Genomic DNA, 144,179 nt, shown 5'->3' with positions numbered 1-144,179 from the left:
TTATGACACTGGTTGCTGTGGTCCAAATGACCCTAGCAACCATGCACTGATTTGAATAAGAGACTGAAATATGAATAGGAGAGGGCCTGAATAAAAAGATGAGTAATAAAAAAGTAGCAATATCAATTTGTAGGCTTCCAAATCATTTGTTTTTTGATGGGGTCAGTGACCCCATTAGGATGTTCGAAAGAGTCAAATCATTCAAAAACTATAAAATAGAAAAAATATGGAGGAGTATCTGGACTCAATACCCGTTATCCTCATATTACCGCCCAGCCCTGTCTTTGTTACAAAATTCGGAGTTTCCTCCTGGTCAGGCAGGGACGACTTTTCAGTGATGGCATATGAACAATTTGTCCACAATAGCCCAACTGACCCCAAATCACAAGTTTATAGATGTCCACACTTTGACAGCCAAATATCACATGCCTCCCTCCGAGATATTCCGGTATGCCCAGATGAGACATTATTTCTTCTCCATAATAGGAAATGAATCTCCCTCTTTACCTCCCCCCACTATGTTTGAACGATTGTGCCTACATTCAATCCCATATAAGGGTGCCATCTCCAGAATCAATGATCAGTTAGCTCATCAACAGCCATTAAAGGACTTACTATACATTAGGCAATGGGAACGGGAGCTTCATGTCACTTTGGAGGAGGAAGATTGGTTAGATAGGTTCCTGGATATAACAAAATGTTCCCCCAGCATCTTGATTCAAGAAACATCTCAAAAGGTTATGTCACATTGGTACCTAGTCCCTGAAAAAAATTCTAAATGGTATCCTGCTACATCCCCCATTTGTTTTCGGGGTTGTGGACAGGTAGGATCCTACCTACATGTATGGTGGTCCTGTCCCAAAGCAACTAGATATTGGACATGTATTTATACCATGATCACTAGCATCACAGGGCTCACTTTAACTAAACTTCCTGCAGTGGCACTGCTTCACGGCAGAATCACAGGATGTAATAAATATGTGAAAAAATTGATATGCCGTATTTTTTCGGCCGCCAAACAAATTATAGCTAAAGCATGGAAAACTCCTACTCTTGATATACCTTTAGTTAAGTCCAGAATGGATGGTTACATGGTGATGGAGAAGCTTACCATGATGGCTAATGATGAGATTGATACTTTTCATGGGATCTGGGACCCGTGGCTCCGATATAGAGGACTTACTATATGACTCCAGCCCTGTCGCCCGTTACTAGGAAGTACAGCCCTTAACCTAAATACCACCTTACCTATATCATGCCTATATAATGAATACCACCATGGATGTTACTACTTTGAGACAGTTCGCTGTAAGAGTTGAGACAATATTTTATTTCTTTTCTTTTTCTTCCTTGCCTTTCTCTTTTTTCTATCTTTACTGTCCCTTGTTTTCCTTCTTCCTTCCATGGCACAGGAAGTTTCTTAAGGCAACCATTCTATTACGGCACTGTTGACTTGATATGCTGACTCTGTACTGTTGTAATGTATATCTTTGTTTATATTGCATTTTGTTGGAAATTGTCATATTGCCAACTGTCAAACCTTTTTTTTCTTTCTGCTGCCTTTTTTGCCTTCTGTATTTTCTTGAAAATTGAATAAAGATTATAGAAAAAATAGAAAAAATAAAGTCCAATTGAAAAGTTGTTTAGAAATAGTAATTCTATAACATAAGTTAACTTAAAGAAGAACAACCCCTTTTAGTGTAGACTGCAGAAAACCAAAGAAATGCATATGATCATTGGATGCAATGTAACTGTAGCAAGTGTGTTTATATATGTACTGTATGACCCAGAATTAGTGCTAGGCAAATTTATTTGCCACTTTGGATCCGTGGGAATTTCCGCACGTTAAAATTACTTGGATACCCATTGACTTTAATGCATTTGGACAAAGGAGTCACGTGAATAAAAATTGTTTCTCGTGTCAAAATTGTCACTCATCAAAATTATCTTTATGCCCATTGACTTCAATGCGTTTCAAAAAAATTTCGACATTTCGCAAATTTTTTCTGGATTTCGCAAATTTTTTTTGCAAAGTGAAATGGGACAGATTCGTTCATCACTACACAAAACTATAATGAATAGGATGAATACAGTAAAATGAATAGGATGACTGTTAATATTACTTGGATATCTGATAGAACATTAACAGATGGCAGAAACTATGATACAATAAACATTTATTCCAAATGGTACGTGCCACATCTTTGGAAAGAGATGCCTTTGGCTACTTGCTAGGGACAAGAGCAAATTTCCTGTATGCTCTGATGTAAAAAATCAAGGGATAAATACGATTTGATGATTTTCTGGCAAGTTAGGGAAATACGGGATAGTGGGCATTACTTTTTAATGCAACAGCATATACAGAATAGTTTAAGGTTAAAAGGACAGCACATTTGACATTTTATGCTAGAAAACAGACATAAACTCATGCAGTGTTAAATGGGTCTATCATAACAAGCTGATGTCTTCAGCTTTGGAAACAATGAATGGATCACAGTGAAATGAGAACACAAGGTCAACAAGGAAAACCCATTTATTACGTTGACAGATATAAAAGTGTGTGTTGTCACAGCAAAATGGGCATGAGAGGCAGAAAGTAGAAACCGCATCTGTTATTTTGTAAACCTATCAACTCTCGATGATTTGAAATCAGTCTCACAGGCTTCATGGAGTCTTAGTTAGAGATGTCAGATATGTTCCATCAAAATGCAATTTTAAGTACAAAATAGAAAACTCCAAAACTACAATGACTTAAGGGCTCAAAGTTCAACATCAATGTTTTGATTTTTTTCGATGAAGAAATAGCTCTGCTCTTTAGGTTCAAGAAAGCTCTCATTAGAAAAGTGTCTGGTAGTGGTATTTTGTTAGTCTTTATTTTGTTATTAATGGCTCTAATTAGCCAGCATCCACTGTATGGTAGCTCTAGACTACACTGCACAATTATATATTTTTATGCTTTTTACATTCTTTTCTTTGTATTTCTTTTGCTGTGTGTGTTAGCATAGTATAGCTTATGTTGTTTCAAGCTTTTAATGCCTTGCATTATTGCATAGAATAGCTTTAAATTAACAAATCAATGTGGATAATTAAGGCTTGAGAGTAATCATGTTTTGTAGCCTGGAGTCATGCTCTGGAGTTATTTTTAAACATTGTGATTGGTTTTGCAAGAGCTTGTGTTATTCATTTGCTTATTTGATAAAGTCATTGTTTGTATGGGAGCTCAGATATTTGTCCTATAATACTTCCACGTTCTTCCATTTTAATTTTTCCCTTGGGAAGCAATAATATACTTCACCTATTTAGACTATTTTACTGAATACAAAATGTAAAGGCCAACTAGTTGCTAAGAAACATTTAATAAGTAGCATTACACCAGTTAATACTGCTAATTTGAAAAAAAAATACAGACATACAAACACATGGAGAGACAACTGCACAAATGCACTTGTTCTTTTAAGAGGATGACCCTTTCAGATAGGAGTTTGGTTCTCCCCACCAGCACCACATAGAGACATAGGTAAGTCTGTCTGGAAAGTAAAAGTTCCTTTTAAAGGGGTGGTTAATCTTTAAGTTAACCTTTAGCATTTTATAGTATTGTGAGTAAACTCACCCCTGGTGGTCTAGCGGGGGGCCATTGGGGGTGGCCAGCGCACCTCTGGTGGGCATGCCCGCTGATCTCTTCACATGCCAATGCATGTCTTGTCTATGCGCTTCCGCCGCTTCTGGGTTTTGACGCGGCATACGTCTGACGTCATTACGCATGGCTAAAATTCAAATATTTAAAGTGCCAGAGTACTCTGTATCAATGCCCAACCTAGGTCTATTTGATAGTTCCTGGGTGCTATTTCTAGTTATTTGTTCCATGTTTAACCTTGGCTGACCCTGATTCTTGTCCTGATTGCTGCCCGTCCTTACTTCTGCCTGTATTTTGACTATTCTCCTGGATCCTGATTTGATACTGCTGCTTTCGTATTCTGACTCGGCCTGTGACCCCAACTATGCTCCTGCCTCACGATTGTGTACTGACTGCCAAGCTGTCCTTTGACTACGCTCCTATTATCCGTTCCAGTATCAAAATCTGGTATATGGTATACGGTTCCTGTGCTTGCCCAGGGTTCTCTCCTTGATCTCACATTAAGACCTGGCGGCATCCGAGTAGCGGAGGGCTCCTCCCGAAGTGAAAGGCGTTGTTAAAGGCAGAACAGTGAGCTGTGACTGGGACCTTGGGGTTTACTCTGGGTTTGGGAGACCAAATGTAACAAGTATGTTCGTTCTATCCCTTGAAACTTTGCCACTGGTCTTTATTATTTTTTTATATAGTTTTTGCGTTATTGGTATTTTTCTTCTGTACACAAAAAAATGAAGGTGCTGCTCAGTCCAAAATGAAATAAATCAAAAGCTGACTAATTGTAACCAGAATTGTAACTAATCTCTAGCCCAGGTGTGTAAAACCCCGAGCCCAGTACATCAGGCACCTCCGGGCTTAACCAATACACGCTGGCATGATTAAATCAAGGTAAACTCCGCACTCACCGATCTGCTCAGGTGACTCAGGTGCAGTTCCCCAAACCTGTAACTTAGGGTAATGTGTGGGCAAAAACCAAGAGAAAGCACGTCCTCCATCTACCACCCACTTGATTTTATGCCATTTAGCTAAAACAAACTGTCCTGATGCATTTCGTATTGAAGAATACTGTACTGTCATACGTACAAGGTATTTTTCTTCTGACTCCTTCCAGCTTTCAAATGGGAGTCACTGACCCCAACAGCAAAATCTATTACTCTGTGAGGCTACAATTCTAGTGTTATTCTTACTTTTATTACTTAACTTCCTATTGAGTACCTCACCTATTCCTAATCCAATCTCTCATTCAAACCACTGCCTGGTTGCAAGGTTAAATAAAACCCTAGCAACCAGATAGCTCCTGAAAAACTGGAGAGCTGTTGAAAAAAGATAAATAACTACAAAAAACAAAATAGAAAAATGAAGACCAACTGATACTTGTCTATGTCATACTAAAAGTTCATTTAAAGGTAAACAACCCCTTTAATGGGCTCCAAATGGAGTAAGGGGGTTGGGGTTCTACCTGGACACCAATAGATAATCAATCATGTTTGCTATGTATTTGGTCACATTATAAACATGATTTCACAACTTTCTATCTGTATGATAGACAGCTATTATTAAATTTAGGAAAAGTCCACAAATGTGGGGTAATTGCTCTGTGGAATCATTTATGCACACTGCCAGATCCATCACCCTTACTAAACCTCCTATGACTGGTGGTATTGTTATAATGTTTTTTATGCTTATTTATTATTACATTTTCCCGAAATTTGTTTTGCAGGGTAAAAAAATCAGATTTACACAAATTTTTTCATCCAATTTTCACGATTTTCACAATTTTTTCTTAATTTTCATCCGAAAACTCAGAAAACTTCAGGGTATTGCCCGAAACCCAGCGCACTTCAAAAAGTCATTGGGACTTCTCCCATTGACTTATATGCAACCTCAACCTAGATGCCGGATTTTCAGATTCTGACTTTTCCATCTTCGGGGTTTAATTCCAAAAAATTTGAGATTTTTTAAAAGAAAAATAACAAATTTTTCATGATTTTTGCATTCAGAGTTTAGTAAATAACCCCCTTATTGTTGCTAAAAACATCAGAATATGTCTTTATTGATATCACACTTGAGACTAAAATTCTCTGCTGAGTCGAATGCATAATAATTATATATAATAAAGATACACATCTGTTCTTGTATGGTACAGGTATGGGACCTGTTATCCAGAATATTCGGGACCCTGGGTTTTCCGGATAATGGATATTCAGATCTTCATACCCTAAGTTTTATAGAAAATCATTTCAACATTAAATAAACCCAATAGGCTGATTTTGCTTTCAATAGTGATTAATTAATTATTATCTTAGTTTGTCTCTGTTTTATTATGACAGAGCAAAAGGAAATCATTTATAAAAATCTTAATTATTTAGAAAAAAATGGAATTTATGGTAGATGGCCATTCCATAATTCTGAACTTTCTGGATAACGGGTTTCTAGATAATGGAAATCCCATACCTGTATTAGAAACTAATTTTTAGTTCGAATCGTTCGATTCGAAGTCGTAGTCGAAGGTCGAAGTAGCCAATTCGATGGTTGAAGTAGCCAAAAAAATCATTTGAAATTCATTCGAAGTTATTTTTTATTCTATTCCTTCACTCAAGCTAAGTAAATGGGCCCCTTAAGGTATGAAGATCCAAATTACAGAAACATAGAAACATCCTTTATGCTGAAAACCCCAGGTCCCGATCATTCTGGATAACAGGTCCCATACCTGTAACGAACATAAACTCCACAAGCATCATCTTGGCAAAGAGGTTGTCCTTACACTTATACTTTACAGAATGAGAAAAAAGGCTTCTGATTTTCATCAGGGTTTTAATCATTTCGAACATATCATCATCTCTTCTTTTATTTCACCACAGGGTAAATGTAATTAGCAGAGTTGCTTACAAACCGCAACAATCCCCATTAAACAAAAGCAAAAATACTCTAAGACAAGGTTCACTGAGAATACTCTTGTACTGAAAAGTATTTAACAAACCTGTCAGATGAAATCACATCAAATGTCCTATGAACAAGAATCTTCAGAATCCAAGAGATATTCGGTACCTCTAAGTGGAACTGATTACGACAGCAGTGTGAACGAGCCCTTAAGCAGAAGAGAATCTTTCCTTTCTTCAGATTCATATATTTGATCTATTCTTCCCTGCCAAATTAAGTTAATGCCAGCTGGGAGCTGATGGTTTCAATGACCCATAAAAAAGCAAAGAAATAAGGGCCACAAGACTGCAGAATCGATTTATTTTAAAATACCCGTGGCAAGTAACTGCCTCATCACTATTGCTGATTAAAAGACTAAATGCACTTTGAGTAAATTACATTTTAAAAAATTATAGATTTAAAATAACTCTCGGGTGCCAATTTAGTACCAAATAGACAGCACTATTTAACCAAGGTGTAAATGGACATCTCAAGCAAAATATATGGACTGCAGTGAAGAGATGGAAATGAATCTATCTAAAATTATATTAATGCTAAAAGCTGGAATGCTCCTCAAGCATAATTTTGGTGACAATGAATGTTAAAAATTAAAATGAAAAGAGAATATTCCTGATGACAGAACAGATGGTAAGTAAAACCCAAGGACCCATTTATCATTCATTACAAGTACCATCAATAAGTTTTCAAAAGCTATTTATTGCAAAGAAGATTACAAAGCAATAAGCAATAATAACAATCTGCTTTGAATACGGCAAGTGTGATAATGGGTTTACAGTTTATGTACAAAAGAACTTAGGGCTGGAATTAGGGGCAGGCAACAGAAGTGCCTGCCTAGGATGCAACCATTTTGGAAAAAGGAGGGAAGGCATTTCCAAATCCAACCACCAATAAAAGTGACACACATTTTAAAATGTCTGCTACTATATCCATGGCCTTCATTCAGGGTCGGTCTGGTGGGCCCAGGGCCCACTGAGGCTGCTGTCTCAGGGCCCCCTATTTAGCATGCTGTACCTTATGTCTTATTCACAGTAATAGGTTCTACATATGCATTGATGTTTGGGTAAATGAATAATAGTCAGAATTTTTTTTTTCTATGTGCCATTTTAACAGTCACTGATTTGTAGGCTATTTCGTGAGTAGCATTATACCTACAAATTATATATAAAGCCCTATGTGTAATACAGTGCCTCTAAACATTTTGTTCTGGTGAAACCTGAAATTTGATTGATTTTAATTGGTGCCTAATATTGTGAATGTTCAAAATATTTTTATTGTGTTCATGGCAGACTAAAGCAGGCTATAGAATTTCTTAGTCAGCACCTATGTCTCCCAGTTCTCATCAGTCCTGGTGCACGTCCAACGGTTTCCACCATACATCCGTTTAATCATAATCCATAGATATCGACAGCACCAGTCAAAGATTATGCGGTTTAAAATGCCTTTATTGAGACATGGGTTTCTGGCCCCAATACACTTGGCAACGTTTCAGACCGCCATCGGTCTTTTATCAAGCCACCTTGACAACACCTGTGCTCCAAAATTTATACAACATCACACAGTGACCCCTAGTGGTCATCCCTTAAAATGCCATCCCACACATTTCCAAACCATCACATTTGTTGCAACAATTACTCTGCTACATAATACAAAAAATTCCTCTCTACCTTTATGCAATAAAGTGTCCATATTTCTTTAGTGTCCATAAATATCCCTCTGAAAAGGTGAAACTGTAAAAAAGATACATAATAAACATATTATCAATAAAAGATTCTCATTATGGAATTTTCCATTATTCAATTTTAAAACATTATTAAAAAACAGATTTACCGATAAATTTTACTCAAATCATATTCCCTGTTGAGGCCATGGGGAGCCAATGTTTCCAATGTCCTAATCCATCTGGCTTCCTTTTTCAACAAAATTTTTTCTCTATCACCTCCTCTACGCATTCTTGGCACATGATCTATTATTTGGTATTTTAGTTGTTGGACCCCATGGCCCGCAACAAGGAAATGGTTTGCAACTGCTTGATCGCTTTTCTTAGTATTTATGGCGGACTTATGCTCTCTTATCCGTTCCTTAGCACTTCTTGTGGTCTGTCCAACATAGGCCAGTCCGCACGGACACTTAATCACATACACTATAAAAGAACTTTCACATGTATAAAATCCATTTATTTTAATTGCTGTTCCTTTCCGGGGATGGTACAGAATTTCTCCCTTTGTGCAATTAGAGCAGCAATTGCAACCAAGGCATGGGTATGTCCCATTTTTCCTTGGCCGCAACAGTCGCTCCTGTGTTCTTGTCCCTCCCACGTCTGATCTTATGGCCATTGATCCTATAGTTTTGACTTTTTTATATGAAACTAAGGGGGTATTTTTGAATACATTAATGTCCGGCAGACCTTCTCGCAATAAGGGCCAATGCTTCCTGATTGTTCTTTCTACATGTGTACTTATGGTACTATATCGGGACACAAATGGAATTCTCTGTGCTTGATTATTTACAGGTCTTTTTATATTATGTTTTACATCAATTCGCTGTTTTTTTAATAACTCTGAGGGATATCCCCTTTCTTCAAACTTTGTTTGCATTTGATCTAGTCGAAGTTCCAATGCACTGTCCTCGGACACAATCCTTTTTACTCGACTGAACTGAGATTTAGGTACTGATTTTTTGATCTGTATGGGATGAAATGATTTATAATGTAATAAGGTATTTTTATCAGTTGGTTTTATATAGAGGTCCGAGGACAGTGCATGGACCCCTGGGGGAATTTCTGCAAATAGAAAATCCGATTACACCTGTTTTTTATATTTTACCAAAAATCCATAAGAATTTGCAGAATCCCCCAGGGCGCCCTATTGTCTCATGTGTGGAGTCGATACTGTCCCCATTCTCTATTTTTGTAGATAGGATTATAAATCCCTATGTTTTGAAACATTTTTCGTACATTAAAGACACAGGAGATTTTTTGGAGAAAATAAAAACACATAAGAATCTACCCGAGGATGTCGTCCTGGCCACGCTTGACGTGGAGAGCCTCTACACCTCCATCCCACATGATGGGGGTGTGGAGGCTGTCTGCGTCGAGCTGGGCCGGGATGAGTCATTGGATGGCTCACAGAAGAATTTTGTCCTATCTTGTTTAAAAATGGTTTTGTACAATAATTTTTTTCTTTTTAAGGACCAATTCTTCTTACAAATACGTGGAACGGCGATGGGGTCCAATGTGGCCCCGTCATATGCAAACATTTACATGAACGCATTTTAGGAGACTTTTGTCTATACGAATGATTTATATAAAAAACATTGTTTGAGTTGGTATAGATTTATCGACGATATTTTCATAATATGGTCAGGGCCGCAGGGGACCCTGGAGGAATTCCATCGCCAGATAAATCATACCAGAACCAAACTTAAATTTACTTTACAGTGTGATGTAAATCAGGTTTCTTTTTTAGACACCCTCATCAGTCGAAAGGAAAATGCACTGTCCTCGGACCTCTATATAAAACCAACTGATAAAAATACCTTATTACATTATAAATCATTTCATCCCATACAGATCAAAAAATCAGTACCTAAATCTCAGTTCAGTCGAGTAAAAAGGATTGTGTCCGAGGACAGTGCATTGGAACTTCGACTAGATCAAATGCAAACAAAGTTTGAAGAAAGGGGATATCCCTCAGAGTTATTAAAAAAACAGCGAATTGATGTAAAACATAATATAAAAAGACCTGTAAATAATCAAGCACAGAGAATTCCATTTGTGTCCCGATATAGTACCATAAGTACACATGTAGAAAGAACAATCAGGAAGCATTGGCCCTTATTGCGAGAAGGTCTGCCGGACATTAATGTATTCAAAAATACCCCCTTAGTTTCATATAAAAAAGTCAAAACTATAGGATCAATGGCCATAAGATCAGACGTGGGAGGGACAAGAACACAGGAGCGACTGTTGCGGCCAAGGAAAAATGGGACATACCCATGCCTTGGTTGCAATTGCTGCTCTAATTGCACAAAGGGAGAAATTCTGTACCATCCCCGGAAAGGAACAGCAATTAAAATAAATGGATTTTATACATGTGAAAGTTCTTTTATAGTGTATGTGATTAAGTGTCCGTGCGGACTGGCCTATGTTGGACAGACCACAAGAAGTGCTAAGGAACGGATAAGAGAGCATAAGTCCGCCATAAATACTAAGAAAAGCGATCAAGCAGTTGCAAACCATTTCCTTGTTGCGGGCCATGGGGTCCAACAACTAAAATACCAAATAATAGATCATGTGCCAAGAATGCGTAGAGGAGGTGATAGAGAAAAAATTTTGTTGAAAAAGGAAGCCAGATGGATTAGGACATTGGAAACATTGGCTCCCCATGGCCTCAACAGGGAATATGATTTGAGTAAAATTTATCGGTAAATCTGTTTTTTAATAATGTTTTAAAATTGAATAATGGAAAATTCCATAATGAGAATCTTTTATTGATAATATGTTTATTATGTATCTTTTTTACAGTTTCACCTTTTCAGAGGGATATTTATGGACACTAAAGAAATATGGACACTTTATTGCATAAAGGTAGAGAGGAATTTTTTGTATTATGTAGCAGAGTAATTGTTGCAACAAATGTGATGGTTTGGAAATGTGTGGGATGGCATTTTAAGGGATGACCACTAGGGGTCACTGTGTGATGTTGTATAAATTTTGGAGCACAGGTGTTGTCAAGGTGGCTTGATAAAAGACCGATGGCGGTCTGAAACGTTGCCAAGTGTATTGGGGCCAGAAACCCATGTCTCAATAAAGGCATTTTAAACCGCATAATCTTTGACTGGTGCTGTCGATATCTATGGATTAAGACTAAAGCAGGCTGTCTTGCCGTTTTCCCTATATATCCCATCCATATAGTCTTTCTTCTATATTAACAAGGTGCCCAGACCCTTCTGATGAAAAGCATATGTTACCTTATGTTGGTCCTGTCCAAAGATAAATCTATATTGGAGAGAAATCTTTAGGTTTTTGAGTTATATATTGAAGATAAGGATTCAATTATCTCCGTGCTTTGTCTTTTTACATAAAGGTGATGTTGAGTTTTTTTCAATTCCTAACTCAAATTTAATTTCCCATGAAAATAAATTATTGATATTTTTTTTTCTAGCTTCTTCCAAGAAAGCTTTATTTAATTCTTGGTTACAAAGTGAACCCCCCTTGTTGGATGCTATTTCTTTTATGAACCAACTTAGTTGGCAAGAAGCCTTATTAACCAAAACTAAAGAAAATAATTCCATAGACTCTTTTAAACTGATTTGGTCTCCTTATCTTGAAGCTTGTACCTCCAACACAGGTGAACAAATAGGACGATTTCTCCAGTTGTAAGATGCAATTTCTGACATTCCAGTCGACGAATGGTCATTTTTCTTTCTTTCTTTCTTTCAATATGTACACATCCACTGGTTTAGTTTAGTTAATTTTATTTAATTTCAATTCATTGTTGTCAGTCTCTTTAAATGATATGTAGTCTTTAATAATACTATGTCATTGTATCGATTTCAGCATTTCTGTCTTCATCTGCAAAATATTTGTTGCTATACTGTTATCGCTTGTTTAACATGAAAATCTAATAAAATATTTTCAAAATAAAATAAATAAAAGCATATGCACAGCATGATATTACCACCAACTTAAATCTCTATAAATCTGCTCCTTTGTGAGTAAAAAGAGCATTTTCCCATAAAAAAAAAATAAACTACAGGCAGAATGCGAGTGAATTGTACAAAAGCTTTTTTGCCTTTTAAATGTTGGGTGTAGACACACGTTTGCTTTCCTAACCTTTCCTTTAATTTCACATACTGAAATTCTCTTGCAGGTTTGTCATTTTCATTATTGGGTAGAATTGGGTAGAATATTAATAAAAATTGGGTTGGTTAATAAAAAAATATTTTTCACAGTTGTTTTTTCTTGTGTATAGCAAATTGTAGCTTATGTTTCTTGAGTCTGTACAGCCTCTACAAAATATATATTTCTACTGCAGGGCATTTTATATATTATATTAGGAGCACATAATTTGAAAATGTTCCCGTGCAATGGCCTAAAATGTTGTACTGATATAAGCAAACTGTGTTGGCTCATCTTGAAATTCCAGATCTTTCAGTTTCTGTCATGCAAATATCAATCTGCAAATAGCTATTTGCCAATTTACCATTATACCCTTGCCTTATAAAACCTCAAAACATGGTTCTGGACATCATTACTTTTATAAAATGTGTTTAAGAAGCAATTTTTTTAATTTAATATAAAACTACACTACATGGCCAAAATTATCTAGACAACTACTGTACCTGCACTACAAAACTGAAGAACACAGTTGGTGGAATTTACATTTAGCCACAAGAGCATTAGTGAGGTTGAGCTCAGATGTTGGTGATCAGGCATACCTAACATGGAATTCCCAATTGTCCCACAGGTGTTTATTTGGGTTCTGTACAGGCCAGTCAAGTTCTTCCCCTTCCAACATAGACAACCCATTCTGTACAGATCTCGCTTTGTGCATGGGAACATTACTGTGCTGAAACAGGAAAGAATATTTACTATACCATTAGCACAAAATAAGGACAGAATTGTCATGACTATTTTTGTATTCAATTTCAGCCATTTCCATATACTTTTGGCCATATATTTATTTGCATCTAACTAGAATTATAATTCATTTCAAAAAGTTGAGTCATTTTCCTTATTCTGTTTAAAGCTTTGAACTAGAAGCAAAATTTCCGATTAGATCCATGTACTTTTTGTCAATAAAAATCACAAGTAGTTCCATTATCTCAACTAGTAATTATGTGCTTTGACGCTACAGAAATTTCCATATTGACAACGAGCTTCTGGCTAACAATCTTTGGAAAACCAGGAGGGCAGTTATTATTGTTCAAGAGAGAATTTCTAATTGTTTTTCCACAATTGTTTTTTTTGTAATTTTGCAATTGAGTGTAATTGCCATAGAGACCAAAAAGTCCAAGTTCTAAGGCACAGAAATCTTCCATAGCAGTGCACCTCTACCCAAATGTTGCTGTACTACAACTTCAAGCACATCCCAACATTATCAAAGATTACAATATGGTACGGTAGAGATGAATTCTTAAAGCAATATTGGTTAGTAAAACATTTTGGGACTTTCTAAGGATCAGGAGCACAGCTGATACCTGAGGATTCTCCAATGAGACCTTGGGCTAGAACAGGTTCTGTGTTATTTTGTTCATATGGTCATTGCAATAGGTATAAAAACATTCCAGCACCTAATACCTAAACATTAATTCATCCATCCCTGATACTTGACTACAGCTTTAATAACCATTGATAATATCTCTGACTATGCATTGAGATGTACTCCATCAACATTTTGGTAGATCAGGTCTGTGAAACAGTCCCCTAAGTATTTTAGAATAGAAAATGATCATCTTTAGAAAATTTAGATGTGGAACAAGTAAATCCAATTACCAGGGCAACTAGACATAATTACACCGCTTGAAAATTCTAAACTGTCTTTTGTTACAGCTTATAAATTTGGATAATCAGACAATTCCACAGCCTATTAATAGCCACTCTCCAAGGAATAATGACAATTACTAGCTGTAAATGAGTCTCCAACATCTAGAAAGTGCAGAAGTTTATAGACATTCACAGTACAACTCACATAGACAAAGAACACTAGCTGGTGACAAAAAAATGAAATGGATTGCTATAATCTATTTATCATTAATCACAAAGATAAAAATTAAAATTTTCTTATAAAACATTAATTCAATGGTGAAAAAAAAATCTGTAATAAAGCTATTGTTTTTATTTTCTGCCAGAATGGTGAAATGTTTGTTTGAATGAGATCTGGATCATTAATTGCAGTATAAATTCTCTATCACAGCACTATGATAATGAATCCCACACGTCAATGTCATATTTTCATTTTGTGTAAATTCCGTCTGAGTGGGACAGAATAAATCATTTACAGCACATTGTGTCTGTACCCAGCTGGTGTATTATCCAGTGTGAAGAAGTACTGCGATTAACAACGAAATATGCAAAATACCTTCCTTCTTGGAAGCATATCTTGGAAGCACGCAATTACCAATTTTCCACGAGGCTTCATGTACAATGATTTAAGTAGAATTAGGTTTCATTATATAAGAGGAATCCCACATATTTTGAATGAGTTCCGATTTAATTCAGTTCCCTTATTAAGTGTCATATCAGAAAGAAGTGAAAATGTATGGGGTGCATTTGACAGATTTTGCCTCTTATGTCCTGGGGCAATAGGTGGGCTGTATGCATATTCTTTTGCAACACTCAGACAGCTAGAAAATGAATGTCTGAGTTTAGTGAATAGCTAATATATTCAAATCAGGAATGACAAGCTGTAGTGATTGATTATAGGGTGCATTTTAATCAACATGCAGTTAAAAATGTTAAGTACATACAGACACATACAGATTATTAGTCGCTCTCACTGTTTATCTCTACATTTCTAGCTGCACATAGGCTGCTGTTCAGGGTAAGCATTCAAATGTTGTGCAGTTTAGCAATCACACATGCATTACCATATTACTGTACTTTAATTCATTCAAAAAGTCCATTAGTCCTGACATAGAAATACAGTCTCATTCCATTCTGGGCTAGCTGTTTAAACCATAAATATATTTAATTGATAAACTCTGGTATAGACATTTAAAACACTTATTTCTTGATCACACACACATGAATGGTTGGGCAATCTCGTCATTTAATTACTAAGTAAAGAAGAATGATGTTGCACAGTATTTATGGCTGCATGTATTTATTTGTATGGTTAAGGTTGCCATACACAGGGAGATACGCTCATTTGACGATGTTGCCAAACAAGCGGATCTCTCCCTGATATGCCCACATTGAGGTGGGCATATCAGGCTGATCTGATTGTTGGGCCCTAGAGGGGACAGCATCAACGAACAGATGCAGCCTCGTTCCAACGGGATTTTTTTTCACTGCCCGATCGACATCTGGCCAACTTTCGGCCAGATATCGATCGGGGAAGCCCGTCGGAGGGCCCCAAACACAGGCCAATAAGCTGCCGACTCGGTCTGTCGGCAGCTTTTATCAGCCCGTGTATGGGGGCCTTAAGGGTATTTGTAAGGGTAATTTACAACTAAAAGTGTAATGAGCAAAGTGCAAAATTGCAGTCACCGGGGGGAGTTGCAAAGTGTACTGTTGTGGTCACAGTTTCAATTTATGACAGGGGTTATTTATGACTACAACGAGAAAAGTGCAATTTAGAGCACATTTGCCATTTTTTGGCCATTGCATTGAAAATGATTCAGTAATTTCTGGCATTTCTTAAGCATGGATGTGTTTGCCCGATTCTTTTGGTACAACTATGCTGTGGTGACTACCATAAAGCACTCTGGAGCTTCTGCTTGTTCAGAGATGGTGATACAGTAGTTCCAAGGTTCCCCTGCATCATAAGCACAACTGCGCTCAATTCAAAACAGAAGGCAATTGTAAGGCTCAGCTGGCATTTGAGCAAGGGACCTTTGGATTTCTGGCTGCATGCCTTGACCACTGGGCCAGGTGAGCATCTAGGAGTCTTGCTCATTACCTATCACCTGGCTTTTCCATTCTATTTCCAGCAGAAGTCTTATTGGTGGGTTGGGATCAGCCAATCAGGGCTGACCCTGCCTATATAAGCCCAGCCCTCCTCACTGGCATTGTTTGAGCATTAGCTACTGTTGGATCACTGTGGCCTAGACCCTAGCTCCAATTCCTGTGATCTTGCCCTCCAGTTCCTAGTCCTAGTTCTATCTGGTCTTGCTCCTTGTATCCTGTCCTGTCTGCACTGTTCTTCAGTCCTCATCCAGTCTTGTCTCCTCTGCTCCCCAGCCTGTTCATGTGACTTCGCCCACATTGTCCCTCTCCAGTCTGTTCTTGATTCTATGCCTCTTTCGTCATACTCCAGCCTGTCACAATCCTGTTCCTGTTCTTCTGCCTCTCCCTTCTCAGTTCTTGTGGGCAGTTAACAGCTCCTGCCTTAAAGAGATACTGACACCAGAAAATAACCTTTTGTATTTGTCATAATATTGTTTTTGAATGCTATTTATAATTTTGCCATAAAAGTATTTGTGTGATGCTTTTATGTTACCTTTCTTACCCCCAGTGTTCCTCTAGGAGGGGGCTGCCATATTTGTGCAGCAATAGTATGTTAGCATTAGAACTTGCACAACCGCAACTGTGTTAATGAATGTAAATGACCACTGTATCAAAGACAACTTGAAATAAGGGGTCATTTATGTTCACTACCAACATCTAAGCTTCCCTGCCCTCACTGCACTTGCAGTTGTAAATGACACCTATGAAGTATCATTGGCTGAAACACAAAACTAAGGGGTGCAGTTTTAATTACAATGAGTAGCTCCTTGACAGTCTTTATTATCTTAGTACTATGGTGTCTGTATGAAGATACTGGAGAAGTCTGAGCTTTTTAAAGCAAAGAAAGGCCTGACCACATCATTTCTATTTTACTGGTCTGTCAATTTCTAAATTATGGAAAAATGTTTTAAGTTCAAACATAAAGGGGGTTATTTATTTAAAGTTGTGTTGTGTTTTCTCGAAAAATTTTAGGTTTTTTCACTACAAAAGTCTGCTAAAAGTCCAGCTAAAACCTGTCGATTTCATCTAATTCATGGGGTGTTTGATGCTGGATTTTGCTTGAAAATTCAATAAATACAAGATATTCGATGTATTAAAGATTATAAACTCGATAAATTTAAGGTATTCAAGCTTTTCCCCAGTTGCATCCAATCGAGTTTTTTGCATTCAGATTTATTTTATTTAATAACTAAGAAAACAGTCAAGTTTTTTTAAACCTAAATTGATATCTCCAGGGAGATAAGAAATCCAGTCCTGGTATTTTAGGGCAAAAAGCATTTTGAGTGTCACTTTCCTATTAGGGAGAACCTCAACAATCAATAGACCACTTTCTGCTGGCAGCTGCTTCCCATTCAGTTCTGTGCTACACTGGCCGAAAAAAAATAGAATTTAGGGACTCTGAGGAATCGTCCCTGAGGAAGAGCACCGCAGTGCTGGAGATGTTGGATTTTTTAAAATTAATTACTAATTTTAACTAGTTCTTGAATGAGTAAATTATTCGGTGTATATTTAGTTTTTATCAGCAACATTTCTCAAGCAAATATATATGTATTTTTAGCATTGCCTAAAGAGGTGAAGTTCAGGAATTCATTGTATTGACAACCAACAGTATGATCAATAATGTAGTGTCAGGCTCCTATTGATCAAGAATTACATGGTTAATTGTCCCTTGAAAGAGAAATGTAATTGAAAAACAGCAATGTTAGAAAGAACATGCCTTGGTATCACAGTTGAGGTTAATTCTAAATTAAGAAACAGTTGAATTTATACAAATTAATTACTTACTAAAGAAAATTTCCTGGAACTCAAGTAACATTGAAAGCAAACAGAAGGTTTCCTCTTGACAAATATACAGTGAAAAGTGTCATCAGTGTCTTGGGGCAATAATGCTTCATTAGCTTTGAATAGCCTACTATAGTTAGAATACTGAAAGCAAATCTCTAATAGATTGCTATTGGTTATTAAATGAAGGTAAATTTGCTGAGAGTTAGTAAATAAGCCTCAGTTACTTTTCTAGTACTTAGTGCCTTTTAACCTATTCATAGAAAATTCTGTAGCTGCCATTTAGTGCAGGTTCCCATGCACTCAATACCTGCATGCTATTTCTAAGCATGTCATACTGCCCATACTGAAAAATATGCACATTATATACAAAGGGGCACATCATTTTTACTTTTTTCGTGCATAACTTTTGCCAGCTGGTACAGAATGTTGCAGTGGATGCAATAACACTAGGATTCTGCAGGGGAAAAAATCTGCATCTGCAATCTGCATGGTGAATTTTCAATTTGTATTGAATAAAGACTGGTTAAAGATTTGAATAAATGGAATAAATCAATCTATTTGTTTTATTATTAGTATTTATATAGCACTGCCACATTCACTCTTGTCCCTGCCCCAGAGGAACTTACAGTCTAAGACCACTATATCATTCACACATGTATCCACTACTTGTTACCTTCCTACAGAATACACAGAGATTTAAGGAAGATTTATGCTAGTTATCGGAAAGGGGAAGAGTACAAAATAGGATGAGAAAATTATTTATTTAAAAAAAGCCAAATGGGGGGATGAGTAAGGAAACTGAGAGCAAAATGAGATAAGAAAAATGCAGAATATTGAGTGAAAACTAACAATAGGAGGAAGAATACACGGAGGATGGGATAACAAAGATGGGGGTGGGTGGAGTGATGGAGACAAAGAGTCACAAGATAATATGGAAATGGGGTTTAAAGGGCTGAATAAAACATTATGAAGACTGGAAGGAAATAATAGTAGAAGAGTGAGGTAGAGAATAAGATGAGTGAAGGAACATGTTATATGAAAAAGTAGGGAGACAGAAAACTGATATTGCCTTTGTATAATTTTGTGTATATATGCAGTACTCATTGTGGGACTGTACTTTCTTTTGGTTTCACTGGGAAATTTCCCAATCCTCTTATATTTGCCATTTTTTCATTAGAGAGCTTCTCACTGAATGAACAAATACTATTACATGTAATGGAACCGCTGCAACAATAGATATATTACCTATCTTCACCAAATTATACTGCACTCCAAGGGGCAGATTCATTAAGGGTCGAATTTCGAAGTTAAAAATACTTCGAAATTCGACCCTCGAATTGAAATCCTTCGACTTCGAATATCGAAGTCGAAGGATTTAGCGCTAAACGTTCGATCGAACGATCGAAGGATTTTTATCCAACGATCGAAGGAAAATCCTTCGATCAAAAAAAGGTTAGCAAACCTATGGGGACCTTCCCCATAGGCTAACATTGACTTCGGTAGGTTTTATCTGCCGAAGAAGGGGGTCGAAGTTTTTTTTAAAGGGAAAGTACTTCGACTATCGAATGGTCGAATAGTCGAACGATTTTTCGTTCGATTCGTTCGATTTCGAACGAATTTAACCAATTCGATGGTCGAAGTACCCAAAAAATACTTCGAAATTCGAATTTTTTTTATTCGAATCCTTCACTCGAAGTTAGTGAATCTGCCCCCAAGTGTACATGGTCATACTGGATGTAGGGTATAATCTGATGACCCATTTTACATTGGCTCAGGTGCCCTAAGCAAGGTGGAGATCTGTGAGGTCTGGCAGGAAGCCATAAAGGGCTTAGGTAATAGTCTATTGGCAAAAACGTAGAGCCCATTTACACAGTTAACATGTATATAGCCATTGCTATACAACAAGGAGCTGAAGAAGCAGGAGAAGGTAAAGTTACAGAGATTTCTGAGTAAAAATGTTTTAGCAGGGAGCCCACACTGGAAAACGACAGGAATATATAGCCAGTATTTGTGTTTTTATGATAACTGCGATAGATATTAAGGTACTAATTGGTAATAGCAGAGTGTAAAGACATGTGCATGGGTAATAGCAGTTTTCCTCCATTTCTACAGTAGAACACAGTAGTAACAGTAACACCTTCAGAAAAACTAGGGAAAATGATGACACTGTAGAAAGCTGTTGGGCAGATGCAATAGATTGTTCAACATTTCTGAATTTCTGTCCCAGAGTGCGAGAGGCCAAATCAGGCTCAGGTGGCGACACTGCCAAATGAGCGGATCTGGCAGTGCATGTCCAGCTTTAATTAAATATTGCATCTCTGTGGTCTATACTGACTAATGTCATGCCAAATTGGTTAAAAATGGTCATAATTGCTAACAATACTGCTCTATTGTGTGGCCACAGCTTATTGTGAAAAATTACATAAATAAGTTTAGCACACACTTGAGTGTGATTTAGCTGTGTATTATTGCTGTGGGTGACTAGGCTAAAATTGCTTGTAAAGTACTAAGGGACCTACTTCTACCTGTGCAGCTTGTGTAGTTCCATGCAGCAACAGATCCAGTCACAGAGATGATTCTTGCAGCAAAATAACTGCTTTATTTACAGTGAACAGTTGCAAAGAAGTAGGTTACAGACACTTTGATGTCAAGCAGAATAATAATAGCAGAATGCCCTTTCAGAAGTGAAACAGCAAGAATAGATTACCATGCTCCTGGGGAAAATCCTCCCATAAAGTAGCGCTTTGTGCACAGGGATATTCAGCCTGGGGTCTTGTATCGTGACACCATGACTGGTCCTTAACTCACCCACTGAATCCATGCACTAGTGATGGACTCACCACGGGGTCCTAACTCCACTATTTCTCCTCGTTGGAACAGAAGCTGCTCATTATTTTCCCTGAACCTTCCTCCTAGAGCAACAATAACAAAACTGGAGCTCTGAGCCTGTAACACCTTTACAGAGAGATGAAGCCCCAGGAAAGACCCTTAACACATGGGGCTAAACCCCTTTATACTTATACATGCTGCCACCTAGTGGGCAAACCATAGCCTGGTAAATCCCAATGGACCCAGGAAGGGAGACAAAGTTTCCTGAGTATACTAAAGGACCATTTAGGCATCCAAATACAAAGGGGAACTGCCTGAGTTACTATACCTAAAACTCAGGGTCCCTACATTAGATTAAATGTGGAGGCAAATTCTAACTGGGAGAAAAAGCATCTTACCACCAATACTTTAAGCAATATCTGACACAATGGAACAGAAAATTTTGTATGCGCATTTGTCATTAAAAATATTAAATCCACTGTTAGTCAAACAAGGGCCAAAGTAAGTGGGATCCGGCCCAATCCCAAGGGCATAAATCACCACTAACATTAACAATTATCCCAAAAATCATAAAATCAAAATTACATTTTTTTATATACAGACCCCAAAAAAGTCCACCTTATGCATTTTCGTACCCTGCTGTACTTAATCATAGGTAATTGTGACATCATTAGAAATTGAAAACCAGCATAACCCCTCCCAATCTACCATAAAACCAATCAGAAAGTTTGGTCATGCCTCTTTAAATACCAATTTTTATAACCATACAGTTCTTGGGTGCTATTACATTTATATGTAAACTGTATAAATAATAATACAACTCATACATACCAGAGTAAAAGCCTGTAAAAAAATCAAATTCCTTTGTTTAATCCAACCAGGTGTCATAAAATATATTTTACAGGTTCAAGCTCTTACATACAGTATGTCATTGACACATGTCATTTATACACATCATTTGGCAACATTTATTTATTCACATTCAAATTCTGGTCTTTGATGATGGGTGCAAATCTAGAAACCATTACATGTTTATTAAAAACCATAATGACATTTTTACTTATTGCCATTTGAAGAATCAACAATATCTAATAACAAACAATGTTCCCACAACATGCATATATGAATGTTCTATGTGCTATAATTTCTGTTGCTTTTTCCCTGTAAAATTCTGTTTGGGAGAGACACAAATCAAGCATAGCAAGACCTGCTTCATGCATATTTAAAAATTGTATGGCTAAAGAATATGTATGGAAAAGCTCTCTGTCCATACTGTAAAAACATTTGTTTTTATTTTCCTTTCCTCTCACATGGTTTCCTTAGTGCAACAAATTTATGGTCAATGCAGTAGATATGGATGGATTGTAAAAAAGGGTAAATAATTAAAAAAAACTATAAAAAATAAATAATGAAGACCAATTGAACATTTGCTTAGAATCGACAATTCTGTAACATACTAAAAGTTAACTTAAATGTGAACCACCCATTATAGAAAACATGGACAGTCTAATGGAAATGGCTTTGGGAATATGTGTAGAAAATTTACAGCATGCAAATCATCCTCTGTCTATTGCAGTAGGTATGTGAGATCCTGAAAAGCATCATTTCTTCCATTTGCGGAACTCCACCCTGTCCATATAAAAAAACCTTAGGATTCTAGAGGCCTCATTTACAATGCAGGACACACACGCAAAGTGAGAAAGGCTGTAATCTACCATAACTTTACATTTAGTAGACTCTGTCCTGCAGAGATCTGTGGATCAAGCTCTAATTGCATTAGTCAGTGATAGACCTAAATGGGGCTGAGGGGAGGCACTTTGCATTCCTCCACCAGCCCCCAATCCACCAATAAACTGCACGTTGATGTTAGGGAGCTTCAGAAGGTACAACCAGGGCTCCAATGTAAGGACAGAGCTAAGATGTTCTTCCTGATGGATTTTTGATCCAGCTCTCAGTACAGAGACCAGCAACTCCTGGGGTGCAAGTGCTCTGGAAGTGAGCACTAAGAGATGCGCTCTTGCCCCCCTTATCACTCTGCACTTGTGCCCCTGGGAGAGGTTAATAAGCCCTTCAAATTTAAAATGTATCAGTAGCTGGCAAGCCACTGTCTCACTGTCTTCAGAATTATTAGGGATTTGAAAGTGTTATTCATTTAAGATGCACTAAGGTGCATTATTCATATAAAGGTGTACAGGAAGTATGATACCTTAGAATTCTGAAGCACCACACAAATATGTTCTAACTAAAAGCTTTGGCAGTAAGGATTCTAAAATATTCTATTTTCCCTACAGTTTGATCTGCCCCTGGCTTCTAGAGGTAGAGGGTTTGTGTGGTGACTGTCATTAAGCTAGAGAAAGGGAAGAATGGAGTGGGCAGGATGGCAGTCATTTGCTAAAAAAAAGCAGAGCGCTACAGAGGAGAGCACTGAGATTAGGGAAGGAAAATTATTTCATTAATGGGTAGAAGGTAGGGACAGTGAGTTGCAGGAGTTAGGGACTGGGAAAATGACAATATTGTTGTAATGAGTATATAATTTACCCCCACAGCGATGCACATGAGTAGACACCACAATTATTATCCAACATCTGCTGATGGTAGCCCTGACGAGTCTAGTGGTAATGGGCCTCTCTATACTTCATGGCCTATTTTATATCCCAGTCCAGACCTGTTTCTGATGCTTGTGCAGCCTTGTATATGTGTGGTTGGACTGTGCAGATTTACAGAGAGAGAAAGAGAATTACAAAAGCTCTCTTTGTTAAAGGGGTGGTTCACCTTTAAGTTAACTTTTAGTATGTTATAGAATGGCTCATTCTAATCAACTTTTCAATTGGTCTTCATTTTCCAGGCTCTTACGCTTGCTAGGGTAATTTGGATCCTAGCAACCAGACTGCTGAAACCGTAAACTGTCTTAGACTATCTCTACTCTATATATAATTAAAGTTAATTTAAAGGTGAACAACCCCTTTAATGTGACTCCCTGATGCCTTGTAGTCCATTTCTAGTCTCACCCTGCTGCCTTGTTATACCCTGTTGTACCCACTTAGTCATTTACTATGTGTATAATTTATACAGACTGAAGCTCCACAGCCCCCTGCCCCCCCCCATAAATTATCTAGGACACTACTAGGGCGATTTGCACGTTTTTAGCTAACACAACCAACTGTAATATTTTCAAAAACTGTTTAAACTTTTTGCCCGATGAAACATAATTTGTTTCCTCCAGTTTAAGTAATAGGGACACATTTCAAGGAATGCACCCTTTGTTAGGTCTAGTGGCAGCAACTCTGAGCAGCTTTATCTAAATTTTTAAACAAGGCCTCTAGCAACACCACAGATCCTGAGGGTACAATATGAGCATACAAAGGGATATAAGAAAATGTACTTTTATATATATTTGATACCTATATATATATACACCTTGCTGTGAGTGTGCCCCACAGCAACCCATAGGCAAAGGACATTGGCCAACAGAAAGCCTTAGAAAAGTCACTGAAGACAAGTTGCAGTTTCCAATGGTTCAGCAGCCTCATCTGCTAATCTAATTTGGCACTTTTACAGGATAGGGCATCCCATCCTAACCAAAATAACAGGTTTGTACTTGACACCTCTTCCCTTTACATAGGAATATCTAGGGATCATATCATTATAGCTCAACCAAAGGGCTACATATTAGCCATGTTTATACCTTTGTCAAAGAAACCTATGTAAAACATTGCCATGCAAGGAAAATTCTACAGAAAAGCTCCAGCAATTCCAGAATGGTTATGTAACACCTATTTGGGCCATACGGGGTTAATTCACCAGCTAGTGCACTAGAGCATGGGTTACACGTGACTCTAACACTTCAGGTTAGGGCCTTCGCTATATGGAAGATTAAAGGTGTGGTGTAGTGTAACTACAACTCCCACAGGCTACTGTGCAATAACAAAAGACTTGGGTGCCAGGAGGTTATTAATAAAATAGGAACAAGGTTTAGTGAACTATGCGCTAGGCAAGTGACATCAGTTGAATGGAAACCCAGCTGGATCAGCATCCAGAGGCGAAAGAGGAAGAGGCCACTCCTTACACACACTATATAGCAGTGTAGCAGGAAGCTGTCACACCTCTCCTGGCAGATCACTCTAAGAAAAAGGTGGGGGCCTTAAAGCTGCAGGGCAGATTAACCAGTAGGGGCCCCTATAGTTATATGAACAGTTACACCAAAAAATGAAATAGCAGATAACAAATAAGCACTGTAGAATCATACAGAAGCTTTCTGTTATGTACCAGTGCCTTTTATAATTCTCTTCAGACTGAATGGCTGTCCATGTGGCTAAATAGCAATTATTATACTATAGTAATCTTTCTGAAGCAAAGAAAGTATTTTTACCTGTGCAGGACAGCAGTACATTATATTAAAATTACTTGATACTTTCATTTTTTGATGTTACTGTTCCTTTAAGCAAGAGCTTATTAAGCCAATTCTATCATCCCAGTGCAAAACTCCAAGCATCTGTAATTCCCCCTAGCCCCTGTTTCACCCAGTGCAACCCTGTCATTGACTGGGACACAATGTACAAGGCTCTCTCCCATGCCTGTATGATGTTATAGAGAGGCAGCAGCGTCTGATCTGTGAGTATCTCTGGGAGACTACACTCAAAGCCCAAAGCCTTCCCAGTGATTGGCCACGGCTGCTGTGTGATTCATGCCAGAATACCGGTACTATTGGCCTCCTGAGCTGCAGACTGTGCTGGGGGGGTGGATCAGTCTATGGCTGGAAATATACAGAACAGAGAGATTGATATATACGGAGGAGCAGGGATACGTGTGTATGTGGGTGCATTACTGGAGCGTGACTACCTGCTATTCTGGGAGCAGGCTGCTTATGAACTGCCAGGTGAGATTCCATTCATTCTATGTACTTTCTATATAAGTCACTGCTTGCTACTTTCATTTCTTTGTGCAGCCCCTAGCTTCCTATGTGCACATCAGCTGCTTTAAATTGTGAATCGATTTATCAATAGGATTCCAGAGACATCTCCGCTTTCTTTTCTTCTCCTTTATCTGATCAGAATTCAGGTAATTATCTGTCCATATATGTGGATTTATAGCTAGAAGCTGCTTTACTAACAATGGTAATACTGCCCTGCATTGCACTGCAATCATTATTAATACTATTAATAATATTGTCATTAACATTATTAACAAGCAAACCAAACAGCTTGTTGGAATGTAAGACATGAACATGATAAGACAGAGCAATTCACACTTTAAATATGTATATAAGTATTAGACCATTGCAAATGCCTGTTCTTCTAGGTAAGCATCTGGTGTCCTTAATGGTGGGTAGCTTATTCTGTGCATTCAGCCCCCTTAAAGATATTATTAAACCCGTCTGCTGTGATGCTATTGTAGTCAGCATTCTAGTTGCAATGTCAGTTTATTGTATGCAGGGCTGCACTTCATTTTTCACTTTCTTTGCTTGAGGCTAATTGCAATATATATTTTTCTTATGAGCCACTGACTCAGGCTGCCGGAAGAGCAAAAAAAAAAATCCCATAAAATGCCAGTGTAATGGGCATATACTATACAACAATCGGGTCTGCAGTGTAGCTTCTTTTCTTCCTGAGAAGAGAAAGTGCATAGAGCTGCTTGTCTGTGTATAATACAGGGACAGATGTTATATCCTGCAAGCTGATTTCTGTTATTAACAAGGATTTATTCAGGTAATCACAAGCACTAACCATGATCTGGGGCATTGTTTTCCAATAACCTAGTACTAAAGCCCAAGGCCACAGGTAGTTGGCCAGATCATTTGGCATTACCATTTAACTGTGTGGTTGCCAGTGAAACTGCAGGCCCTTGCATTGTGTAGCTGGTCTCATTAATATTTAATGATTTTAAATGTTCACTTATAAAACATGTCGCGATGCTTATTAACAGAGACCCTGATTATTGCTGTATTTGCTCCTTGCAAAGTCTTTTAACCCTGAGATTCTGCAAAACTCTGCTAAGCTAAGCATTGCAGGTTTCTTAATGACAAAAAGCACTGTGCTTTTGAATAAAGTGCTTTTGAATAAAGCACTGCTTCTAGTAGAGGGGGAATCAGCACAGTAGCGCTTGGGTAGCTCCTTGTTTCTTGGCAGAAGAGTTCCTTAATGTGCAGAATAAACCAGTAGATTTATAGGTACAAGATGCTAGTAAGGCACTGGGTTATTGCCTGGTAGCTTAAGCAATGTCTATCTGCTGGATAGAGGGGACACAATGGAGAATTAAAAGCCATCTGGTTTTTAATTTACAGCAAGAGCTATTTTTGTATTAGAAAGAGAAGAACAAAAAGATAATGGCATATGAGTCTTGCATTTTAATGTGTTTGTCAGAGCTATTCAATAGCTTACTGGTGTGAAGTCAAGTGCTCAAGTGACCTTGGGTATGCTGCTCATTTCCCTGTATTTCTTCTGGTACTTTGTTTCATCAAACCATTGCTTAAATACAGTATATGCTGGGGATGTTGCTCATTATACATTTGCTTGATTTACTAATCAGATTTTAATAAACTGGGGCACCTATTCTTTTTTTTTTTTTTATTAAATTGATAAGCATTTAAATAGGTATAATTGGCATGGTTAAATCCATGGTGTTACCCTACCAGGCCAGTTGCTGAGAATATAACAGAGGGAGTCATATGTACATGTGAAAAAGGAGGCCAGGTCTAATAGAAGCAATACTAAATCTTGATATCTGACTGTAACTTTAAATTCTAGATTGCCAGAACTAAAGTAATATGCTTGGGAAAATACAGATATGTGAGACATGGGATTTTAGTTTTTTTTTTGGACAAGGGGATTTTCCGTAATATGGATCGCCATACATTGAGTCTTCTAAAAAACTTTGAAAAAAAAGGTTGCTTCTCCTCAAATATGGATTTACGTAGCTTAGTTACTTAGTTAACAACAAGGAAAATAACATAAAAAAATTAGAATTATTTGCTTAAAATAAGCTCTATGGGAGATGGCTTTCCACTAATCCAAAGCTTTCTACAGATAAGAGATTACATACCTATACCTTTTTGTAAACTGTTAATGTAACATATAAACAAGAAACAAAGTTGGGAAAACATTTGGAAATTTGAGGATGTAAGAATTGTAATTCTTTATTTTGGAATAGAATGTGAAACCTTATTTATAATGATTGCATTACTCTACTTTGAGTCCTTGATGTTTGAATTGAGATATATACTTTCCGTGTGACAGTTATCTGTGTATTAGCTCAACCCTTTGTTAAATGACAAGGCGAGCACAGTTGATGGCAAGTGACTGATCTATGTCAGTAATGCACCTAATGGATGGAAAATGCTGTGATAGAGTTTGATAGAATGTGGCTGCTTTTTGATACTTTTAGAGTGGTTGTCATGAATTAAAATACACCATTAAAATGTTCAAAGGGACTAAAAACTCCATAAATATAATGTTTAGCACCTGCAGCTTTTTAGACCAAGTCTAAGGGGACAGTATAGACCCTTGTTCATCCTGAGTGTAATGAATAGGCCTTTTGCTGTGACTGTTTTATTTGCTGGATTCCATTATGAAGGGGAGATATTCTGGAGAGCTGGGGGAATGAATTCAACAAGTGTTTGTTGTCTGTGAGCCACTCTGAGTTGCTGGAAACTACATAGATATTTAAAACACTAACCCATATGTAATAAAAGGTACTATATTTGCCCAGGAGCAGTAACCCATAGCAGCCAATAAGATGTTTGCTTTTAAACAGGTGACCAGTCAATGCTACCTGCTGATTAGTTGTTATGAGTTAATACTCCTGGGCGAAATTAGTACAGTTTATTACATAACAACCAGGGGTGGGGGGGGGGAGAGAGGACAACGCCTGCAGTTCTCATTGTGGTGACCGTGCCGGGGGATAAGGTCTACCAGGTCTGGGGATCATGGGTTTTTTCCCCTGACAAGCTGCAGAATGACTGGCTATATAATTATATAATTATTTAATAAACCATTATTTATGGTTATTTCACCCCTAGCCATTTTCATTCAAATGCTCCCAAATACTTAGTGCCCATGACCGGTGTTGTTTTTTTTATGGAACTCAGAAGCACTTTATACATGTAAATAAAGTGATAATTAGAAAATAATAGCTAGTTCAAATGGATTCTGGGGAAGGAAACTGCCAAAACTATTAACTGAAAGAACTCAGCTTAACATGTTGACACATGTCTTTCAATGTATAATCATCATTTTCTTTACTGAAAACAAGGAATGAACAGCTACAGTATGTGCTTTTGATGGAATACTGCCTTAATGTTTATATTATCACTAGCTTTTAAACTGATATTTTAAAACACTTACAGTTAGGCCCATAAATATTTGGACAGAGACAACTTTTTTTCTAATTTTGATTCTGTACATTACCACAATACATTTTAAATGAAACAACTCAGATACAGTTGAACTGCAGACTTACAGCTTTAATTCAGTGGGTTGAACAAAATGATTGCATAAAAATGTGAGGAACTAAAGCCTTTTTTTAACACAGTCACTTCATTTCAGGGGCTCAAAAGTTATTGGACAATTGACACAAAGGCTATTTCATGGGCAGGTGTGGGCAATTCCTTTGTTATTTCATTATCAATGAAGCAGATAAAAGCCCTGGAGTTGATTTGAGTGGGGGGGAGGTGCTTGTATGTGGAAGATTTTGCTGTGAACAAATAACATGCGGTCAAAGGAGCTCTCCATGCAGATGAAACAAGCCATTCTTAAGCTGCAAAAAACAATAAAAAAAAACATCCAAGAAATTGCTACTATATTAGGAGTGGCAAAATCTACAGGTTGGTACATCCTGAGAAAGAAAGAAAGCACTGGTGAACTCAGCAATGCAAAAACACCTGGACGTCCACAGAAGACAATAGTGGTGGATGATCGCAGAATCATTTCCATGGTGAAGAGAAACCCCTTCACAACAGCCAAACAAGTGAACAACACTCTCCAGGAGGTAGGTATATCTATATTCATGTCTACCATAAAGAGAAGACTGCATGAAAGTAAATACAGAGGGTGCACTGCAAGCTGCAAGCCACTCATAAGCCTCAAGAATAGAAAGGCTGGATTGGACTTTGCTAAAAAAAAACATCTAAAAAAGGCAGCACAGTTCTAAAAAAAGTTCTTTGGACAGATGAAACCAAGATCAACCTCTACCAGAATGATGGCAAGAAAAAAGTATGGAGAAGGTGTGGAACAGCTCATGATCCTGCAGCATACCACATCATCTATAAAACATGGCAGAGGCAGTGCGATGGCTTCGGCGTGCATGGTTGCCAGTGGCACTGGGACACTAGTGTTTATCCATGATGTGACACAGGACAGAAGCAGCCAAATGAATTCTGAGGTGTTCAGAGACACTGTCTGCTCAAATCCAGCTAAATGCAGTCAAATTGATTGGGAGGTGTTTCATAATACAGAAGGACAATGACCCAAAACATAAAGCCAAAGCAACCCAGGAGTTTATTAAAGCGAAGTAGTGGAATACTCTTGAATGGTCAAGTCAGTCACCTGATCTGAACCCAATTGAGCTGCATTTCACTTGTTGAAGACTAAACTTCGGACAGAAAGGCCACAAACAAACAGCAACTGAAAGCCGCTGCAGTAAAGGTCTGGCAGAGCATTTAAAAGGAGAAAACCCAGAATCTGGTGATGTCTATGAGTTCAAGACTTCAGGCTGTCATTGCCAGCAAAAGGGTTTCAACCAAGTATTAGAAATTAACATTTTATTTTTAGTTTGTCCAATTACTTTTGAGCCCCTGAAATGTAGTGATTGTTTTAAAAAAACTCTTTAGTTCCTAACATTTTAATGCAATCTTTTTGTTCAACCCACTGAATTAAATCTGAAAGTTTGTAGTTCAACTGCATTTGAGTTGTTTCATTTAAAACTCATTGTGGTAATGTACAAAACCAAAATTAGAAAAAAGTTGTCTGTCCAAATATTTATGGGCCTAACTGTATTAATAAAAGTAATGGTAATAATAAATATTAGCGACAGAGATCTTTAGACTGTGCTCTCGATTTGGTACTGAACGTATATCATCCTCTACAAAGTGATGAGCAGGTTGTGTTGGCCTGCACCTGGAACCAAATCTTCTCCTACCCATACCCAATCCATCTGCTCTACCTCTTTCCGTTGGTGACATCAGAGGGGAGGCCAAAGAATAAATGCTAAGGGGCTGACACTGGGGCTGAGCAGCAATAATGAGACTTTGACTGGGTCGGGGCAAGCAGCATTATCTGGGGTAGAAAGTGGGTCAGGCAAAAATGTAAGGTAAAATCGGTTGGTTATTGAAAGCAGCCAAGTAAGGTTTTAATAAATCAAGTGCTAGTGTGGAAAGCTATGGACACGGTAGAGGTATGCAGGCTCAGACGAAGGTCATGAGTCTGGAGTTTGCAGAGGGTACTAATTAGTGGAGGGAGAGAGGGGTTTCGGCTTGTTCAAGTCAGCACAGTCAGCCTCCTGCCCACCCATTCTTTAATTTGGCTTGGAGTCGAGAGCAGAGGTTTGTTTGGGGTTCTCTTCTTTGCCACAGCTTGAAGGAATGATTGCCAAGGCTTGGGGGCCTATGCCAAAGATTGTTACCAACTAGAAGCTTAGAGCATGAGCTACATTGGACCCTCTTTCAGCAGGATGGGTGGAAGGAGCACATGAGGGTGTTGTTGAACTGCACTTCTATACTGCCAAAGATGTCTATCCTCCCTGGTGGAGGACCTGACACCTGTCTAAATCCTAGCTGCTATCACTCTCTTTTGACCCATGGGTTTCAGAACACCCTCACATCACTACCTCTGACTGCCCATATTACAAAGTGAATCTCAACAAGAGCTGAATGTCACATTGTGCTTTACAAATCCTAGTTTTGACATAATGCAGGTTAAGAAATTTAGGTTATTTTTCTCAGAGTTCAATGACCTGTATAATAGCAGATCCTATTGTATAAATAGAACTGCATGGTGATGTCTCATATTTATAAAAGGGAGCACATTATTCTATATATATATATATATATATATATATATATATATATATATATATATATATATATATATATATATATTCCAATAAAAGCACTAATTAAAGGGGTGGTTCACCTTTTAAGGAGAAGGAAAGCTACTGAAGCAGTTTATTGCCAATAAATTAGCCACAATAGTGCAAGCTATAACACTATATTTATTCTGCAGAATGCTCTAGAAGCTCTCTCTGTTTGTTTAGGATAGCGGCTGCTATATTAGCTTGGTTTGACATCACTTCCTGCCTGAGTCTCTCCCTGCTCACTCATAGCTCTGGGCTCAGATTACAGCAGAGGGGAGGATGGAGGGGGAGACGGAGAGAGGAGCAAACTGTGCATGCTCATGCCCAAGCCCTGGAGGTTTATGCTGACAGCAGGATGTCTGATACAGAAGCCCATATGTACACAATAGAAGGAAAGAAATGCTGTGTTTCTTTTGGCAGAGGTCTCAGAGCAGCATTACTTGCAGTGTTTACTGGTGTATTTATATAGACCTTCCTGATAAAGCTTACTTAGTTTTAGCCTTTCCTTCTCCTTTAAGTTAACTCTTAGGTTGTTATAGAGTGGCTAATTCTAAGCAACGTTTTAATTGGTCTTCATTATTTATTTGTTATAGTTTTTGATTTTTTTCCCCTCTTCTTCTGACTCTTTCTAGCTCTCAAATGGGGTTGACTGACCCCATCTAAAAAACAAATGCTCTGTAAGGCTAGAAACATATTGTTATTGCTACTTTTTATTCCTCGTTTCTATTCAGGCCCTCTCCTTCTAATATTCCAGTCTCTTATTCATATCAGTGCATGGTTGATAGGGTAATTCGGATCCTAGTAACCAGAAAGCTGTAACTGCAAACTGGAGAGCTGCTGAATAAAAAGCAAAATAACTCAAAAAACACAAATAATAAAAAATGAAAACCAATTGTCTCAGAATATCACTCTCTACATCATACTAAAAGTTAATTTAATGGTGAACAACCACTTTAACCCTGTTTGGAAAAATGCATTTTTTTTTACCTAAGCACTAGCTTGAAGAGGATTTGTGTCTAAATTCTGAACTTGGTGCCTGTTCAAATAGATTTAAATGTACATTTGTGACCAAATGCTTCAGGGCTAACTTTCGCTGTATGTAACAGCTCATAAACAGGTGTGCAAGATTCATGTTTTTTAGATGCATTTTTAATGCTTCCTGAATGCAATGTAAATGCGTACAAAACTGGACAAGGCACATTTAATTGAGCATTACTTAGAAGCATTTATTTCAATCTGTTGCATCCAAAGTTTTTTTTTTTTAAAAACACAGCATGTAACATTTCATAGAACTTCATTGTTCTAATTAATATTACAGTGGGAAATATTGTAAAATGTATAAAAAAACTCATTTGCATTTATATATTCCTTATACATGTATTTGTGTTTTAAATAATAAATGCCTGTACATGCTCCATGTGTCTGCAGCCTTAGCGTAACTCAAACAGATGTTCATTCAGTATTTTCATTAAAACCGTATGAACAATTGTGGTCCCCAGTTCCAGCGTCGCATTGCATTACGGATCCCCTCAACCCTTAAAAGCTGTAAAGACCAACAGCATCGCTAAAAAGCACAATTGATTGACACTACTTTCAGATATACTGAATGTGACTGTTTGTGCCTCAGTGACTTGAGAGTTTTGTTTAAATGTAAGTATAATGTGGGAGGGAGTTAAAATGCACAGAATACTGTATGACACTAGTTACAGAGCAGTATAAATGTATAAATAAAAGTATGAATTGAAGTGCAATGCTGCCCTTGTTTCTGCTGAAGTAATCAGTGACATTTGCTGCACATATTCATCTCCTTTCCCAATATCCCAGAATATAGAGGGTCTGCACACTTGGGCATCCCATCTGGCACATTTTTCATGATGTTTTGTTGAGACTTGGTTCATATGCTGCTTCTGGCAAGGTGATATGATTCTGCATTTAGTACTGGCACAGTCCCTGGGGTAGACATGTAATCATAGAGTACAGTGCACTTACTGACATGGCCAGCTTTTATGGGATAGTTGCTTTAGCATTCGAAATATATGACAAAATGTATAGCATGGGGAAAATAATTGCTGTGCTGGTGCTTTGTCATAAGAAATACCAGTATGGGACCTGTTATCCAGAATGCTGGGGACCAGGGGTTTTCTGTAACACGGATCTTTCCATAATTTGGATTTCCATACCTTAAACCTACTAGAAAATGATTTAAACATTAAGGGGCCGTTTCACCAAGGGTCGAATATCGAGGGTTAATTAAATCCTTTGAATCGCACGTTTCGAAGCAATTAAATCCAACAATCGAGGGAATATCCTTCGATCAAAAAAACTTAGGAAAGCCTATGGGGACCTTCCCCATAGGCTAACATTGAGTTCGGTAGCTTTTAGATGGTGAACTAGGGGGTCGAAGTTTTTTCTTAAAGAGACAGTACTTCAACTATCGAATGGTCGAACGATTTTTAGTTCGAATCCTTCGATTCGAAGTTGTAGTCGTAGTCGAAGGTCGAAGTAGCCCATTCGATGGTCGAAGTAGCCCAAAAAACACTTCGAAATTCGACGTTTTTTTACTTCGAATCCTTCACTCGAAGTTAGTGAATCGGCCCCTAAATAAACCCAATAGGCTGGATTTGCTTCCAATAAGAATTAATTCTAATCTTAGGTACTGTTTTATTATTACAGAGAAAAAGGGAATCATTTAAAAAAAATGTGATTTTTTGCGTAAAATGAAGTCTATGAGAGATGGTTTTCCGTAATTCAAAGTTTTTTGGATAACAGATCCCATACTTGTACTAATTGTCAACTATGTGTATCTGTTTTCCTATTATCCTTGACTGAAAAGAATGTTTCAAGATTCCCTACAATGAATAACATCAATTTAATTGGTTGGCTAAATTATAATTCACCTTTGCTGATGTCACATGTACATGTTCTAAGCTGTTCTGAAGTGTCACTGCCAATGTTTTATGCCACTTCCCTCAAGAAATAAATAATAAACTTTAATGATGGGAATGAGTGCAAAATGTGCTGCATATCTATAACAGATAGCAACCATTTTAGTGTTAGATTGCAAACAGCGCTGCCTACTGATCAGTTGCGGACATTTAATTATACTACACCTTAAATATATTTGTGCACCATATTACCAAATCAATAATTTACAATGCACTATTTTAATTTGATACATATATTTATTAATGTTTATGGGGAAACACTTTAAACTGATTTCTTAAGCAGACACATTAATATTACTTATGAGATAGATCAGGGGATTGTAATGTAGTGAATAAAGTACCCCCTCTTGTAAATTATAAGGATATTATAAGTTACAGAGGAGTTTCATGACCATATAAAAACACAAGGACGAAGGTTGAGTGTTTTTATACAGGTCATGCAACTCCAAGGTAACTCCTAATATCCTCATATTTTGCAACAGGGGGTACTACTTTATTATAATACACAAGTTTCAGTGAGTCATGTGACAGAAATGACATCACTACTCACCGTTTACAACTGATGACATCAGTACTCACTATTTATAAGGATATAATTTACAAGATATTCATGGCTTTTGCGTATTATATACATATAATACACAAGAGCCATGAATATCCTGTAAATTATATCCTTATAAACTGTGCTCAGTGATGTCATTGGTTATAATCGGAGCTTAGTGATGTCATTTCTGTCACATGACTCACTGAAACTTGTGTATTATTATAAACAACATACCCCCTGTTACAAAATATGAGGATATTTGCAGTCACATTGGAGTTCCATGATCTCAGCCTTTGGCCTCGTGCTTTTATATGGCACTCCTCTGTAACTTATAATATCCTTATATGTTACAATAGGGGGTACTTTATTCACTTAATCAGTAATGTCCAACTTCTGTGGTACTGAGGGCCCGAAATTTTTGCGGCCTACATAGTGGAGGGCCGATAATGGAAGCCAGTGTTGATCACTCCCTGTTTTAAACCACACCCACTTTAAACCACACCCATGTTACCACAAGATCATGTCCACATTAATTGTGGTATTACACCAAAAAACCAAATGGTTGGTGCTCACTGCAAGGATATCACTTATCACTCATATGTGAAAAAAGTATGTCATATTAAAACATACCCTTAAATCCATATGCCTCCCCTTTCCCTTGGATAACACAGTACCCCCCAGCACATGTTTAAACACCTTAGGGGCCCCTAACAATAATTTATTTTCAAATGCTAACAAACCCCCAGAACAAATACGCAGGCAGAGCAGGGCACATACAGACAGAGCAGGGCACATACAGGCAGAGTATGTCACACACAGGCAAAATATGGCACACACACTGGAAGGCAGAACAGAGTAAGAGACAGGGAAACCTATCAGGACCAGTCTAAGATGTACTACATACAGTGACACAGTGCTGGTGCCCCATTAGCATTTTGTATAAAGTGTGAACCGATGAACAATGTGGGCAGTTTCAGTCTGGGTCTCAGGTGTGAACAGTACAGGCCTTTAGGGGTGTCACCAATAGAGGTGTCACAGGTGTGAACAATGTAATACAATAGTAATACATATACAAATAATTTAAACACCATAGAAACTTTGTAATGAATGTAGCTGCAAAGGATTTTGTGTTTTATTTCTTTCTTATACAGATACCTTTAACAGTGTTACTTTGTTGCCATGGTGATTCTGAACTGTCATCCTGTCCTTTTCTTTTAATTTTGCTTTGAAATTTTACTTATGTCATTTTACATTTAGGTTAAAAAAAATACTGTCTGTCGATGGGTATTTTTGTAATAGTATTGATTATTTATTACTTTTGAATGAATCTGCTTCACATCGAGTAGGCTGGTTGCTATGGTTGGTGACCCTTAGCAAGCAGTTTTTACAGTTGCTACATTGGTAGTGACTGCAGTGTGTTTGTCAATTATTATGGGTTTAACCTCTTATTGCCTCTAAAGAAAGGATAGTTCTTTCCTGCAAACACATCCACTGCTCTGACCACAAAAGCCCATAAAACTTAATGCTGCTTCATGTAGCACACCCATAGGTGTGAGATGTGTAGAAATAGTGTGACTTACTACCAGTGTACATCAGGCACCCTAAGGCTATGCACAACTCAATGCAACTCCCCGTGGAGTGCAATATTACTTTGTAGCTTCTCAGTCTAGCAGGTAACTGGATACAGACCAACCAGATTGGAATGAATTACAGACTTATTGCAGTGAACTGGTGTATAGAACAGTGACAGTAGATTTGGTCACATCCATCAGGCAGCATAGATCTTCAGATACATGCAAGATAATCAGTGGAAATCCTTCACACTTTGGGTTACACTCAGATTAGTTCCTCTTAGGAGGTATAATACAGCTTTTATTTGTGACTCTTGCTAAACTCCTGCTAAACTAACTTTTGCTCCTGGGGCCACTATTACAAAACGTCTGGTGCTAAATGGACTGTCCCTAATCAGAACCTGTCCCCTGCTCAGACCCAGCCCTGTATCTACTTCCCCTCAAGGTAGGATCCAGGAAAAGAGCCCTGAGCACGTGTTCTCCCTTTTATCTTTCTAAATACTGCCAACTACTGGGCAAACCTTGAACCAGATCAAAGTAGTGATATCCCCAGGCAAGGGAGATAGCTGCCTAGGATAAAGCTGACCATAGACGCAAAGATCTGATAGTATGAAACGAGGATTCATACAATTTTCGGACCGTGTGTGGGGAGTCCCGACATTTTTCATCTGGCGGAGATCGGTAGTTTGGTAGATCGGACAGGTTAAAAGATTCCTGTCGGCTGCCTATAATATCTCTGCATGTATTGCCGATTGTAGGAACAGTTGCTAGAATGACTTGAGGAGTAGTAAAGTGAAACACAGACAGACTCGATTGCCTCTACTCCATCTCCTACTGCAGTAAACGTGCTCCACAAAATGGTCTCCAAAGGCAAAGCAGCTTGGCGTGCCAAACAGGAGCATGCATAGTGGAAGATGTGGGCTGACCCGAAACCCAAAGGTTTACCTGTGGGTCGGGCATGTTTGGGTCAACTTCTGCACACAATTGCTGGGCTGCTGCCTGTGACCTTACTGTGCTGGCTTCTGCCTCCAGTGAGAGATTTTCAAAGACTATTGTCTGAATGCTCCCGCGGGTCTATAAACATGGGGGCGCAGAGCCGGGCCAGGCCGGCCAGACGCCCGGCGCAACCTCTCCTGTTTTAGCTCCCAATAAACATGCATGCGTCAAAAAGGACGCATGCTTGTTGAAAATAACGCGCATGCACAAAAAGGACACACTCGTCAGCCAGAGCAGCGAAAGGGGACCTGCACATCACTAGTTCTTATGATCTGCACAAGAAAGCCAGGTACTAGGAGTCAAGTAGCCAAACTTGGTGGTTATGAATGACAGCAACAATAAAGTATTATCTTCTTGACTACTTAACCAGTTGATATGAGGACAGACATAAGGAAGGGGACATTTTTAAAAAAGTTTTATTAAAGGTGACAATGACACATTAGGTTTAGAAAGTATAATGAAAGCTAAATTTTATTTAGATCATAGTTTTATAGTTGTGGATCATTATGCTATGATGTTCTCACATTTTCCTGAAAGGTCCAGTATTATGAAAGAAACGTTAGTATTTTACAGCTCATTAGCATGCTCTTTCATTCTTCTTTATAGATTGTCATTAGGGGAAAATAATAGATATTTAACACATATTTAAGCTGGAGTTTAATTTAGTTAGCTGGTAAGAACAGATATCTAGAATCCAGAGTAATAGATATGGTTCTGTCATCACTGAAGCTGAGTATTGGCATTGAAGCTCAGTTTAGCAATATAAAGTATATTGCTAAACCATCTTTTTTATTTCTCTGTTTTTTTTGTTTCAATTTAATTGTAAAGAATTTTATCGAATTTGTGCAGTAAACTTACAGAATACAAATGAATTGTTGAGATAAATGTGAATTCAATATTCAATAGAGACCACTCTCTCCTCTACAAACCCAAGACAGAGAGGGATACATAAGTAAATAAAAAAACAAAAAAACTAACAAAAACTACACTACTACGCAACCAATAACAGTCAAATAACCTAGTGTAATTTTCCAATCACCGAGTATGTATATACTTAAGCTTAGGTAAGTGACAACAGCACAGACTATGGGGGCCTATTTATTAAACTTCATAACATAATGTACCTTAGAAACCATGGGAGTTTAATGGGAGGATGAGAAAGTACATTTACCATAAGGGTATAAGCATTATTTGAGTTGTATCTGAATCTAACTTATATCAGGGGATGAATAAATAAATAAATAAATGTTGTAGGTTTGGTACAGTTATTAGTAATATTATATCAACAGAAAGCGGAACTGCCAGTAATGAGCTTTATCTTCTGGGATGTTAAATCTCCTTTGATAAATAACAACGGCTGCTTCTTGTGCTAGCGGTGACATAGCAGCGCCTCGCTGATGAAATGTGAATTCTTGTCATTAAATATTAAAGAATTATTTTTAATCAATAATTCAACAAGGTTGTAAAGAAATGTCATCACAAGTTGTTGATCACAAGAATTAATTTGAAATCTAAAACCCTTTGAAATCTGACTGCCTTGTGCAGCTGATCCAGTTGCACAAATGCTGTCAGGACAGAACCAACTTTATAGTAACAGAACTGCAAACTTTATAGCAACCAATGCACATTTACTTCAGCCAAACGGGGGACCAAAACTGCCTTTTTTTCTGTATACTCCAACATGTTTTTAAGGGCTAAAGCATTTAAAGAGAGCTGTAACCTGGAAACACTAGTTTTGTATTTTGTTTGATAAAACGTTTCCACAGTAATAATTCTTGCTTCCTTGCCACCACTTGGCTTTGTGATCTTTAATAATGACTAGAGGAATTAAAGGGTACCTATCCATTGCTCCTTGTCCATGTTGGGGTGAAACAATACAATTACTGATAGTGACGTGACCAGGCACTGCTGGGTGGCATTGATTGCAACTCAGTACAGCCCTTCTAGCTGGGTTTTATAGCAGTGACCCACTATTTGACATAATATTGTCTAACTGTAAAAATTTCAAAACACTGGCTTCAATAAAAGTAGCCATTTCTAGTATAAACATTGGAGCTGTTTTGGTTTCTCATATTTTTGCTCTTTGTTTTCATTAAATAAAGGGGTGTTTTAAATCCACATGTATTTTATATTGACGTTTCTTTATGGAAAGTACACTGGGGTTGAGTAGTTTCCATTGTCTTTTTATCCATTAGTGGAGTTTTAAGGGGTCTGCTGTTTCAAACGTCATGTAGATTTTCAGTGTTGCTGACCAGGGCCTTGATTTGAATGCAGTGTGCAAAAAAAGGCAAATTTTCTTGCACTTTGTACCCTGCCTTCCACTCTAGATGAATTACTGCTGTAATCATATATTTTTTTATAAATTAGACATACATCGGTTCCCTCCCACTTTAAGTGGAAAACATAACACTTCCCAGTGCTGAATGCCTGCATCACATTTCCCAGGGCTGAAATACTACTGTGTACTTATAAAACCCTAGAGTTTTGTCCATTTGGGCTCCAACTTGCCAGCACTATGCCTTCCTTCCTGTTGTTCTCTAACAATAGTTATATTGTGGAGTTACTGTATGTCTGACATTACATGGCTATCAAATAACTGGGGCATTTCTGCAATGAAGTGCAATTTTCTGGGGGTTTTTTCAACAAAAAATGTTTACCCGCTTTGATCAGATGAAAATAAACCTGTTGACCAATCTTTTCTCCAAAGTCTGCTTCAAATTCCCAGGTTTTTATGGAAATATTCATCACAAAGCAAGGCTTAAGAAAATGATAAATTCTGCAAATTACATTTTATTTTGCTGCAAACTCAATTTTGCTTTAAAACTCTTGGGAAAAGGTGAAAAAACAGATGTTTTAAAAGTCTGTCATTGCATTTGAAGTGTCTATAACAATTGTTATTGCATGAAAGATAATATAACTTCTTTTCTGTGGACATCAATAAACAGGGCTGGATTTACGTAGTGGGCCCCCTAGGCCCACTGCTGTTCGTCGCCCCTGTCCCCTCCCCTTTATTCGTGCAAATTTTCATCAACTGGACAAGAGCAATGGGGATTGGCACATGGGAACTTAAAAAATTATTGTATCTCCAGTGCATCCCCAGTGTTTTTAACCAATGTGGGTGTGATTGGGTAGCATGCAGTCCCCTAAAATCATGCCGCCCTACGTCTGGGCCTAGGTGGCCTTTCCACAAATCCGGGCCTGGAAATAGATAATCTATTTCAAACAGGGGAAAGAATATGAAGTCATTTGGAAAGAAGGTATATGCAGTTCCAGCTGCCTTTTCTCCCAATTGGCTGAAAGAAATAAGTGAAGTATGGAGTTAATGATTTTGCAAGTCCACTGACAAACAAAGGTTGTACATGTCTTGATGCCTTGCCTTTATTCTTCTGCCAACAGAACGGTTTGTGAAATGAAGAAAGGAAGCTGTTTTCCTGAGAAATAAAAAGAAATAAAAGGATTATTTAGAAACAGAGGGCATGATAGACACAGTCATCTTATTCCTCTTCACAGTAAGATATCAATATTTTTTAGGTGTTTTGCCTACTGTGTCTTCTACCCATTGGAGCCATGGAGATCCCAAGAGTTTTTTGGCAAAGGAATTGCCCATTCCATTGGTTTATGCAATTCTGATGATTAGAAATAGGCACCATATTTGCTTCTGTCTTTCAGCAATGTAGTCTAGACTATACCAGATACAACCTTCTTGATACAAATTCTTGATATAGATCCCTTTATCCCAGCTTCAGATTATATAGCTTTTTTTATTAGAATAAATCCAGTTGCACACAGGATGCACACTCTGTATATTAGTGCCTAAAAATAAAAACATTAATTCCTATGCACATTGGTCATTGTGTTATATAGAACTCAGAAATTGTCTTTTCAGTTTGCCAGCATTGCTGGTTTTCTTAAAGGAGAACTAAACCCTAAAAATCAATAGGGCTAAAAACGCCATATTTTATATAATTACCTTATTGCACTAGCCTAAAGTTTCAGCTTCTCAATTAACTTCCCTTGTCCTTTAAGGCAATGATTACAGTTATTATTAGTCTTGGAGGAGGTATGTAATTTTGGGCATTTCGTCATGACCCCAAAAAATGTGGCGTGCAGAATTTCCGGAATCCCCACAAATAACATAGTACTGTTAAAAAGTTTTATTTTTTAATAAGTATATTTATGCATACAGTGTGTAAAAAGTGAATGAATGATAATTCAGTCCCAGGAGAGAGGAAAATATTAGTTTTACTTGCTGATCTTCCAATCCTCAAGGCCTTTGGCAGTTGGATACCATGCAGGATGAGCCGGTGTATGGCCAATAGTGTGATCAATCAGTAAGACTTTGCAGTCTCTTGTTTGACTAATCAGATGCAATTCATATTGGAAACCACTTATGTGATTATGTTAATAACCATTGAGCAGAGGATGACTTGATATTCATGATTCCAAATTGGCATGGAAATATAGGTGTTGCGGGACAATAGTAATTTTGTTGAGGCATGCATATAAAGAAGTTTTTGGGTAAAATAAAATAGACCAACAGTCTGCTGCTGGAACTACTCACTCGCACCTGCCCAAAGTTGCTTTCTCTGCTTCCAAATGAAGGAGAATACAACATGTGCCTGCTTTGACTGACGTTTCTACTATTCTGTGCCTAGGGACTCAGCCGATACTTTAAATGTTGCTGTCATGTTAAGAATAGGTTCCATGTGTTTGATCTACAGCATGTTCTGCATGGGTTTTAGATATCAATATTAGGAACCAAGCAACAAAGTGCATTTTAGCATAACTTTAAACATACTGTAGAAGTTACTACAAAGACCCTATTAAACATTCATGTATTTTTATGATCACATTTTGGTTTGTTATATTTTGCTGCCCTTTTCCAACAATGTGCTTACTCTTGTAAATTTGACTTCTCTTCTTTCAGGCTGTATTTTAAGTTTGTTTCTGTGTATTTTCTAAGAGTGTCCAGGCATTGGATGAAGCACATGCCACTTTGATATCTAATGTTCAGTGTGGTATTTATCTGCTTACGATGTTATGATATAGGACATGAACTGAAATTAAAACTACATTTAAAGGCTGTAGCGTAGGGACCCCAATCTCCTAAACATTGTGGAAATTGATTACATCTACATTAATATTTACATGTGGGCATAACTTGGCTCTGGATCATACAGTACTAGGGACATGTAAGAGGGTGCCTATCATCTACAACCCAAAATAAAGTGCTAGTTCCGAGTGACCACTGAACATTGGTGTCCTAAAATTAATTATGAGTACATTATCATTAGTGCTTCCAAGTGATATAACCACCATTTATTAGTCGTTCTTTACCCAAAGTGGGTTACAAAGCCAAGTATATTTCATTACTTGCATCAAGTGAGCCACTGGACCCTTTTGCCTTAATGTGGTCAGCCAAGACTAAATGTTTATGTTCCCTTTAAACCACAGGAGGGCAGATAGTTCTCTCAATGATTTTAGAAAGTTGCTTAATTGTATGCGGCTGCAAAACTGGAGTAAGTGGTGCAAAATTTCAATATACTGCTTATTTGTGACATGTTGCATGTTATACACAAGGTGACTAATTGTATTAACTGATATTTGACTTCATCAGGCAAGTAAAATGTCCCACATTATGCCACTGTGCTGTGTGACAAGAGTAGGTTTACCAACCAGGTATGCATTGTATACAGTATTCTATCCAGTTCCAGAAGTGCCACATCAGTCACCTGGCAGGCTTTTGTTTTATTAAGATAAAAACGAGAATGATGGTAGAAGCTAAGGGACACAGGAACCAATTTTATTGCTCAGTAATTGACTGGTGTTAGCTGCTAAGCGCTGTGAGCAATGTTGATGAATAGAGCGACCATTTCTCCACATTTCATCCTGCAGCTGCTGTCTTGTCCAACTGCTGCTGAGTTTTTATATTGTTATAAATTATACTTTCAGCCCTTGCTTTATGGCATCCACAAATACATTATAAAACAGAGAAAAGGCAAGAGCATTAACACAATTATAAAAGCTACAACTAATATGCGTTAACTCTGTACTAAATACAGTACATAGTTCACCACTCACTCACTAACAGTCCATGGCATGAGCTGGAAAATAAGTACAGGTATGGGTTCCGTTATCTGGAAACCCATTATCCAGAATGATCTGAATTACAGAAAGGTCATCTCCCATAGACTCCATTGTAATCAAATAATCCAGATTTTGAAAAATGATTTCCTTTTTCTCTGTAATAATAACACAGTACCTTGTACTTAATCCAAACTAAGATATAATTAATCCTTATTGGAGGCAAAACCAGCCTATTGGGTTTATTCAATGTTTACATGATTTTCTAGTAGACTTAAGGTATGAAGATCCAAATTAAGGTAAATCTGTTATCCAGAAAACCCCAGGTCCTGATCATTCTGTATAACCGGTCCCATACCTGTAGCAGGAAATAAAGATGTTGTGAAATAAATTTTAAAAAAAATGCTAACTTTGCTATGTTGTCAGTGCCGGATTTACATAGCGGGAGCCCCTAGGCCCACTACCGTTCGTGGCCCTTCCCCTCCCCTTATTCATTAAAATTTTCATCAATGGGTATTGGCGCATGGGAAATTTAAAACAATTATTGTATCTCCTGCAAATCCCCAGAGTTTTTTAACCAATGTGGGCATGGTTGGGCAGAATGCCGCCCTCTAATATCCCGCCACCCTAGGTGCGTGCCTTGGTGGACTTTCCACAAATCTGGGCCTGTGTGCCGTTAATGATTATTTTTTAAAATGCTGATTTCTAGAATTATTCAAAAAGGGTTAATTAGTGCTGCCTAAATTATTGTTGAATTCAGAATGAAGGTCTTCTCTATTCAGATTAGTGGCCGACTGATTTTATGAGTCGGTGCACTAATCATTTTAAAATTCTTTAATCTTCTTCTGCCCTAGTGGAGCTTATAGACTACTGGAATTATACACACACTAGGGGGCCTATTTATTATGCTGTGTAAAACGAATCTCACAGAAAAAAAAACAATCTAAAAATTTGCGTAAATTAAATGAAGAATTCATCAAGGTGTGTGCGCTGACCGAATGTCAGATTTGACGCCATTGTTGCTTCAGACCTAGTGTAATCCATTAAAGTCAATGGGGAAAATTCAAACAGCAAGCAAGTTCCTGCAGAAGTTACTCTAGGAAATAACTCATGAAAAGCCATCATGAATGAACCCCTTATTTTGCCATAGGAAAATTACAGTTACACCGGAGTTGTCGCGGTTACTGAAAATGAGTACAAAGATTGATAATTACACAGATTTTTATTTGAAATTCTTTTTCGTGAAATGGATAAGCATAATAGGCCCCTAGGAGAGGTATGTTTTGGAGCTTGGTACAAAACTGGGGACCTGCGTGTAAATACAAGATGCGGAGATTAGCAGTTGAACCAAACTTTTTTTATTACCTGTGTCACATTTAGTCTAGTCACAAGCAGAAACACTTTCACAGGGTTCAGATCGATACTTCCTTTCAATGCACTTTAGTAAATGACACAGCCCTAGCTAGGTGCTTCCAGCAGAAGTCTCACACCCTTCACCGGTTTCCCTTCTGGCTCTACCTATCCTCTTCTGCCCTGACCAATGGGGTAGCCTCTGGGTCCTTCCCATGACAAATTTCTACTCTACTCTACTCTATAGGAGTCTCCCTTTTTATAGCCACCCAGTCTCCACCCACTGGGGTACTTCCCTCACTCTATTGAAACTAAAACACAACAAGTTGCATTCCACTTGCATTTCATGTGGTTCAGTGAGTACAGCCGCTATTGAAAATAATGGGCTGCCTTGATTCATGCATTCCCTATTGGTGGAACACATATACAACCCACAGCAAGGGAGTGCATGAAGAAATGCTCATCTGCAAGAACCCTTAGTTGTCCTTTCATTTTGGAGTGCACACAATGACTCCGTATTAATCAGCCGTGCTTCTTATCGGATTTATGTATGACTGTTATGAAGAGATTGTGTGGCACCTCTACTTGTAGAGCTTTAGATGTTAAAGACCTACAAAACCCACCAGTGCCTTCTTTGCTGCTTATTTTAACAAGAGTTTCACCCTAGATCCAGTGCAACAAAAATGTGCTTCTTGTCATAATCAAATGAATGGTAATTGGAATAGTTTATGCTCCGTGGAACAGCCATGCATACAAATATTTTCTCAGCAGCAGATGTTGATTCTTATTTTAGTAACTTCAGTATGAACCCGAAAAACTGGAACAAATGTTCTCAAGCTCGCGTCATTACAGCAAAATAAGAGAGTAATAACACAGTGTTTATGGACAAGAAGTGCAAATAAATCTGGCTTCCTCATCATTTCCGTAATTATTTTTCTGATTTTTATACCAGGAATACGGCATACATCACTTTTATTTCCTGTAGTTCTTAAACAGAATAATGTAACAGGCTTAGTACATGCTGTCATATATTGGCATTATTAGTGCAGATGAGAAATGTTTGCCTTGTATTTATGCACAAAAAGGCAGGTATGCATCCCAGTCACTAAGGGCTCACTCTGTGCTTTGCAACAGCTCTTCCTAAATGTTTGATTATTTAGTGGTTTCCATCAAGACTCCTGCATGATCTGTGTTAAGTTGGCCATAGATGTTGAGATTTTTAAAAGATCTGATCCTCATCGTGAGACCGCGATTTTCTCGGAACGATCATACGAATTGACCATCAACTAAAAAGTCCAATTTGCCAGGAAAACAAAGGGGAGCTGCCTGCTTGGCCCTGCAAACATAGATAGATTGCACTGGGACCGGCAACGATTTTTTAACCTGGCCGATCAATTTCCTGTCGGCTGAAAAATCGTAAGATGTACGATCGTTCGAATCCCACTAACCGCACGATAATTTCGACGGATTGGTCGGACTTCCCTAAAATCGGTCGTTCGGTAAAAAGAATTGTCGCGTTTATGGGGAGCTTTACACCTAACTCTCCGGTGCAGGTTCATTTACTTCAAATGAAAACTGGCCCAAATGTGTGCTGAGCAAATAATTATTTAATATAAAATCTGATGGGATAGGGATCACTGAGAATGAAAGGATTTAAATAAAGGATTAAAAATAAATATATGCACCCACATGATATTAAAGGTTAAATCTTCCTGGGATCAGAATTTGGTATTATCGAGGTTATCAAGACATGATAGAGGCTGTAGACCAGCAAAATCAATGTTGTATTCGTAAAGCAATATTGGGCAGTAAAAATGTTTCCAGCTCTCCAGAGCTAGCAGCTGCATTAAAATGTAAAATAGTCCTCCAAAGAGAATCTGTGTAAATGTTCATTGTTCCTGCCATTGGAATTGTAAATAATAAGCACATATTACCTAGCATGTATAACTATGTCATTTACCACAGTGTAATATAAGGGCTCTTACTATTGGGCATTCTGTATGTGTTTGACATGCTTATGAGACCAGGTTTGAGTGTACCTAAACACATCAGCTAATTGATTCCATTTTATTTGGCCTGGTGGTACTCATGAGTATTCAGAATATTGTTTCACTGCATTTGTGTTTTATTGCAGAGGCAACTTTCTGCATTTTCAAAAGATAATGGAATAAAAGGTTGCACAATGTATACATTCTTCACTTTCATCATGTGTTTGTAAATGCATAAAAACTGCCTGTGTGTAAAAGTCGTAATGAAGCCAAGGTGACATAATAATCTCTGTATATAAGAGAACAGCAAGATACATGAAGTAGTACATGCTCCTGGGAGAATTCTCTTGCATCGATAGAATTTCCATTTGTGAACTTCTATAGGGAACTAGGGGGTGCAGTCAGTATCAAACTGGCGTACATGGGCCCACCAGAGAAGACCACCAAACACATAAGTGCAAGTGCCCTCCTCCTCCAGGTATCTTAAACCTTGCATAGCAAATGTTAAACATTATCAAGGGTTAACATATGATGAGAGCTGTAGCCCGACAACAACGACAACAACAACCAGACAGATTTGTAAAGCCCCAGTGCCCAGTAAAACTCCAATAAAGTCCTCCAGGACTACTGGTGCAGGATAATCCTCCAACCTGTCCTGTTTGCATTTGTCACTATGTTGTTTGGTTTCATATGAGGGCAAAAAAGAATTTGATGGGTAGGTCTAAAACAACTGGACTTTGGGAGTTCTTGAAAACATTTCACTGTTTATCCAAGCAGCTTCTTCAATTGCGAGTTGAACTACTAATTGATACTATACATCATGGTTTGGATGAATGAAAGCCTTCATAGGCAAGAACTGCAACTATATTTTTATTCATTCTAACATTATTTTTTAAATGCCATCCTTAACAGTAATGGAACTAGTAGCTCCCAGGCCCGGGTACCTGGCCCCACACTCCCCTCTGCCAGATTTGTTCCAGCGCAATCTTCCGCAGGCCTTGAGGGGTGCGGGCCTGGGTGCAATCGCACCTGCTGCACCCCGGTAGTTCTGCCGCTGATCCTTAATATTGATTACAATTAGTGATGAGCTAGTCTGTTCTGTTTTGCTTTGCTGAAAAATTCCCAAAACTGTGGAAAACCATGAAACCACTGGAAACTGTTCTAAAATCACTGAAGTCAATCTGCATTATTTTTCACAGCATCTTTGGATGTTTTTTGCTTTGATTTTTTCTGCGCAATGCAGAAATTTGCCTCAGATCCATATCACTGGATGCAGTTTGTAGTATGTTTCCCTTTAAAGTTTTATGTTGCCAGTCAAAATGCAAAATAGCAGACAGGACAAGTGCGCCTGTGGCTCATAGATATTAAAAAACAGTGTCTACAATAACAAACTCTCAGCAACCACTAAAACACTGTTTTGTGCTTTCATAGACTAAAACACCAAAGAACCTAATAAATGTCAAATCAATAGATGAAAAGGCTTGACTGCATTTAGCAGAAATGAACTTGGCGAGAGAGCAAATCTATTTACTTACTGTCTTCTGCCAGACAATTTCACATGTCTAAAATTTTAATTTGAGCTGTATGTGTTCAAGCAGCATTTGAAGTGCCTCTCTAAGTGGCTTATTGGCTGTACCCGCTGTGTATTACACGTCAGAAACTGTGTTGTACTATTTAATTATAACATTATAAAAAAGAGTAAATCTAATAAACTGAGAATGTCCTTTGCTGGAGTTTTGTAACAAACTTCATCAAATTCTGTATGATGAATAATTCCCAGAAGAGAGGGATTTTTCAGTAACATGATGGGGTGATGAAAAAAGTAGGGATGTACTAAATCTACTTTTTCGGGATTTGGCTGAATCCTGAATACTTTGTGAAAGATTCAGCCATATACCAAACCGAATCCGAACCCACATTTGCATAGGTAAATTAGGCTAAGGAAGCTCCAAAGAGAACCTTGCACTGCACATGTGGTTTGACTTTTCATACAACACTTCCTAGATTTCACTGCACTTCTTACATTCCCCCTCCATCCTTATGGCTAAAATTGTGTAGCCTGCACATGGTCATGGGCATTAGATTCCCCATTCTGGCACATACACATAATTTGAGGTGATACACAACTTGCTTTGATAACAGTGCCCACAAAATGGTACCTCCTGTGATTGTGAATTCCAAGACTGAAGGAAACAAGATTTAAATAATTTATATAGTGAAAGTAACGTTTATTTTGCTTATCTACCGTGATAGAAAAGGATTTGGAATTATTTGTTAGGGTGACAGGTCCCCTTTAATTACCGATGCAACAGGATTGTCTAGTCAGAACCACTCAGAATATTTTAACATATTATCAATGGTTAAATTATGCTAATCCAGTAACAAGACTGTATTCTTTAGGACTCCTACACGCAGGCACTCCCAGTCCATGACTTTTTTATGCATTCCATCAGATTGGAGTGCATAAGTTAATAGAGCCCATTCTCCCATACATTGCTGGTACCCACTCTGCTGAACTACTGCATGCATCTTACCTTTGTTCAACAATTTGAGGTGATACCGTGGATACAGGCACATAAGGAAGAATGGGTGCCAATAACTGATATGTTCCCATACAGTGGAATGCACAAAACAAAAACACAGCAGAAAACATAAATTATTCCCCTTGTGTAAAGGCTCTAAATACAGTAAATATATCCCCAGCTTTCCAGGATTTGCAACGAAAAATGAAAAATCTTCCAGATGAAAACAGTTTGTGAATTTCCCATTGGAAAGCAATTAGAGCAGTGATCTCCAACCAGAGTCTCGTTGCTCACCATTTGGATGTTGCTCTCAGTGGCCTCAAAGCAGGTGCTTATTTTTGAATTCCTGGCTTGGAAGCAAGATTCGGTTGCATAAAAAACAGATGTACTGCCAAACAGAGCCTCCTGCAGGCTGCCAATGCACATAGGGATACCAAATAGCCAATCACAGCACGTATTTGTTACCACAGGAACTTTTGATTATCATGTTACTCCCAAAGTGTTTTCACATTTGAATGTTGCTCCTGGGTGAAAAAGGGCTCAACTATTAGATCAGAATGGAGACAACACGGGCTATCGGATCACAGGACCGCATCAATGAACACATGCGGCCAACATCCAACGGGATTTTTTACCCTGCCTGATCGACATCTGGTCAACTTTCGGCCAGATATCGATCGATAAAGCCCGTCGGAGGGCCCCACACATGGGCCAATAACCTGCCCACTCGGCAGCTTGTATCGGCCCATGTATGGGGCCTTTAGAGGCTTCACACCTACATCCCTGTTATTACTGATTGAATCCCATGGGCTTTATTGCAAGAATAAAAGTAATTATATTACCATAAATATTCTTGCTATTGTCATGATCTTTTGCATGTTTCAAGTGATTCGGGTCAGCTTGCTAAAACTTACTATATAGTGCAAATTGTCAGTTATAATTACAATATACCAAGAGAGAGGACAGAGCAAAGAAACCTGGTCAGGGAGTGTTTGGCTCAACATGCTGTGGCTGGGGGTAATGGGGCTGATTTTCATGGACACTTAGGATGCTGCTCCTTATTTCGGGGCGACGTGTCCTCGCCACAAATCCAGGCCTGACACAGATTTGGATTTTTGACGGTTTCATAGCAAAACACATGGAAATTAGTGTAGTCCACTTTTCTGGGAAAAAAAACTACCTACCTTCCTTATTTCTTAGCTTAGTTTATTTTAAATAAAATTAGCATCTGGTATTATTGTTATTGGTTAGGCTAAATAATGGGTAGGTGGGATCCCTATATCTGGCTAATTTTGTTAGTTCCTGACTATAGTGGTAGAGTAAAATCTCATTATGCCTTCCAAATGATTTTTATAAAACAACGGTTTTCAATGATTAACCCTTAAAGTACCAGCTGGCTTTGATTTTGCCTGTGTCTTGGCAGACAGCATATATCAAATAGAAACTTGGAAACCTAGAATGTACAGCACTGGCAGTTGTTTAAATAACAGCCAGTGCTATAGAGCAAGTGACCAAGTGACTGCAAGTATCTGGTTAAATAGTAACATGTTTCAATATAAAATCTGATCTGGATAGCCACTAGAAAATCTCATGTGATTTACATGCGACTCCATAAAAATGAATGGAGAAGGTAGATGTAGACATTGGTGTTTTGATATAGTGCTGGCCTTTGAGATTTTCACCCTGTTTGGCTACACAGGATGCCATATTGAAGTGGGCTCTGGGGTGATCATCTCTAGGCTTACCACCTTTTCTAAGAAATAATACCGGCCTTCCTATATTGTTATGTTTTTCCTATTGAAGGGGTTGTTCACTTTAAATGTACTCAGTATAATGCAGACATTGATATTTTTGCAATTGGTCTTCGTTTTTTTTATTTTGTGGTTTTCCAGTTATTTCTTTTTTTGTTTAGCAGCTTACCAGTTTGGTGTATCAGCAGCTATATGGTTGCAAGGGTCTTGTTTACCCTAGCAATCAGGCAGTGGTTTTAAAACTATATAAAAGAAATGAAGACCAACTGAGAAGTTGCTAGGGATAGGATATTCTATAACATGCTAAAAGTTAATGTAAAGGTGAACCACCCCTTTAATAACATTGACATCAAGCATTCTTTTTACGCCAGGTGGCAACTCTAATCATCTCCCTTTTGTGTATATTCTTGTAATAGACATCAGTTACATGACAATAATAGTAATGTGTGCACTGAAAGGGTAAACATTATATTGCATAAATATTGTATGCTTTCGTTTGTCAGTGGGTGCCAACTTAAACATATTGTACCTTCACATAATTTCATAGCTGGCTGCAGAGCTGCCATGAGAACAATGGACACCCTGAGGTACATGCAGTAAAACTGCTGAGAAATAAGGAACCAGGGATTCTGCAGTTAATTCATTATTCGTTAATTCATAATTCATAAACAAAGATGTATAATTTACCATAAATCAAAGTTACAGTATTACAAAAATGGTGTACAGTCTACTGTATAAAATTCAAAGTTGACATACAGTAGATGTTCAATAATTCACTATTATAAATAAAGGCTTATTTATGGCTACTAGACAGAGCACAACGCACAGAATAGGTGTAGAATCACCACCGCTAATAACCATTAATAAAGTGCTTGCATCTACTTGTGCTCATCTAAACTAACACCATGTTCAGATTTTTTGGTTGCGTCTGGTTTTGAGTATACAGCTAGACTTGAAGTCTAGCAACCAATTAGCTGCTTAAATTCCAAACTGGAGAACTGCTGAACAAAATGTTCAATAATTCAAAAACCACCAAAAATAAGACCAACTGCAAATTGTCTCAGAATATTATTGTTTACATCAGTCATACATGTTACTGAAGGGTAAATAACCCCAATAATATATATTCGTTATTATGATTTCAAAATGTTTCTTTAACTATTTAGAATCTTTTATAAAAGGTTTACAGCTTAGAGCTGCCTACGGTGTCTGGCCAGCTGGGCCTGGTACTATTAGGGTAAAAAATGCTTTTGCAAAGACATAGAGGCCCATGTATTAAAGGTTGAATTTTCGTGGTATTAGAGCTTTTTCAAACCACAAATAAACTCTATTTCTCTAAAACCTTGAACACCATAAAAGTTATTAAAAGATCCGAAAATAAAAAGTACCAACTGAAACCATCCAAAAAAAAAATATGACTATCTGTAAAACCTTTAAAACTTTGAGTTTTTCAGACAATTACAAGTAGACGAATATTTGAAAACCTCTAAAAGTCTCAATGGTTAAAAAAAATCCAACAGGATCATGCAGCTTCCATTGACTGCTATAGGATCTCGACTACTTTTACTTGCCAAAGTTTTGTATTAGAGTTTTGCAATTTATTTATATATTTTTTTAGAGAAATTTAAAAAAACAAATTTTTTGAGAAAAAAATACGAATAATAAAAAAAGAAAATCCGAAAATATTAGTCATGTCAGAATTAAACATTTCTATCAATTTAATTTTTTTTACAAATATATGTTTTTCAAATTAAGTTCTTTTTAAATAGGCCCCTCAAAGTTTTATTACTGTGTTTTATCTGCCTAACATTTTTCCCTGGTACAATCATCTGCTTTGCAAGCTGGCTAAGAGACTGCATGAGTAAGCTGTTCTTTTATGATGGCAAAAGTCAATTTATCTCTTCGTTACTGCATCAGGTCAGTTTGGGAGGCAGCGAGTAGGAGTTCAGTTCAGGAAGCATGAGTCATTTATTTGCACCAGAGAAAATGTCATATTTGTACTCGTATTTTGTGCCAGATTTACCACCCCTTCTACTGTAGCTTAAGATATTACCTATAAGGTTTTGTACATTTGGTTTATTTTTTGGTACTTTAGGAAGACATTTCTCTGCAAAGATAAAAGTTGTAAATTTGTTTTGAGCTAATAAAATATTTCCCCAGTTCTTAGGACGGAAGTGACGTCATGCGCACAGCGTAGGGGTCGTGTTTAGGTCCTAACTAAACCCTAAAAATGAATGTGGCTAAAAATAGCATTTTATATACTGAACTTATTGCACCAGCCTAAAGTTTCAGCTTCTCAATAGCAGCCAGGGCCGGGCCAAGGTATTTTGGCACCCTAGGCAAGGGCTTCAATCATTGCCCCCCACCTGATCCTGCATTACCATTTCCCTCCTTACCATTCATATTGCCCCATGTACCTGTACCAACATCTATCATATTACCCCCATTTGTACCTGTGACAATGGCAGTCAATCCCCAAAAAATCCATATTTGTACCTGTGCCAGCAGGAGCCAAAAATCCATCATATTGCCCCAAACATCTGTGTACCTGTGCCAGCAGCCACCATATTGCCCCATGTACCTGAGCCAGCAGCAGCCAATCCCTCATATTGGCCCAAATCTATACCTGTGCCAGCAGCAGCCAAAAAACACAATATTTCCCCTAAATATGTACATGTGCCAGCAGGAGCCAAAAATCCATCATATTGCCCACGAATATGTAGGGATCCACCAAATCTGTGGTGAAAGATTTGGCCAAATACCAAACCAAATCCTAATTTGCATACGCAAATTCGGTGCAGGAAAGGAAAAAGTGGAAAAAATTCTTCTTTTGTGATGAAAAGTCACGTGATTTCCCTCTAATTTACATATGCAAATTCTGATTCTGTTCGGCCAGGCGCAAGGATTCAGCCTTATCCGAATCCTGCTGAAAAGGCTGAATCCTGGCCAAATCCCGAACCAAATCCTGGATTTGGTGCATCCCTACAAATATTTACCTGTGCCAGCAGCTGCCAAGAGGGAGGTGGGGAGTGATTCTGCCTGCAGTACGAATCATGGGCAAGATGGGGTTGGAACAGGTTGTTTACAACATTGAAAAACTTTTAAAGGCCAAGCAAACCAGGGTTTTAAAAAAAAAAAAGAAATAAATTCCCCTTAAAAGTGCACCCCACCATGATTGCATCCTAGGCCTACTCTGCCTACCCCTATGTCTGGCCCTGATAGCAGCAATGATCCAGGACTTCAATATTGTCACAGGGGGTCACCATCTTGAAAACTCACATGCTCAGTGGGCTCTGAGCAGCTGTTGAGAAGCTAAGCTTAGGGGTTGTTGCAAATGATCAAGCAGGTTAGCCTGTAATATAAACTGATGCTATAGGGCTGATTATTACATTCTGATGCTAGTTGAAGTGGTTTCTGTGCTGCCATGTAGCAATTATCTGTATTAATTATTAATCAGCCTTATATTGGGACATTTCTATTCTATGTGTACTGTATATTGTGAGTGGGTCTCTTATCTAAGTAAGTGACAGCAGCACAGAGCATGTGCAGTGAATCAGTAGTAAAGAAGATGGGGAGCTACTGGGGCATCTTTGGAGGCACAGATCTTCCCTGCTAAAGGGCTGTAGCTGCCTTGGGCTGGTACAGAAGCCCAAAAATGTACAACACTACTGCTACTTTTGAGTTAAGCTTTAGTTCTCCTTTAACGATTGAAATGGCAGGGAATCCCCTACCACTTAGTTAAAATGAAGAAGCAGCTCATAGTATTTCTATAATAAAATTTTGCTTAGGTTTCTCTGCCATATGATGGCAGTTTTTATGAGTTTTATGGAAAGCTTATTATTTCAACACTATTTCGTTAATTTATTTCTGGCTTCTCTAGGCAATATTCTAAACATGTAGCTATCCTAAGTTAATTAACATGCATAGAAGCTTGTTCTCATACAACGAGTCTCTTCTGTGTGCCCTCAGGTGGGTAAACATAATGAGGGCTCAGTGCAATCTTCTAAGTCTTCTAAGCTGAGTATATCAGATGGTGTGCTCCATACGTCAAGTGATTTGGTGCAATTATCAGCTTGTACTGTGGACTAACATCATCATCATCATGTGTCTGAAGGACATATTAATCAACAGGCTCGGTGCCATTGCTGTGTCCTGTAATAACAAATAGCCAGATAAAAGCACTCAAGGTGAGGTGTGAGTGCAGCCCTTGAACTCTGTCAAGGAAATCCAATGATCATTGAATGCTAAAGATAGTTGTAGAGTGACCTACTGAGCTCTGGATTTACACTTTTAAAGGACAGAAAAATAGAATGCCATAATAAACTGGTCACAGCTTTTACATCTACAGTATATAATCTCATAGTAGTTTGAAAAGATCATTACCTTATAAAATACTGTATATCATCTAATGTTCTTTTTAAAAGTTGATGGAAAGAAGCTGCATTGATTTGCTGAATTACTGTATGTGCAATACCAGGAAACCTTAAGTAACAGAAATGTAAAAAGCAAACTATATTGTTTTCTGTGACTTAGGGGGCCCATTTACTTAGCTCGAGTGAAGGAATAGAAGAAAAAAAACTTTGAATTTCGAATGTTTTTGTTGGCTACTTCGACCATCGAATAGGCTACTTCGACCTTCGACTACGACTTCGAATCGAACGATTCGAACTAAAAATCATTCAACTATTCCACCATTCGAAAGTCGAAGTGCTGTCTCTTTAAAAAAAACTTCGACCCTCTACCTCTCCGCCTAAAACGATATTCGAAGTCGAAGGATTTACATTCGGCAGTCGAATATCGAGGGTTAATTAATTATCATTTATCATAATATAATCTTGAGTGTGAAAAAAAGCATTTTATAAACTGTATCAATAGCAATATGGCAGTTATTATTCTAACACACAGAACTCAGACATGAGGTGACTTTTATTTAGCAATATCCAGAAGCTAGTAAGATCAAGAGTGAAGCAATTTTTAAGTAGAACCTAGACAGCTATTAATGATTACAGGGACACTAGGACTTGTTTGTTTGATAATTAATAAGCTCTGCATCTAAAAGTAAGTCAAATGATTTTGCCCCTCGGGTCTTCATAACTGGCCGTGATGTACATCTCCCAGCAATCTAAGTCAATGGTAACTTAATAACAATGCTTAGAAATGCTATCATGCTGTTGCAAATAATGTGTTAGTCCTGCTTATTACAGCACTTGTTTTTTTTTGTCATGCTCAGCACCTCAGAGTAAGTCTTAATTTACTTGTCACTTGTCAAACTTGGCTCTCTGCCTGAAAACATGCCACAAAAATTCACATGTGTGACTGAGATTTCTAGTGAAGAAGGATCTCTAAATATGCTGTCTGCTTAGGCAGATTTATAATATAAAGATAACTTAATGTGGAGCCATGCCATTTGAAGAAATGGGTATCAGAACTTTAATGCTGGAAAAGGTTGAGATCCTCCAGACTGCATTAGTGCTGTTTCTAGTGCTTAAGTGAACAGTAACACCAAAAAATGAAAGTGTATTAAAGTACTGTAATAAAAATATGCTGTACTGATTGTGCTGCATTGGTACAACTGGTGTATTTGCTTCAGAAAACCTACTATAGTTTATATAAACAAGCTGCTGTGTAGGAGGCAGCCATTCCAAGCTGGAAATTAGAAAAGCACAGGATACACAGCAGATAACAGATAAACTCTGTAGTATACTATGGGATTCTTCAGAACGTATCTGTTATCTACTGTGTATGAATGGCTGCCCCCATGGCTACACAACAACTTGTTTATATAAACTATAGTAGCATTTCTGATGCAAACACATCCGTTTAACCAGTGCAGGGCACTGAGTATATTATATTGGCATTCCTTTAAAACACTTTCATTTTTTTGGTGTTACTGTTTCTTTTATTCTTTTTTGTATTCTCAGCAGTCCATGTAGTATTGAGGCAATATCTGGCAACACATAGTTTATAGCACAGTTTATAGCACATCAGTTATAGAGAAAAAAAATGTGTTATTGCTCAAAGTGAATAAATTGTATTTAAAATGTTAAACTGTTTCGGCATTGATATTGATATTTTTTCTCCTACTCAATGTAACTGAATCCCAACGGGACATGGATTTTTACTATTGAGTGCTGTTCTTCTATCTACCAGGCAGCTGTTATCTGGTTACCTTCCCATTGTTCTGCTGATGAGCTGCTGGAGGGGACAGGAGGGGGTGATATCCTTAAAATTTGAAGTGCAGCAGTACAGAGTGACTAACGTTTATCAGAGCACAAGTCACAAATATGTCTAGCCTCATGTCAGATTTCAAAATTAAATATAAAAACATCAGTTTGCTCTTTTGAAAAACTGATTTCAGTGCAGAAGTCTGCTGGATGTACTTTGAAAGTATCCCGTTAACTTTTAGCATGATGTAGACAGAGAGTGATATTCTGAGACAATTTGCAATTGTTTTTCTTTGTTATTATTTGTGGGTTTTAAGTTATTTAGCTTTTTATTCAGCAGCTCTCTAGTTTGCAATGTCAGCAATCTGGTTGTTAGAGTACAAATTACCCTAGCAACCATACATGATTTGAACAAGAGACTGGAAAATGATAAGGAAAGAGTCTCAACAGAGAGATGAGTAATAAAAAGAAATATAAATATTAAAAAGAATATAAATATATATATGTAAAGAAACCTAACAAATAAACAATGAAGACCACTTGAAAAGTTGCTTAGAATTGGCAAATCTATAACTAATTACTAAAAGTTAACTTTAAGGTGAACCACCCCTTTAATGAATAGAGAGGGCTGCTAAGTTGACTAGTGATTGATTTTGCATGTGCTTAATTGAACAGGAAATAGAATGTGATTTGACTTTTAATTTCAAATGACAGACCACAAAGACCTGAATACAGTGATGCCTGGTTTCAGCAGAGATGTATTCATTAGAGGAAGGAGGATTGGGCTGGACTGTATCATGAACGCTGTATTCTTGTTAAATCTCTTTTTATTAAGTTTTCAATAACAAAAAGTATCAGGGGTACAGAAGATGAAGAAGGGGATGAACGCTGTATTCTGTATCTCATGCTGGGTTTTTTAAATGGTTTGAGGTACAGAGCACAGCCAGTTCCCGGGTAGAAGGGTTGTCTGAATGAGCACTAAGTGGCATGCTTTTGCTCCACATGGTGATCTGGCACTTCAGCCCGAGGGCATAGGGACTAACCCTTATAATATGATATTAGCTATAGGGTAGGCTATACAGTTCTGATCAGAATAATAAAAGACTTGGTAATCCTTTTAAATCCTGGACCCAAAAACAGCACAGAGCCATTTGTGAATTACATTAAAAGAGACTGATTAAAACAAAAAATCAAGTCTTCTTTCATCTGGAGAATGATAGCGCACATTATCTAAAGTCTTTTTTTTTTACATTTTGTAGACTTGAAATATCTTTCCTTGTTTTTATTCTTTAGTCTGGGAAGAATCAATGTAAAGCTTATTCATTTCACTGCACTAGATAAAATTCCCAAAGGCTCGTACCCAGAAGGCTCTTTAAGGTTCACTCCAAGAAATGCCTTTGGGGTACCTTAAGGAGACACTGTCATCAAAATCAGAAGTGTTTACTTTTGCATCAAGGTAAATACAATATTTCAGTGGACAAATCTGTTTCCTTTATTATTGAAAACAACATCCATATCTTGCGTTATCTGGTACTCTGATACTTAAGTACGAGACTTTTTTTTTTATACCTAAGTACACAACAAAACTTAACAGACTTTGCCCTGCTATTGTACCCTATTTTTACAGGGATACATTGATACGTAAACAACAGACAAAATCTGCCACCTGACCAGTCCCCAGTGTTCCAGATGTAAGCAAGCTTCAGGTGTGGCTGGGCAGCATGTCGCCCCTTAATTTGTGCCGCCCTAGGCCGGGCCTGATTTTAGGGGCTGAAATGCGAATTCTCACATTTCACATTGGAATCAGCTGCATGTGCCAGCTGTGCCAATGCAGCAGTTCTGAACACAGGCAAAGAATTCTAATGCCCACGTTAGGGCTGATTCTCGGCCTGCTTTTTTCCACAGGCCAATATTAGCCCTCGTTTGGCATTAGCCTTATGCCACACAGGGGCTGATCTTGGCCTGTAAAAAAAGCACAGGCCAAGAATCAACCCCATGTTGGAAAACAACAGACAGAGATTGTTCCAATGCATGTTACTTAATGCAGGGAGGGTTTATTGTTGCTTAGCAATGTGATGTCATGTTTGACCTGTAACGCTGAGTGATTTTCTTCTTCCTCTTCCTGTGTATGCTCTATATGAAAAGTTCCTGTTGCAGACATGTTATGCTGAGTTCTATAAAGCAATCAAGTTACTGTTCACACAGAAGTTGGTGTGTCTGTCCTCACTTACAGAGAAGCTGCACATGCAGTTCAGATCAGCTTTCTGTTAACACCCCAACCCTGGCATTAGCTTTGTTCTTTGCCTGCACCAAGAACTGCTGCATCAGAGAGAATTTTGGTGCAAAAATGCATAGTCAAGCATTTCCATGCCAATATCCGCTGTGTTAGTGAAAAGAGTTACAAATCATCCATAAAATTTCTAAAGTTGTGCTACACATGCTTATGGAGTATCCATACACCACTACACTGAGGCAACATTCCTGTATCTGCCTAAACTTAAAGGAACAGTTCAGTGTGAAAATAAAAACTAGGCTGTGCAAAATAAAAAATGTTTCTAATATATTTAGTTAGGCAAAAATGTAATGTATAAAGGCTGGAGTGACAATATGGGTAATATAATAGCCAGAACACTACTTTTCAGCTCTATAACTCTTGAGTTAGTCAGCGACTTGAAGGGGGGCCACATGGTACATATCTGTTTGCAATTGATCCTCAGCATTCAGCTCAGATTCAAAAGCAACAGATATGGCCCATGTGGCCCCTCTCAAGTCTCTGGGTAACCAGTCAGTGTAAACCAAGAGAGCTGAAAAGCAGGAAGTAGTGTTCTGGCTATTATGTTAGACATCCAGTCACTCCAGCCTTTATACATTACAGTTTTGGCTATATTAGAAACATTTTTTATTTTGCACAGACTATTTACCCAGTTTTTATTTTTACACTGAACAACAATTCCTTTAAGCTTTAATCAGCATTACTGATTGTAGTAGCCAAGCATTGTGATTATGCAATGCAAACACTTCACACAGAACATAGTTCTGTCTCGTAGTACTTTTTGAAAGCACCTGTCTACATATTGTGTCCCCTAATGCCCTTATAGGGTCACGGAATGTAAAATTCAAATATTACTGCTATAGAATAGTTATAGAGAAAAAATAGACAACAGTGCCAATTATGGCATATGGGCCAAAGTCTTAGGAAGGGTTCACAAGTGATAACCTCAGATACAGCTTTGATCATATACTGATATTTGCCCTTGACCATTAGATTTTCACTCTCTTTTTATAATCAATCAATACCCAATCAGTGTCCAATATTACTAGAGCCATCTTAACCAGAGACAAGAGTACAAAAGTAGGCTGCCATTATTTATATTATTTATATGAAGCAGGCAGATTAGACCTATGATCCTCCAGTAGTTGTTAAACATCTTTCCTACATCCCTTTGATGGCTAGCATCTTGGAATTTCAGGAATTGAATACCACTTGAGGTGAAAGAAAATGTTTATTTAACATAAGCTGTGGATTCTGAACTCACAAAGAGTTGGAACGATGAACTATGGAATCACAGAATTTTTCTAGACTTGTAAAAAAGGGAGTTACCCGTGTGAGAGCATCAAGAGATCACTTCACAACACAGAAAAACAAAGAACTGCTCTTACAGCAAAGCAGGTGGCTCTGCCCTCAAGGCCATGGTACTAGTGACTAGGACTAGCTTTTAGAACAGAATCCATCCAAGTCAGGGGGGCTCCTGGGGGAATCTGCATACACAGAATTGTATTCTCTCTCTCTCACTAGGTTCAATGCTGTGAATTGTAGTTGAATGTCCGTTAAAGAATATTACATAACTAACGTTAAATATTACTGTTGACATATGTCTTTATTATATTTGATTTCTCAATGCCACTAATTCTTTTCACAAGTTATTTATTTTGTCTTGGTGCTTTATTTTCCCACATTTTCAAAATATGCAAGAAGGTTAATTGGCTCTTAGTGAGTGTGTGATACACATGTGATGGTGAACAATATAACGAAATTGATGTAGGATATATTGGCACTTTATAAATGAATGATTATGTTTTGACCTCCCCCTATTTGTGTTATTTTCCCAATTCAGTTAAATAGTAGTCCACTTTAGTCTAAAAGCCCCTTATATATTCCAAGTAGATGGTTCACACAGTCCTATTTAGATCCACCGAGAGTTATGCAAGACTTGAACAAGTATTTCCCATTGTTTAGTCTATGCTTTTTCTGAATAGCCCAAAAGTGTAGGGAACAGAATAGGGTTAACATGTGAATATAGTACAGTGCTTTATTCTGGTAGGGAGCAGCAGGGGGACCTTCATCTGCTATCTGCACAGACAGGAGTCAAAATTACACAGCTAAGAGTATAGTCATATATAAACTTAATACATTTAAGACTTTTGATACATCACTTCTGTTAATAGGGGCAGCCGTATAGTAGTTGCCTACCTAATTCAGAAGATAAAGCACTTAGGCCTCCAAACAAATAAAGTAATGTGCTGGTGAAAACCAAAACCACAAACCAAAAGATACATTTTTGGAAGAGCTAATTATTTTTTAAGGCTAAAATTAACCTTTACTTCCAGTGAGAGCAAAAGCAGAACAGATGCCAGATTTTTTTTTGGGGGGGGGGGTTTAATATTTGAAAATTTTGGGAGAAGTCCTTCTAATGAACTCAGGAGGTATGGTCAATGAAATGGAGTTGGACAGGAAAAGAGCTATAATGAGAAAGGTAGGCCGCATACAGCACTTTTGGTCCTGAACCACTGCCCCTCTGCCCTTTAAAGCCAGATCTTAGTCTCTGCAAGGTACAGCTAGGTTCCTGGGGTTGTTGGCAGCTTAAAGAATTGGGTAATTACAGGACTCCCTGTGCCTCTGTGCTTTTACTTGCAAGTTACCAAATAGTTGGCAAGTTACCAAATAAATAAGTGATGAGTAACTACATACTTCTGGAAAATATGTTTTTTTACACCCAGTTTGGACCTCTGTGTACCTGAAATTACATGACCTATCCAATATCTCAGGCTGTTTACATCTCAAAAATGATAGTGCTTATACACAGCTACATTTTATTCTTAGGCCAACAACTTTGGATCACAAAGGTTTGTCCTGTCTTTGAGCACTAAGTGAGCACATTAATGTATTTACTCTGGCTAATCCAGTTCTTTAGTGCAGAAGCTAAACATTTTCCCTTTGAATTTACTATGCTTCAAAGGGTATTTGTAATGGTCACTTATTAAGACAACTAAAATAAATTCCACTCTTTTCATTTGGAGTTGTAAGATACAAAGAAGGTCACAACAGCTGCTAGTCCCCTGTAAAATTAGCCTAAAAAATGTCTCCTTTTCATTGTGGTCATTCAGCTGAAGCGCTGACTTTGAAAAGCTTAGCTAAATGAAGTACATCTTGCAACAAAAAATGAAAAGGAGATTAAACTAAATGCCTAGATTTTCTGTGCATTTTTCCAGATGGCCTTTGACCCACTCATTTGCTTACACTCATAATTACTCAGCAAGGTTTAGCAACAAAAGTATCAACATGGAGCATACATTTTAATGAGCGCTAAAGCATTTGTAGGATTTTCTTTTTAGTTGAATGGGGCTCTGAGCATGTATAACAATATGCATTAAATTAGATAGTTTGAAGACAGTCTTGCTTTGATAATTATCAATTCCTTAGGTAAGATACAATATTAAAAGCTTTATATCACAGATCTCACAACATAGGCCTCACTTAGGCCCCCTTAGCTTATAACAGAGATTTAGAAAGCCACATAGCTTGGGACTGCTCCCAAATAAATTTAGAAATAATCAGATGTATAAATAATTTTAAACTTTTTTTCATTGCATTGGACATCAATGAAAACAACTTGTGAAAATGCAGAGATCACTGTTGTTAGGCACTAGTAGCTTATGTATGCCATATATGACATCCTGTTCACTTTTGAAACGTTTATACTGAGTGGGGAACTGACATATGTTTTCCGCAGTTGCAGCTGCAGTTGCACAACTTTTGCCTGTGAATAGGCAACATTCATTACTTGTGTCACACAATCCACTCCTTGCACAAAAATTTGTACCTGAAATTGCACTTTGCACATTGCACTTGTGTTCACAAGGATAAGGGCACAAGGGCTGTGCATCAGAAAACATTGGAGAAAATCTGATGAGCTCCCTTTCACTCCTTTATGTGTTTGCACAGGTACAGCGTTGGACTGGTTGCAAACACAAAAAGTTCATTTCAGTGCTAAAAATATGAAGGTATGCAGTTTCAAGCAGATAAATGCTCAATATGTCCGCACACAGGCTGATGCCGTGCCTACCAGTGCAGAAACATTTAGGAGTGAATGGTAGAGCATCAGCTTTTCTTGACCTGTTGACAAAACATAGTTGGAGATAAACTAAGGAAGTCTGTATTCCCTTGCACTAATTTAGCCTATAGACAATAGGGCTGATTTATCAAGGGTCAATAAATTCTAACTCTTTAGATTATTATTATCATCCTTTATTTATATAGCACCAACATATTCCACAGCACTTTACAGAGATTATACATATTTATATTCCTTGCCCCAGTGGAGCTTACAATTAAAGGTCCTTATCATATTCACAAACTCTAGGTTAATTTTATCAGAAGCCAATTAACCTGCCTGTATGTTTTCAGATTGTGGGAGGAAACCCACACAGACACAACATACAAACTCTTTGCTGAAACCGAAGCCAGGACCACAGCCCTACAAGGCAGCAGTGCCGACCATTGCTCCACTGTGCTGCCAATTTAACAAATCATATTTCCCCAGTTGTGATAACACATTGGAAAGTGAAAATTCTGATGAGTAATACCGTGCATTGTTGCTATTGTGAGCACTTCACAGAGCAGATTGGTAATCCTCTGCTCAAAGTAGTCACACATTTGGCTCAGGTATCAGGTTTAATAAATGTGTCTGTTTGTAAATAATAAATGGGGAAAATATCAAAATGCTGGGAATTAAAATTAATAACTCTGCTCCAGTGTTTCGCTTTGAAATAATTAACTCACTCACTATTGGTACATTAACCTTTAGTGCAATTAAAGAGAGAATTTAGTGGAGGTTTAGAATAAGATTAACTAGAAAACGTCCTCCTGGGTCTCTTTGTTCATCTACAATGCTGTCATTTTGTGTAAAGTTGATAAAAAAGCACATGCATATTTATAAACCCAGTAAAAAGCCTACCTTTTAATATGTACAAAATAAATCTTATGAGAAATCTGTTGTTTTTTTTAATTTGAGAATCACTACATTCATTTCGTAAAACACACGGGATACAGTCTTAAAGTGAATTAATTCCACCCGTTTAGTCACTGTGAGCATTCCAGGAATAGCCTTCAGCTTGTGCCTTCTGCTGTAATTACCCAAGAACACTTCCCGCTAAAAGAGAATGTGAAATGAATGTGAGCTTCCCAGGGAGCGGGAATTTTCCTTTCATGTAATGGGATGAAAGCTTTGAAAGCAAGTTTAATGGTTTTTAAAGTTAAGGACATTTGCATATGCTGTCATCAGACGCAGTTCATTATCCCTACAAATATTATCATATTTCTGAACTACAGTGTGATCATTTGGTGTCACATTGATGAGATGAAATTTACAGCATATAAGTAGTACGGATATAATATGCCACGCACAGACATTGTCATTGTCATTTAAGGCCAGTTGCTTTTGCAGTAGAACATCTCTAGAAGGGACACAAAAGATGAAATTAGCAAGTCAGCATACCATGTACTACACACCTATTGAGCGAGAGTGATGTACTTACTAGTTCTTCCTTTATTGCTTGTTCCCCCACCCCCAGCACTGCAGGGATTTCATCTAAAGGAATTCTAAAGTGAGCTGGGACAGAAAACATTGTAATAGGGGTAGGATGAACGAGACTGGAGTTTGCTGCCTCCTTAATCAGCACTTAGAGCGCAGACTACAGAGGTTCAGGTATGTGTTAAAGATCCTAAGGGGAATAAAACTGGTAAATGAGATTTCATAACTTTTTCTTAAATCATGTTGCTATTTATTTATTCTCTACTGTGTATGCTCAAAGTCCTGAAGAAGGCTCCAGCAGATAATATAACATGCATATGAATTATTGTTAAAATTCCCCTAAGGGACTGTATAAACTGTAATTTTGCCTACATTGATCTCTCTTCATTTTTATATTGACTGTAACGCGTTATATTAAAATTCTGCTAAAGAGACAAGAAGCTGGAGAGATTATAAAATTGGTGCAGTGTTTTAACTTCTTTGGAAGGATTGAAATCAATGGCAATTCTACAGTATATGATTTTTTATGAATGTATATGTTCCTGTAATATATGTATTAAGGCTCATGTGTTTTTTTTGTGTTCTGGCCAGCCAGTTATTTAAAGGGGAACTATCGCAAAAATGAAAATGTAATATAAGCTTCAGCATACTAAATTGAGAAACTTTCTAAATACAATCAATTATAAATTCTGTACTGCTTCTGAAGTAATCAAGTCCATCTTTCCTATCCCTCTCTCTCAGCATTTGTTTCTCTTCATTCTCTCTTCATGTAGGAGTTGGGAGTTTTAGATCCAATATATCTTATAGGTGGCTCCTTTTGCCTAAAAAATGAATTAGAGTTCACTAGAAAATCACCAGAAATCCTGTCTCTCTACATTCAGAATTTGTGCAAAAAGCAGTTATTTTGTTAGATTTTGTTTGTACTGGAATCAGAGTGAGCTCTAATACATCTGATAGGAAAGGGAGCCCCCCTGTAAGATATATCGGATCATTCATCTAACACCCAACTGCTGCATGAAGACAGAATGAAGAGAAACAGGTGCCGAGAGAGGGATAGTGAAGATACACTTCATTATGCCTTATAAGCTTATTATAAGCCTAAGCTTATATTAAATTTTAATGTTCACGATAGTTCCCCTTTAAAGTTTATTTATTGGGAAGGGCAATAAAATAAATAATTCTTCTTTGTGTGTAGCTTAGTCATGAGTGTTGCTATGCTATTGATTTTAGCTGAACAGTTACAATGCAGAGCATGCAACACAGACCTACAGTATGTGTCCCTCTGAGACTACTATGTTTACTGTGACCCCCCCCCTTCCCCATGTAGTATTTATACACCTGTGTAAATTCAGTCCAGCACAGACATTGATGGGAATGCACTGTACAGAAAAAGCAATCGGCTACTTTATTGCTTTCACGATAAATCTTTTGCCACAAGCTTTAGAGTGTTTGGCTATTATTGCCACTGACAGACTAGTTTACATATACCATGTTAAGAATACAGGAAGAACTAAAAGCTAAATTTGAAGAAAGTAAGCTTTCGCAGTGAATGCATTAGAATTGAGCACTGGCTAGGTTATGTTCATATAGACTGCAGTGTTTTCTAAAGAGTTCCGTTCATATATGTTTGTCTAAAAATATAACTAACATCACATCTGTAACATCACATTGTATTTATTGTTAGTTATAACAGTATTATATGGATATTCTATTCCTATACAGTCATATGAAAAAGTTTGGGAGCCCTTTCAGCCTGCATAATAATTTACTCCACTTTCAACAAAAAACATAACACTGGTACTGACAGGTTTAAAGCAACTTAAAGCAAACAAATCATCTGAAAAGGATAAGTATTTCTTAACTGCTTTTTTATATTAAGGTTTATATTTAACTACTGTGGTTTAATTTTTTTTTAAAAGGTTTTTTTTTTTTTTTTTTTTCTGTCTTGGGTGCTAAACAGCAAAGTTTGGTGTGCTAGTGTGCTTACAGCAAGTTTGTCACAACCTGCTTTACTTTGCAGTTTTCCCTCCGTTTGAGGGGGTGGGGTTTGATTAGTTGCACCTGAACAGACTGTATAAATAGAACCCCTGGGACTCCAGTGGAGCTTGCTCTAGTGTTAGCTTCTCTTAAGTGTTTGCTCGTTAAGTGGGGGATCTGTAAGTGGAGTTACAAACACCGGAGTTGAAAACTAAAGGAGGTTCAAACTACTGTAGGTCAAAAGTTTGTTCTAAACCCTCATTTTTTTTCTATATATTTATTTATATTTTTTCCTGTTTTGATCTGTAACTGGGATAATGAGTGCTAGCAAGATTGAAGGTCTGACTCAGTGCACAGTCTGTCATATGTATGCAGATTTGGAACAAGAGATCCAAAATGCTTACCTCTGTGGTGGATGTGAGCAAATTGCCACTTTGGAGGCTCAAGTTAGAGCACTAGAGCAACAAATTGCAACACTGCGGTCGATTGACAATCTTGAAAGGAGTCTTTTGCTCACTGAGCAGGACCTAGCGGGGTCAGATAGTTTGGGGGGAACAGAACAGCAGCAGGATGTTGAGGCAGCTAGCTGGGTGACAGTTAGAAAATCTAAGGTGGGCAAAAGGAAAATGGAGGCTGATCCGGAGATTATACATCGCAACAAATTTGCCAGATTGTGTGAAGATGATGGGAGTATGAACTCTGGATTGGCAATTCTAGATGGGGCTGATCTCTCTAACAGCCGGGAGACCAGTTTCTCTAGTAGTGGTGGGGGGGAGAGTAGAGTCAGGCCTAAGCAGATTGTGGTTGTAGGGGACTCAATTATTAGGAAAGTGGATAGGGTAATTTGTCGTCCGGATCGCTACAAACGAACAGTTTGCTGTCTACCTGGTGCCAGGGTTCGGCATGTGGTTGATCGGATAGACAAATTATTGGGTGGGGCTGGGCACGACCCAGCTGTCTTAGTGCATATCGGTACTAATGACAAAATAAATGGTAGATGGAAGACCTTAAAGAATGATTTCAGGGATCTAGGCTCTAAGATCAAGGAAAGGTCTTCCAATGTAATCTTTTCTGAAATTTTGCCTGTGCCACGTGCAAGTTTAGGAAAACAGCGGGAGATTAGGGAGCTTAATGCGTGGCTCAAGTCTTGGTGCAGGAAGGAAGGGTTTGGGTTCCTAGAGCACTGGGCTGACTTTTCGTTGGGGTACAACCTATATAGCCGTGACGGTTTGCACCTCAATGGAAGGGGGTCCGCGGTGCTAGGGGAAAGAATGGCTAAGAGGTTGGAGGAGTGTTTAAACTAGGCAAGAGGGGGGTGGGTGAGATAAAGGATTATGGGGAAGCTAGTGTAGACGGGGTAGTGGGGTTAGTAAGGGGTCATGGGGGAGGAGTGAGGGGGGCATACAGTTTACCAGCTAAGGAGGTCCCTCTGTTACAAGGAAAACAGAATAATACTAACTTAACGTATAATTCTTCACTAAGTAATGCACATTTCAAAAGTAAAAGTAGTAACCTCCGCTGTATGCTGGCAAATGCACGGAGTTTGTCAGGTAAAATGGGAGACCTAGAATTAATTGCATGCTCTAAAAATTATGATATAATTGGTATCACTGAGACCTGGTGGGATGAAACATGTGACTGGATTGTGAATTTAAATGGTTACACCCTTTTTAGGAGGGACAGAGGGATTAAAAAGGGTGGAGGAGTGGGTTTGTATGTAAAGCCTGAATTAAAGCCATGCGCTAAAGAAATAAAAATAGCTGGCACTGGTGAGGGTGTAGAATCACTCTGGGTAGAGATTTCGACTGGGCAAAAGGTATCAAAAAGAATTATCATTGGTGTATGCTATAAACCACCTCGTATAAGTGTCGAGTATGAAGCCCAGCTACTCTTGCAGATACAAGCGGCTTCACAGCTGGGTCAAGTTGTTGCTATGGGTGACTTCAATTATCCAGACATTGACTGGGGTAATGGGGTTGCTAAGACAGAAAAAGCTAGTAGGTTTGTAAATATGCTGAATGACAATTTTTTATTCCAGCTCGTTCAAGAACCTACTAGGAATAACTCTCTTTTGGACCTTGTAATAACTAACAATACTGAACTCATCTCTAACATTTGTGTGGGTGAGCATTTAGGGAATAGTGATCATAACATGGTCTCCTTTGAGATTCTGTTGCAGAAGCAATTCTATAAGGGAGTAACTAAAACACTAAATTTCAGACGTGCAAACTTTGACAGTATAAGGGCATCTCTGCAACATATTAAGTGGGAAATGCTTTTCACAGGGTTAAACACAGAACAAAAATGGGAAGTCTTTAAAATGCTGCTTAATAAATATACTTGTCAGTATATTCCACTTGTAAGCAAGGAACGTCGTTGCAAAGCAAAACCTTTTTGGTTCAATAGAAGCGTTGGTGTTGAGGTGGGTAAGAAAAGACGTGCTTTTAAGGCTTTCAAGTTAGCTGGTACAGCCGAAACATTTATAAGGTACAAGGAGGCCAATAAATCATGCAAAGAAGCTATAAGGCAAGCTAAAATTGCTATAGAAAAGGATATTGCAGCAAGCAGTAAAAAAAATCCCAAATTATTTTTTAAATATGTCAATAGTAAAAAAATGAAGCAGGAAGGGGTGGGACCCTTACTATCAGAGGGGGATCAGCTGGTTGATGAAAACAAAATAAAAGCGCAGATTCTGAACTCGTATTTTTCATCTGTTTACACAAATGAAGAACCAGTAAGTGAAGGTTTCCTTCTTAACACTCCCAATTCTAGTAATACAACTAATGATGCATGGTTCACACAAGAAGAAATTCAAAAGAGACTTGAACAGGTTAAGATTAACAAAGGTCCAGGGCCAGATGGTATTCATCCCAGGGTAATTAGCGAGCTTAGCTCTGTGATTGCCAAACCTCTTTACTTAATTTTTCAGGATTCATTGAGATCTGGTATTGTGCCAAGAGACTGGCGAATTGCTAATGTGGTGCCTCTATTCAAAAAAGGATCCCGTTCTCAGCCTCAAAACTATAGGCCAGTTAGTCTGACGTCAGTATTAGGAAAGCTTTTCGAAGGGTTAATAAAGGATAAGATACTGGACTTCATAGCAAATCATAATACTATGAGTTTGTGCCAGCATGGTTTTATGCGTAATAGATCTTGCCAGACTAACTTAATTTCTTTTTACGAGAATGTAAGTAGAGACCTCGATTCTGGGATGGCAGTGGATGTGATTTACTTAGACTTTGCTAAAGCATTTGATACAGTGCCACACAAAAGGTTACTGGTTAAATTAAGGAATGTTGGCCTGGAACATAGTATTTGTACCTGGATAGCGAACTGGCTAAAAGATAGACTACAAAGAGTGGTGGTAAATGGAACATTTTCTAATTGGACCAGTGTTGTTAGTGGAGTACCGCAGGGCTCTGTACTAGGTCCCTTGCTTTTCAACTTGTTTATTAATGACCTGGAGGTGGGCATTGAAAGTACTGTTTCTATTTTTGCAGATGATACTAAATTGTGCAGAACTATAGGTTCCATGCAGGATGCTGCCACTTTGCAAAGTGATCTGTCTAAACTGGAAAACTGGGCAGCAAACTGGAAAATGAGGTTCAATGTTGATAAATGCAAGGTTATGCACTTTGGCAAAAATAATATAAATGCAAGTTATACACTAAATGGCAATGTGTTGGGAGTTTCCTTAAATGAAAAGGATCTAGGGGTCTTTGTAGATAACACGTTGTCTAATTCTGGGCAGTGTCATTCTGTGGCTAATAAAGCAAATAAAGTTCTGTCTTGCATAAAAAAGGGCATTAACTCAAGGGATGAAAACATAATTATGCCTCTTTATAGGTCCCTGGTAAGGCCTCATCTGGAGTATGCAGTTCAGTTTTGGACTCCAGTCCTTAAGAGGGATATAAATGAGCTGGAGAGAGTGCAGAGACGTGCAACTAAATTGGTTAGAGGGACGGAAGACTTAAATTATGAGGGTAGACTGTCAAGGTTGGGGTTGTTTTCTCTGGAAAAAAGGCGCTTGCGAGGGGACATGATTACACTTTACAAGTACATTAGAGGACATTATAGACAAATGGCAGGGGACCTTTTTACCCATAAAGTGGATCACCGTACCAGAGGCCACCCCTTTAGACTAGAAGAAAAGAACTTTCATTTGAAGCAACGTAGAGGGTTCTTCACAGTCAGGACAGTGAGGTTGTGGAATGCACTGCCGGGTGATGTTGTGATGGCTGATTCAGTTAATGCCTTTAAGAATGGCTTGGATGATTTTTTGGACAGACATAATATTAAAGGCTATTGTGATACTAAACTCTATAGTTAATATAGGTATGGGTATATAGAATTTTAATTAAAAGTAGGGAGGGGTGTGTGTATGGATGCTGGGTTTTCATTTGGAGGGGTTGAACTTGATGGACTTTGTCTTTTTTCAACCCAATTTAACTATGTAACTATGTCTTTCATTTCCCAGGAACATCTGAGTACCGGGGTGTTTTCTGAACAAAGATTTTAGTGAAGCAGTATTCAGTTGTATGAAATTAAATCAAATGTGAAAAACTGGCTGTGCAAAAATTTGGGTAATTTTGCAAATTTGTATGCATGTAACTGCTCGATAGTGATTACTGGCAACACCAAATTGGTTGGATTAGATCCTTAATGCTGGCCATAGACATAAAGTTTTGATTGTACGAACCTTCGATTCGCACAATTTTTGGGCGGTGTGTGAAGTGTCCCCACAGTTTTTGAAATTTCTCCTACCGCACACCTGTAGTTCACCAATCCTGCAACTGGTGGTGTGTTTCTTCCGTTGACCCGACCGGGTCCCTTAGCAACGCATGTGTATAGAAAACGGATCCGCACACACACTGGTTAATGCAGTCGGGGAGTATCCCCTTTTATTCAGCCACCAAACATGAATGTTTGGTGGCTGAATAAGAGGGGATAGTCCCCGACTGCATTAACCAGTGTGTGTGCGGATCCGTTTTCTATACCCACAGTTTTTGTGCCTTGGCGATCATTCGTTCAGACGATCGGACAGGTTAGAAAATTTCTGTCGGCTACCGATAATATCTCTGCATGTATAGCCGATCTGACGATTTCAGTGGGAGACAGTCAACAGCTTTTGTCGAATAAAACTTTTGTAAAATTGCTGTCAGGGGCAGAACATCGTCTGATCTGTTCTTTAATTATTTTATTTGATCTCAAAGATAAGTGGCAGATCGGGAGATGGCACAGAACGATTGTTCGTCCGATAGGAAGTTAAATCTGCACTTCTAAGGCCACCTTAAGCCTTGAACTTCATAGGCAGGTGTGTCCAATCATGAAAAAAGGTATTTAAGGTGGCCAATTGCAAATTGTGCTTCTGTTTGACTCTCCTCTGAAGAGTCACAGCATGGGATCCTTAAAGCATCTCTCAAAAGATCTGAAAACAAAGATTGTTCAGTGTCATGGTTTAGGGAAGGCTACATTGAAATTGTCAGTTTTAAGTGTAAGGAATGTAATCATTCACAGGCACAGTTGCTGTAAAGTCAAAGTAAACTTTATTGTCATCTCAACAATATACGAATACACAGTGAGACGAGACGATGTGGCTCCAGCTAGTACATATCACAAAAAGGCACTTAGAATGCACAATAAATATGTAAACATTTGAAATGTGACAGGTTATTCTCACTGCACCAGACCGCCAGCTGCTGTACCTCATCTCTCTACGCCGACTCGTCGTTGTTGCTGATGAGCCCCACCACAGTCGTGTCATCGGTGAACTTGATGATGTGGTTTGAGCCGTGTCTAGCTATGCAGTAAACCCCAGCTCTGGCAGGCCAAGAAAAATACAGGAGTGGCACATGCAGAGGATTGTGAGAATGGTTACAGACAACCCAAAGATCACCTCCAAAGACCTGCAAGAACATCTTGCTGCAGATGGTGTGTCTGTACATCGTTCTACAATTCAGTGCAATTTGCACAAAGAATGATGAGATGATGAGAGAAGAAGTCCTTTCTGCACTCACGCCACAAACAGAGTTGCTTGTTGTATGCAAAAACTCATTTAGACAAGCCACAGTCATTTTGGAACAAAGTGCTTTGGACTGATGAGACAAATTTAGTTATTTGTTCATAACAAAAAGCTTTTTGCATGGCGGAAAAAAACACCTGCTACCTACTGTCAAACTTGGTGGAGGTTCCATCATGCTGTGGGGTTGTGTGGCTAGTTCAGGGACTGGGGCCCTTGTTAAAGTCAAAGGTCTGATGAATTTAACCCAATATCAACAAATTCTTCAGGATAATGTTCAAGCTTCAGTCACAAAGTTGAAGTTACGCAGGGGTTGGATATTCCAACAAGACAGTGACCCTAAACACACTTCGTAATCTACAAAGGCATTTATGCAGAGGGAGAAGTACAACAGTCTGGAATTGCCGTCACAGTCCCCTGACTTGAATATTATCGAAAATCTATGGTATGATTTGAAGCAGGCTGTCCATGCTCGGCAGCCATCACATTTAACTGAACTGGAGAGATTCTGTATGGACGAATGCTCAAATATACCACCATCCAGAATCCAGACACTCATGAAAAGCTATAGGAGGCGTCTAGAGGCTGTAACATTTACAAAAGGAGGCTCAACTAAGTATTGAAGTAATATCTCTGTTGGGGTGCCCAAATTTAGGCACCTGTCTAATTTTGTTATGATGCATATTGTCTGTAATTTCCAATAAACTTTATGTCACTGCTGAAATCCTACTGTTTCCATAAGGCATGTTTTATATTAAAATGAAGTTGCTACTTTAAAAGCTCAGCCATTGATAAACAAAACTCCAAAGAATTAAGAAGGGTTCCCAAACTTTTTCATATGACTGTATATTAATTATTAGTTGACATATTAGGTACATATGGTTACGTGGTAATCATATAAAGTTGTATGTTATTGAATGGGAATAGGGAACAGTACAATACAAAATGGCACTGCTATTTGCCATTAAATTGCAGAAGTAAAGGACAAAGCAGGCAATGAATAAATATAAACATATATTTTGAAACATCCTGTAAATCACAGGTTATTGTACTCTACAGTAATGTATATGTCTGTTAGAAGTAACAGATGCATTCTGTGACCATATAATGGATCAAGGCTGTAGGCTGAGTGTTATAGGTCATGGAACTCCAAGGTGACTTCTAATGGCCTAATACATTTTTGTAGGGGGCGTATTATCCTTTATAATCTACAGTAAAGTGATCACATTCTCCTTTGTGTGGGATAAAATGGGAGAATTGGTGCTTTGGAGTATGGAACAGTATTTTATTAGGCTGTGCTTTGCTTTCAAGGTAATCTAAGAATTGTATTACAGTCGGCTAGATATCCTTTTCAGATGAAGCATGGATTGGGTAGTTCTCACTTCTCACTCTTTTTAGAGGCAGGTTAATTTACAGTGTGACTGTAGATTATATAGTAAATAGTGAACCCCCCATTGTAAAATATAAGGATATTATATGACAGTAAGGAGTTCTAGACTATGTAAAAACACAGGGCCAAAAGACTTGATGACTTTTAACATTCTCATATTTTACAACGGGGGATACATTATTTATTATAATACAGTTTCTGTGAGTCAGAAATGACATCACTGAGCACCAACTGTAACTTATGACAATAGCATGTATTATATAATAATTATACTTTTTTATTACATACAGGATCCAATTATTAAAAGCAGTTGCTATTATAAAGGCTAATCATAGACACAGATTTTTCATAGGTATGATAACACATAGCAACCAATCAGATGTTTGCTTTCAAACTAACTAATGACAATTAAAAGCTACCTGCTGATTTATTTTACATTATCTACATTTATTACAATAGAAATCTATCTAAATCATAATGGCTAATTGCATTATAGGAGAAAATCATTAATCATTAATAACACTGTCTCTTTAAAACTGGCTACAATAGCCAGTAGGTGGTCTTATTTTATTTGTTGATAAGTCACAGCTCCAGTCACGTTCAGCATGTAAAAGGCTTTCAGCACTATACGGCGAACCAGGTTTTTACTACCATCAGCCCAAGTGCCACTGAAATGCGTTGAACATGTTGCAATAATTTGCAAACTCAGCTATTTGTAACTCATGTCAAATTTAGTTTTTATGAGCTCCACTATCCAAGTCTTTATTATAAGATTATGAGAGGCTTAGTAAATGCCAAGCAATGCAACAACTGGTATTTATTCATTTCTATTAATCATTTGTACGCATTGACTTTTTCCACTCTTGGGGATTAAAAGCAATAAAGGTTTATTTGTCTGTCTTTGCAAGAAAATTCATTATAATTCCAATCTCTCCTTCAACCCGTGGGACTAAAGATGCTATGATTACCCTTTTATTCCATTATTGAAAGAAAATGTATCTTAATAATTCATGTTTCTATGTAGCTGCATGCATCTGCATGGATAATTTCCAGTCTTGGGTCAAGAGGAAAATGCTATAGGCAAAGGAAAAGGAACAGAGGGAATTGTCTGCTCATTAGTGTTTACAGTGGCTCTCGTTTACTAATAATAGTCCAAACTTGCAGCTGTACAGTAACCCATAGCAACCAGACACTTCATTTCATTATTTACACTGCACTAGACTGAAGCAAGCTTATCAAAATCTGCATCTCAAATACCTGCACAGCAGAACACCATTTCTCACAAGTAAATTACTGATGTCTATATACTTAGCAACCTCATGGCATCCGCTGGGCATAAGGGTAAAGGAGATTTGTTAGTAATATGTTAGGTTTTTAACCTAACTGGAACAATTGGTTAGCACTCACCCAAACCACAGTTTTATAAACAGGTGCACGTGCAGAGTTGTCCACTCCAACCGGCTGAATATATCAGTAGTGAAATCACAGCACCATCCAAATCTTGTATAATCATAAAAAGCCTTTATTGTTTTACTGGCTGGGATCTCCTAAAAATTAAAGACATGCTAGAAAACCCATTTAGTATGAATAAGAAACTGTACATGGAACAAACCGCACCCCATAGGTCATGCATATTCTGGATGTTTCTATGTTGTATATATTTTTGTGTTTTGGAGAGAACTCCTATTGGCCTTGTTCTGTATCTGTGATCTTCATCTCTTGAATTCTTCTCCTTCTGAAACAATGCTTCTCTTACTAGATTCTGCTAATGGCCAGATATTAAGCCAGTGCCTATGTCTATTGACATATGCAACCCCAAGACATTGCTCAGTCTAAGCACAAATCTCTTGCCCACTAGCATGCAGATGTGAATGATTCTACATTGACTCATTTGATGTGCTAAAGTTTAGTAATAATGAAATACAAGTGATTTCTTGCAAAAGTGGAAGAAAACAAAGGGACTTGCTTATAGACTTTGCCTTAGAACTTAGAATCACTGACACTTTTATGAGGGATGAAATGAGGAAAAATGACTAAACCAAGGAGGTAAAAACTCAGCACAGTAACCTTCAACTCTTTACATACTGAGGAATACTTGTCAGTTACCAGATGGTATGTTCTCCTCAACAAAGCTGCAAAACGCTTAAGAGATTTGCTTCCAAGTCACTATAAATCAGCAGTGCCATCTGTACTGCAAAAATCTCAGCAGAACTTTACTTTATTTCCAAAATAACTTTTAAGTGCAGGTGCATCCATTGACAATAGCACAACCAACATGGATATGTTCTTTCTTTTCTTTCTACATAGTTACATAGTTAAACAGGGTTGAAAAAAGACAAAGTCCATCAAGTTCAACCCCTCCAAATGAAAACCCAATATCCATACACACACCCCTCCCTACTTTCACATAAATTCTATATACCCATACCTATACTAACTATAGAGTTTAGTATCAATCAATAGCCTTTGATATTATGTCTGACCAAGAAATCATCCAAGCCATTCTTAAAGGCATTAACTGAATCAGCCATCACAACATCACACAGCAGTGTATTCCACAACCTCACTGTCCTGACTGTGAAGAACCACCTACGTTTCTTCAAATGAAAGCTCTTTTCTTCCTCTTTTCTTCTTTTCTATAGTATATTAGGTGATTGCAATCTCCTGGAATTTAGGGGCTGCACCAATATACCTGTAGTATGTAAGATTGTATTATATTATTGTTGAGGATCATCTCCCCCCACATCCATTTATTTTACAGGTTAGGGCATGTTTTGTGTTATAATTTTGAATATAACAATGCGACAGTAAGTTTTGTACAGGTTTGATGATATGTTGTAACCTGGATACTGATCCACATTAGGAAATAGTTTTATTTCAGGTTTACTGGTTTCAGACTTCTGTTTGATGGTGTGAAATGTTTAGAATTTTCAGAAGTTTTAGATTTGCTTTCATTTACATGGGAAAAGAGCTCTGCTTTGGACAAATACAGTACTACTGTACAATAAGGAGCATGTTGGTGGGTTCTGACTTAATTTTAAAAGCGAAAAGTCTATTAAGGTTTTCAGTCATCCAGGTCATGATAATCAGTATCTAGTATCACAAACCACTGGACATTCTGAGTCTTCTTGAAACATTCACCCTTATCCATGGGGCAAGTAACACAGAATAATAAATGAAACACATGTAGAGAAAGTGGAGAAAGGCCACAGCTGATTTTTATTCTTACCATTGGCAAATAATATTCAATAAAACTGCAGCTTAAAAAAAACATTAAAAGTTCGTAAAGGGGGGCGTGGCCTGAGGCTAGATGTGATCAGACGTACATTGCGCAGCTCTTCTCCCTGAGCCCTTATTATTCTGAGTTGGGCACCCTATTTGATTCTTACAACGGCTCTGGAAGACGGACACGGGCACCCTTTACCCCAGAGACTACTAATGGGGCAAAATAAAGCCCAGAAACGGGCCTCTGTGGCAGCAGGGAAGCTGGGGAAATTTGCCCGCGAGGAGAGGCAAGATGGCGCCGACACTCCACCGAGCGCTCCCTCCTCACCCACCCCACCGGCAGAGGACGAAACAACCCTGCTTGACATCCTGCGGGAGATCAGGGCATCAACAGAGGCGAGTGCCACGCTGATCAATACTAAGACGGATGAGATCAAGCTGGATCTGTCTATAATTCGACAGGATTTACAGAAACTGCGAGAGAGGACGACGGAGGCCGAAAGGCGGATCGGCGCGCTGGAAGACACATGCGGCCCGTTGCCGGAGCAGCTGCGAGAGGTCCAGAGGCATGCCCATAGTAACACCGCTAAGGCAGATGACCTCGAAAATCGCCTCCGCCGCAACAACCTCCGATTCGTGGGCTTCGCTGAGAAGGTAGAAGGGGCCAAGCCTGAGGCCTTTGTTGAAACCTGGCTGGCGGAAGTGTTTGGGCGCGAGCAACTGTCCACCGCTTTCGCAGTGGAGAGGGCCCACAGAGTCCCGACGCGACAGGCCCCCCCAGGAGCTCCACCAAGACCCCTTATAGCGAGGCTTCTGAACGCCAAGGACCGTGACACCATCCTCTCACTGGCCCGGGGCAGAGAGTCCATTCGGTTCCAGTCGGCGAATATCTCCATCTACGCAGACTATTCAGCGGAGGTCCAACGGCAAAGGGCGAAGTTTCTGGACGTCAAGAGACGGATGAGAGCGGCCAAGATGATTTATGCAATGCTTTTTCCCGCACGCTTGAGGGTTACGGTCAACGGCTCCTCGCAATTTTTTACCACCCCGAAGGAAGCTGACCAGTGGCTGGATTCCATCAACATACCGCCTCTTTAACCGGGCTAGCAGTCCCATGGCTGGCAAGTACTTATATCTGTTATTTACTTCGAGGCAGCTATGTTGTAGGCCGCAAAGTTATATTATTCTTTTTTCGCCTGGGGTGCAGTTGGGCGCTAAGCCCGGGAAACCTCTATCCATGACAAGTACTATTATCTGACGTGAAATTTTGTTTTTCCGCTGAAAGCCAGTTTACCTACGCATACCACATCTTTTTACTCCCCAGCTCCAGTAGTGGTGCCCAGCTATGCTATGCCACGTATGATATTCTATCCTAGCTCGGGAGAGCAATGTGGCGCAATTGTTTGACATTCTTTGATTCCCTTATTTTTTCATTTTTTTTGTCAGTTCTGATCACGGTCCGCGTTTGGACTAAGTGTTAGTGCCATTTCCATAAACATGATGTTTGGGTGTAATTCTACCCCCAGTTGGGGTCGGGGTGGAAGGGGAGGTGGGCTGGTTGGGAAACATAGGGAATCTATGTATGTTACTGTTAACTGCAGATATGTCGATACTGTATGCTCAGTCTTGTTATGTTTTGCTCAGATTGGTGGAGTAAACCCTGCCAGCAGTGGGAGGGAATACACAGACAACAGCACCTTCCCCAAAGTAAAATGGCGATTTATGTAACAAGCTGGAATGTGCGGGGACTCAATTGTCCCATTAAGCGCAGGCTCGTAATGGACTTCCTAAAGGCCCACAATACATCCATTGCCTTTCTGCAAGAAACCCATCTCACGGGGACCAAGGGTAGGGCTCTTAAGAGACCCTGGGTTGGCTGGCTGTACCATGCTCCCTACACTACTCACTCATCCGGGGTGACGATTCTGGTTAACAAGTCGGTTCCATTCAGATTTGGGTCCATCAAAACGGATGGGAAAGGTAGATTTATTTTCTTGCACTGCTTCATCTATGCCTGTGAAATGCTCCTAATCAATATTTACATCCCTCCCCCCTTCGGCGTTGAGGTGTTACAGATCCTGGCTGTCCACTTAACTAAATTCCCGCATGCAATGGTCCTGGTTGCGGGAGACTTTAATGAAGTACTAACCCCAGCTATAGACAGGGTAAGCAGAAGTGTAAGACCCCCCCCGCAGCAGGCTCGATTGACCATTCTTGCTAGAACAATGTCCTCCCTCTCCCTACATGACCCCTGGAGATCAGCTAACCCAAACACCCCTCAATTCTCATGCTTCACGTCTTCGCACTCTGCTCTCTCTAGGATTGACCTGGCCTTTATTAACGACTCTTTAACACCATACACGGGTCGAGTTCAATATTTGCCTAGGGGGATCTCTGATCATGCACCCCTCAGGGTCCAATTGATTCTCCCTTACAAATTGGAACGCCCAAGACCCTCTATCAACCCTATTTGGCTTAATATCCTGGACAATAGGGCATCGTTAGATGGAGCCATTACAGATTTTGTTCAGACTAACCTAACCCCCAACGTGATCCTCCCCTTTTGGGATGCCCTAAAAATATATATACGTAACACAATCTCGGCAGAAATTGTTGCTTATAAAAAGCAGGCATTGGCTGCACAACAAGAATTGGAAGACCAAGCATTGCGGTTGGACTCGCAGGCGGCCTCTGACCCATCCCCTGAAAATTTGCAGCTGTTGCGCGAAATACAAGAGAAATATCTGCAGTGCCTGCGACAAAATGCACTAAGGAAACAGAGTTTCTCAAAAGTGAACATCTTTGAACATGGGGAGGCACCGGGCCGCCTGTTAGCCCTAATTGCAAAAGCTCATAATTCTCCCCCCTCCATTCCTGCGCTAAAAGACCCAGCAGGAGTGCTCCAAACAGAGCCTGACAAAATTAAAGAGCTACTAGTGAACTTTTATAGTGACCTATACGCCTCTAAAACTCAGGGCTCAACCCAAGATATCGATAATTTTCTCAATCCTTTGGGACTTCCTACGCTGCAGGACGACTTTAGAGACTTTTTGGACTCTGAGATCACTATCCAGGAACTTCAAGAAGCCATCGCTTCTTTTCCCCTGGGTAAGGCAGCGGGGTCAGACGGCATTCCGATTGAGATGTATAAGAGGCACTCTGACACACTAGCTCCCCTGCTTTTACGTCTATATGAAGAGGCGCTGACTACTGGCTTTTTCCCCCCCTCGCTTTATGAAGCAGCAATTATTCTCCTACCTAAACAGGGAAAAGACCCCCAGCTCTGTGAATCCTTTAGGCCTATTTCACTGTTAACCGCGGATGTCAAAATTTATGCCAAAGTTCTAGCCAGGAGATTGGGGAGGGTCATCACTTCTCTAATCAACCCTGACCAGGTAGGGTTCATTCCCAACAAGACCACTGCTTTAAACACACGTCGTTTATTCCTAAATTTACAAGCCCCACATGTAAACACAGGCAATAGGGCAATTGCGGCCCTCGATATAGCTAAAGCTTTCGACACGGTGGAGTGGCCTTACCTGTGGCATGTCATGGCCAAGATGGGATTTGGTACCAGGTTCATAAATATGGCCAAGCTGCTTTACAGGTACCCCAAGGCAATGTTGCGAATCAACTCTCTTAGTACAAAAGTCTTTGCCCTGGGAAGGGGCACGAGGCAGGGGTGCCCACTGTCTCCCTTGTTATTTGCCCTAGCGATTGAACCCTTTGCACAAGCTGTCAGAATTAACCCAGACATCAAGGGGCTGCAACTGGCGGGCCACTGTGAGAAAATTCAGCTCTATGCCGATGACACCTTGGTATACTTGGGGGACAGTGGTGCATCCCTTGAAGCACTGACAATCCTGACTACTTCCTTTGGGGCCATATCAGGCCTACAAACCAACACCTCTAAATCTAACCTGTTTCTATTAGATGATACGGGGCAGAATCAACCCACGCAGCGCCCCTCCCTTCAGTTGACTAAGTGCTTCACCTACCTGGGTGTCCAGATCTCCTTGCCCCTTTCCCATTATATCGCCTTGAACTTAGACCCACTGGTTCCTTGGATGCAAAACAAATGTAAAAATTGGGGGGCCCTGCCAATCGGCCCGGCCGGGAGGATCCACCTGATCAAAATGTTTATTCTCCCTAAACTACTATACATTCTGTGGCACTCTCCAGTGCGTGTTCCTAAAAAATGGTTTGCTGAAGTCAACTCATTGCTGGGAAGGTTTGTGTGGGGTTCTTCTAGGGCCAGGCTCAAGTTGTCTACTTTGATGAGGGGCAGGGAAGATGGAGGGATGGCTCTTCCCGACCTGTTCCTCTATTACCTAGCTGCACAATTATCCCACATAGCCCCAATGATTCATGAGGAGTTGTCCCCCCCTTTGTTTCACTTATGGGAGGCGGTGGCAGGAACCAAGGGCTCGCCATGGCGTGCACTACTGGTTAAAAAGCCTGGGGTCTCTGCCTCTGAGTTGGTCCTACATCATTCTGGGCTGCTTTCGCAAGCACATAAGATTGTAAGCTTTGCCGACCTCCTCCCCCAGACTCCTATATGGGGCAATGCGGTATTTCCGTACCTGTATCCTCATACTCCCCCGAAAATATGGGAGTCCCTGTCCATTGCCTCTCTGGAGGATGTGTGGGAGGGTGGCCGAATTATCCCAGTACGAACCCTCCAAGATACTAGGCAACTGCCCTCATCGCAATGGTTTACCCACCATACACTTAGGATGGCCCTAAAAAAACAATGTGCAACGAAGCTCATTACGATGGGCAACTCACCTCTAATAGATGCACTACTTACTATTAAGCAAAAGGGCATGATATCTACTCTATATAAGAAACTCCACAAACCAATATACCAAGACTCAGAGGTACCGGCCAGGGTGAGGTGGGAGGATGAGGCCGGGGCTATATCAGATGAGCAATGGGCTGAAACTTTGAGGACTCCACTGATGGTCTCCTTATCCCAAAGACACAGGATGGTTCAATTGTACTTCATTCATAGGGCCTACTATACCACAAGCAGGTTGTTTAAGATGAAGCTGGTCCCGTCTCCTTTGTGTGTTCGTTGTGGGACAGAGGAGGCTACCCTGATTCACACTATTTGGGAGTGTGCAGCACTTCAACACTATTGGCAGGAGGTGGCGGGTTGGTTAACGAAAGCCATCCCCGGGTGGGGGGGCTTAGGTATGAGAACCTGTCTTTTGAATTTAGACTTGGATGACAATTTGGACAAATTTACCAAATCTTTTATAATAAAAGCCTTATTCCAGGCCCGAAAGGTGATAACCCTGCACTGGAAAGACCCCGCTCCACCAACTGTTAGTGAATGGCAAAAAGCTATGGATCAGGTGGCTGCAATGGAAAGAGCTGCACTAGAAAGGAAAGGTCAGCTACTTAAATTTATGCAAATCTGGCGTCTGTGGGAGGGTAACTTGGATGTAGAGGGTTATTAAACTCTATAGGATGTGTGTCTATCACTAAGCAATAAGGTTATATATACTGTATTCTTGTCATTCCCTCTATGCATAAGTGTCTGTAAAACTGTTGACTTTCACCATGTTTGTATGCTTTACTTATCAATAAAAACCTTTTCTGAGCAAAAAAAAAAAAAAAGTTCGTAAAGAAAATTGAAATCAACAGAACCCACCCAGCCTCTGCTCAACCCCCAGCTAGCTGCCATAACTTAAATGGCCCAGTGCTTACCTCCATCCAGCTGTGACAATACACATTTTTTAAGAACTTTTTTAAATGTATTTATTTAATTATATTCATCGTGGTATTGGGTGGGTGACATTGCTGAATCATTCGCTCTGAATCTCTTCTGCCACATAGATGCCTGGTGACCTCCATTTATATAGGCTGCTCACTAGCTGCAGATGTGTTATTGCAAGGCCAGAAACATCTCCCTGCCAATCACACCTGCCCAATCATCCCACCAGGGGACCAATCATCTCTGGACACTAGACTAAGCTGGCCATACACTATAACATCCGCATCACCAAGCGAGTGGATCATTCGCCGATATGCTCACCAACGCAGGGCTATAGTCCGAACGATCATATTACAACGAGGAGCAATGGGCTCCGACGGGTCGATCGACTGTAAAATTAAACCTTCCCGATCAATATCATGGCCAAAGACCCGTCGGAAGCCTACATACACGGGCAGATAAGATGCCGAATTGGTCTAAAGGTAAGCCTTAAAGCTGCTGTAAACCTAAATCAGCCTAGCGTGTACTGCCCCATGAGCTTGAGAGACGATTAGGCCTTCATGCCGCAGGTACTACATTTTCTGGCAACTTCATTGCCTGGAGATTTGTAATACTGGTCCATAGATCCCAATGCTCATATTTGTGTGCAGAGTTATTATTAACAATAATAATGTTTTGTACTGATTTACTATGTACTGTGTAAAATCAGCACTTTAACAAAATAACCTAAATTAGTGAATTTTGTGTAGTAATAATAATAATGCTTATTATTATTATTATTGCTATTGCCACAAAAGGTTAAAAGTGTAAAAGAAATTCTCATTTGAGAAGGCATGTAACATAATAAAGCATTTTATTACCAATTTTCTATAAAAATGTAATATTGAAAGTATTTCATCTTGAAATTAAAAGCTGGTGGGATATGTAGTCCAGCTGGAGGACTGAAAAACTCACAACACAAGCGCTAAAAAATATAAAAAATGTATAAATCTTTAAATGGATCTCTTTTTAACTAAGAACTCAATAATGCTGAGTAAAACACATACGTAGGTCAAATTGACCTATGTGAAAAATTCCTTCTTAAGGGAAAAAATTCTACTTAGCATGGTCAGAATCTTAACAATAAAGTACAAGCAATTGTTTTCTGCCAAAGAGATATGAAAGAGGTTTGTTGCCCTTAGGTGTTTCTACTTAGAAATGGCACAATGTTACAACAGAAAACTTTAAATTACTTTTCAGACATTTCCCTTAAGTACCACAAATTCTTGCTTCTCATTTGCCGTTAACAATACAAAGAGACATTGCTGGCCAGATTCAGCTGGTGAATATGATACAACAATCAATCAGCAACTGGGCAGATATAGTGCTGTTTAGGTGTTTGGTGTGAAGAAATATCTGTTTAATGTCTCCAGTAGAAATCGCATGACGTTTTAGGGATCCAGGTGTATGCAGAGTATTAGACAATCTTTTTTGCACAAAATTAGCTATTAGCCATAGAGGAACAGGGAACAGTTTTATTAAAAATGGAGACATAAAGCCTAGAAAAGAAGAAGGCTAGAAATGCTAGCAAAGCAGTTGATAACTTTGACTTGCTGATGAACTGGGTTTTTTTTTCCAAACTAGTGAGTTTTTGCCATTTAATATTATCCTTCCCAGTTCATTTTAGTCTTTGTAGCCAAAATCATAAAATGATAGGGGTTATTTATTAAAGGTCGTGTTGATATTTATCTGCAAAACTTGAGTTTTCAAGAGTATTTTTCAGTCAAAAAAATGTTGGAGTTAAAAAAAACTCAATTTTTTTTAAACCTTAAAATTTCTAAAACTTGAGTTTTCAAGGGTATTTTTCAGTCAAAAAAATGTTGGAGTTAAAAAAAACTCAATTTTTTTTAAACCTTAAAATTTCTAGATTTATTATACCTGGAACCTGGAAATTGCTTGAATCCAAAAATACTCCAGCTAAATCCTGTCGAGCTTATGCAGAATTCAGTGGCAGAAGTTCCTTACACCGTTTGAAGACATGTAAAGCCTTCATGATGTTTGCGGTTTTTTTGGTGGGTTTCACTTAAAAACTCAATTAATTCGAGCAATTCGAGTTTTTTTTAGCAGAAAAATCAATTAATTTGAGTTTTAGGGTTTTTCACCCCGACTACACTGATTCCAGTTTTTAACATTCAAATTTTTTCCTAAATTTGAAAGCATTCGAGTTGTAAGTTCATTCGAGGTATAAAAAAAACATCACAAAGCTCTAACACTCGACCTTTGATAAATAGCGCCCTATGTGTCTATCTGAAATTATAACCATAACAGATCTAAGATGTAATAAGCAGTTGGCCCAAATAACTATATATTTTGCAGTGGATATAATAAATTATATAACTAAAAAGGTGCTATAAACAGATTTTAATTTGTCTTTCAGTGAAGCCCTCCTATTATAGTTTTGTTATAAGAGAACTGTGTTATTGTGGTTTACTTTATTCCCGTTACAAAGGATTTCTATATAGAGCAATACAAATACAGTGATTCCAAATAATAATGATGGTTGTTGGATTCTCCATGAGTTGCCTTCTGGATTGCAGGTTATTTAACCAGACCTGTTATAATGCCTTGTGACTGCTTTATGAGAAGAAACATTTGTAGTGATAAAAGTGACTTTTATAATATAGCAATCAGCGGGTGAGTAGGGATGACTCTTCTCTCTTTTGTCTTCCAGACAGAATGATGAGTAAACTAGAGGACAAGAAGGAGCAGATGATACCATGAAGAGAAGTTCACAGGCCCTCTGTTGCCATCTGTTTAGTGAGTAAAGACTGAAATCACCGTCATCACGTTCACTTTCATTTTAAAATACAGTATATCAATTGAAAATTCTGTATTGTAATCAAATTATACATCATTTTCCACAGCAATCGGTCTCTCTACATGCAGCATTGTGTTAGGTGTGTGTAGGTTATTTATAAGATTATAAGATTGTTAGCTCTAATACGTTGTCTAGGCAAAGAGTGTGCACAACGATGTATTTGAACAAACTGTCAATTTAAAATTGATAAAGTTTCTTATTTCTGTAAGATGAATCACACATTACATTTTAATTTTTGTGATAGTTCCCCTTGAAATTCTTACTTTTTTGTATTTCCAAGTCTAGAAAATAGGCCATAAAGGTAGATTGTGATTGGTTACAGTAGATAATAGATCTACTCCTGGAGACCACTAGATGTTAATTGCAGAGTACAGTCCATAATATGCCCAATGAAATCACTCTACTGCTTTCTTCCTATTACAGTAGAACCCTCAGGTTTATTTACCCCCGATTTTACGGAATTATTTGCCAATTATTATTTTTAATGTTCTGTTCATTTTTATGTTCTGTTCATTTCTTCCTGGATTTTATGCTCATTCATTTTGGTCCCGTGGGAAAGAAAAAAGCAGGGTTCTACTGTGTTCAGATTTTATTCTAAAAATGAATTGGGCATTGGGCATTGTTAAAAGCAATTTCGAACCAAAAATGTATTTATTTGCACAATGAAGAAATTGTAATTCTAAGGTACTTTCCAATATATACAGGTATGGCACTGGTTATCCAGAATGCACAGGGCCTGGGGGTTTCCAGATAAGGAGTCTATCCATAATTTGCATCTCCAAATTAAGTCTACTAAAAAAAGTAAAATAATCATTAATCTCAATAAGCTTGTTTTATCCCAAGAAGGATTAATTATATTTTAGGATCATGTACAAGGTACAGTTTTATTATTACAGAGAAAAAAATAAATATATATTTTTTTAAAAAAAAAATTATTATTTGATTAAAATGGAATGCATGGGAGATGGCCTTCCCGTAATTCAGACATTGCTGGGCAGATTCAGTTGGCCAATATGATACAACAATCAGCAGATATAGTGCTGTTTAGGTGTTTGGTGCAAAGACATATCTGGCTAGCATACTTCCTTTAGTTTCCTTTATTTGCAGGTCTGTTAATCATAGAATACAGAAGGCATTGTTTGAATTGGTGTCATAGCTGGCTGTATCTTCAGTCTATGCTGCCCTAGGCACTGGACCCTGAAGCCCCCCTCCCTGATTGATTATGAGGTATGGTATGAGTAGTCACGCAAAGTAGAGGAGGGAATTGTAAGTGACATGATTTCATTAGCAATTAAAAAATACAAATAACTTTAAAATCAATTATGGCAATTCATGTATACTAAAAAGACTTGCATTTTTGAATGGAGGGCCCCTTAAATTTAAGTACGCCAGTATGAATTTTCTCATAATTGGATAGAAATAAAAACAGATTCCTAACATTAAGTTCATTAAGTTGGTAAATCTTGATGGCAACACATTGGTTAAATATGGGTAACTAAGTCTAAAGAGTTAAAAACAGTATATTTGCATAAAATATACAGCCTGTAAAAATATAGGGAAAATAGGTGAACAAATGTTTACACTGGCACATAACAACAACAACTAAGGAAATACAGTATATAGATTTTTGGCAGCTGAACGTAAATAACGTTACTAGATTTATACAAGGGCAATATGTGCAGGAATGAACTGATCTGAAAGGTTAAATAAGTTATCATTGTGCTGCTTCATTGCTGTTTGTTTTTTCCTTGTTTTCCTTGTTTTTTACCAGGAAGAGTAACTAAATTATCCACTAATCTCATCAGTTCTATAACTAGATGTTTATCTGGAATGATTTATATGTCCCTATGAGTAATAACTTTTTGGGCATTGGCTTCTTGTAACTACAGAAATTTGATTTTGTCTGGCCTAGACCACATCTTACCGGAAATTCTTTCTTCATTTTTTTGCCCGAATCTCTAAACCAAACTGCAGAATGTACAGACAGCTCTGAAACTGGTTACCTTTATGATGTTTTTAGATGCATATCTTCTACAGGAAATTTACTTTGCAGATTGGGAGTATTTTGCCTTAAATTGGCTGTATATTGACTGTAAGGGGGTTATTTTTAAAAATCCGAAAATATCTCATTCTTTTCTGAAATCTACCCTCGACCAAAACAACACGGGTTATTTCCCCTTATTTATCAATACAATTTCCCAACAAATTCCAGTGTGGGAAAAAAAACTGTCCGAAAACTCTAATTTTGGATCTAAATCTTTGGATTATTGCACGAAACCCAACGCAGATCAGGATATGTTCAGGACTTCTCCCATTGACTTATATACAACCTTGGCAGGTCTGAGATGCTGGATTTTTGGATTCTGACTTTTTCCATCCTCGGGGTTTAATAAATCCTGAGAAATTTGAGTTTTTTATTTTCACTAATAATTCTGATTTTATAGTCAAATTATTGTCTGCCCCGCTTATGCCTCAGGCGTAAAGGAGGGGCATGCAATTTTTTCTATTTTAAATTTTGCACTTCCTAGATGTCACTGCACTCCTTACATCCCCACTCCTTCCTTACAGTCTATAATTGTGTAGCCTAGTGTTGCCACCTGTTCAGGTTTTGACCCAAACAGCAACCCTAGTGTAGCTTGTGCATGGGCATCAGCCCACATTTCTCTAGAGCTGGGATCCCCAACCGTTTTCACCTGTGAGTCACATTCAAATGTAAGAAGGGTTGGGGAGCAACATAAGCATGAAAATAGTTCCTGAGAATGCCAAAGTAGGAATGTGATTGGCTATTTGGTAGCCCCTATGTGGACTGGCAGCCTACAGAAAGCTCTATTTGGCAATACAAATAGTAACCAAAAGTTTCCTCCAGGCCCAGAATTCAAAAATAAGCACCTACTTTGAAGCCACTGGGAGCAACATCCAAGAGGTTGGGAAGCAACGTGTTGCTCAAGCGCTACTGGTTGGGGATCACTGCTCTAGAGCATAAACAAGATTTAGGGATAATGCAACGTTTGCCTTAACAGTGTTCACAAAAAGAAACCTCCATGCTTGCTGTGATTGTGAATTCCAAGACAGAAGGGAACAAAGAATTAAATAAATTATATAGTGTATATAACATTTATTTTGCTTGTCAAACACAATAGAAAAGAATTTAAAATTATTTCTAAGGGTGACAGGGCCCCTTTAACTAGTCATTTCCTTGTACTCCAGTCCACAAGAGCATCAGTTCAAGGCTTTATTGGGAATGTTGACATAAACAGCAGCAATCTGTGCTACTAATTCATTCTGAGGATTAACTGAATTTGTGATCAATGAATGTTTGATGTAAGCTTAGATTTGTCTGCTTCATCATAAAATTAAACCCAGTGAAATTGCTACATCAGATTCTCGCTAAGTAACCAGATTATTTGATTCTTCCGCTGTTCATAAATACTTAACGAGAACTTAAGTAGTTTGCATAGATTGTCTGATTTAATAGTTTAATTTTCGTTTCTCTGTGTAACACAATGGTGAATTATGGAAATAGCTTCCTTTAAGAGGAAATCCTGATCCTGAACATTTGTTTCATAAGGGGGATTACACCAACTGCATCTGCCAATGTAAAAGCTCCTCTATGTTTTAGTAGCAATACACAAAACAAAGAACTGATGCAGTTTGGGATGATTGAGTTCATAACTATCTGGGTAACACAGATCTGACAAAATGTGACTCACAACATCACTAGTGTCATTGAGCCAAACTTCATTACTGCTTTGCAATATATCCATAACTAATGCTACTTATATAATGTAACATTTCTATACAGTACTTTAGTATGTTATCAAACATATCATCCCTTACAGTTTACTGAGCACTAAATATATTTTTATACGTTTAATATTTTTTATATATTATCCCAGTTTCTGCATCAGATTACAGTTGGCGCCATGTGCACCCATTTTGAAAGCACTAATCTAGTGGTGGCACTAGGGTTAGCCATTTGGTTTATGCGACAAATGTAGCTATATAGGGTCCCATTTGGAAGAAGGGTAACAAAAAAGACTGTCTTCTTCAGTATAAGCATTTGTAACACCCAGCAAGGTTATATTATTTACTTGCTAAAACTCCCTCACTGCAAAGTAGGCATTCCAAATTAAAGTGCAGCTGTGATAAACTTAAAGTGATACTGACACTAAAAAACTACTTTTTAAAATATGAATACCCATAGGTCATGTTGATTGTTTTTTGCTGAGAGGTTTGTTTTTGTAGATAATTGTAAGTTGAAGTTTCTAAACCTGACTGTTTTGCCAACCGTTTTGTCCCATCTCAGCCTGTCAGTTAAAGTTTCTAATGCTAATGGACTCCTGCTGCACAAATATGGCAGCCCGCTCATACAGGAACATAGGGCATCAGACAGGTAATGTAAAAGCCATCTGCCATAGGTTCCATTTTATCTAAAAAATGAAAATGCAAATTTTAAAACAGGATTTCCTTTTTCTCTGTAATAATAAAACAGTACCTTGTACTTGATCCTAGCTAAGATATAATGAGTCCTTATTGAAGGTAAAACAATCCTACTGGGTTTATTTAATATTTTAATGATTTTAAGTAGCTTTCAGGTATGAAGATCCAAAATATGGAAAGATCTGTTTTCTGGAAAACCCCAAGTCCAGAGCATTCTGTATAACAGGTCCCATACCTCTACCATGAATGTGTTTATGGAGGCACTCGTTTTTAGTGTACACTGCCTATACAGCACCATCCCTTGTACATGAAAAATGCTGTCATCTGCTTTTGTTCATCACTGGATGAAACCATTTGCCTATAATGAAACGTGTGGATAGAGTAAATTCCCTGATTCGTGTGTGAACTGTTCAGGGTAGTAACTTCACTGCACACAACATGGTGGCAGACAGTCTTTCAGACAGCTCACAGCAGGTAGTAATAACACACCCTGTCTGCTCATAGATTTAATTAAAGCTGCTCATATTCACTCCGGCAAAAATAGAATTCTCTCATGAGAGATGTCACTTTTCACCTTTGTAGATCAGTATTACCAAGCATTTTTAATCTTCATGTAACTCATTCTATCATGAAGTGAAATTAATCTAGCCTTTCTCCTTATACCCTGGGGTTGAATCGGCTTTACGAAATCTTAATCACACTGCTTTGCCTGATATTGCATTTCTTAAATATATGGAATATGAAATAATACTTAAAGAGGCTATTCACTTTTAAATTAACTTTTAGTATGATGCGTCTCAGCAGCTGAGCGCTGACGAATTTTCGCTAGCATTAATTTAGGCAGTATGAGCATTTCATAGGGAATTTTCACTAGCGTTCATTTCTGCCTAGCAAAACTTTGCTAGCACTGTTGTGCTTAGGTTCATTTGAATGGGCTGGTACATAATAGTCGTATAATGTATTTTATAGTAATGTTGGTGCAAATGTTTGAAGTGGCCACTTTTTAAAACAAATGTCCAATGAGCCATAATAAAGACAGAAGAGATCCTCTAATGCCCTAGACATGAGCCCACCCTTATAAAAAGGTGGCATGCTCCTCAAAGTAGTTAAAAAAAATTGTTCACACATAAGTCTTTAATAGTTTGGACTTTTGAAGGCAATCCCGCTTTAAAAAAAGAAAAATTGCCAGCGTTTTTTACAACTTTAATGCATTTCCGAAATACAGGATATGATGTCATTGACTGAAGATTGATGAGGATGTAGCTTCATTTTATCAATTCGCCTGGTCGAGGTGGCAAAAGAGGTAAAGTTTAGTAAAACTCTCACTTTGCTGAATTTGTGGAGTAACAACCATTCGCCAGAGTGAAAAGTTGACTGGTGACAGAGTGCGAATGAACACTAGTGAACGAGATTGCCGCTAGCGTTTGTTTCTCATTCTGTCACCAGACTTTTCGCTCTGGTGAATGGTCGTTACACCGCAAATTGTCATTGATGCCTTTTAGTGAATTGTCGATGTCCCTGCGGATGGGATTAACGCTAGCATTGACCACTTCACCCTTTAGTGAATCTGCCCCATAGATGGAAAGAATCAGAAGAAGAAGACAAATAATTAATAACTTCAAATAAAAAATTAAGACTAATTGAAAAGTTGGTTAGACTTGGCCATTCTATAACATACTAAAATTGAATTAAAAGGTGAACTACCCTTTTAATAACTTTTTATTCACATACAGAAATTGGGCTGTATGGCCCATGTTTACATAATATATAACCAGCTGTGGACTGGAGGGGTGTGGGCCCACTGGGGCTGTCACATCAAGGGCCTGCCCCCCCTGTCCTTGTTTACCCATCTTGATTGTACCTTCTTTGCACAACGAATCACGCTGAGGTCTTGCAGTGATGAGACCAGGAAGGAAGTGGCTCTGACAGCTGTGCGGGGCCCACAAGTCTGGGGTCCTACTGGGTTTTTTCCCAGTGCCCCGTCAGCCCAGTCCAACCCTGCATATAACAGAATACAGAGGTCATAGTTCTTGCACAAGATTATAAACAGGTGTTAAAAGCTATTCATGTCTTTCCACAGAACTATAGACTCAAAACCACTCATATAAAATTGACATTTGTTGCAAGTGGATACAGTATGGATGCTGGATCAACAGATACACTTTAGGATGTTACTGGTCCTTTAAGGAACAGCATGTCTGCCTTCCCTAGGGTTATTCTAAAAAAAAAAAAAACATTTTATAATTAGTACCACTGCAATTTAAGACTAATATTTCCTTTTTGCCACTTCAGCATTATTGATAAGCGCATTTTTCCTCTTGTTTACGCATCAGTGTTAATGGCATCAGTTTTGTTTTATTATTATTATGTACATATCTCACTATTTCATTAACTGTGCTTGGAATGTGTTAACATAAAGGCTATGGTGTGAAGCTGAGCGCAGATGTGCCTCAATATAGTACTGTATGTGTTAGTTAGAAAGAACAAAGCTGTTTCCCAGCAACCACAGCCATTCATTTTACTTAGATTTTTCAACTTCCTGAAATGTAATTTGAAAATGTTATGCGTTAGACAATGTGTGGAACAGATTCAGTATAAGTACATTATTATATTGCTAAGAACTGATCAACTGTTACAAATACATTTTTTTCTTAATTTGAAAAGCTTAAGATCTTAAGCACTTAAGAGGAGTTGAAAAGGAAATATGGATAACATAAACTAGTACAAATAAGATATCTATGCACAATGACGGAAAGAAAATGACTTGCCTTTTTATATAAACAATGAAATTTGTGAGATTGAATGTACATTAGAACAAAAAGTTCTTCCCCCCCAAAGAGTTTACATTCTATTTGGCAGTAATAATGTACATACTTAGTATGGGAGGATCGACATGGGTACATGGGTGGGTCTATGTCCAGGTAACGCGGTAGGAGAAAGTCAGGTTTTGGAATAGTAAGAGGGAATGTAATTAAAAGTCGCAAGCGTTATTTAAAATGGTTTCTTTGCGAAGGTTTAGCACTGCTCGTAATGTAAAATCAGTTGCTGGTGAATATTACATTGCTCATTTTCACTAAGCAAAGGTTTAGCGTTAACACCTACATACATTTAATACATTTTGTAAATGTATTTGTTTTTGAAATCTGATTACAGTATCTAGAGAAGTTTACAAGTTAGAACCATGAATGAAGAAAGGGATGAACAAATGCTTTAAATTGAAACCGAACTTATAAATTACTTGAAAACCATTGAAAAATGAGTAAATAATGTATATTGTAAAGATGCTTAGATTTATATATTGTTCCATTGTGCAAAATAACTTTTTAGGTGATACATGCAAAAGGAAAAATATTTGTTTTGCTTATACATTTCTAACAAATTTTACATTCCACCATGCCAAGGGGACCTCTTAATACCCTGGATGTGAAGCCATTAAAGTACCATGCAGCGCCGATTCTTCCCTAAGGGCCGCCTGAGGCGGCTCCTGCAATGCCAACCCCCTCTCCGACTTACCTGTCGGGAGGGAAGGCAGGAACACTAATGCGGAGAGCGCAATTGTGCTCTCTCGCGTTAGTAAAGCCAAAGTTCCGGAACTGGAAATTCGGCTCTTAAAGGTACCAGGAGCGGCTTTTTGCAACCCCTAGAAACCTCTCCGGCGTTGCCATTGGCGGCGCGCCCCTGATACCATGCACAAGCTGACCACAATACAACTGACAAATAATATGAGAATTGGCAATGTGGAAATCTGAAGATTGCATCTCTTTCTGTCTATTCTAAGACTAAGGTCTGTCTAAGACTATTGGAGTAATTTAAAATGGTGTTAGAAGTCTCTTTAGAGGCATATCATGAAACAAGCTGCTGATAGGCAGGGAGTGCCTGAGATGAGATCCAAGTGCAATCACAGAGAAGAGCAGCAGGGGTGTGCGCATCTGCAGTTTTATGTCACTTCAAATGCCAGAATGTCAAAGCATTTGGCTTGTAACACAGCAGAGCAGCACTGTACTTTTTATCACATAAGAAGTGTATATTACTCCAGTTTCCCTTCAGCAGTAATTATTCGCTATGAACATTAAAGGCATAGCAGCAGGAAACCAATTTCAATGGGCAACATGCAGGGCTGCTCATATTTTATAGAATAAGTACGAATTGGACTTTAAGATTAAAAAAAAACATTTTTCATTTCCATTAACTAATATTTTAGGCTTAAAAGGCTTAAGACTGATTTTGGTATGGGCACCAAAGTAAGATTTAACAATCCAAAATCATATATATTAGGATTAAGAAACAAACTAAATTTTTAGCTAAATTCACTCCATCGCAGTAAGTTGTGTTTTTTTTTATCTTTTGTTGGGTTTCTCATATACATATATAGATAATAGAATAAATAATATACTCTTAGCTTGAGTTCACCCTGAATAAATGACAATGCCTGTACCTCTGCTGCAGCTGGGAACTTTTACTGATGTAATAGAAATAGAATGTTATATTTTAACAGAATTTAGTGACCCATACCAAGAGTTTTAAGATGAATAGCACTGTGTTTCCAGCAAGTAGGTCAAATTGTGCACAGGTGTGTTTCTATAAGGATAAATGTAGGTGACGGATGAAGTGTACACGGGGGTAAATTAATCTTTCTGCAGGAGAAGAGTTCAATTCATGGGCCTCATATGGAGTATGGCCCAGAGATTAATTTGCTGTAGCTTTTAACAATGAAAGCTCATTGCATAATGGTTTAGTATAAAGGGGGCCGCCATCAGGAGGGGACAGCTCGGGAGATTTGTAGGGGGCCCCCGAGGGTAAGTGGGGCCTGGCCACGCTGCACTTACTTGATTAGCCGGGCCCCACTGTTTTCTGAGAGCTGCCGACTTCGGGAAGGAAGGGCAGGAGCACAGGGGGAGGTATCTTCTGTCCATTACTTTCCCATATTGGTCACAGAGTTTAAGTCCCGGCTGAGCTGCTCAGGGATTGGATAGCTGAGGTTTAAACTTCCCCTCCAGCTCATCCAATCACCATGCAGCTTTACCAGAACTTGAAATTCTGTGACAACAAGGGAAGAAAATGCTGTCACTGGAAGAAGAGGCAGCCACCTGTGTTCCCCTCCTCCCTTCTGAAGTTGGCAGCTCACTTGCAGCAGGTGGGCCACACTAATGAAGTAAGTGCAACATGGCAGGGCCCCCCTAACGGTAACCCTTTGTGGTCCCTGTTGTGTGGTGGGCACCAATTTCTTTTAAACTTCTGGGGGGGCAAGTTTTTTAATAATCCGTTTAAGGGGGGCCCTGGCCACCAATGTTCTCATAATGCGGGGGGGGGGGGCCTGACCACATGTGGGGTCCTTGCCACTAATATTTTTTAATGGGGGGCCCTGACCACAAATGTTGTTCTATGGGGGGCCCTAACCACCAATATTTTGTTATTTTTTATTAACATGTGGGAACCCTAACCACCAATGTTTTTTTTTTTACTGTGTGGTGGGGGTGGAGCTGTGGGTGGGGCGGGTGGACTTGTAGGTGGGGCTTGTAGTGGGCGCAGCCCAGGGGGCCCAGGAAATCTTGTCGTATGGGGCCCTGCGATTTCTGTTGGCGGCCCTGAGCATCCCCAATACATGCGATCTTCATGGCTTGTGACCCACAACAGAGAGTTCAGCAAGTTTTATATGCAACTTTCTTCTTGTTCATAGCTTGTATATGTAAAAAATACTAATAAACATATTTGTATCATTTGCATCACCATGGCATCAGCCTTTACAGAAGAATATACCGTATATTACTTGAAATTTAAGCTTATGTTAAAAAGGAAGGAGAAGATTTTACGGACTAACAACTTTGTCGTGAAAAGTCCAAGATTATGTAGTGTTTCTTTATAATCAATAGTTTATTAATATTCCCATTTGTCTGTCGGTTAGATCACTGCTTGCCGCAGCAGGAGTATAAACTAGAACTTATACTATATGCTGCTGATAACGTTGTTCTGTATTTGTTTAACCTTAGCCAAAATTATTCATTCACATCAAATATTTACGCAGCTAGATGGGTTCATTCACATTCTGTCTGCTTAGGTGTCTCTTTGTGTAAAGTACTTATTCATGGTGTTTCTGAATATGACCCAATAAATAGAACTGGGTCCCTGTGAAGAAAACCTAAAGCAGCTGTATACTAATGCAGATTGTGTTGCATGCATTGGTGACCACAATTCAACTGGAACAAGATGAAGCAGAGCACACTCTGGTATCTTTATAGAGAACGCCTGGCGCACAGTGTAGAGAGTATGGCAACCCCCAATGTATAATTGAAATAGAAAAAGGCTGGCACTCAAGGCAAGTGAAATGCAGGGTTCCCCCTTACTGTTTATTTCTTGTGCGAATGTGCAACATTCGGGGCAAACCCTTTTATCAAGCAAATTCGCCAGGCGTAAGGGTGCGAAGTAACACTAGTGAATTTACGCCAGTGTCCATTAGTGAATCGGCGAATTAACGAAAATGCGATACGCTAGCGAATTAACACTAGTGTTAGGCGCTTCGTCCTTTAGTGAATTTGCCCCATAGGGTTTCTCTACTTCTCTAGTGGTTAATCTATGTAAATGCACATTTGAGAAGTTTTTGGCGGAAAACCAAGGGACCTATTTAAAATTACTTAAAGGGATACTGTCGCGGGAAAACATGTTTTTTACAAAATGCATCAGTTAATAGTGCTACTCCAGCAGAATCCTGCATTGAAATCCGTTTTTCAAAAGAGCAAACTGATTTTTTTATATTTAATTTTGAAATTTGCTATGGGGCTAGACATTTTGACATTTTCCCAGCAGCCCCCAGTCATGTGACTTGTGCTCTGATAAACTTCAGGCACACTTTACTGCTGCACTGCAAGTTGGAGTGATATCACCCCCTCCCTCCTACCAGCTGATGTAATGTAAACAGAGCCTTGTTTGCTTAGCCTGTCAATTGAACAATAGGCAGGTATCAAGATAACAGCTTTCACTGACAGCTCTTCAGAAGGATTCTGCTGATTGGACTGAGAGGAGCTCTGTAGCTGCCTGCTGTTACCAGTGCTTTGCTTTGACTAAAACAAGGCTGCAGACTGAGTTATACAGGGAACTCTGAGTATCACTCGTGTTTTATAAGGGATAATGTACCCCCTACTGTAAATGATAAGGATATTAGAAGTCACTGAGGGGTGGTTCTGTGACCATATAAAGGCACAAGGCTGCAGGCTGAGTTATACAGGGAACTCTGAGTATCACTCATGTATTATAAGGGATAATGTACCCCCTACTGTAAATGATAAGGATATTAGAAGTCACTGAGGGGTTGTTCTGTGACCATATAAAGGCACAAGGCTGCAGGCTGAGTTATACAGGGAACTCTGAGTATCACTCATGTATTATAAGGGATAATGTACCCCCTACTGTAAATGATAAGGATATTAGAAGTCACTGAGGGGTTGTTCTGTGACCTTATAAAGACTGATGATAGGGAACAGAACAATGAAAAAATAAGGACATACTTGAGAAGCAGGGGGAAACGATAAAGTCTAGGAAGGGTTAAATAGTTCAGGGCTACTTTGTATAGTTCATAAATGGAGAGGGATGGCAGTAGGTAATTAATCAAAACATAAACATTGCAGGCACAGTGAGGTCTGTGTGGGGGTGGGAAAGCAGAGGGAACATGGTCACAGCTCTATCACCTTATCTTGTAACCAGCCTCAAATAAACAAATGAAGGCAGCAATGAGTAAAAGTTCCCCCCTCCCAACTCTGCAAACGTTACTTCAATGGAATGCAGAGCTGTAAATTTACCGGAGGACAGGAGCTGTTATAGCCACTTGTTTGAGAAGGGCTGCTCGTGGACGCTGGAGAGCAGACAGGAAGTGTGAAAGTAAAAGCAGTAGCTGCTCTGCAGACCATGTGACCGCTCTCCTGGTGACATAACACGAATGAGCAGAGAGGGGAGGGGAGTACACAGAAGGGGAGGGGGAGTACACAGAAGGATCTCATGTCGTAGTGCGACTTGGCTTTTCAACAGAGGCTGGCTGCCTCCAAGCACACAGGTAATGCCGTGCCTGCTGTAAGTGCAGCGCTTGATGAATGTATAATGAGCAAATATGGAAGCCCCCATGACACAATAAAAACTGTAATAACTTGTGTATGAATTTGTGAATTAACATTTTAGTTGCCAGACAGTGTTTAGTGAGGTGTACTTTTTATAAAAAGGCAAAAAAAAAAAAAAGTTTAAAATGATGACAGATTCCCTTTAAGATTTCAGGCTCAAGCAATCATTAAGAAAACCCTGTGCTATATATATTCACACATAAAAACACATAAAGCGTTTTATATATAAGCACACAAGGGGATGTGCCTAGGACAGACATTTTGGGGGGCCTATATCCGAAGGGGGGTACCTGGTTCTTTGCAGCACATCAGTAAATGACCATGTGAATGCACAGTTCACGAGCTGGTGGGGGTGTATTACATCCCGTGCCTAGGGTGGTACAAGACCTTAATTTAGCACTGATCCCAGGAGGTTTCCATTCATTTAAGTGGACAGGAGGCTAGTGGGAGTATTGGTTATTTCAGCCGGTGGGAAATGCTGTATGTGCTATTAGCCTATGTTAGAAAATAAATGCTTCCCTTTAATGGAGCTGTGAAACTATAAAGATTGTTCAATAACTCCTTTTATCTTTTAGCAGATGTCACTTTCACAGATTCAATGAAATGTGCTCTTTTATCACAGCTCCACATAAGATTAAAGATAAGCTAAAGATGAAAGTAACTTCCCTGTGCCTTCTCCAAAAAATATACTTACATTATTTGCATACACTGTATGTGCTGTTACTGTGAGTAAGCAATGCCTTTTCTCATTTTAACTATTGTCACTTTCAGCTCCCTATATCCAGAACCCAAGCTAAGCTCCCTGGTCTCGGCTCTCACCGCCACCTTTCACCTCCATCAAAGCAAGGGTCAAACCAGTATAAATAGATAGTATACACGAAGGCAAGGCACATAGGAACATAACAAATTGAACCCAACAACTGTCAATGTGTTAAACTACAAGGCCCCTTTAAATAGCTTGAATTTCACGCCGTTGCACAATGACGTCATCACGCTGGCGCATAGCCAAGGGAGCGTGCAGCCGTGCGCGCCATAGAGAAACTGGTGCTGCAAGGGAAAGGAGGCATGGGGCGGCTGTCCCTGCCGCCCACTAGCCCACCATGGTAAGTTTTATTCCTTACATTACCCCCCCTCTAGGAGGGGCCACTGGACCCTCAAGCTTACCAAGAGACCTAAGATGGAACTGTCTCTTAAAGTGGTCAGCCCTGACCTCAGATTTGGCCAGACTCTTTACCAACACTGGAGGAGGACAAACAGAAACATGAAACACGTTAGATAACTTAAACATATCAGGTAACTTGAGACAGACAGAGGTTGGGTTCACAATTTCCACAATAGGGTATGGACCTATAAATCTGGGCCCCTGCTTAAGAGATGGAATTTTAAGCTTGATATTCCCTGTGGATAGCCAAAGTCCCCAAGCTGAAATTTGGATACTTCCCTATGGGTCTTATCGGCTGCTCTTTTCTGTGCGGACGTAGCTGCCGATAGGGAACTATGTATCCCAGAACGAGACGTAGAACAATGCTTGACAGAAGGGAATTTCTCTAGGGAAGCAACTGCCACCATTAAAGTGGAAGTTATACATGAGTCTTTGCACTTGGACCCCCACTGAATAACCTCCCCAGTTACCCAATCAATGAGGGGGTTGTGTACCTGTAGCCATGGTAACCCCAGAGTTAGAGGGGATGAGGAACCATCGAGAATGTGAAAAGCTAATTTTTCAGAATGCATATTGTTCACACACATGGATAATGCCTTGAATTTTTGGGTTACCAGACCTGACCCCAGTGGGCTTTTATCAAAATGATGATGCCCCCTTTCATATAGGGTGCCCAGGGAGGTACACTGGTCCAGTTCATGGGACCTGTTATCCAGAATGCTTGGGACCTGTTGTTTTCTGGATAAGTGGTCTTTCTGTTATTTGGATCAACATACCTTAAGTATACTAAAACATACTTTAAACATGAGTTAAACCCAATAGGATTGTCTGCTGTTTGAGCCCAATAAGGATTAATTATTCTTTAGTGATCAAGTACAAGGTACTGTTTTATAATTACAGAGAAAACATAAATACTTTTTTAAAAATTTGAGCTATTCTATTATACTGTAGTCTATTGGAGATGGCCTTCCCCTAATTTGGAGCTTTCTGGATACCAGGTTTCCGGATAGTGGATCCTATACCTGTACTAGCACATTTTGCTTGCACTTTTACTATGTTTGAGCTAACAGCTGTAACTATGCCTGAGTACAAAGAGTACTGTGCAGTGTTCATATTGTTTACACCTTTAAGATACCTATATAATCTTTGTGTTACTTTGCATCATAATGCATACAGTATGTGAAAAAATTAAAAAAGATTTTTTTGCATAGATTCCCCGCAAACCCAACTGGCAGACCAGGCTTGGACAGATGGACGGCAAAATGATAGACATGTATGCTGGTCCATTAATGGACAAACTGACTGATCAACCGAAACTGAATCAGGAATTATTGAATCTGCCTCTTATTAAGACACAAAATATACTGTACATCCACTTCTATTCACTCTTAGAAGTTCTATGTAAAATCATTGTTGTACAAAATCATAGGTGCAGTATTCAAATGTGCATGTGCTGCACTCACTCCCACCTCCGCTCTGTGCATTGACATTATAAAAACAAATGTACTTTTTTCTTATTGCCTTATTTTTATTCTCATTTCTTTGTTTTCTGCTTTCCCAGCTAAGTACTGCCATGTGTTGGCTTCACAACTGAAGCTTTTCTTCCCTGCTGAGTTTTCTCTGGTCTCCATGGCTACTCAACGCAATAAACTCAGGGGCCTAAAGTTTTGATGACCATGTTCTCATGTTGTAACCATAGAGACCATGAGTGGAGGCAGTAGGGAATTTTTTCAGTAAGTAAAAAAAATGGAAATTTGTCCTAAAATGTTTTGCCATTCTGAACAGCTAATTTACAGTTGTGTTGTTTCTAAGTATTGAGACATATTAGTATTTGTTGGCATGTGGTTGTCTTTTCACTGATATAATAACAGAACTTTTCCTGTATATTTTTTTTAGAAGCAGGGCAATGTAATAACAGATATGAACTTTTATCCTAATAACCCATCAGAACCAATCAGCAGGAATGAATTACTAAAAGATAATTTCTTCCTGGTAACTGAGGGCATGCTACGTTCAGGGGCAGAGTGGGCCATGGGTAGAATTTGACCCACCGCCTGCCCCAACCTCTAAATATGTATTTTTCCAGAGCAAACCTGCCTGACCTGTTTGAAAACCCACCTCACAACTCTGAGGGCCATGTCCGGTGACTTTTATACCCTGCACTAAAGCCTGCCATTCCTTCTTTATCCCAGATGTTGAAAATGAAAATAGATACAATCCAAACATCTTCCTTCAGACATACTGGCAATATTGGATGCATTCATTTCATTTCATTTTGCCAGAGCAATTTCCTAATGTTGTTTGCACTAATTACCCGCAGGGTGATGTAAATATTCTCCTGTCCCACTGGGTCAGAGACTCCATCTGTTCCTGCTTGCCATATCATACAACATCTCTCCACAATCAAAGCAATGATTTGACTCAATTTGTTGTTTGTAATTGCACAACGTATTTATGTTTCCATAAAAACATAACCATATTCCCAGTTGATGACTCAATCCAGAATAATATATTTTCTCTTAAGAACACTGCCAGTTATAGGAAATGGATGTTTAAGCATTTTAAAAATTACAATAACCTGTTTTACTGTTTGAGATTACCTAAAATTAGTTTAACCACTTTAAAGTATATGAACCGAAAACAGAATAGACACTCAAAAAAACAACATAGGTCACAAAAAAAATGTATAAAAATAAAAAATCTTTATTAATACGACATCATTACAGCCTTACATGTTTCATGCTCCAAGAGCATCTTAGGCTAAACTTCTGTATTCTGACCAACTTCATTAAGGATGAGAGAATTTGTCAATGAGAATGCTGATTTCCAGCATTGTGTCAGACATCTCGCTGTTATCATATATACAGAGATTCTTATCCAGTTCAGAACTAGATGTAGGCAACAGAGGTGACTGCCTTGGGTGCAACATGGGGGGGCACAGAAATAGGGGGGGTAGGTAGGAGGTGGAATGGCCTTGGGCACCAAACAACTTGACCTGGCACTTATCAGTAAAAAGGACCTACTATTGTTAAGTTGTGTTTAATAGAAAAACTATACCTAAAACTTCTGGCCCCAGTTGTATGACAAAGAATTTAGAGCGACACAGATTAGTTGGCATTCTCCTTGGACAATTCTCGTGCATTCAATTGTGTCTCTGAAGATCTAGGGAAAAGTTTTATAAAGCAACGTTACTTTTATACTATAATTCCGATGTTGTTGGATGGACTACATCTCCCAGTATGCTTAAACCAGTCACAACATGAAGTTCAACAAGGGGGTTTGGGCAAACATAATTTACATCTTGAATTAAAGATACAGGTATAGGATCTATTATCCAGAATACTCAGGGCCTTGGGTTTTCCAGATAAGGGATCATTCCATAATTTGCATCTCCATACATTGTATACTTAGGGGCATATTTACTAAGGTTCGAGTGAATTTTCGAAGTTCAAAAAGTTCAAATTTCAAAGTAATTTTTTGGATACTTCGACCATCGAATAGGAATACTACAACTTCCAAATTACTTCGATTCGAAAGTAAAAATCATTCGAATATTCGACCATTCAAGTCTTTACACATCGAATAAAAATCCTTCCATTGTACGCTAAAATCGTTTGATTTTTATCCGATTGTAGGATTGCCAAATTCGGTGAAAAAACTTCAAATTCGATATTCGAATTCAAAGTTTTTCAATTCGATGGTCGAATTTCGAAGTTTTTTGTACTTTGAAATTCGACCCTTGATAAATCTGCCCCTAAGTGTAAATATTGAAAAAAAATCTGAATTATTTGATTAAAATAGTCTATGGGTGATTGGCTTTCCGTAGTTTGAAGCTTTCTGGATAATGGATCCCATACCCATGATTATAGTTTGAAATACTGTTTCCCCGCACCCAATACCTCATAGTAGTTCATTTTGCAGGGGTGTGGCCTAAGCAGATCTAGGGTGTAAACTAAAATATTACCTCCCATTTATCCCTATTTCTTTGGGACAGACCCAAAATGTAGATCCAAAATGGTTTGGGCAGCGTTTGGTCAGATGGCTAGGGTAAATTAGGCTTTACACTAAATTGTTTTAATCAATCCTTAATGTCCTGTAGAACATCCATTGGGCACCCTAAGGTCTCCCAGAGAAACATCCTATTCATTATAAAGGCCTGGGCTATATTCCACCTAGCCTTTTCAAATGTTGTGTATCTGTTGCACTTGCACTGTTTTATAAAGGTGGAGTACACATGTGTTCAATGAATAGGGCTTGTGTGGATCATACTTTATTGCTTTAATTATTCAATATTTATTTTTTTTATTTTTGCATTTTTTGCACTAAACAAGGAAAAATCTGAAACAAAGGTCACATTCTACTTTCTGATCTTTATAAGCACAATTAAAATAAATAATACAATTAAAATTTTAAAAAAAGCCCCTGAATAATGAGTTGCTCCTTATTGGAAAGCCTAACATGGGCTGCAGCTCAGAGAGGGGGATTTGATTATACAGAGGGCTTCTCAGTGGACTGCTGGTTTGTTTTGTGAATGAACAGCAAGTAGAATCTTACTTTACTTTCAATTTCAGATTTTGCCCTGCTGATTGCAAGCATAGAAAAAATAGATGTTTCTTAAATAAAAGTATGTTCAGCACAAGTCCTATTCACTTAACCAATGATGAAAAGGGGCATACTGCAAGCTTTAAGTTCCTCATTTAATCATCTTTGATTTAAAAAACACCAATATATTCACAGTTCCGTGCTAAAGTACTGCATATTAATTAAGCTTAAAACAGGCATAAATTCATCAAATGAAAAAGGAAAAAATTCCCCCCCCAGCCATCTTTAAACTGTGAGACAGCATTAAGCCATATAAATATTCCATATTTAATAGGCTCTGTTTAAACAGTCTGCCTGCCGGATTTTAGCTGTATTACAGCACTTCATTGTCTCATTTTTCTGATGTGACTGTTTGATTTGCCACTCCCATTGCAGAATGCATAACTCTCATAGACACTTTATTTTCTTTGTGTGCAAATACTGTATACAGTTTATATCTGTTGCACAAACACTTAAAGCACTGCGTATCTTGACAGCGCTATATAAATAAATGATGATGATTTTCATACATTCCATGGCTTTAAACTGCCACTAGTACATGAATAATTCTGAGTTTGAAGGGGTGGGAGTAAAAAGATGTTGCCTGCATCACAGGAGATTTAAAGTGGTAACAGGAGACTAATATGCACCAGTTCAGTATCCCTTAGCATCCAATCAATGGTTAGATTTGAATGATTTTCTGTAGTATTTATAATGACATTTCCATTTAATTCAGTGATATTGATCCCTTTGTGACACACTTTGCTATATGCTACCCAATGACTTGTTTTATTTTATATGGATTCTATAGTAATGAAGGGAGCCATGAATATCATTTGGTTCCCATTTATCTTCTTGTGTAAGAACTAAACCTATTGTTTACTATTTGTCATTTCCTATCTTATCTGCTGTTATGATAACATATAATCTATAGCAAAACATACTTTCAAATGTATCGCTCCAGCTGCCCACTCATAACACTTTACCTTAGGGCTGTCATACATGCAGCATTTGGATCATCACTATTAGCTATTTCTTTTTGGCAAATGAAGGAATCACCCTGCACAAAAAATAATTACAGGTCGCCCTATGAATGGGAAGCAATTTGTATTGGGTAGTGGTGACTAGTTCATTGTCATAGGTCATAGCAATCTAAATGACTGTTTTTAAAGGTATTTAAAATATAGAAGTCTTTGTAACGACATTTTTGCAATTTGCTCTGTGTATTAAAGCTATCATTCTGTACGTAATATATCAGGATATATATGCGATTATATTGATATATATTATATAGTGATACAAAAAAATCTAAATGTCACATTACTAAGCAAGCTCTGATAGCAGTTTATTTATTGCTTGGCAATATATTTTGCCAGCCATTTCTATTTTCTAATCTTCTCAGCCATTATCATTATTAATCCTTGAGAATGTAAGATGGCATGTCTCCGTTCATAGGCCTCCAGGGAATGTGCTAATAAGAATAAGGGATTAATGTCTTCTAGGAAAAAAATTATGGAATGTGCTTGCGCTCTAGAATTTGGTGCCATGAGGCTGATTAGTTCTTTCACAGCCATTAGGGATATCAGATGAAAGGGAGGACCCTTCCTGTCACTGGTTAAAAACCCATTACTAGGATATTACAGTTACAGACGAGCAATGCACTTTTCTAATTTGAATAACAAGCATCTTTTAAACCTAATAGATCTACTTAGCTCTGGAAATGAGTCTTCTATGAATGGGGTCAATGCAGTGGGCAGCGTACCTTACATTAAATTATTGATAAGGCACTGAAATCAATATAACATTTAGGTTATTTCATGTTGCTATTGGATGCACTTTGGGGTTATCTGGGTTCTTTGCTAAATGTTATTATGTTTGCCCTATTCATCTTTTTAAAATGATGGTTTTTCTGCCAGTTTGTGATTGCTCAAACAACGAAATATCACTACTTGCATTTTTTATTCTTTCAACATCTAGAGGTTGAAATCAAAATCAAATAGAAACGAATCCTCTGAAGCACAGACAATAGCGTATAGTAAAGGCACTAACATGCATTACAAAGCTATACAGAGTAAAGATAACACAACTACCTAGATATTTTATGTAGTTAAAAGGTTACTTTCGTAATGTATTATCCCACATGAAGTTACCAACAAAAATTTATTTTTTGGAATTATTTGCCTTCCTCATCTGCCTTTTCCCAGTTTGGGGATTACTGAATACTACATTTTAATCCGAAGGTGAATCATCCCTTTAATAAAATGAAAATGTTTAAATCAATATATTTTTTTATCAGCACTGCAACACCTTTGGCTTGTAGTGTGTGTGTGTGTGTGGGGGGGGGGGGCTTATGCTATTTCTGAACAGGGCAAAGGTGCTGACCATGTCCACCCCAGACTTTAGGGATGTCTCATTGGTACCTGTTTCTGTCAGTGCTTTTATTTTATGAAAATGCATGTTGGAATAAGGAGATCACAGGGCTCTAAAGCCTCTACCCTCAGATGGTGTGAGGATAAGAAATGTAAAAGAAAACCAGCCCTTCCATGAACCTGTCATGGTATGCATTCCATCTTTCTGGGGCTCTTCAGGGGGCAGAGCCTCTTGAAACACTTTGGAGCAGTCAGTGGGGCAGATTTACTAAAGGGTGAAGTGACTGACGTTAATGAGAATTCACCAGTGTGATTTCATTACTTTACTAATGGTCGCTGGCGTAACTTCGATAGCGAAGGAGGAATTCGCTCCCTTACGCCTGGTGAAGTTGCGCTCTGGTGAATGGACGTAACTACGCAAATTCACTAAGATGCGGATTTTACTGAACATTACCTCTTGCGCCAGACTTACCTTCGCCACCTCAGACCAGGCAAAGTGCAATAGAGTATATAGAAGTTCCTCAAAAAAAGTTAAAATTTTTTGTCCCAAAGTCCCAGTTTTTCAGGGTGATAGGTTGCAAAAGAGGGTACATTTATTTTAGGGTAACTGGCTTCCCCCCAACATTTCCTTACATATGGCACATAAACTATACACTGGGCACATGTGAAAGGCAATATAACAACTCTATTTTCTTTTATTAAGGTTCCCAGGCTTGTGCAGTGTAATGTATTTGCTGCAACATATACGTCCATTGAAATTTAACTTCCCGCCATATGCAAATTAGGCAACGCTAGCGCATCTTTGCTTCGCTTGGTGCAGTAACGCTAGTGAAACTTCGTCAGCGTTCGGCGCCCTGGACGCAACTTCGGATTTTACTGAATTAGCGTTGTCTGGGCAAATTTACGTCTGACGAAGTGTTGCGATGTGAGAGAAGAGGTTGCTATCGCAAATTCAGTGCTTAGTGAATCTGCCTCAGTGTCTTCTCCTTTGATATTTCTACTGCTTGTACTTGTATCCAATTTTTGAGTAGATGTTTGTTTTTACTTTTTATACATCATTAAAAGCTTTAATGCACGATGGTATCTTCTATTGTTTTCTCACATACCGACTGAATGGGTTGCCATTGCTGAAAATCTAAGGCAGGGGTCCCCAACCTTTTTTACCCATGAGCCATACTCAAGTATAAAATAATGTTGGAAAGCAACACAAGCATTCAAAAAGTTCCTGGGGGTGCCAAATAAGGGATTGGCTATTTGATAGCCCCTATGTGGACTTGCAGCCAAAAGGAGGCTCTGTTTGGCAGCACACATTGTTGTTATGGGACCAAAACTTGCATCTGCTTGGAGCCCACTGGGAGCAACATCCAAGGGCATTGGCGTAACTACTGGGGGAGCAGGGGGTGCGATTGGGCCAGGGCCCGCACACCTTCAGGGCCCCCCGGCAGCTCACACGCCGCTGCTTCTGGGCGGATTCCGGGCGTACGGAGGGGGGCAGGGGCCCGGCTGCACGTCCCGCGCCAGGGCCCGCCCCCCTCTAGTTACATTGCTGTCCAAGCTCCCAAAGAGCAACATGTTGCTCACAAGCTACTGGTTGGGGATCACTGCTCTAAGGGATCAAATTGTATTTTGAAGAGTGACTCTCAATATTGTGCCTGTGAGTATATAGGCGGGAGGGGGAGCACTGTGGTGAACCCTTTCCTGATACATATTATTCACACTCCCTGCTAAGTGGTAGCAGGATTTTGAAACCTTGCAATTATACCATTGGTGATACACTATGGGAGTTTCCCCTTGTGCGCTCTCTTTTTCTTTTTAAGCATTTTCTGGTTGGTGTGTATGAAGCTGAGGATTCTATACTACTAAGAGCTACCTCCATTTGATACTTGAGTTCATTGCGAAAACTTTTTTTTTATTTATTTAAAAAAATATATATATATACACTATATATATAAATATATATATATATATATATATATATATATATATATAATCCTCAAGAAATGGTGCACACCGGGATTTGTTACAAAAAGATTAAAAATCCATAATTTTATTCAATACATTAAAAAGCAGCCAACATATCGGTCTCCGTCTAAGACCTTTATCAAGACCATATTGCTGTAAAAATCTCACACTTAAATAAACAAAACACATGTCACTCACCCAATTACGTGCATTCTCGCCAATCATGTGAGCCCTAGGGGAACCCTGCACCAAGGAAACAGAATCACCTAGGTTATAGAGTGCACACATTAAGGAGGAATACATTGATAAAACCAGAATACAATAACATGCAGAGACAATGTAACATAAACATGCAGCAATAATCAATATAGTTATACATAAGTAACAACTTAGATTCATCTCTGAATCAAATAGCATGAGAAGAAGCAGTACTCATTTAGACCTAAGGGGGCCAGGGTATTAAATTTTTTAATCCAAAATACCTCTCGCTGAAGGAGGACTTTTGATCTATCACCCCTTCGTCTCAGGGGGGTATGTGATCTATCGCTGCATATCTAAACGTAGTTTTAGATATACAGCGATATATCACATTCCCCTCTGACACTAGGGGTGATAGATCAGCAATTTGGCAGGTTTTAGGTGGTGAATAGTCAAATTCGTGTTCTTAAAGGGCCAGAGTAAGATAAATCTTGAAAATCAAATTCTAATTTTTAAAAAAAACTCGGATTTGAATAACTCCCTAGTCAAATTTGAGAGTTTTGACCACAAAAAAAATGTAAAATTTGAATTTTCAATTCTACCCTTGATAAATCTGCCCCATGTGTGTCCAAACTCCTGCAAAAGCACATTCGAAAGCATGCAGCCTAGGGAGGGGCAAAATAATGGTTTGAATGTCCATTGGTACAATGCACTCCAGGGCAGCATACTACATACACTATTCAACTCAGACAAAGAGAAGTAGGGTCACTTGATCGAACCTGAAAGATGTTTGACCTACATATTGCACATAATGCTGCTGAGTATGAGAAGCTCTGGGCGACCCTGGCCTCTGCACCAACTGAGGTGATCTTTCTGATATCGCCCCACTGCTCTTGACTATAAGAACCAAAATTCCAACATAAAAATGGGAATGATGGTTCTTACCAGTTACCAAAAGCAGCTTTGTGCCACCCCCGCTGACCCATTGGGTGCTGCTGCCTGAGGCAAGAGTCTCAGCATTTTTTCCTGGATAAGCAGCACAAAACCCCAGGGCTAGAAGACATTAAGATAAGGCATGTTGAATTGAAACATCAGTTGTCCTTTAATCATAATCACCGTTGATATTTACATACATTGTACTATAAGGAAAGAGGTGGTTAGTATATAAAATACTTTTCTCAAAATGAAAATCAAGTGATTCTTAATAGAGAAGGCACAATCCCTCCTTGCACTGGCAAGTAAAAATAATGTCTTCAAGTAGGTTTGCATTCCCTGCTTGCGTCTTGGCAATGCCCCAGAAGCTGTTCTCATACAGAGGCCATATGCCTGTGATTAGCCCTTCAAGATGCTGTAGGTGTGGAGTCCTGGAGTATGATGGAACATGTGAGAGATTATTCTTCCTTTCTTGAAATGCATCAACAATTTGACTGCCACTATTATTTGTATGTGCTCATTACTCCCCTTTGTTTCGCTCCTAGAAGGACTAGCTGTGTAATTAATGGGGCAGGTATAACATCTGCGATCGTTTCCTGGAACTGGAAGAAGAAGGGCTGCACATACTGAACAATAATTTGGCTGCGGGCCCTTAATGTGCCAGTCATGGCTGCCTGTATCAATTGTGCTCAGGAAAGATTACTGCTCAGTGTCCACAGAAATTATTGGAGTGTGTATGTAGATTGATCCAAACTGAGCTAACTATTTCTGCTTCTAATGGGGTATCTCCGTTTAGGCTGATAAAATAATTGCCTTTTTTCCTTATAAAGCTTTTATAGTTTCCCCAGTAAAGGCTAAAGTATCCACACCAGACAAACCCCTTACAACGAAAAAAGCACTGTATGAAAATACAGAACAATGATACAGCGACAGTGCTGAGTAATATGTCATATTAACCTACAGTATGTTACTGAATCTACTGTTGTTTAGGCCTCCCATAAAGCAATGTCATATTTCTGAGTGAAGAGAAGCAGAAATGGAGAAATGTACTATAATATAATATAAACTTATAATAGCAATAATGTTAATGCTAACCGCTCACAAATATGTCATATGCAGTGCCACGTTCAGGTTTGGTGTCTCCAGTACAATGCAGTAACAACTTCTTGTGTAAAGCTCACATTTAGCAATATAAAAACAGTAACAGTAACAAAATCACATGTAATTCTTAATCTCCCCCATCCTCTTTCCCCTCAAGAATATATCTGAGGCATTGGGACACACCACAGTGGCATCACAGAGAATTGTATGATTTTTAACAAAAATGTAAATAAAGATCTGTTTTTTTTTATTTAATTCTGGAATTGGAATTTCTACACAGTTTCTCCTCATGACTGATGATGCCAGGGAGCCTGAAGTCTCTACTAGGTTGAGCCAGGTAGTTAGGATAGCTAGTGATTGGACAGATTTGTGGAGCTCACTGTTGGAAGTAGCGGGATAGGCCAGCTAGCTGAGCAGCCAAGGCTCCGACTATGAGTAGGGAAGCGGGCAGCACCCACAGCTACATCACCAGTCAGGGACACAGTGTATAGGAACTAGGACTATGTAGGTCATGTTGCTGTATAGAGGGCAACAATTTTTTCTTGCAGCACACCACTTACTTATCACTGCAGGGTGCATTCATATCCCAAGCAGCTTCCAAACCAATTGTGTCACAACTTTTCTAATTTTCTGACAGAGCCTTTATCTCATTTTATTTGCAGAAATTTGAAGCACAAGCTTTTGTGGACCAACCCCCTTCCTCAGGTGCAACACACATTAGTGAACAAAAACCATTTAAATACCATACAACGTATGTGATGCTAAGATGTGATTCTTTAACCCTTTCCCAACACATAAGTGAACAAAAACCATTTAAATACTATACAAATCATGTGATGCTTTGTATGGTATTTAAATGTTTTTTGTTCACTAATGTTGTTGCACATGAGGAAGTGGGTTGGTCGCCAAAAGCTTGTACTTCAAATTTCTGCAAATAAAATGAGATAAAGGCTCTGCCAAAAAAATTGGTGTGCTTCTTTCCTACACAGTCTGGCTGTATAGAGGGCACCACTAAGGCATGCTGTATCCCATGCCAGAAGTCTGTGAGTTGTAGAGCCACCTGATACATAGGAAGAGTATCAGCAAGGTAGACAGTTGGAGAGAGCCAAGCATCCTGGGAATCCTTGTTCTGTATTTGATGATATTACTGTTGGGAATTATGTGAATGACTGAGAATGGAGTGGCTGTACTAGTGACTGAGTAAAGCTGATACTGGGCTCATCTGTAAGATCATCTGGACTGCCAGTTAATTCTCTTCTACGTGTTCAACTACAACTCTCCAAATATCTGTAACATTGGTGTGTTGCCTAAAGGGTTCATTTGGCCATTTACTAGAAAAGTTATTAGCACTCAGAGTACATCACATTGCACACTTCACTTGCCAAAGGTACCCGTTGTTCTTTCCTTATTCAACAATTGTCTACAACCATCACCCTCATCAAAAGAAATGCTTATTTCTATAAAAGAGTTAAAGGAATGGTGAACATATATATGAGGCCTTCCTCTTCCTGTTCCAGTCCGCTCATGGACTGTGAACATATATCATATATGTTGTAATTACATTTATATTATTTTGAAACCAAATTGAACCCAAGACATGTCCACAGGAGCTTGCCATCTTGGATCTTGTTGGGGAGATTTTTTGATTGTCACAAACACCCACATGCTCACAGTGCCCTGGGAAGCTCTTGTGCCATCCACCTACCACACCCTATGTATGTGGCACGTCCAAAGAGGAGCAGCGATGATTATAGATTGAGTTGTAACCTGTAGGTCAAGGTGCAAAATGCAAACAGACGGGAGCTTTGCACCCAGTTTGTGCACTTGAGACTTTGCCCTAATGTTAATAAATGAGGCCCACAGTAGTTTTACAAAATACAAGCCATTATATGCATTCTACTAAAAGCATATTCATCTTGTAACCTTCTACTGGCTTTCTAATGTGTTCTAATTTCCAGTGACTTTGAGGTCTATCTGAAAGTCAGTAAAATCCATTAAGCTTTCCCTTATATTCCCAGTTGACATGTGAAAGTGACAACAACATTTGTAATTGTTGGTGTTTGCTTTGGTCCTTTTCATTCCTCCATAGGGACCACATTTTGGATCCAGAGTTATTATCCTATGATTAGCATTAAATTAATTAGTTTTACAAATTTATATCTGCATGAACTCTGCATGCATGTGAGAGGATACTGAGAGTTCTATCTGAGTTGCTAGGCTTGTAGGTTAGTAGCAGCTGCGTGGCTGTAGGTTTAGCATTCATTATTGTAATGTTTTTTTTTTCAACTGCTGCAAGGTTACCTTCATTGTCCAGGCCTTCTCTTCCCTAACTCCACCAATAACAATTTTATTTTATGTATCATATATTGACCTTTCTATCTGAATCTAAAAAGCTAAAATTGAACTACTGATTAAATCTTTCATGCAGAGACCTCTTCGTATTAGGTAGATAATTATTAATGAAATTGGGGTCATACCACTTAAAAATAGCATCAAATGTTTCTAAGGCAATTTAAACACATGCCCAATCCTTTGAGCTCCATGATTGTGTGTGATATTTATGCTTCTTGACCCATAATACAATACAGTTACATAACACAATCTTCTCAAGCATAAAAACTCAAGGGGCTCATTCAGACATCAATACATAGAATTAAAGGGGATATACAATTCTGCTTAAATGCCTTTATATCTTCTTAAGGAGAGAGCTGGTATATAGGCTGTTATAATTTAGTTGAACAAAATAATATATTTTATGATATAGTAGGTGCATCGCCCCTTTTGTTATGAGGCTGTCATTCTGGGAAAAAACACTGCATTTCGTAGAGTGCAATTGCGTTCAAAATTACACTTTGCTCACTGTACTTGCAGAGGTAATCAAGCCCTCTTGACTAGAATGATATAACCAAAATACACACACAAAATTCTATGTAATGGGATGAATAAAAGCAGGCTTAAACAGTGCAAAATACCTTGCCATCGCTGGTGCATTGCGGTTGGGGAACTTAATTTAAACATAACTTGCAGTATGAAAGCTAACTAAATTTCAGTACTTCATAGCATGTACATTTACTATACTGTACATCACATCTTCTACTAAACAGGACAGTATATATAATATATAATTATATGAGCCAAATATACCCAACATAGACAACTTATCTATTTGCAACCTTAACTAACCCCTCTCTAATTCCATAAATTTATTGTAATCTAGAAGCCAAATTTGCTTAATCTACTGGGTGTCCAAATGTTGTAGAATTAAAACTCCCAGTATCCTTTACCAATTCAGCTAACAGAAGCTTGTTTTAATCCTGCAACATATGCGTGTGCAAAATTGTGTGCAAATTCTGCAACTGGAATATCAAAACTATCAGGACAGCACTTCTTACATTGATTCTATGTATCCAGGCTTTAACTTCTAATCAGAAGATAAAATATACAATTGGCCTAGGTTGGAAAGTTCAATGAAATTGATATAGCATAGTTTTATTACTCTATAGTGCCATTGATATAGGATATTTAGCAGTACCTATTAACTGGGCCAAGTTTTAGATCTCATATAATCTCATGTTCAGAACTGTTTGTCACCCTATTGGGTATTTTATTTTCCTAAGCATTTACATTGTATTCATTGATCTGTTAATATATCTTAAGTCTAAATAAATTTATAGCTTCAGTGAATGTATTTCTTGCTTTGTGGTGTTTAATGGAGTTGTCAGACCTAGCTCCTTGACCTTAATGGTCATGTATTCTGCTATAGCTGTATGTAAGTAAATCACAAGAAACTCTGTAGGCCATTCTATATATTATTTACAAAATAAATTTTTTGTATATTTACATACCACGTATATTATTAATTTGGCTCAGGTTAGTAAGCCCCCGCTTATTCAAATATATGTAGAGTTACATGATTTCAACACATAATAAATAAATGACCATTTCAGTATGCATTTGATTAAGGCAAAACTACAGGCTATTTTTCTGATTTCAAAAAGCTAATGCTGTTAGCTATACCAAAAGGGTACAGTAAAATCCCCTGAGTACTCATTTTGGATTTTTAATTTTAATTAGACTTCTAAAGTTTCCAGTCCTCCCCTGCAGTACCAGCAAATGGTTATACATAAATACAGAGCTGCTTTAATTAACTTGTCATTCCATATTTGTGGATACGTCTGCTAGCAGTTAATACTGTCTGCACCTATTTGATGAGCGGTAATTGTGCTTAAACAACTAAACGGCAGTAAATCTTGCTCAGATTATCTTGAAATCATTGTTTGGATTTCAATAAAGCTATTATCCTTTCAGTACAAAGGTGAAACGTTTGCTGTGGGCAGTGGGCCATCAGAAGGGTGCTTAAATGCCCTAAAATAAAAGATAATGCAGACAATTGCTATAAACCTTCCAGTACAAAATGTCTGTGTAGACTAAGAACATTCGTAAATCTTAAACGTAAAGTATCATAAATTTAGAAAAAGGTTGAATGCATCTGCTTCAGCTTTAAACTACATAACTTTACAGTTGCCATTTTAAAAGAAAACTAAAGCCTAATGAAAGAAGTAGGGTAGAAATGTAGTACATTATGTTTTGGGCTTCTGTACAGGCCCAATGCAACCACAGCCCTTAGCAGTAAAGATCTGTGCCGATGCCCCAGTAGCTCCCCATCTTCTTTTCTGCTCAGCGCAGATTCTGACTAAGGAGCCGCCTGAGGCGGCTCCTGCAATGCCGCCCCCCCCCCTCACCAGCTTACGTGTCGGGAAGGGAGGCAGAAACACTATTGCGGAGAGCGCAATTACGCTCTCTCGCAATAGTACAGCTGAATTTCCGGTTTAAAATCCGGAAATTCGGCTCTTAAAGGTGCAGGAGCGGCTTTTTGCCGCCCCTGGAATCCTTTCAGGCGCTGCCGCCTGAGGCGAGCGGTTCAGCTCGCCTCATTGGCGGAACGCCCCTGTTTCTGCTGATTCACTGCACATGCTCTGTGCTGCTGTCACTTACTGAGCTTAGGGACCCACTCACAATATACAGTAGACATAGAATATAAATATCACAATATAAGGCGTATTATTAAATAATTAATACAGATAGCTACTACATGGCAGCACAGAGACCAGTGCCACTAGCATCAGAATTTAATCAACAGCCATGTAGCATCATCTTATATTACAGACAAACCTCATTTTCTGCTTAATAATTTGTGACAACCCCTAAGCTCAGCTTCTCAACAGCTGCCCACTGAGCACACGAGTTTTACAGACACTTTCCAAGATGGTGACCCCCTGTGACAATTTGAAGTCCTGGATCAATGCTGCTATTGAGAATCAGAAACTTAAGGCTGGTGCAGAAAGTTCAGTACATAAAATATGGCATTTTTAGCCACATTCATTTTTAGAGTTTGGTTCTCATCACAGTAGAAAAATAGTTTATTTTTATTATAGTGCTCATTTAATATGAGTGGCACTGCAATCACCCTCCGTATGAGCCTAATATATTAAAGTGACTATACACTCAACAACCTACATAGTATCCAACAGATTGGTCACAAGATACTGTAGATGATCAAATACTATTCTTCCGTTTGTTTGGGCCAATGACTTGAATGATTGGATTTAAAAGTGAAGGGGAGTTGCGGCTCCCATAATTTCCGTGTGCCTGTCAACAAACTGCATTTGCAGATGCATTATTTTTTTGGAGGATCGGATAGGAAAGAAGACCTTTTGATATAATTGGCTGATTTATAATGCCCCATTGCACTTTGCCAAATGGATGGGTCATTGTGCAAATAACCGCAGGCCTCCCCGATTGTGGCTTTTTTTTGGCCATATTCTTGTGCCCCTTGGTACTATATATATATATATATATATATATATATATATATATATATATATATATATATATATATATATATATATATATAATAAAGGAAATGTATTTTCCATTGCTGAAGCAAAAATAACACCCTTTACTCACACCAGAAAGATACACATTTTACATTTTAAGTGCCAAACAGACATTCCAACAAAGTGATATAAGCATGACACATTTATATTGACTATGTGACAAATCATATTAAAGCTTTTAGTGGCCGGTTTGCAGTTTGAGCATATTTGTAGAAATAATACATCTATTAAAATGTTACTGTAGCAAACGTGGTAATGGATTTAAGTTTAATTTGCAACTTCTTCATTAAGAATACAATTTGTTGATTACATCTTCTAATAAGAAATACTTTTGAAAATATTTGCTGCTTTGTCAGTTATTAGGTATGTCTTATCTAATGCATGGCCAATCCCCTGATGTCTGATGCTAAAATGGATCAGAACTCAAGAGAATAGAAAATGAGGGCACTAACTTAGTAGCCAATCAGCGATGGCCATAAGAAAATCACCTCTTTCTTAGAGGACTGTTTTTATGACAGTCTGAGGAACGGGATTTGACGTTTCTATAAATGTATCCCTCTGGAATTTTTATATGCTAACGCAGGGGTCCCCAACCTTTTTAACCAGTGAGCCACATTCAAATGTAAAACAAGTTGGGGAGCAACACAAGCATGAAAAAGTACCCTGGGGTGCCAAATAAGTGCTGGGATTGGCTATTTGGTAGCCCCTATGTGGACTGGCAGCCTACAAGAGGCTCGCCCTGGCACTATACTTAGTTTTTATGCAATTAAAATTAGCTTTCAAGCTTAAAATTCAAAAATAAGCACCTGCTTTGAGGACACCGAGAGCAACATCCAAGGGGTTGGAGAGCAACATGTTGCTCACGAGCTACTGGTTGGGGATCACTGTGCTAACGTATGAAGAAGACAACTTAGTGCTCCTGTGGCGTCTCTCCAGTGTTATATGATGCTATATGAAGCTGTGTCCTACTATATGCCTTAATTATCACACAACAGTAAAATGCTCTTGAGAATATTTAACAAAGTTATCACTGTAGACGGCAGATGGAGTGTGGGAAATGTGTGTAGGAATCTGTTTTTCAGCCACTTACATTTATTGTGGAGATTATTAAAACTGAGACATGACAACAACTAGACTGCATTGGCAAGATTTCCCAGAATAAAAGAACATTCGAACCATATTGACATGACTGTGATTTCTTTAGGTTTCCAGCTCCAGGCACTGCAATTGATTCTCTTTTGTGAATGTAGTTCTTATCTGCTTGGTCTGTAAGGATTACACCTTGTACAAATACTAGTACAGTAATTTTACAGACCTAATATTGCTCTGCAACAATCTGAGAGATAAGGTCCCCATAGACGCAAAGATTCTTCTTGCCGAACGACCGATTTTAGGGAAGCCCGACCAATCCTTCGAAATTATCGTGCGGTTAGTGGGATTTGAACGATCGTACATCTTACGATTTTTCGGCCGACATCTGTCAGGAAATTGATCGGCCAGGTCAAAAAATCTTTGTCGGCAGGCAGCTCCCCTTTGTTTTCCTGGCAAAATGGTCTTTTTAGTTGATGGTAAATTCGCAGGATCTGATCTTTTAAAAATCTCAACATCTATGGCCAGCTTTAAGCAAAATACAGTGCCACAAATTAGAATAAACTGTTCCATGTAAAATGTTAAGTTAACCACACTAATTATTCATGTGTGGAATCAAATGAGGGCACACTGTTTATTCTATTGGGTCTATAGTTATCCTGACCATCCTTGGCCATCTATACTAAGGATCTATGCAGGAACTTTAGGGTTTATGCAGTTACTGAGCAGCCATGGTCAACCCTAATAGGTATATATGGAGTTTATTTAGTCTTTTCTTTTCATTTGCTATGGGGTCTATGCAATCAATGAGTAGAGCATTTGATTTATAATTTCTGGTACCTTTTTTTAAATACATGCTGTTGTTTATAGGTTAAGAAGCTTGATGAATACTGGTTGTTGCCATATGCATTTTAAGGTCCTAAAAATTAAAATCTACATTAAAGGATATCTGGCTTTTGTAGAGGCAGTAATCGCTTGACTGGCAGTTAGGACGTTTGCTATAATACACAAGAGCCATGAATATCCTGTAAATGATATCCTTATAAACAGTGCTTAGTGATGACATTGGTTATAATCAGAGCTTAGTGATGTCATTTCTGTCACATAATTCACTGAAACTTGTTTAATATAATAATGGCAATAGAACTCCTCTGTAATGTATAATATTCTTATATTTTATAAGAAGGGGTAGTTTATTCACTATATATGCTATCAGCATTGCATGGGAATGGCCAGTTTTGAATGGGGCTAAAGCTGCTCAGTACAAAATGGCCTTTGCCATTTTAGCTCCTTCCTCCTTTATCTGTTAGTAACGAATGGCTTGAGTGCTTAATGCTCTGGAAGCATATATTTTATCATTCATATTAACCCCATGCTAGTATATATTGGTTTTAATTCAACTGGAAATGATGAAGACAATTTATGCAAGCCTTTTTCTGATTTTCTTTCTCTCTGGTAAATTAAAACACACGCAGGGCAGGTAATGTTCAATCTGCACACTTCATGCAGCCTTACTGATATGGTTGCATGGCAACCAACAGAGACTTTCACAGAGCAACAGTGAAGCAGGCCCAAAATATGTTAACCCCTTTTATCCCCCAATCCTAAAGCACAAGCTGTTTCATATGGAACATTTTACAGTACAGACAATGCTGGCATTGTTTTCACTGATCAAAATGCTTGTAAATATTTTGTGTAAAATTATTGGACAGTAGGCCTGGGTTTTATTTCCAATATATGTAAGCCCTTAAGCAACGGTAAATGTTTTAGTGTTATAGGTGTTGGGAAGCTATTTAAAAATTGGTCTCTCGTAGTTAATGTATAAAATAAAGTGCTTAAAATCTATCAGTATCATACAGTGACATATGGTCAGGTATGGATCCATTATCTGGAAACCTATTATCCAGAAAGCTCCAAATTAATGGAAGGTCATCTCCCATAGACTCCATTTTAATCAAATAATTAAATATGTTTAAAAGCATTTCCCTTTTCTCTGTAGTAATAAAACAGTAGCTTGTACCTTATCCCAAATAAGATATAATTAATCCTTATTGGAAGCAAAACCAGTCTACTGGGTTTGATTAATGTTTCAATTATTTTTTAGTAGACTTAATATATGGAGATTCAAATTACAAAATCCCAGGTCACCTGCATTCTGGATAACAGGTCCCATACCAATAGTTGATTGGTAGCCATGGGTTGCCAGACATAGGGCATGTTCTATTACTTTTATTTATGGATGCACCGAATCCACTATTTTGGATTCAGCCGAATCCCTGAATCCTTGGTGAAAGATTCGGCCATATACAGAACCGAATCCTAATATATAAATATCCCAAAGTTCCCGCACTTAGACTTCAAATAGCCAGAGGCGCATGATCAATGGTTGTAGTATAAATAGATGAAGGATCAGCACTCTTTCTAGATTGTGAACAAATGCTCTTTTATTAACACAGCATCTTATCCGTTTTCCCACTTGGGGACCTTTACCCGTTATCCTGAAAGCTCCGAATTATGGAAATGCCGTCTCCCATAGACTCCATTTTATCCACATAATCCAAATTTAAAAAAGATTTCCTTTTTCTCTGTAGTAATACAACATTGTCGTGTACTTGATCCAAACTAAGATATAATTAATCCTTATTGGGAATTTCTAGTAGACTAGTTATGAAGATCCAAATTAAACTCCTGAGCATTCTGGATAACAGTTCCCATACCTATATATATATATATATATATATATATATATATATATATATATATATATATATATATATATATATATATATATATATAATTCCTGGACCAGCACTTCCATTTAATTCCGTGTTAAAAGGGAATTAAAGGGAAGTGCTGGTCCAGAAATGATTTGTTCCAGATCGACTACATAATTGCCATTGTCTGTGCACCCCGCAAGTTACCACAGCAAGAGTGCAAGTACTTTGTAACCACGATATATATATTACATTTAAAAAAACAACACTGCTGTTTCATAGACCTTCTACAACAAGAATCCCCGAAAGTGTATAGGAGAAACATTTCTAAGACTGGAATGAAATAATTACAAAAAGATGTGTTTATGAAACAAAATTGTTGTTTCTATAAGCCAGCCCCAATACAGAGCCCACCATCAGCATATGAGAAATGTAATTGTAAATTGTGGTGCAGGTAATAGCACAAAGTCACTAGGTAATATCATTGTAATGGAACTTCAGTGAAGGCATTTATGGCACACTTATGAGTCAGCGGATTGCTGAACTGCAGTTTATGGGAGATTTGATGATGGTGCTAATAGCTTGGATACGCTGAATGCCTGTTCCTTGCTCAGGATAAAATTTAACAAATGGATTTACTGCTAATATAGACTTATAGTTTTATGTCAGGCAGCACAATCCAAAAAATGGATCAGTCTCTGTTGGGTTATATATACTATATATCTTAGTGTAAAGTACATTGCTTGCAGTTTCAGTAAATACAGATTCCTGTATTGATTATTGTATTGTTTTAGATGCTTTTGACATCAGTTTCTCATCTCATCTGATGGTGGAACACATTCCCTCTATCTGGCATGGCATCAACCAGTCATGCTATATTAGTTTAGGAATAGACCCTAAACAACAGATGCAATTAACTAATTTTTCTTGCAAAGTGCTGATTTTTATTATAAATATTATATTGGCAGTTGATAAAATTGGTTAAGTATTAGGGATGCACAATATCCACTATTTTAAGATTTGGCAGAATCCCCAATATTTTATGAAGGATGCAGCCAAATCCTGCACCAGATTTGCACATGCAAATTACGTCACATAACACATGGAAATTTTTTTTGATAGCCTTGCATTTTGATCAAAAGTCACATGATTTTAGAGTTCAGTTTGGCCAGCCACTTGGATTTAGCTAAATCTGAATTTTGGTGGAAAAGGCTCAGATTCAGCTGATTTGCAAACAAAATTCAGGATTCAGTGCATCTCTATTAACTAAGGGATAGCAACATGTTCTATTCCTGCTATTCCTTGAAAAAGCATTGTGCCATGTTATAAACTTATAATTCTCATTTAAAGAGACTTGGCACAGGATATTTACATTTAAAAAATCCAACGTGTAATGACCAGCTAGATGAGAATATCAATAGGAACAAAGTGGAAGTCAAATTTTATCACTCACTGGGTAATTACAAAGGCAATATGAATAAATGATTTTTCACCCATAGTTTCATTTACTGTGAGTCAGGGATGTTTGCACGACCAATCATATTGTCTCGCTCAAAAGGAACAAATGCCTTTTTCTATTCGATTACCATAGTAACATGAGATTAAAAGAAAAATAGCATTCCAAATATTAGCCAGGCACAAGTGAACATTTGGATGTTTTCAAAGTACATCAACCAGTCTCATTTATGGTCACTTGAAAGAGTGAGTGTAATCCTAGGTCACATTCCTTAAGGGTAACCAAAAATGAAGGAACCATAACAATGTAAAATTGTAAGCTCTGTGCAGCATGCTTAAAAACAATTCTCGGAGTGCCCGAGTGTTATTAATTTGGCTTTATGATAAAGAAATCAACCAGATAATTCCTGCATGCATTGTAAGCTCTTGAGGACAGGGCGCCATGTTAAGTTTATTTATTAGGTTTTTTTGCAGATAAACTAAGTTAACCTTGCTTTCTTCATGTATCTGAACATTTTCTAAAATGTTAGCTTTAAAGCACTACAATATCTGCCAGGAAATAAAGTATATATGCCTAAGATCGAGAGAGAGAGAGTGAGAGACATTTTCAATATACAAATGTTGGATCACTGAAGAGGTAAACTTGACAATAGTAATGATAATAATCACAATTATTTGCGTATTTTGCTTACTTCTGTTTTCTTCTTCATACTGTTCATCTAAAAATGCATTTGTTTGTTCTCCCTTCTATACTATACATAAATGTGATACATTTGTTTATAGAATTCTTATCAGCATAAGAAAAAGCCATCAATTAATATATCAATGTATTTTTTTATAAAAAATGTAAAGAGATAATTAAAAAGGCAGTATTTATGGTGTACTATTTGAAAACACTATGTTTTGTGAAGTGAACTGCCCCTTTAAGTTTTTTATTTTATCATTAGACACAATTGCTACAGGAGCAAACCTGTTTTTTTATTTTTGGAGAGGACTTAAAAGGCTTGATATGTATTAAGTTTAAAAAGTATATGAACATTCTGAGAAAACCATATTATTTCTAAAGTCAGTGACAGGTCAAAAACATAGGAATTATCAACTAAACCCACTGAGGCTTCAAACATGAAGGACCCCAGTACTGTGCTGTATTATCTGGGATAACATGGAGTGTATGGCTGATTTCTTGGATCCATTAAGTACCGGTCTTGCAAGGCTTTCTATATTGATCTTGTCCCCTTTTATAAGCTTTAATATTGGCAGTTTTAAACATTAGAAATATTGGCAGTTTTAAACTCTAGATAGTTGTTATTATTTGTTGTAAAGTTGTCCTTTACTGCCACCCTATTATTGGAGGTCCTGTGTTAATTTTTGTCTTTTTTTTTTTTTTTTTTTACAAAAATATGACTAACTTATTTGTAAACATTGGTAGCTATTGTCTTGTTCTTACTTTTGACATAAGGTCATAGGCAAAAGCAGTTTCTAGACTGGCGATCTGGAAATACTTTAAGATAAGTGGGTTCAAGGCTATTCAGACAGGGTGCATTCAGTAGGGTGTAAAAAGCTACATAAATCAGGAATGTCAAGTATTCAGTCTGCTTTGTGAGGGTTGAATCACCAATTGCAGAAGCCTGTAAATCACAGACGGGCACCTGCAACATTTTATTTACGTAATAATCATCAGTTGATATTATTAAAAATGAGCTTGTAATATCCTGAGAAAACTCTTGCATCTATTTTACTATTCTGAATTTATTTGTTGAGCAACAGTTTGGAAAAATTCCAAAAATTTCTTGTGTCACTAAACAGGTTAATGTACATTTTGGTTATGTTATGAGAGATGATAACCACGATCTTCTAATTTTTTCCAGGTGTTCTACTTGTTCTGGCACTGGCAGAGAAAGATACATTTGTCGTAAAGGAGTCATTTCCCACATCGCCATCTTACCAAGTTCTGAAAGAAACAACCACATATGCTGCAATGGTGAGGCCGACTCACAGTTTTGATCCTGTAAGTAAACTGAGAAAGTCTAGAACATGGCACCCTCAGAAGTCAACGCCAACTCTGGTAACACCACTTCCCAATAGTCGGGATGTTACACATTCAGGAAATATCTACAGTGAAAGGAATGTATTTCAGAAAGTCACAGAGTCCTTAGAGCCTTACCTTAAAACAGAACATTCTGCAAGAACTGCATCAACCAATGATAATAGCAGTGGCTCTGTGCTTGCTTTCCTTAAAGACGCTTTTATTCGTGGTTGGAGGTTGCAGGGCCTTAGTCAAGAGGAGCTCATGGGTGGAGGATTGCCCACCTCAGCAAGTGACATGCCAGACAACACTGAAGTAGTCTCGGTGCCTTTCAAACTCAACTACTATAAATTATGGGATGTATTAAACAGAAATAGTTCACTGCTCTCTATAAGGCAAGCAAAGAACGGAACTACTTTAGCAGTTCAAACTGTTGCCTCATCCTACCCTGAAAAGACTTCCACTGATGCCAGAATTCCAACCAATGAACCAGGGATCTACAAGGATATCAGTATCAAACAACACAGTGTTGCAAACAAAGATACTTCACTGGATATTAATTCACCCACAGATTTATCTGCCATGGTTTCTGTCACCATCTCCACAGCTGCCTACACAGCAACAGGAAATTTTCTTAATAGGCTGGTGCCTGCTGGAACATGGAAACCTGGAGTGCCTGGCAATATTTCCCATGTTACAGAAGAGGGCAGTCATCCTCAGCACAAAGAGACGATATGTCTTGGCAAAATGGATATAGTATGGATCTTTCTAGCCATCAGCGTGCCAATATCTTCTTGTTGTAAGTATTTTCAATATTTATTGTAGAGATTTCAGTGTAGTGTATTCTTGAGCTGAGCATAGCCAAAAGAGAAAAAACAGTATTCAGTCACTGAGTGACCAGGCTATAACTATAAGAAATACAAAACCTGGAAGGTATAAAACTAATTGGTTCAAAACCTGATATCTTTGGTAAGCCATGACAATAAACAGACAGTTTTAGAGATGGACAGTCAGTCACAGTCAATCAAAGAATGGAGCCAAGGAAGATAATGCCAAGAGAGGTAAGAGGGTAAGCTGTTATATGGTTATATAGTATAGGACCAGTTATCCAGTAATCCTCAGAACCTGGGGTTTTCGGGATAACAGATCTTTCCGTAATTTGGATCTTTATAACTTAAGTCTACTAGAAAATCTTGTAACTAAAAAAAAACTCAATATGCTGGCTTTGCTTCCAATAAGGATTAATTATATTTTAGTTAGGATCAAGTTTGAGGTACTATTTTATTATAACAGAAAAAAGGAAATCATTTTTTAAAATTTGGAGTATTTGGATATGGGAGATGCCTTCCTGTAATTTGGACCATTCTGGATAATGGGTTTCTGGATAATGGATCCCATACCTGCATTATCACTCCTTAATAATAAAGGACCAGCCTTAACACTGCAGCTTTCATGCACTTAAATGCTTATTTTAGTCTTTGAAGCAACACTACAGATCATGTGCATCATGATGAGACATTTTGGTTGTAAAACACCTGTCATTAATTTAGTAAAGCTATTATCTAAAGTTTCAATATGCCCATAAAACATAATTGACCATGTTGATTTCTGGATTGACTTTATATAACTAAACATTTTTACAGCAGTGTCTTTAGATTTTTCATGATTCCCTTGTATTCTTAAAAGGAATTTAAAGGCAAAATATAAAAGCCTATATTCAGGTTTTATACTTAAAAAAAAAACTAACTTCAATATACTTTTATTAAAAAATTAGCACTGTTTTTATTTTGAAAAAAAGAAAAAAGGATTAGCTGCAGTTTAAGTCCCCCTTCTCGTTACTCATTCTGTGTCAGGGAGCCGGAAGTTACCACCAGGGAGGTAGTCAGGATCAAGGAGGAAGCCCTCTTGAGGGAGCAAGGTCGCGGTATCCAAAGGGTTAAGCAAGCGGATCAGAGTCCAGGCAAGAGTTCAGTGGCAGGCAGATCAGGATCAAATAACAAGAGTTCAGGCAGAGGGTCAAAACCAAGGCAGGAGCAGGAATCAGGAAACAGGAACCCAGGATCTTGGCAGACAAATCCTATTCTTGGGCACCATTCTGGTGTCCTGGGCGCCCTTATATACTCAAATTTTGGCGCCATAGTGACGTCACTGACGCTGGCGGTTTTGCAATGCGCTGGCATTCCTGCGCCGCGCTGTCGTCATTGCGCCAGCGCCGCTACCCACGTGGCGGCCATGGGCGCCGCCATTTTGGGAGCGACGCCGGCGGAGGAGGACGCGCCGCCCGGTGCTCCTGGGACTGCTCCGGGGCGGTGATCGTGACATTCTGATGGCTGTGGACACAAACCTTTGGCTAAAGTCACATAGTGGAAAGGCTGTTTCTTGGTTTGTAGAGGGGCTGTTTCTCGGTCTGCATAGGTGAAGCATCAGCCTGTGTCCAGACTCATGGGGCAAATTTACTTACCTCCGAAGTTGCTTCGCCGAACTTCGCCAGGTGCAGATTCACCAGGGTTGCGCATATTCACGAAGATCTGAAGTTGCGCACAAGTAATCGATCGTTTGCGAAGTTGCGCTAGCGATGTTACGATCAGTGGTTCGAAGTTACGTTAGCGATGTCTTATTTGCAAGTTAAAGTACAATGGACGTATATGTAGTAGCAAATACATTACACTACACAAGCCTGGGAAACCTTCATAAAATATAGAAACGTGGATGAACGGAGGGCACACCATTGCCACATATTTGGCAAAAATATGCACTAGAGGTGCAAAAAAACAAGGTCACCCCTACACAGAGCGACCATACAATCAATATACCATACATTAGGTTATGCACTCTCAAAAGAATATTACAAATATAACTCAGGTGGTATCAAAAAAATCTTTTACTGTTTAAAACAATTTGGCAAAATACAATTGTGTTAACAAAAGTTTAGTTTATACAGCAAAGGTATACAAAGTAATAGTATACATACCACCCAAAAGTTTGTACAAAGCAGAAAAAAGAAGCAACAAAGAGCGGATATACTTGCCACAAATGAGAATAGCCCCAACGTTTTGGCACAAATGCCTTATTGGGACTATTCTCATTTGTAGCAAATATATCCGCTCTTTGTTGCTTTTTTTTTCTGCTTTGTACAAACTTTTGGGTGGTATGTATACTATTATTTTAAAAAAATATTAAAATTAAAAATGTAAAAATTTTTTGAAGCAAGTTCTATCTACTCGATTGCACTTCGCTTGGTCTGAGGTGGCAAAGTAAAGTCTTGCGCAAGAGGTAACATTCACGAAAATCCGCAACTTAGTGAATTAGCGTAGTTAGGTCCCTTCACCAGAGCGCAACTTCGCATGGTGTAAGGGTGCGAAGTAGCGCTAGAGTTGGTCCACTTTGCTAGCGAATTTACACCACCATCGTTAGTAAATCGGCAAAGTAGCAAAATGACGTCATGCTGGGGAAGTTTCGCTGGCGTTAACCACTTCGCCCTTTACTAAATTTGCCCCATGGAGCTGATTTTGGGTTGAAACATGCTAGGTCAATACAGTGCCTAAGTATGCAGACTCCGTATACCCTCTTTTAAAGGAAAACTTTAGCCCCAAAATAAATATATAAGCAACAGATAGTTTATATCATATTAAGTGACATATTAAAGAATCTTACCAAACTGGAATATATATAGCAGTAAATATTATCCTTTTACATCTCTTGTCTTGAGCCACCATTTTGTGATGGTCTGTGTGCTGCCTCAGAGATCACCTGACCAGAAATACTACAGCTCTAACTATAACAAGAAGAAGTGTGGAAGAAAAAGACAGAACTCTGTCTGTTAATTGGCTCATGTGACCTAACATGTATGGCTTGTTTGGTTTGTTTGTGTGCACCGTGAATCCAGAACAGAACAGCACAAGTGAGGAGAGTGACAGGGGACCACACTAGGGGTTAGGTGGCAGAAAAGGTATGTGCCCCTCACCCAGTGCATTTTAAATAACAGGTCCCTTCTACTGACTTTTTCTGCCATCTTTGGAGCTTATCATTGTAGCTTTTATCATTATTATTATTATGCTATAGTGTGAAACAGCTACCTTGCTCACCTTTGCAATAGTTAGAATTTAGAATCTAATCCAATTTTACCCTAGCTGAGTTTTAAGTGGACATTGACCTTCTATAGCAGTCTCCAGAACTCCCAGTATACTCTGCTGTATTATAAGTGGTTGAAGGTGTTGTTCACCTTTGAATTAACATTAGGTATGACGACGTAGACTCGTAGAGAGTGATATTCTGAGAATAGTTGCAATTGGTTTTTATTATTTGTGTTTTTTTAGTTATTTAGCTTTTTATTCAGCAGTTCTAAGGTTTGCCATTTCAGCAATCTTGTTGCTTGGGTCCAAATTACCCTAACAACTAAGCAATGATTAGAATAAGAATATGAATTGGAGAGGGCCTGAATAGAAAGACAAGTAATAAAGGAGCAATAACTATACATTTGTAGCATTACAAATCATTTGTTTTTTAGATGGGGTCAGTGACCCCCATTTGAAAGTTGACAAGAAGAAGAAAGAATGGGCAAATAGTTATAAACCTATAAAAATTAAATAAAGAAGACCAATTTAAAAGTTGCTTAGAACTAGGAAGCGGGATTCAATGGGGAGGTGCACACACCTGAAAAATATATCCCCTACAATGTTATTATACACATTGATGTATTGTACATGTTCTATTCATTACAAAGACATTAGGACCTATTGGAGCAGGTAATCATAGACTAATCACATACACATATCTTGCTAAAAATACAGTAGAACCCCCATTTTACATTTTTTGGGGAACCAGGAAAAATAAATTTAAAAATTCAAGAAAATTTAAAATCAGGGAAATGTGTCAAAGCAACTTATTCTTCAAGTACACAAAGGATAAAAGCATAGGAGTCAATTTTACATTGAAATACAATATTTACTGTGTTAATGACATTGTGATTAGTAATGGACGAATACATTTGGCAGGCATGGATTCGCTGTGAATTTCCACGCTTTGCTGCCGGCGAATGTTTTTGGAAAATTGTGGGAAAAAAATTTGTTGCATAAAAAAAAAATCTAAATTGGCACGCCATTTTTGTCTGTCAAAATTATTTGGACACCCATTGGCTTTAATTAATTTGGACAAAATAGTAGTGTGTATAAAATCATATCAATCATGGAGCTATAATTCTCATGTAATACATGTGACGCTACATTATATCTGGCTAGTACATCTTATGTGATGTTTGTTAAAAGTCATAATAACATGTAAAACCCTGATACCAAATTTGCCACAGTCCTAAAGCTGACTTCTTAATATCATTTGGCTCTGTAGATTGTACACATGCCAAGAACATTTGCCATTTTTGTACATTTGTTCTGATCGTTGTAATAATATTGTCAATACAACTAAGATGTATAGCCTTCCACTGTATAATACAAGACTGTGCTGTTGAGGCCTAACTTTATTTAGTAACACATGCTGCCATCTAGTGGTTATTACGTTTACATTACAAGTATAGTGTGTTTCTAATAATTTCAGAGATTTACAACCACTGGTAACTGAGTACACAAAGTACTGAAACTAAACAAATCTCAGTATCCACAGTGCCATGCTTAAATGACATGTAAAGCCCAGTCAGTAAGGAGTTGTTTCCAAATTTTATATTTGGTAAACCTGTTTTTAAAAACCCAAATTCACTACTTTTTTTTTAGAATTTCTATATTTAAGAATTGTTCTACAATAGAATTTGCATTATCAGCTAAACCAAGCAATGGTATAAGCAACTATGGTAGAACATCTGTCTTATCTACAAGGTATACATACTAATTTATCTCTAATGTAAATCATGCTTCAAAAGGGTGAGCATCATCACAGGAGATACTTTATAGTACTAGTTAGTTCCCTTTATAAATATGAGATAATATAATGAAGTAAACTAATCACTTAAATACAATGAAATGAAAATTAGCCTCTAAAAGATTTATTTTATTGAAAAACACAGTACAGGTATGGGAATGGTTATCTGGCATGCCTAAAGTCTGCTAAAAAAACAAACAATTTAAACATTAAATAAACTGAAAATGATTGTTTTGCCTTTAATAAGCATTAGGTATATCTTAGTTGGGCACTGTTTTATTATTACAGAGGAAAAAGAAAATCATTTCGAAAAATTTTAAAAAAATGGAGTCTATGGGAGATGGCCTTCCCATAATCCAGAACTTTTTGGGTTTCCAGGTAACAGATCTAGGGATGCACCAAATCCACTATTTTAGTATTCTGCTGAATCCTGAACCCCTTGTGAAAGATTTGGCCGAATACCAAACTGAATCCAAAACCTAATTTGCATATGTAAATTAGAGGAAAAAGAGGGAAAGGGAACAGAAAATTCTGACTTTCTTGTTTGTGTGATCAAATTCATGTGATTTTTCGGATTCAGTTCAGTCAGGCACTTGGATTCAGCTGAATTGAGCTTGGCTGAATTCCACATTGAATCGTGGATTCGGTGAATCCCTAAACACATCCCATACCTGTACTACAGTTGCAAGGTGTAAATGCCGAAGAATAGCAATGTAATTAAGGGGCAGATTTGTCACATGTTGAACTGGGAAATACAGAATAATTCTCAGGAGTTCTATATTTCCCTCATTTCTCAACACTTTCCTGACTGTCAGGAGTTTGAATGAAGTGACGCATTTCTCAGATACCTGTACTTATCTGGCAGAATATGTCTGGCCACTTCAAAGCTGCTAATCATTTGACTCTTGTTCTTGTCTCGACAGCTGTGTTACTAACTGTGTGCTGTATGAGACTGAAGAAGAAGGCCTCTAACCCAGAGAATAACCTAAGCTACTGGAACAATGCAATAACCATGGACTACTTCAACAAGCATGCCGTGGCTTTACCTCGAGAGATTCAGTCGCTGGAAATCTCAGAGGTAATGTAGCCAGACTAATGAATAAAGATCCAACATTCAAATCCTCATAAGAGGACTTCATAGCTATTACTGGGCCTCATTTGGAATGTTTAATACTTGGGGGCAGATTTATCAAGGGTCGAATATTCAATTCGAATTTTCGAGTTTAAAAATTCACACATTTGAATTTTAATTCCCCTATTCCAATGTAAATTTGAATGTGAGATTTATCATACCTCGACCATGGAAACAGTCCTAATTCGAATATCCACCACTTAAAACCTGCCCAGTTCGCTGAGTCATTTGAAGACATCAATATAGCCTTCTTGACAATAAAGTTTTTTTCAGGAGAAAAAATCCATTTGTACAAGTCGAATAAGAATCAAATTTTTGGGTTGGAACCATTTGATTGAATATTAGCCATTTGAATTTTCTCTTAAATAACCTCCCACTCGAATTGTGAGTATATTTGAATTTAAACAAATTCTCATGAAATCAAATTCTACCTTTGATAAATTGGCCTCCTGGTGTGTCAAGGCCACTCAGATTTCTTTGTCCAAGTCTAATAGCACATTTTAGTCCCAGGTAACATATAAACCAGTAAGTCTGACCTGTGATGTGGAAATGATGTTTTATAATTTCCAATAAGCTTCTAATAATGTATTAAATATATTCAAACCTTTCACCTTAAAGGATAAGTAAACCTTAAAAATAAGTAAATGTTAAATTGATGAGTGTGCTATTCTAAGCACTTTTACATTGTACATTCATTATTTTTTTTTTTTAAATTCCAAGATATTAAGGGATACATGTGTTGTTAATATGAATTAATTTTGTTCCAACAGCGCCACCTGCTGGTCAGTTTCCTACCAGTCTGACCACCAAGTAGTCAAGGAAGTTGTCAGGAGAAAGAAAGAGGCAGCTCTGATGTTTTTCTGCTTAGAAAAAACTCTTTCCTAAGCAGAAGAACATCAGAGCAGCCTCTTTCTTTCTCCTGACAACTTCCTTGACTGGTCAGACTGGTAGGAAACTGACCAGCAGTTAGCACTGTTGGAACAAAATTAACAGCACATGTATCCCTTAATATCTTGCAATTTTAAAAAAATAAATAATAAATTTACATAGCAAAAGTGCTTATATAGCACCCTCATCTATATTACATTTTCTTATTTTAAAGGTTTACTTACCTTTTAAGAAATAATTCTAAATTAATTTCTATTGTTTTTTGTGCAAAATACTTGACTTACGCTATATAAATTATTTCAATGTTGTTTCCTTCAGTCTTGAAAATCACAATCACAGTAAGTTTCTTTCCTTTAGATAGGAGAGCAGGCTACACTAGCACTTTGTTGAACTCCCCTTTGCTGTCAATTACATGGAGGAAAAAAGTAAAACTCTAGGGAAAGCTCAGCAAAGTATTTCCACCTTGTATCATTTTAAAAACAAAAACACAATACACATTTATTCACATTGCCTATTGTTATATACATGCATATGTCATTTTAGGATAAGGTAGAATCACTGGGAGTGCCACGCTCCCAGTGATTCAAGTCACTTATTTTGGACACCAACCAGATTCAAAAATGCATCCACCTGATTACTGAGTACTTCTTAGTGCCATACCATCATATTCTTCCAGTTCCCCAGCATCCTCTATGCCTTCTTAGGTGAACACATTCATGGTACATAAATTATTCACCAATTGCTGTACTACAAGCATAGAGGATGATGGGGCACCAAAAAGTAAGCTATGAAAATCATTGGCAGGTGTCTTACTATTTGCCACCCCCCGTGATTCTACCTTCCCTGGTCCTTGAATGCCTGATTGGTATAATATTCACATTCTTAATACTGTTTAATGTTTGGAATCTTTTCCCCAGGACCACCTTTCAGAACCACGCTCACCAGCCAATGGAGATTACCGAAATAGTGGAATGGTTCTTGTCAACCCGTTCTGTCAGGAAACACTTTTCACTGCACAGGAGCAAGTCTCTGAAATATGAACGTGATTGTGCCAGGAAGAACTTTATTATTTGCTTTTATACATAACTGAATTAGAATGAAAAACAAATATCCATATAGCCCAAGCAAGGTACCTACAATTGGTAATGGCCAAATAACGGCCCGCATAAAGGAGGTGTCCACATTTAATTTATATTGACATATTTACCCACACTGATATGGGACTTATCCTCCAAATGCGATTAAACAATATTAGATAGCCAGGACCATGCAATTTAAATTAAAAAGCAATATTTATTAACACCATGCCAAAATTACTAAAACCATTTAAAATAAGCAGCGCTGCTTGGGGGGTGGGGTTCCCATTTCTCCTAAATATGTATTGGTAAACAGTCCAATGTAGTATGAGAGGCTGCGTGCACGCTTTGAATCCGAGCCTCCACTGAGTATCAATTGTAACCAGCTTCTAGTCAAAAGCGCCCATCCATACGAGGACCGTGGTTAAACTTGCATAAGCTGAGGAGAGCAATAGATCATCACCACAGATGAAATGAAACACCAATAAAGTGCTTAGTTCGATGGAGAAAAGGAGATTAGTCCAGTTCAAGTTGTGGATAACAAGTGTAGAGCGGCATGTGAGGCGGAACCGGTGTGGGGTTAACACATTGGTGCCCAAAATAGTAAAGTTCTGAGTAACTTAGACGTGGGCTCTAGAGAAGGGGATATCCCCTAAATACATCCGGTGGACATATGGATTCCAATGGTATGGTGGTATAACAATTACTATGTAGTTGTATGTGTCCCACCGCTCTGCAGCGATTGCTGCACCGAATAAGAAAATTACTGACCGTAGCAGATCACCTCCCACACCGGTTTGTGCAACAGTCCATACTCACATCCGTCTTCCGATATCACTTGTACCTCTGGTGCGCATCATCCCCACCGGGAAGGAGAGCAGAAGAATTCCCCTGGCAGCGCTGTACCTCGACGAGCATTTGGAGGATAAGTCCCATATCAGTGTGGGTAAATATGAATTAGAATGAAGTTACAGCAAGTGGTAGCTCATCTTTAAGAGTATGGTTCCAGACACATAATAGGTTGCTGAACTGAATTGAGCTGACTTCACTGCATCTGGAAAATCCATCCTTCTTGCAGATTTCTGTAACCACCGACATATATGTTATAAATATGCTTTGTGTAGCCCCTTTACCCCTCTTATGACTTCAGACCTTTTCAGCTTGTTTACCTAAGAAATGTCATCTTTTTACAATTGTGGTAATACTTTACAAGACAAATTGTGGCTTTATAAATAAACTTATTTATATGTAAAAAAAAAATCAGTTTTTGAGCCACTTATTTGTTGGTGAGCATGTGGAGTATGTTGCACAGGCTACAAAACTAGCGTTTTGATCTCAAAAATGTATTTACAGTATTTAAAGTAGGTCATTCTTGGGGGACTGTGAGTATATCTGAATTATCCTTCTTAGCATCATGTACAGGCAGATAAGCAAGAATATATATTTGGACTGACTGATGTGTGCATGCAAAAAAGATGCAGACTGCCAGGATCAACATATTGAATGTGTCCAGCCGGTCCGGATTGAGAATTAAAATAGGCCCTGGCATTTCAGGTACATAGAGGCTGAATCAGCCCACACAGAGGCCCAAACAGCCCCCACCAGCCCACTAAATACTGACTTTCTATGGCACTTTATAGCAGCCCCTCTGGCATTTGCCAGAACCCACAGATTGCCAGTCCGGGCCTGTCCAGGGACTAGTTCAATAGCCATTTTGGAGTCAGGAAGGAATGTTTTCCCCCCTCTGAGGCAAATTGGAGAGGCTTCAGGTGGGTTTAGGCAGGTTAAAAAAAGTTAAAAGGTTGTACTTGATGGACGTGTGTCTTTTTTCAACCTAACTTACTATGTTACTATGTAATATACAAACAGGGAGTTAACTTAGGAGTTAACCTAGCCCTGTATTTCGTACCAGGGCAGTAACCCATAGCAAGCATGGCTTTTTATAGGCAGCTGCAGGATGAACAATGAAAGTAAACAATTTATTGATTGCCTAGTGTTTATAAATGAGCCCCAGTGAGTCCAAACACTAACCACCTCAGAGGAATGCAGGAAGAAATCTTGTGTGTAAGTGCAACATGTTACTATTAAGTGTTTGCTAGGGGACTAATGATTTTGAATGCACTACAGCTTTAAAATACTACAAGACAGTGTAGGACTATTTTTTTGCACTGGCAATTCTCCTTCTTGTGTACAAATAATGGCTATTTATCATTTCTAGAATCAAGTCAACTCAATAATGTAGGTTAGACCAATTGCCAGCACAAGGGTGTTTCTAGAAATTGGTCAACACTATAGTGTGGGTTGGATCAAGTGTTGCCAATTTCTTTCTGTGTTTCATAGATAAATAGGCCTATCTATTTTGTACATGGAGATGACTTTAAAGGACGTGTAAAGTCTACATGTCCTACCATGTATATAAGTTGGGCCCATCTCCCCCACCCAAATGGCACAATCTGTACTTCATGTATCCACTTTGTTTGCCAACGCCACGACATTTTCCTAAAACAAATAGCAGCTTTAACCCAGCAGCCATTTTCACTCTGACACATTATAGTGATATTTACATGTGGAGATAGCAAATGTGCACTTTAAAATTCATGCAATGAAGAATGCTGGTTTACACAGGCACAACGTAATTTGATAAAAAGTCCTGCTTGATTGTGCTGAGCTCAGGAGAGGAGGTTAGGAGAAAATATAGGAGCAGACATGTGCCATTTAAACCACTATGGGGTGCTGTTTGTCCTCAGTATATTTTGTCTACAAAAATACATTCTGTATAAAATAATATCCCCAGTAGAAAGAATGAATGTCTCTCGGAGTACATAATTGTGTACCCTATACACTGTGGCCATATATACTGGTAAAAATATACAAAAGTAAAATTTCTCGGCAGGAATGAAAGCAAAATCAAGTTTGTGCACAAAAGGATATCATTATATTGCAAACTACATTCTGTAAGTTTTAACAAGCATTCTATCTCACAAATATGGCATCCATGTAACAGAACCAGCAGAGGCGGGCCTGTCTGGCTGGGTGCCCTAGGCAGCCCAGCGGGCTAGTTCGCCCCCCATCTCCGTCTCGCGCACATCAGTGTTGCTCGCGTACGCATGCGCAGCATCAGCACTTGCATGCGTGTCAGTGGCATCAGCAGCATTCTCTGGCTGCACTTCAGCATCTGAAGGGATAAATAGCGGTGTGCACCGCCTGCCCCAGTCAGACAGGCAGGACTTGGTGCTGGTTTCTATTTCTGGGCGGGAATAGTGCCAGGTCTGGTCTAGGAGTAGGCAGAAGAGGTAGCTGCCAAGTGCCCCCCAATCGTTGCGCCATAGGCAGCTGCCTCTTCTGCCTACCCCTAGTTCCGGCCCTGGGTCATAGAACCCCTCAGTGACTTCTAATATCCTTATCATTTACAGTAAGGGCTTAATTATCCCTTATAATACAATACATGAGTGATACTCAGAGTTCCCTGTATAACTCAGCCTGCAGCCTTGTGCCTTTATATGGTTACAGAACCGCTCAGTGACTTCTAATATCCTTATCATTTACAGTATAATACATGAGTGATACTCAGAGTTCCCTGTATAAATCAGCCTGCAACCTTGTGCCTTTATATGGTCACAGAACAACCCCTCAGTGACTTCTAATATCCTTATCATTTACAGTAAGGGGTACATTAAACCTTATAATACATGCGTGATACTCAGAGTTTCCTGTATAACTCAGCCTGCTGCCTTGTGCCTTTATATGGTCACAGAACCGTTCAGTGACTTCTAATATCCTTATCATTTACAGTAGGGGGTACATTATCCCTTATAATACATGAGTGATACACAGAGTTCCATGTATAACTCAGCCTGCAACCTTGTGCCTTTATATGGTCATAGAACCTCTCAGTGACTTCTAATATCCTTTTAATTTATAGTAAGGGGTACATTAACCCTTATAATACATGAGTGATACTCGGAGTTCCCTGTATAACTCAGTTTGCAGCCTTGTGTCTTTACATGGTTCTGGGACTCCTCAGTTACTTTTAATACCCTTATTAGGCTTGGGTGAATTTGGCCTGTTTCGTTACACCAAAAATTTGCCTCCGGCTCAATGTTGGCGACACCCATTAAAGTCTATGGGCGACAATTTTTTTTGACGTGCAACGCCATACAAGTCTATGGGTGTCATTTCCACAGCAAAACAATGCGAAAAAATTCACCCATCCCTAACCCTTATATTTTTAAATAAGGTGTGTTTTATACCCTTTTTACATTGTATTCGTTTATCTTATACATATGTTTGAAGGGAAACATTGTAGGGCCCCCTCAAAAAGATCCTCAAAACTGCCCAGCATGACCTAATCCCCCGGTGGTGCACTGCGTATGCAAAATGCAAATATCGCGGTGCAAAGGAGTAGTAAAGCCAGTGCCAACATGGGCAGATTTTTATGAAGAATTGCTGATGGGAATTAAGAGTTAAGTGTCAATAATTTGGGCTGGTAAATGCATTATCTGGGGTGCGGCTAATATTTTGTCAAATATTTTCCAAAATGAAATGCTTTTCTATTGGATGCAGACATGTGCTGCATTATTGTACAGTGACAGATATAGGGAGTAATGAAATGTACATTACTAAGAGGCTAAATGAGCCGCTATCCCATTATGAAGTTTAGACCTTTCACTGGATCTGTTTCTATTATTTTGGTAAGTGCAAATGTAATTGGTGTCGTTTTTCACCCTAGTTATGAGGTGCTGCCCCCTATAGGTACAAAAATGACCAATGATGCAACAATATTAGAGAAATATAAATATTTATTTCAATAACAATTACAAAGGGTTTCTGTAACAAGACATTGAATATGTAGCAAAGTTGCAAATTTGTGATGCTGTGACGCTATGAGTTAAAGCCTACGAACTTCACTTCTTTATAAATACTCCCCATAACACATCTTGATAAGTTTCAGCTTTTCTCTCTCTTCAATGTGGAACTAAAATTCTGCATGAAATTCAAGCGCCATGAACTTTTCTGCATGTTTTTTTTTGTTTTTGGGACTCATTTAGAAGTTTGGCAGTCAATAGCCCCATTTTTCTCTATGTCCTCTTTGGCATCACCCAGTGGGAATGAGGAGCCATCTCCTAAACTGCTGAAGATTGGGATGAACCAATATCTCTTTTTATTGCCAAACACTTGTCTCCAGTTCTTTCTGTAGCCCAAGTCATAGGGATTATACTTACAATGTATGCCTTCATTAAACTCTAAAAGAGTGTCATTCATTAAAACCAGTGAGTAATGTTCATAAATATACCGATAACAAAAGATTATACAGAACATTGTACTCATGCAGAACAGCGCAATGACTGAGTCTTTGGAATCCATGTTTGTCACTTGACCAGTCCAGAACAGTATGGAGCAATAAAGGGACACTGCACTAGTGAATATAAGCAGTAGGGGAACATAGAGCAGGAACAGGAGGAAGAACTTGTAGTTGGAAAATCCCACGCAGTTGTTTAGAAATACGCAATGATGATCCACTTTCAGTATACAGATGTCACACGCTGTACAATGATGGCACCTGTCTGGCTTTATGAATTGGCATTTTCTACAGTACTTAATTGGTGTTTTTGAATCTATATTGTAATATAAAGGCAAGTTTTTGGCCGCACGGCTGAGGATTTGCTCCTGCACTTCTGGCCTCTCCTCACTCAGATACAGCTGCTTGTCAGACTCCGATAGGCGGAATGTTTCAGGAGGGACGGCTGGAGGCGTTATAACAACCCGAAGATAACTCCACACGCACAGGAGGAACAAAATGTGGAACATCACCAGGAAAGTTGCCTTTAGCTCTTGTGATGGGACAGTAAATATGCACAGCTCCACCACAAATATGTAATAGCAGGTAACAAGGAGCCCGATGATTAGTGTAACCAATACCCTGCTCTTTCTCCTCTTACATGCATAATTTTCTTCTTTGTCCATTTTTTCTTCATCTATATATATAATCTTATAATTTTCCTCTTGTTTTTCCATGATAATATTCGTCAGGTAACAAATTCAGTTATAAATAAATTCAAAATAAATAAGTTATAAATAAATGATAAATAATATTAAATAAATAAGTTATAAATAAATGATAATCAATAAATAAATAAGTTATAAGTAAATTCAGTTATGAAAAAGAATGGAAAGATCTAAATAGCGACAGAGTTGAAGATAGCTTCTTACTCCACCGCTACCAATCCATGTAATGACCTTCAGCTGTTTTTCCCCACAGGTGTTTTTCTCCTGTGTATGACATCACAATGAGAGTAACCGTAGCAACCAGTGTTTGGCTCTTCTGTGTATGACATCACAAAGAGCATAACCATGGCAACCAGACATTATCTCGCTTGTGTTTAGCATCACAATGAGTGTAACCATAGCAACCATTGTCCCTTGTGTCCTTATATGGTCACAGAACCCCTCAGTGACTTCTAATATCCTTATCATTTACAGTAGTGGGTACATTATCCCTTATAATACATGAGTGATACTCAGAGTTCCCTGTATAACTCTTAGTTTACTCTTAGATTAGTTGGATAAAATGGAGTCTATGGGAGACGGGTTTCTGGATAACTGGTCTCATACCTGAATTTGATTCTGTATAGCCTATGGGAGACCGGTTTCTGGATAACTGGTCTCATACCTGAATTTGATTCTGTATAGCCTATGATTATGTGCAAACAAAAAGTGTCAGATGGTTTTACATTGAAATAAAGGATTTATTGTGCGAGCCTTTTACACATCAAAGTTGGAGCACAACACATTATCTCTTCAGGCTATGTGTTTTATATATTTGCAGCATTATTCTAAGCTTTCTCCAAGCTGAAATTGTCAGGGAGAGCTGTAAACTCTGTTCACTTCATACTGCATTGAAGGTGCCAGGCAGGAGTCAGATCATGGAAGGAACCATTTTTCAGAACTACTTCTTAACAGTACAGCACTCTCCTGCTGCATAATGAATTCAGATGACACCGGCAATACAGTGGCTTCTAATATTTCCTTATCATTTACAGTAGGGGGTACATTATCCTTTATAATACATGAGTGATAATCAGTGTTCCCTGTATAACTCAGCCTGCAGCCTTGTGCCTTTATATGGTCACAGCAGAGGCGGGCCTGTCCGGCTGGGTGCTCTAGGCAGCCCAGCCAGCTAGTTCGCCCCCCATCTCCGTCTCGTACACATCAGTGTCGCTCGCGTGCGCATCCGCAGCATCAGCACTTGCATGCGTGTCAGTGGCATCAGCGCTCGTGTGCGCATGCGCAGTAACAACTTTCGTGCACACGGAAGCAGCATTCTCTGGCTGCAGTTCAGCATCTGAAGGGTTAAATAGCGGTGCGGACCACCGACCCCAGTCGGACAGGCAGGACTTGGTGCTGGTTTCTATTTCTGGGCGGGGAATAGTGCCAGGTCTGGTCTAGGAGTAGGTAGAGGAGGTAGCTGCCCAGTGCCCCCCAATCGTTGCGCCCTAGGCAGCTGCCTCTTCTGCCTACCCCTAGTTCCAGCCCTGAGAACCAGCAGTGTGTAAATTTACTTACAGAATTAAATATGTGAAAAAAAAATTGGACAAAATATATAATGGTGTAAAGCGTATTAAAATCAAGATTGTAATGACAAAATAGATGCTTGTAATATTAAATGAAGATTCTGTTGCGCAAAATTGATTCTATCAACATGAACACCCATTAGGTAATTATGTGGAACAATACTGTGAAATTACTGACCTAATAAGAAGCAAGCATACTCATTATCCAACAACAAGTAGGTTTTAATTGCAGTCTGTTTACTGGTTGCAGGTCCTACAATGGCAACATTTTGCGGGTTGGGGTTGAGGTTTTACAGGTTAGGGTCGGTGCGTGTTGAGTTTTTTCTGACCCGCACATCACTACAGGCCAGATATTATCCTATGCATTGGAAGCAATGCAGCCATGTAGAGCAGAGCTGACAGCTGTCAATCGTTATTTAATCATTTATTTACCATCGGTTAAATAAATCATACAATTGAATCCTCTGTGTGGGGTGTGGTGGCCAATACTTTACTGAACCAATGAAAAAGTGGGAAGGATCACCAATTGTAGGTCACCAATGGTCACCAATTAAAACATGCTTGTTATTGAGTCATGCTTATGCTTGCTTCTTGTAGTTCAGTAATTTGTCTGACAATATTGTTTCACAGAATTGCTATTTTGTCCGTTTTGTGGAATGTGAGCGTTCATTTGGTTGATAGTACGAATTCATCTTCTCTTAATTGTGAGTAATCCTACACTATCACTTAAGAACATTTTTAATTTTTTTGATTATTATAAAACTTTTTCGGGGTACTTTATAAACTCTAGCAAAACAGATATTTTGAACATTGGAAATGCCATTCCAAGACAATTACTTGCTGACCTTCACATTCTCCTTCTGGTACATTGAAATACTTAGGGTTGCTGATCTCTTCTGATCTCTCTAAGTTGTATTCATTAAATTATAACCCATTAATTCAAATAATGAATACTCTTTGTAAAAAATGGATGGATAGTCCATTCAATTTAATGGGAAGAATAGCATTATTTAAGATGTTAATTTTTCCAAAGATTGCATTTCCTATTTTAAATCTCCCACTATTGTTAAAGCATTCAGATGTGCAGAAGATGGATCGAATTCTAAGTAATTTTATCTGGCATAACAAAAAAGCAAAAATTTCTTTATCGAAACTTAGGAAACCTAAATGTTTAGGTCAACTTAATGTTCCAGATTTTAGAAAGTTTAATGTTGCTGCAAACACTAGATATATTGTTGAATGGTTGTCTGGTAGAGAGAAATTTACTAATCTAGATTTGGAACAATTTTTAGACTCAAAAGAACATATTATTTCTTCTCTCCATAGAGGTTGGTCAGAGCAAAATATTGATATTAAGAGAAACCCAATATATAGAGATACATTCAGTACTTGGAAAATTTTGTGTAAACAGAATAATTTAAATTTTAATGTTTCACCTTTCCTATCTCCTTTTTTTTTGGGAGGTTTTCCTAAAAAGGGAAGAAATATTGTTTCTCATAGGTGGAGAAGATTTGGTATCTTTCAAATTAGTCATATTATTGATCCGGTTTCAGGAGATCCTCTTCCTTGGAACAAAATTAAATAACAATATGGTATTTCGGAGAAAGAGAGGTTAAGCTATTTGCAAATTAGGCAAGGTTTTCAGCTAATTGATAACAAAACAAAGTCACAACTAAAACATCATCAGTTTTATGATTTCGTAATGCAATTAACTGAAGATCTCAAACTAAACAATATTTCATGGATCTCATCACATCTTTTAAACCCTATTTCTAATGATTTTGATCCACTTGATAATTCAAGTAAAAAATGGTCTGTGTTTCTAGGGATAAGCATTTCTTCCAAAGATCTTTTGAGATCGTTTCAGAATTTTAGAAAGAATATACTTTCTGAGAGTTGGAGAGATCAGCAATTTAGATTCATTCACATGGGTTATGGACAATTATTTCAAGGGAATAAAGATTCTCAGAAGATTTCTTACTGTCTGAAATGTAAAGAGCAAAATTTTGATTTTTTTCATTATATGTGGGTATGTCCACTTATCACAACTTTATGGGAGAAAATTACGCGTTACATTAAAGGAGTGGTCAATTTAGATATATTGTTGAAACCCCAATATGCACTATTAGATCTTAAGGATTCACTTCAGTTATCACAGAATGGTTCTTCTGGGAAGATTACAGATGAAATATTGTCTTTTTGCTGGCTGGTTATGGCTGCTACTCGAAAGTCTATTTTTTTTGTGTTGGATTAAAGATAAACCCCCTTCTTTGAAAGATGTAATTTCATATTTACATAAGTTATGTATGCAGGAGGTTATTAGATTTAGGATGGATGATTCTATTCAGAGAAATAAAGTTAAATACAGATGGTCCCTGTATATTTCATCTTTAGATGTTTCTAAAAAAGATTTCATTCTTAAACTGATGAGACAAGATGATCGCTAATGAACGAATTTGGTCATTTTATATTTTCTTTTCATTCACATAACTATTCATTTGTCATTATTATATGAAAGTGTGTTAAAATTATTTGTACTGATTTCCCATGTCTTAATTACTTTAAAAAAAAAAAAAAAAAAAAAAATGGGTCTTTTTGTTTTTGTTTTGATTTGTTTTTGGTTATTTCATGGTTTAGTTCACATGAAAACATTTCTTGAACTTTATTCTTTTATTCCATAATATGATTGTTCATATATTTAATTCATTGTATTTTCATAAAAATTCAATAAAAAGAATTTTAAAAGAAAAAGAAAAGATAGTATGAATTCTATGAAATAGAAT

At 38.3% G+C, this 144,179-nt stretch overlaps 2 protein-coding genes across 5 annotated transcripts; one reads left to right on the top strand and one right to left on the bottom strand.

Moving 5' to 3' along the window:
- Positions 1-25,605: 25,605 nt before the first annotated feature.
- Positions 25,606-135,085, top strand: LOC108718965 (transmembrane protein 108). 4 transcript variants are annotated; one of them, XM_041566052.1, is made up of 7 exons: positions 25,606-25,728; positions 65,683-65,816; positions 86,686-86,771; positions 124,704-125,660; positions 131,653-131,807; positions 133,667-133,836; positions 134,779-135,085. In XM_041566052.1, exons 3-6 carry the CDS (start codon positions 86,732-86,734, stop codon positions 133,787-133,789), a joined length of 1,275 nt encoding a protein of 424 aa, XP_041421986.1. In that variant the 5' UTR covers positions 25,606-25,728; positions 65,683-65,816; positions 86,686-86,731; the 3' UTR covers positions 133,790-133,836; positions 134,779-135,085. The 4 variants fall into 4 exon arrangements, with proteins under 4 accessions (XP_041421986.1, XP_041421985.1, XP_041421987.1 ...); XM_041566051.1 differs by lacking the exon at positions 65,683-65,816 and adding an exon at positions 41,369-41,481; XM_041566053.1 differs by lacking the exon at positions 65,683-65,816.
- Positions 135,086-138,865: 3,780 nt separating this feature from the next.
- On the bottom strand, positions 138,866-140,181 carry LOC121394458 (palmitoyltransferase ZDHHC20-like). The gene has a single exon (XM_041565613.1). The coding sequence runs from the start codon at positions 139,838-139,840 to the stop codon at positions 138,866-138,868; it is 975 nt and encodes a 324-aa protein (XP_041421547.1). The 5' UTR covers positions 139,841-140,181.
- Between the last annotated feature and the right edge of the window lie 3,998 nt (positions 140,182-144,179).

Source organism: Xenopus laevis, chromosome 6L (genome assembly GCF_017654675.1).
Source record: "Xenopus laevis strain J_2021 chromosome 6L, Xenopus_laevis_v10.1, whole genome shotgun sequence".
Classification (NCBI taxonomy): domain Eukaryota; kingdom Metazoa; phylum Chordata; class Amphibia; order Anura; family Pipidae; genus Xenopus; species Xenopus laevis.
The sequence above is the reverse complement of the archived record's forward strand: the minus strand, read 5'-3'. Positions and strand labels throughout refer to the sequence as shown.

What these genes read in the sequence shown, in the direction of transcription:
- LOC121394458 (XM_041565613.1), bottom strand. Translation starts at nt 139,840, where the DNA reads ATGGAAAAACAAGAGGAAAATTATAAGATTATATATATAGATGAAGAA.
- LOC108718965 (XM_041566053.1), top strand. Translation starts at nt 86,732, where the DNA reads ATGAAGAGAAGTTCACAGGCCCTCTGTTGCCATCTGTTTA. An exon ending in CCTCTGTTGCCATCTGTTTA is followed by an intron (nt 86,772 to 124,703) that starts GTGAGTAAAGAC and finishes AATTTTTTCCAG; the next exon opens with GTGTTCTACTTGTTCTGGCA. An exon ending in CGTGCCAATATCTTCTTGTT is followed by an intron (nt 125,661 to 131,652) that starts GTAAGTATTTTC and finishes TTGTCTCGACAG; the next exon opens with CTGTGTTACTAACTGTGTGC.